At 38.3% G+C, this 111,586-nt stretch overlaps 10 protein-coding genes, 2 long non-coding RNA genes and 1 pseudogene across 21 annotated transcripts; 7 read left to right on the top strand and 6 right to left on the bottom strand.

Annotated features, from left to right (window-relative positions):
- Positions 1–20,724: 20,724 nt before the first annotated feature.
- LOC116245960 (probable WRKY transcription factor 39) lies at positions 20,725–23,728 on the top strand. The gene is made up of 4 exons (XM_031617605.2): positions 20,725–21,241; positions 21,440–22,130; positions 22,265–22,390; positions 23,218–23,728. Exons 2-4 carry the CDS (start codon positions 21,502–21,504, stop codon positions 23,360–23,362), a joined length of 900 nt encoding a protein of 299 aa, XP_031473465.1. The 5' UTR covers positions 20,725–21,241; positions 21,440–21,501; the 3' UTR covers positions 23,363–23,728.
- Positions 23,729–32,109: 8,381 nt separating this feature from the next.
- On the bottom strand, positions 32,110–39,808 carry LOC116246381 (protein trichome birefringence-like 12). 2 transcript variants are annotated; one of them, XM_031618239.2, is made up of 5 exons: positions 39,614–39,808; positions 38,589–39,361; positions 35,244–35,384; positions 32,883–33,132; positions 32,110–32,807 (listed from the first exon to the last, which is right to left on the bottom strand). In XM_031618239.2, the coding sequence occupies exons 2-5, from the start codon at positions 39,203–39,205 to the stop codon at positions 32,526–32,528; spliced, it is 1,290 nt and encodes a 429-aa protein (XP_031474099.1). In that variant the 5' UTR covers positions 39,206–39,361; positions 39,614–39,808; the 3' UTR covers positions 32,110–32,525. The 2 variants fall into 2 exon arrangements, with proteins under 2 accessions (XP_031474099.1, XP_031474100.1); XM_031618240.2 differs by lacking the exon at positions 39,614–39,808 and having other exon boundaries at positions 38,589–39,552.
- Positions 39,809–41,132: 1,324 nt separating this feature from the next.
- Positions 41,133–42,788, top strand: LOC116268085 (uncharacterized protein At5g65660-like). 4 transcript variants are annotated; one of them, XM_031649896.2, is made up of 2 exons: positions 41,133–41,632; positions 42,332–42,788. In XM_031649896.2, the coding sequence occupies exons 1-2, from the start codon at positions 41,375–41,377 to the stop codon at positions 42,539–42,541; spliced, it is 468 nt and encodes a 155-aa protein (XP_031505756.1). In that variant the 5' UTR covers positions 41,133–41,374; the 3' UTR covers positions 42,542–42,788. The 4 variants fall into 4 exon arrangements, with proteins under 4 accessions (XP_031505756.1, XP_031505778.1, XP_031505763.1 ...); XM_031649918.2 differs by lacking the exon at positions 42,332–42,788 and adding an exon at positions 41,757–42,097 and having other exon boundaries at positions 41,141–41,632; XM_031649903.2 differs by lacking the exon at positions 42,332–42,788 and adding an exon at positions 41,745–42,097 and having other exon boundaries at positions 41,143–41,632.
- Positions 42,789–45,412: 2,624 nt separating this feature from the next.
- LOC116266624 (uncharacterized) lies at positions 45,413–51,864 on the top strand. The gene is made up of 2 exons (XM_031647915.2): positions 45,413–46,801; positions 50,804–51,864. The coding sequence occupies exons 1-2, from the start codon at positions 45,428–45,430 to the stop codon at positions 51,560–51,562; spliced, it is 2,133 nt and encodes a 710-aa protein (XP_031503775.1). The 5' UTR covers positions 45,413–45,427; the 3' UTR covers positions 51,563–51,864.
- A 267-nt stretch (positions 51,865–52,131) lies between these two features.
- Positions 52,132–53,307, bottom strand: LOC126409379 (uncharacterized). 2 transcript variants are annotated; one of them, XR_007572192.1, is made up of 2 exons: positions 52,513–53,307; positions 52,132–52,401 (listed from the first exon to the last, which is right to left on the bottom strand). It is a non-coding gene; the product is annotated as an uncharacterized LOC126409379 (long non-coding RNA). The 2 variants fall into 2 exon arrangements; XR_007572191.1 differs by having other exon boundaries at positions 52,536–53,307.
- A 4,432-nt stretch (positions 53,308–57,739) lies between these two features.
- LOC116260913 (transcription factor bHLH92) lies at positions 57,740–59,712 on the bottom strand. 2 transcript variants are annotated; one of them, XM_031639483.2, is made up of 3 exons: positions 59,385–59,712; positions 58,668–58,976; positions 57,740–58,164 (listed from the first exon to the last, which is right to left on the bottom strand). In XM_031639483.2, the coding sequence occupies exons 1-3, from the start codon at positions 59,709–59,711 to the stop codon at positions 58,108–58,110; spliced, it is 693 nt and encodes a 230-aa protein (XP_031495343.1). In that variant the 5' UTR covers position 59,712; the 3' UTR covers positions 57,740–58,107. The 2 variants fall into 2 exon arrangements, with proteins under 2 accessions (XP_031495343.1, XP_049931422.1); XM_050075465.1 differs by lacking the exon at positions 57,740–58,164 and having other exon boundaries at positions 58,189–58,976.
- A 4,904-nt stretch (positions 59,713–64,616) lies between these two features.
- LOC116260189 (uncharacterized) lies at positions 64,617–75,838 on the top strand. Its single transcript, XM_031638362.2, has 13 exons — positions 64,617–64,763; positions 64,885–64,947; positions 65,467–65,640; positions 66,566–66,700; positions 68,857–68,996; positions 69,588–69,671; positions 71,561–71,686; positions 72,924–73,076; positions 73,190–73,258; positions 73,827–73,928; positions 74,792–74,962; positions 75,095–75,174; positions 75,365–75,838. The coding sequence occupies exons 1-13, from the start codon at positions 64,745–64,747 to the stop codon at positions 75,405–75,407; spliced, it is 1,359 nt and encodes a 452-aa protein (XP_031494222.1). The 5' UTR covers positions 64,617–64,744; the 3' UTR covers positions 75,408–75,838.
- A 1,596-nt stretch (positions 75,839–77,434) lies between these two features.
- LOC116250124 (DNA-directed RNA polymerase V subunit 7-like) lies at positions 77,435–79,361 on the top strand. Of its 2 annotated transcripts, none has more exons than XM_031623554.2 (2): positions 77,435–77,696; positions 78,653–79,361. In XM_031623554.2, exon 2 carries the CDS (start codon positions 78,654–78,656, stop codon positions 79,176–79,178), a length of 525 nt encoding a protein of 174 aa, XP_031479414.1. In that variant the 5' UTR covers positions 77,435–77,696; position 78,653; the 3' UTR covers positions 79,179–79,361. The 2 variants fall into 2 exon arrangements, with proteins under 2 accessions (XP_031479414.1, XP_031479420.1); XM_031623560.2 differs by lacking the exon at positions 77,435–77,696 and adding an exon at positions 77,703–77,817.
- Positions 79,362–82,943: 3,582 nt separating this feature from the next.
- Positions 82,944–87,901, bottom strand: LOC116263381 (serine/arginine-rich splicing factor RSZ21A-like). 3 transcript variants are annotated; one of them, XM_031643127.2, is made up of 6 exons: positions 87,757–87,901; positions 87,102–87,201; positions 86,262–86,350; positions 85,883–86,117; positions 84,452–84,574; positions 82,944–84,319 (listed from the first exon to the last, which is right to left on the bottom strand). In XM_031643127.2, exons 2-6 carry the CDS (start codon positions 87,188–87,190, stop codon positions 84,295–84,297), a joined length of 561 nt encoding a protein of 186 aa, XP_031498987.2. In that variant the 5' UTR covers positions 87,191–87,201; positions 87,757–87,901; the 3' UTR covers positions 82,944–84,294. The 3 variants fall into 3 exon arrangements, with proteins under 3 accessions (XP_031498987.2, XP_049935725.1, XP_031498969.1); XM_050079768.1 differs by lacking the exon at positions 87,757–87,901 and adding an exon at positions 87,332–87,707; XM_031643109.2 differs by lacking the exon at positions 87,757–87,901 and adding an exon at positions 87,363–87,707.
- A 4,514-nt stretch (positions 87,902–92,415) lies between these two features.
- On the top strand, positions 92,416–94,419 carry LOC116245849 (PRA1 family protein F2-like; annotated as a pseudogene).
- Positions 94,420–94,554: 135 nt separating this feature from the next.
- On the top strand, positions 94,555–95,820 carry LOC116245848 (PRA1 family protein E-like). Its single transcript, XM_031617427.2, has one exon. The coding sequence runs from the start codon at positions 94,908–94,910 to the stop codon at positions 95,511–95,513; it is 606 nt and encodes a 201-aa protein (XP_031473287.1). The 5' UTR covers positions 94,555–94,907; the 3' UTR covers positions 95,514–95,820.
- A 3,031-nt stretch (positions 95,821–98,851) lies between these two features.
- LOC116248312 (uncharacterized) lies at positions 98,852–103,859 on the bottom strand. The gene is made up of 9 exons (XM_031621077.2): positions 103,289–103,859; positions 102,531–102,797; positions 101,602–101,728; positions 101,203–101,264; positions 100,847–101,074; positions 100,507–100,628; positions 100,284–100,422; positions 99,560–99,685; positions 98,852–99,168 (listed from the first exon to the last, which is right to left on the bottom strand). The coding sequence occupies exons 1-9, from the start codon at positions 103,694–103,696 to the stop codon at positions 99,145–99,147; spliced, it is 1,503 nt and encodes a 500-aa protein (XP_031476937.1). The 5' UTR covers positions 103,697–103,859; the 3' UTR covers positions 98,852–99,144.
- A 6,294-nt stretch (positions 103,860–110,153) lies between these two features.
- On the bottom strand, positions 110,154–111,010 carry LOC126410630 (uncharacterized). Its single transcript, XR_007575049.1, has 2 exons — positions 110,541–111,010; positions 110,154–110,404 (listed from the first exon to the last, which is right to left on the bottom strand). It is a non-coding gene; the product is annotated as an uncharacterized LOC126410630 (long non-coding RNA).
- Between the last annotated feature and the right edge of the window lie 576 nt (positions 111,011–111,586).

Genomic DNA, 111,586 nt, shown 5'->3' with positions numbered 1-111,586 from the left:
ATCTGAACCAACTTTGTCAAGCGTTAGGCCGGGCCGGTTCGATGCCCAAGCTTAATTGTGATTTTTATTATTTAAAATAATAACATAACACTGACATAAATCAAACAAGGTAACATACAATTTTCTGTTTTAAAGTTGATGCTTTTTGTGTTCTTACCATTCAAGCATCTGTTTTTCCTTTGATTTAAAAACAAATAATTTTTTTTTGATGCAAATAATGGCTAGTGAGGCCATGTTGGCTGTGTGGGCAATTGCATAAATAGGCCCACACAAATTTCTTATTACAACACCGCCGTTTGTTTGTTTAGCCATTTATTTATTTATTTATTTAGATACTGGCGCTCATCAGCCACCGGTTTTTTTCAAGGCTCCGCCGCTACAAATATAAAAAACGAGAATATCGGATCTTGATGTCGGCGTTGAAATTAATTAGAAGGCAAAGTGACACGAGTGCTTGTGTCACACAGGTGCATGGATTGCTCCTTGTTTTTGAAGAAGAGATGATTTTTGAGGTACTAACAGAGCATCATGGTTTTTGAATTTTGCAGACACCATGTTTTCTCCAAGCACTGATCTTTTAGTTTTCAAATCGATTCATATTCCTCATACTGCCTTATAATTGCTCTCTTGACTTTTCGTACTCTTTTTTTTCTCCTATATAAAAAAAAATCTTATCTATACAACAACTTTTTGGCGTTCCGAGAATTTTTGAGTGAGCGAGAGGTATTAATCCTACCGCTCAAAAAAGACCCGAAGGCCCCCTCATTCTCCCTACCTTCGGGGTCCTGAACTGCGTCGGTGTCAGCGATAGCAACGGTGCACCGATGTTGGTTTCAGTTTTCAAATCGATTCATATTCCTCATATACTGCTTTATCATGGATCATTCGACTTTTCATACTCCATTTTTCTCATATATCAAAAAACTTATATACACCAAAAATTTTGATGGTATTTTCTTGTGCGTGTAGACAAATATTCGATTGGAAAATTTGAACTTTCCAACGAAAGCAAGCAACGCAGATGTTGATTGGCAAATAAATTAGTTGTCCATATGAAATTGAACTCCAAAATGCCAACATGACTTGAGGCATCTTATATGGAAAAAACCATTTCCATTGGAATAGAGAGTGGGTGCGTTTTGCACATGACGATTGAACAATTCAAAGTGTTTGTTCCACATGATAATTGAATAATTCAAAGTGTCACATTTGTTCATTTGTCTCTCTAAGATAAGAATTCCATGGTTCTGGCTGGCTTAATAACTGGGGAATTTGAATTTGAAGTCAAAAGTCCTACGCTTTGAAGGTCCGGTCTTGTTTTTTGAGACGGGTGACGTATACGTCGCCAGGTGGAATCGCAATTGAGTCATCAATTGGAAACCCATATCTGCAATTAATTTGTGTTATTAATAGCACACTGCATAATGAGGCAACCCAACTAAGCTATACTCTAACTCTCTCTAAAAAACTAAGCTCGCGCTCGACTCTGTTATAAACAGGTCCAGTTGAGTTTGAGCTTACAAACATACTCGAAACAATAAATGAATCGAGTTCGAGTTTCAGGAACTCGACTCATTTAAACTCAACTCGACTTCGCAAATTAGTATTCTATATAATATTACCAAAACCAGTTTACCGGTTTTAACTTTTAAGATAAAAACAAAAATTTTCATAAGTTACACGAGTTAAACACTTATACCAGTTAAACAATTTAATGGTTACAGGATTTAACGCCGTAACAAGTTAAATGGGTTAAATGAATCAAGTTCGAGCTTGATTTTGTGTAGTCAAGTCGAGTTCAAGCATGCTATGGGGTGATCGAGTTGAGTTCGGGCTTGATTTTGTGTACTTTAGTCAAACTTAAGCTTGCTACAAGGAGCTCGACTCGAGTTCGAGTTGAGATTGAGCTCGAGTTTTTTGAGCCGAGTCGAGCTCGAGCTAGCCAAGCTTGGGCTCGACTCGTGTGTAGCCCTACTTCTTGTACATGCATAGCTCAGCGATCGAGCCCAAGCACAAACTGAGTCTTTGGGTGTTTGAAAATGAGGCTAAAAAAATTGGAGGTTGATCTCTTCTCGATGAAAAAACACGGAGCTCAGGCTCGACTCGCTTAGCTAGTGTTTTTTTTTAACTAATTCAAATATAAACAACTATGTAACATAAAATCCAAGGAAAATATTCTACATCCAAATGTCTTATATAGAAAAACTTAATAATATGAAATAACTTATTCATTCAAATTCGACTTGTTTAACATTTCAAACATAAATTTAATTTCGAGTTTGACATCTTTTTTTTTTATAAATCAGTGGAGCTGGAGCCAAGTTTTTATGAAAGAGTTCGAGTTAAGCCTGAAGTAGTTGGGCGCCTTGTGCAGCCCTACTTGGAAAGACCAAAGAGCCTCCTGATCAAAGAAAAGGAAAAATTTTGTGATTTGATTAGCTTCCCATGCCCCCAAGCGATTCATAAACTAGAAGAGTATTCTTTTTTTTTTTTGCTTGAGGTTTTTGCTTTAGTTTTAGTGTTTGACGCAGAACATGTGCTTTTAGTGATTGATGTGGCAAAAGGCAGATCTTAAATTCATGGTTCAACAAATAAGGATCTTAAAGTTAAAATCCGTTATTTGGGTTCTCATTTTACCTTTTGCAAATACAAAAATCTGCTAAATTGAAAAATATTTGAAAAATAAGAAAAAAACAATTTAAAACATTTCAAAATGTAGACTACATTGGTTTATGATGTATATAAACGCTCTGATCTTCACCGTCATTCAAAAAAAGCAATTATGGGTACAAAAGAATAGATCATCCGCATTTTTATGTAGGCTTATCGATGTTGAAATTCTTGTAGGACGCACAACGTGTTGCCGGAAATTTCGGTCGGTCGTTAATGGAAGCATAATTTAGACGTCGGAATTCCGCGTTGAAAAATTGTGTGGCTGGACCGACGACAAGGATGTCGCCGATAGAGGAGGGGATAGTCCGTGGGAGGCTTCAAGCTCAGTTGGTTAGTTTCTTCCTTCGTTTCTCCGCAGTTGGTCGGTTTTTGATCAATAAACAGGCAGACTAAGAAAGGAGAGGAAAACTGCCCAACTGAGCTTGAAATTATCCGGCCACACAATGTTCCAATGTTAAATTCCGGCGTTGTCTAAACTTAACAGAACATTCACTCTAGGTAAATGATAGAAAGAAAACCAACTAAAACTAGTCAGAAGTTTAAATAAGTTCAACATTTTTTCTGTCAACCTGCACTTTTTGTGGGGGAACGATACCCCTCGATGTTTATAAAATTGGCTCTACTGGAGCTTGGTTCCTCCCATTAATGGAGCAGAAAAAGCAAGAGTGTTGAAAGGAGGATGTAGGGAGTAGGAGGATTGATGACTCTACCTATGTTACCAACATCAGAGTTGGAGGTGAATCATTTCACAAAGTAATGCTGCAGAAAATCAAATTAGTTTGTATTGAAAATATTTCTAATGTGTTATATATGAAAATCTTTTGACAAATTTTAACCAATGAAATAATAAGAGAATGTCCATAATTGTGTATTAATGTTCACCACCATAAAATGATAAAGAGGCCCATGTTCTTCAGGCCTGTGGAAATTCTTGAATTGGTCCGTTCAGTATGACCCACTCTAAATTTTATTGTCGAATTGTCAATTCTTACTTTTTTTTTCCCATGTTCTTTTGGTGTTTAATTTTGTCCTTTGCCGGAATAAATTTATTGTTCCTATTCATTTTTCACCTACTCAATCATAGGATATTGTAACTTCATTTATGTATGGAACAGTTGTGACATTCTTCCTCCTCCCAGTATTCTCTCCGCCCATCTTAAATGAGTTTGCCTGTGATCAGAGTTGTGCTTTGAAGCGCCGGAGGGGAAACACAAAGAAATGCCCACGAGACTGACGGAAATAACAGTGCCAGATAGCTCTTCTTTCATGAGAGCACTGTACTGAACATATCCAGTGCAGAGCCAGAATTTTGAGAGCGAATAGTATTTTCGAAATTTGTATAGGAGCCAAAGAACCCCACCATGGCAGCTTCATTGCCAAACATATTCAATTCCAATGCCAGGAATCTCTAGCTCTGGTTGTTGAGTGCCAATGCAACCATGATTCAGGACGATAAATTTCTCGACAAAAATCCTGTAGATTCTTTTTTGCTTCATGCAGAGTTGCTATTTTGCTTAAGCCTAGTTATAAATAGAAAAGAGTATACATTAATTTAAATAACATATGCAGATGAAGAGAGTCTAAATTTCGTTCTTCTTGTAATCATCCCACTCTCGCTGCCGTTGAGATGTAACCTGCTTTACTTTGTACACGTTAAAGTAATCAGTTCGGTTTATATCAATGTGTACAAAATGAAGCATTTTACGTCTCAGCGGCAGGGAGAGTGTGATAATCACACCAAGAACAAAACTTTGACTCTCTTCATCTGCATATATTATTTAAATTAAAATACATTGTTTTCCATTTATAACAGGGTTTAACTAGAATAGCAACTCTAAACGAAGCAAAAAAAAAAAAAAAATCCACATGATTGTCTCTGGAATTTTAACGTACTAAATCTTGGTTGCATTGGCTCTGAACAACCAGAGCGATAGATTCCTGGCTATAGAATTGAATGTGTTTGGCAATGACCGCGTCGGACAAAGCCGCTATATAACAGTATTCTATGCTTAAACTGTTATTGGGAGAAGCATTCGTATAAACTATGATTTCAAATACCATGAATATCATTGGAAGCCATTAGCCATTATCTCATGTGGTCTGACTTGAATGAAGAATCAAGTAAAAGTTTTTGGAATGGATGCAAATTCAGTTAAAGGAGTTCCTCTAACCCAAACCCATGTATTGAAGATGTGAAATGGGTTAAGATCATTATTTCGATCATTCATTTGCTATTTCCTTGGTGTTTAATATTCTTTGTCAGTGTTACCTATCATTCCTTAATTTGATTCATTCACCATATATTCAATAACAATCTGTAAATACAAGAAAGATCATGAAACAAAGGGTTAAGTAGTTATATTTGGATTCCACCTAAATATTGATTGTTTGCAACATCTTCTTTTTAGAGAAGATTTGAGAGCAAAACCAAGCATTTATGAAATTCCATGAATAACATAATGAGCAGGCAGCTGGTCATGGGTTCAAATCTAACTACACATATTTCGCATCACAGAAGAAAACCAGTTTTGACTTCATTTATATTTTTTTGCTTTTGCTTACGTGAAATTCGCATCCCCAAAGTTTTGATACTTTTACCATTCCCCTTTTGTCGGGCTCTTCGTTTGCATACCTGTTAATTAAAATATTACACTTAAGGGTGGGCTACGCTCCTGTACTCCATGGTTAGTAAGGTACCCGGCTCATCACGGGCCAGGCTTGGAACTGGCTATTTGACATTTGGAATGGTCTGATAAAAAAAAACTTGTCAGGCCAGATTGGGTATTGGAGGTTTGATTCAACTCGATATATGTATTTAAAAGTCATCTCTTATGCCAACATCACATATATATATATATATATATATATATATATATATATATATAATGTTGGCATACAAACTTTTAGTGCAATAACAATGACTTTCTTAAAAACATTTTGTGAGTGCTGATGACTCTTTTCAAAACACTTGATATATCGATTGTGTGTTTTTGAGATATTAAAAAAAATAAAATGTTAAGAGTTTCAAATCACGGTAGGCAACGAACTTGATTATTTAGCAGATATAAAGTTGCTAAGTGGGTCAGGTTTGGGCTACTACCAAAGGCTTTGGGCCACGCCGGTCCGATGCACACGCTTAATTGTAATTTTTATCATTTAAAATAATAACATCACATAAATCAAACAAAGTACGTCCTTTCTATCTTTCTCGTGCCTGACCAGGTATTCTACACCAGTGAAGCGGTTTCTCATATTTTTTGAAAAAAAATTTCAGTTTTAACGTTGATGCTTTTTGTGCCTTTTCCATTCATGCATCTGTTTTTCCTTGTTTTTGAAGAACATATGATTTTTGAAGGTACTAACAGAGCATGGTTTCTGAATTTTGCGGACGCCATGTTTTCTCCAAGCTCTGATCTTTTAGTTTTCAAATCGATTCATATTCTTCATACTGGTTTATAATTGCTCTCTTGACTTTTCGTACTCCTTTTTTCTCCTATATGAAAAATCTTATATATATCACAACTTTTTGACGTTCTTTTTGTTCTGCCTGCGGATAAGCATTGATTGGAGAATTTGAACTGTCCAAACCCCAATGTTGGTTAAGTTTTCAAATCGATACATATTCCTCATACACTGCTTTATCATGGATCTGTGGACTTTTCATACTCCCTTTTTCACATATATCAAAAATCTTATATACACCAAAAATTTTGATGTTATTTTCTTGTGCGTGTAGACAAATATTTGATTGGAAAATTTGAACTTTTCAACGAAAGCAAGCAACGCAGATGTTGATTGGCAAATAAATTAGCTGTCAATATGAAATTGAACTCCAAAATGCCAACATGACTTGAGGCATCTTATATGGAAAAAACCATTTCCATTGGAATAGAGAGTGGGTGCGTTTTGCACATGACGATTGAACAATTCAAAGTGTTTGTTCCACATGATAATTGAATAATTCAAAGTGTCACATTTTTCCCATTGTTCATTTGTCTCTCTAAGATAAGAATTCCATGGTTCTGGCTGGCTTAATAACTGGGGATTTGAATTTGAAGTCAAAAAGTCCTATGCTTTGAAGGTCTGGAAAATGAGACGGGTGACTTATAAGTCGTCAAGTGGAGTCACAATTTGACTCAATTGGAAACCCATATCTGCAATTAATTTGTCGGGCTGCACAACGAGCTGTGTCAACTCGTGTTCGACTCGAACTTGATCGAAAAAACTCGGCTCATACTCGACTCGTTTATATTCGAGCTTACAAAGTTACTCGAAACGATAAACGAGTTGAGTTAGAGTTTCAAGAGGTCGACTTGTTTATGCTCAACTCTACTTGCAAACCGGTACTTTATATAATATTGGCAAAATTGATTCACCGGTTTTAACTTGGAGGATAAAAGCAAATTTTCACAAGCTACATGAGTTAAACACTTACACGAGTTAATGCCAAAACAAGTTAAATGAGTTAAACAAGTCAAGTTCAAGCTTGATTTTGTGTAGTCGAGTCGAGCTTGTTATGGGTTAAAAGAGTTGAGTTCGAGCTTGATTTTGTGTAACTGAGTCGAGCTCGAGCTTGCTACAAGGAACAATGATCGTTTAGTGTTCTAGCCCAAGCACAAACTGAGTCTTTGGGTGTTTCAAAATGGGACTCAAAAAACTCGAGGTTGAGCTCGTCTCGATGATAAATCATTGAGCTCTGGCTTCACTCTCTTACCTCTTTTTTTTTTTTGAACTAATTCAACTATAAGCAACTATGTAACATAAAATCCAAAGAAAGAATGCACATATTCTACATCCAAATATCCTATAAAGAAAAACTTAGTAACATAAAATCACTTATTCATGATGCATTTATGCAATCGAGCGGGAGTTTAAACAAGTTGAGTTCTACAATCAAAGTCAACTTGTTTAACATTTCAAACATAAATTTAATCTCGAGTTTGACCTTTTTTCTTTTTATAAATTAGTGGAGCTCAAGCCTAGTTTTTATGAGCGACCTTGAGTCAAGCCTGAAGTCGTTGGGCTCCTTGTGCAGCCGTACTTGGAAAGACCAAAGAGCTTCCCTACCAAACAAAAGGAAACAAGTAAAGGCAAAATGAAAATGTCATGACACAAGCGTTCCATAAACTAGAAGAGTAATTTTTTTGCTTTAGGTTTTAGATTCATGGGTTTGACGTAGAACATACATGTGCTCTTAGTGATTGATGTGGCAAAAGGTAGATCTTAAATTCATGGTTCAACAAATAAGGATCTTAAAGTCAAAATCCGTTATTTGGGTTCTCATTTTACCTTTTGCAATTACGAAAATCTGCTAAATTAAAAAATAATTGAAAAATAAGAAAAAAATTTAAAACATTTTAAAATGTAGACTACATTGTGTATGATGTATATAAACGCTCTGATCTTCACCTTCAATTATGGGTACAAAAGAATAGATCATCCTCATTTTTATGTAGGCTTATCAATGTTGAAATTCTTGTAGGAACGACCACAAAGATGTCGCCGAAAGAGGAAGGGATGGCCCGTGGGAGGCTTCAAGCTCAGTTGGTTAGTTTCTTCTTTCGTTTCTCCGCAGTTGGTCGGTTTCTGATCAGTAAACAGGCAGAATAAGAAACGGGAGAAAAAATGTCCAACTGAGCTTGAAAATTATCCGGCCACACAATGTTCCAATGTTGAATTTCGGCGTTGTCTAAACTTAACAGAACATTCACTCGAGGTAAATGATAGAAAGAAAACCGACTAAAACTAGTCAAAAGTCTAAATAAGTTCAACATTTTTTCTGTCAACCTGCTTTTTTTGTGTGGGAACGGTACCCCTCGATGTTTATAAATTTGGCTCTACTGGAGCTTGGTTCCTCCCATTGATGGAGCAGAAAAAGCAAGGGTTTAGAAAGTTGGATGTAGGGAGTAGGAGAATCGATGACTCTACCTATGTTATCAACATCAGAGTTGGAGGTGAATCATTTCACAAAGTAATGCTGCAGGAAATCAAATTACGTTGTATTGGAAATATTTCTGTTGTTGATGTGTTATATATGAAAATCTTTTGACAAATTTTAAGCAATGAAATAATAAGAGAATGTCCATAATTGCGTATTAATGTACACCACCATAAAATGATAAGAGGACCATGTTCTTCAGGCGTGTGGGAATTCCTGAATTGGTCAGTTCAGTATGACCCACTGGCTATTTTATTGTCGAATCGTCAATTCTTACTTTTTTTTCTCATGTTTTCTTGGTGTTTAATTTTGCGGAATAAATTTATTGTTCCTTTTCATCTTTCACCTACTCAATCATAGGATACTGTAACTTCATTTATGTATTGAAGAGTTGTGACATTCTTCCGCCTTCCAGTATTCTCTCCGCCCCTCTTAAATGATTTTGCCTGTGATCAAAGTTGTGCTTTGAAGCGCCGGAGGGGAAAGACAAAGAAATGCCGACGAGGCTGACGGAAATAATAGTGCCAGATAGCTCTTCTTTCATGAGTACTGTATGAACACACTCAGAAAGCGGAGCCGAAATATTTGGTTTGGGTTGAGAGCGAATGGTATTTTCCAAATTTGTGTAGGAGCCGAAGAACCCAAACATATTCAATGGCAGCTTGGTTCGATGCCTTCATTGCCAAACAAATTCAATTCCAATGCCAGGAATCTCTTGCTCTGGATGTTGAGTGCCAATGCCACCAAGATTCAGGACGATAAGTTTCCCGACAAAATCCTGTGGAATTTTTTTTTTTTTTTTTTTGCTTCATTCAGAGTTTGCTCAAGCCTAGTTATAAATAGAAAATAATATACATTAATTTAAATAACATATGCAGATGATGAAGAGAGTCGAAGTTTCATCCTTCTTGTAACCATCCCACTCTGTACTTTCTACACATTAAAGTAATCAGTTCGGTTTATGTCAATGTATGAAGCATTTTACGTCTCAGCGACAGAGAGAGTGAGATTATTACACCAAGAATAAAACTTTGACTCTCTTCATCTGCATATATTATTTAAATTACTATACGTTGTTTTCCATTTATAGCAAGGCTTAACTAGAACGGCAACTCTAAACGAAGCAAAAAAAAAAAAAAAAAGATCCACATGATTGTTTCTGGAATTTTAACGTACTAAATCTTGGTTGCATTGACACTGAACAACCAGAGCGATAGTGGCAATGGTGCATCTTTGACTAAGGTATCATACTCCACCACTTGAGACATAGAGCCATAGTCCTAACAGGATTTGAATTAGAGACCTTTCCTTTTACGTGCTAAGCTACTAGAGCCGAGCAGAATACATGCTCATATTGGCCCAACTAAATTGAAAACATACACGCCTTTTCAGAAGATGCCAAGTAAAACTCAAACCAGTCTAAAAAATGAGACTTCTTTTAACCTTTTTAGATACAAATGAACGAAGTTGGAATTATAGAGATAAGATTACAATCATCTACTTTTTACATTTACAAGAGAAATCATGAACGAAGTTGGAATCTTGTTGGCTTAAAATGAGCCATGATTATGCCATTGTAATGGTATGATTTATCTCATGTGGTCTGACTTGAATGAAGAAGCAAGTAAAAGCTTATGGAAGGGATGCAAATTCAGTTAAGGGAGTTCCTCTATCCCAAACCCATGTATTGAAGATGTGAAATGGGTTAAGATCATTATTTCGATCATTCATTTGCTATTTCTTTGGTGTTTAATATTCTTTGTCAATTCTCTGGAGGCAACTGGTCGGAGAATCATAATAGGACAATGACTAGTGCGCGGAACACGAACCCGGCCATGGCTGCTTGATCCGATGCGTTCATTGCCAAACACATTCAATTCCAGTGCCCGGAATCTCTTGCTCTTGTTAAAATTCTTGAAAATAATCCGGTGGTTTTTTTTTTTGCTTCATTTAGAGTTGCTATTTTGCTTAAGCCTTGCTATGAATAGAAAAGAATATATATTAATTTAAATAATACATGAAGATGAAGAGAGTCAAAGTTTTATTCCTCTTGTAATGATCTCACTCTCTTCGCCGTTGAGATGTAAAATGCTTCGTTTTATACACATTAATGTAATTGATTCAGTTTATATACAATATAAGCATTTTACATCTCTGAGGCAGAATTTGACTTTCATCATCCGCATATATTGTTCAAATTAATGTATACTGTTTTCTTTTTATAACAAGGCTTAACTATAATAGCAACTGTAAACGAAGCAAAAAAAAAAATCCACATGATTTTCTTTGGAATTTTAACGTACTAAATCTTGGCTGTATTGGCTCTGAACAACCAGAGCGAGAGATTCACGGAGCTGGAATTGAATGTGTTTGGCAATGCATGCGTCGGACAAAGCCGCTATGGCCGGCTTCATCATCCGCACACCCTTCTCCGTCTTTGTCCACTGCAGCTCTCATCCGATTTTCCGCTCCTGCTTCTCGGTGAAAAAATTTTGATATGAAAGCTACAACTTTGAAAGTAAAAAATAGCTTTCTTTTTTAATCTATAACTGGAAATGGTGTCCTTCCAGTAAAAAAATATGACAATGTAGCAAACCTTGTTAATTTAATTAAGGTGATGGACCTTGGGGAATGAAAATATTCATGTCATGTCAAGAATTTAGCAAAAAATTCTTGGTAAAAAAATATGACAATGTAGCAAAACTTTTTAATTTAAAATATTCATGTCATGTCAAGAATTTAGCAAAAAAATCTTAGTAAAAAAAACGTGACAATGTAGAAAAACTTGTTCACTTAATCAAGGTGATGGACCTTGAAGGTGAAAGTATTCGTGTCATAACATGTTTTAGCTTGCAGACAATGAATAATTTGAATAAACAGTATAACACGCATATATAAGTGCGTTCATGTTGAGGAATTAGAGAAACATTCATATAACTATATTTTCAATTCTCATGAATACCATTGGAAGCGAATCAAACTGAAGTACCTAGCTCAGTAGGTTTCTCGGAACCACATGCTGAAGGGCAGCTTTTACATATGATAAAAGCAAGAAAAGCAAACTCTGATACATAGAGAGAGGTTAGCAATCCAATTTATAGTGGAGAAATTGATTGAATCTAGAAACTGCAGGTACGGTATGATTGTAATGTAATAAATCCAAAAGAAGCAATTATGGATACCAACAAATCAAGCTTCATTTTTGTATAGATTTGTTACCTATTATTCCTTAATTTGATTCATTCACCATATATTCAATAGCAATCTGTAAATACAAGAAAGATCATGAAACAAAGAGGGTAGTAGTAATATTTTGATTCCACCTAAATACTGATTATTTGTAACATCTTCTTTTTAGAGAAGATTTTAGAGCAAAAACTAGGATTTATGAAATTCCATGAACAACATAACCAGCAGGCAGCTCAGCTGGTCATGGGTTCAAATTCAACGACGCAAAGGAGCAATCCATACGTATAATCACCGAGCTCCGCTTGGACCTGCTTGGGGACTGAATTTCGCGTCGTAGAATACCAGTTTTGACGTGATTTATAATGTTCTCTTTTGCCTACGCGAAATTCGCATCCCCAAAGTTTCCATACTTTTACTGTCATGACTTTGTGTCACTAAAATGTTTTTATCTTTTTTTTTACTGATCCACATATGCATCATTGAAAGTGAGAGACCTGTACCGGTGAAAGTTTCACCGCTCTACGTCCCTTAGATTATTAGCAAAACGGAACTTAGAGAGCCATTCTTCTCAGTAGAGGGGTTCTAGGTCTAATTAGAATATTAGATTGCTTACCCGGTAGCTTTAACAACGGAAAAGAAAAAAACAGCAAAAAAAGAAGTTAACAAGAAAAAAAAATAGACAAAAATAAAAGCAAGAGGGAAAACGTGAAAAAATAGCCATATGAAATTATATATATATATATATATATATATATATAAAGAGAGAGATAGAGAAAGCCTAGGGGGTGAGCTACGGCATGGGTGGGAAAAAAGAAGAAAGAGAGAGTTTTGAAAGGGGAGAGCTGCCAAAGGTTTACTAATGTAAAGTTTTCACATCACTGAAAGGTTGATGAAAGGAAGGTCAGGTAAGAAATTTGAATATGCACTTTTAGTAACGCATCCCACTGTCGTTAATGACATTTAGTGACGAGGAACATAACTAAAGAAGCAAAAATAAGAGAAACTTTATTGACATTTTCAAAGAAATTCACTACTGACCGAGCCCTTCAGTGAAGTCCTAAAAAAAAAGCCGCTGAAGGCCAACACCTGGTTATGTGCCCCATATTGGTTAATAACAAGAGTACTCTTGTTCACGTAGAAAAAGACAACTTTTTTACAAGATAGAAATGAAAAAAAAAAAGTGAATTGAATATAAAAGACATGTTTTTTTTTAAAGTTACGCAAATATCCCCTTTCTTTTACTGAGTATGTAAGTTGCACACTCATAAAACAGCGGACACAACTCATTCTGCTGAAGACCGGCAAAAGACGATCTTCAGCGACGTTACTAAAAAGCAGCAATAAATTAATAGATGGTTTACTGGCATTTTCGGTAGAATGCCACTGTTGTTGATTTTACAGCGGTGAAAAAATTTCACCGCGAAAATTGTTGATTAACTGCCACACTTGTACTTTGAGTCCCACCTATCTTGCAATTTGAATTTGGATTTCAAATTGAAATTCTATAAATAAGGAGAAAAATGATACAACAAAGATTTTGCAGGTTAATTTGCTTGCCCGTTAGTTTTTGTTATTTGCCGATTATTAAGAAAATGGTTGGTTATTGATGATGCACTTAAAATTCTTGCAGCAAATCCATTTCCTTCATCTGAGATGTTGTGAGCAAGCAAACCAGAAAGTTACCCATGCTTTACTTCTATAGACTATTGCCATTAATAAAATGAGATTTTGCACCGTTGATACTGTGCAGTGTGAACAGATTGGCTGCTAAGGGAACTCCTAAAGCTGAGGTATAGCTGCAAGCAAGGGTAGAGTTAAGAATTTCTTTGTCGTAAGCCGAACTATAGTTTCAAAATTTTAATAATCGTCAATCTTAAATTTTATATATAGGGTTAAACTAAAATTTTTAAAATTTACAAGTAAAATTTTGACTTTTTTTTTTTAATGTAAAGGGGCCATGGCCTCTGTCAACCCTGGAGGGAGACCAGATGAAATGGTAAAATTCTGAAATGGTGTGGGCCTACGAAGAGAATGAATTATTGGATAAAACAATAGGCATGACTATACAACTAGCTCGAGCTTGACTTGAACTCACTCCGCTAGGCTTGACTATATGAGTTGAGCTCAAGCTTAAGGGCCCGTTTGATGCAGAGGAAAAAATCCTGTGCATCTACGAGAGAATGAAATTTCATCCGTTCACCGTTCTTCGCAACAAACGCTTAAAAATTTCACCTGAAATGTTTATTGCCATCGGGTGAAATTTTGCTTGTGAAAAACTCAGTCCTCACAAGACCGACTTTTTGGCACAGACAAAATTGAGAGCCGTTAGGGCTCTCAATTTCTCTCCTCTTTTTCAGTGAACGCCCATCTTTTCCCCTCTTCTCTCTCGCTACACCTCACTGTGTCTCCTCCTTCTTCGCGGTCGACGGAAGGGCTCCTCTCTCGCTGCACTCCACAGGTCTGCTTGTCCTCCTCCCTCACACTCGACGGTCTTCTCCTCCTCTCTCGTTGCACAGGTCTGCGTCTCCTTCTGTCTCCATGTCTCCTACTCTGTTGCGCTTTTGTTCCTCACCTTTGCTACTGCACAGGTCTCTCCTCTGTCGCTGCGTCTCCTCTTCTCTTGTTGTGTTTCCTCTGCGTCTCCTTCTCTCTCAGTGTGTCTCCTACGTCGCCCGATTGCAGCCCCAGGTGCGCCTTATGCACCTCTACATGTCGCTCTGTCACACGCAAACCAGTAGCAGAGCCAACGTGGGGCAAGCGTGGGCGCCTGCCCACGCCACCGCAAGAAAGCTCCACAGTGAAATGGAGCCACAGTCTGCCTCATGCCCCTGTTGACGTGTGTTGCCCACGCCAAAAATGGATCCGGTCCCAATCTGTGCATCTTGCACGCTCTTTCGTTTCGTTGCCGCAGCAATTCTCCGCAGCTCCAACATTAGGCTATCAGCAAGTTTGCTTGGATCTTCTCCCCTCTACAGCCCCAGGACAGAGCTCCGGCAGCAGCAGGTCTGCTGACTCTGCTCCTCCCTTCGGCCTTCCCCCCTCCACCACAGGTTGGCTCTTCCCCTTCTCAGTTCTTCCCCCCACATCTTTCAGCCCTACAGCGATTTTGGGTGTTTGGTTCTGGGCGTTTAATGTCTATTTGTTTGATTTATTTTTTATTTTGTCTGCATCTCGTTAGCCCTAAATCTGCTAATTCCCCTCAACTGAAATGTGCTCTCTATCTCTAAGGTGGATGATGCCAGAAGCAGAGTTTCTCCACTTGACTTGTTCTCTCTCGTTTGTGTGCAATTTAAATTCCATATTACTGGCGTTTTTTGTTTGTTGTTTCTTTCATTTTTGTTTTCTGAAATGAGATTGAAGTTGAACACTACATGGTTTTTGTTGTTTTCGTTTTTGTTTTTGCTTTGTTCGTGTTGTTTTCGTTTTTGTTTTTGCTTTGTTCGTGTGGAGACAAGGGATGAGCTTTAGCCTTTAGTCAAGCTGAGACCTTACACTTGATAAAGCAAGTGCAGCAGTTCGTCACACCAATATTAAAGTTGTACAAGAACATGCTTAATGAAGATTTCTTTTACTAATGAAGGATTACAAAGTTGGTTTGAAATAGCCTTCAAGATGATCAGGCAAAGAGACAAACGTTGGATGCATACCAGTGTGGGGAAGCTCAAATTTGTCCCTCTCATAATAGGCTTGCAGCTCAAGCTTGGGCATTACCGAGCATTATTGAAGAAGAAAGAAAATATGATTTGATGAAGAAAATTTGATCCAATGTAACAGAAAAGTTGTCTACAATAGGCTTAGTCTTGATTCCTTGCAACAGAAAATTTGTCTATGATTTGATGAAGAAGAAAGAGATATGAAAATTACTTTCATGTACTAGAGTGCTGAAATTAGATCCAATGTACTAGTTACCATGAAATTTAGTAGTAAAAAAAAAAATAAAATTTTAAGTTTAAAGTAATAGAAAAGTTAGTTTTTTTGGAAGAAAGCTCTCATGTCCTTGAAAATGCTTTTCAACTTTTATGTATTTTAAAATAACATATATTTTAGTTTGAGATTTTTTTCATAGTGCCCCATAGCAAAAATTTTTTGGCTCCGCCACTGACGCAAACCATCAAAAACTGATCTTTCCTCTTTGCTATTTTTCATACACAGGCCTTCAATACCAACAACATTTAATTACTAATGTGGTGTAATTTAATTTTGTTAATTGATAATTAGTTGTACATTCTTCAATGCTATGGTACTAAGAAATTATCGGCCAAGCATAGGCAACACACATGCACACAGACATTTGGTTCGTTGATCTCATTTAGTAGCCAATCCTCGCTTCACATTGTCATAAAGCAAAGTAAACTTGAATCCATAAAAAAGACCAGCATTCAATAGCTTCTGTTGAACGGGCAGTGCTTGTTTTGAAGTAAACTATATAATCGTTTTATTGAGAGGAGGATCTCCAAATCAGTTATCTTCACACTAATTAACTTTGCAACCAATGCAAACCCATTTTTATCTTGGGTCGAATGGATGGAACCTACTGTTGTCGTGGTAAACTTAGGAATTCAAATTCTACTAATTTCAATGTTAAAAATGATGTTTTGGTTTCAAATTTGACATCAGCATTTTGTTGTTTTAGAAGATCATTTTTCATTTTCTTTTCACGTTAAATTGGGGAGGAAAAGAAAAAAAAAAACCAACTACTACTAACACCATATGCATCAAACATGGTTAATTTTACTTGCACAAACATGGTTAATTATACCACGTTAAATTCTATCATGTCATCAAACAGGGTCTTAGATTGGAAGATACTATGTAAATTTTTTCAAAAAAAATTACCATGATAATTTTATCATGTTAAATTCTTCCACTACTGCATCAAACGGGCCCTAACTGAAAACTCGAGCTTAGTTTAAATGATATTGCTTATGCTATTATATCAAAATATAAGCATTGACCTTAAAGATTCTTATTTATAACTATGGATTGAATAATATCTTCATCCACCAAGTTCACGAATTTTCAACAACTATTTACACAAAATGTTTTTTTGAAACTCGATCCCCATGTCGATGTTTCATTGTGATATCAATTTCTATTCATTTTTTGAATGCCATCGAAAGCATACAACCTACGGTGAAATCTTTTTTTCAATCTGTACAAATTGTCATCCGAAATTTGGGTGAGTGAGAAGATCATTCCATCGCCCGAAGCAACCTCGAAGGCCCCTCATTCTTCCTGCCTTCGAGGTCTTAAATTGCGCCAGTGTCAGTGATAGAACGATGCACCCTTTAACTTGGATCTCGTGTCTTATCATCTTAAGACACATAAGCATAACATCTACGAGAATCAAACTAAAGACCTGTTGTATACGTACCTTTAGTTTGATCAAGTATGATCAAGTTAGTTTGATCAAGTACAGTATGCTCCTTAAGCATCCAAAATTAAAGAAAACTTTGGGAGTAATTTCTCTCCTTCCCATCCATGAGAAGATGAGTACGATTTCTCTTCATTTTCAATGAAAACTGCGAGATGACATTATTTTCCTTGAGAATTTATTTACGACGTACAACTTGGGATACTGTAGCACGTTTTAGCAAAACTAAATCGGTCAGGGTGCCTTTCGGGAAAATTTTACTTAAAACATGGTTTGTTTCGCAAAGGTGACCTTTAAAATTTTGGAGGACGTTGACGGGCCTTGAGGCTCGGTTTCCATATTTTTCGTATGACAAAAGTACCCTTTATATTTGCACGAATTTCTAGAAAAGTCAGCTTTTAATATTTATTTTCCAAGCGGGGCCGGACCGATGAATAATTTAAAAGAAAAAAAGACGAATGACTTCTCACGTCATGTGTCTCCACATGCTGGGCAACATTGTTTCCTCTTATATAAAATAGGGATCAAGATTTGCAATAAACGTATTTTAAAATGGAAGGAAGGAATAAAAAATTGTATATAAATGCATTCACGTTGTACAATAATAACAAAACCGCTGTCACATTCGTTAATACTTAATCTTATTTGGGAGTTCTTAAAATTAAATCAATGACATATAAACAAATTTAGACTGCTTGTCTATTCCTCTCTAGAATCATGTGAAAAAAAAAAATACCGAAGGTCTAAGCAGTATAGAAAACGTAATGTTAAAATTTTCTCGTTGTATGTATGTAAGGTGAAGCATGAATTCTAATAAAGAGCTGAAGAATTCAATCCAAAGAAAAATGCATGCACGTTTGTAAATAGTGAAACTTCCGAGTGTTTGATATTTTGATTCAAATCTAAAAGGAGGCCAGTTAGGTGTGCAATATGAGAAGGAAGGGCACAAATTTCACGTTTATCATTGTAATGTTGTTTATCATAGCATTTCACTTGCAATTGTGGAATTCATTCAAACTATACGATGACCGATGACCGTTGGCTTCTGTCATCAAAGTTGAACTTTTTGGTTTACCATCAAAAGTTTTCTTTTTTTTTTGTCATTTTCAGTTTTAACACAGTGTCTTATTGGGAACCTAAGTTGTGACTAGGTGTGAACACAAGCCAAGTCAACCTGAGTTCAGTTAGCTCAAGCTCAAGCTCGAGAATAGCTCGATGAAAGCAACTCAAGCTCAACTTGGCTCAAAAATACATTGACAAAAGCAGCTCGAGCTTGACTCAGCAGTTACGTGTTGAGCTCGAGCTCGACTCGATTAAAGTTGGATAAAATCGTTTGAATAGAATTGACATTCATCGTTATTTGTTGAGTTCGAGCTCAACTCGATTAAGGATCGACAAACTCATTTGAATATAATTGATATTCATCGTTACGTGTTGAGCTCGAGCTCAACTCGATTAAGGATCGACACACTCATTTGAATAGAATTGATATTCATCGTTACGTATTGAGCTCGAGTTGGACTCGATTAAGACTTGACAAACTTGTAAATTTAATTGAATATATCAATTTGATTAAAGTTCGACAAAATCAATTAAAGCTCGAGCTCAACTCGATAGTTACTTGTTGAATTCGAACTCAACTTGATTATTTGGATGAATCGACTCATAAACTCGAGCTCTACTCAACTAAAACTCGTTCATGATCCAAACTTTAATGAGTGGAGCTGATTGTTCACAGCTAGTTGTGACGTGTTACTTAATGCATTTGCTGCATGTATTTAAAATATTGAGAAGGTAGAATCGTGGTAATGAAATTATACCCAAAATGTAGGCCCCAAAATGAAATTCTATGGACAGCGAGTCAACGAACTTTTGACCGGTAGAGGGCCCACCGCTGCCGACTCGGGCTTCCCAACTCCCAAGCCAAAATGTGGGCCCCACTTGCCCTCTCCACCTCTTTGCCTGGTCAACCACGTCACCGCCACGTGTTTTACTCAGCAAGCTTCCTTCGCAACTTGTCACGCAATGATTGGACAAAAGCCTTGGATTCTGGCCCGCAACGGCTGAAAATCTGCCACGTCGCCTGCCTGTTGTGGGGACCACGTTTCGAATCGTGGAAGCGGAGACCCCTGTCTTCTACAGTTTCTCTCCTATCGAACTGTCTCTCTCTCTTCCTAAGGCAGCACAGTGAGTCCGGTTGAGCTTAGCTTCAACTCACTCGAGCCAACCTTTTTATAGAACAAGTTCGTTGCTTTTGTTAAGTCTGTCTCAATTTTCTTAACCGCTTAATTTGTTTTACTCGTTTAGTTATTACTTGTTTAATTACTCTCTCATTCTATTTTAAATCAAGTTCATAGAATTGAACATTTCGAGTACATATTTAAACCTGGCTCAAATTAATTTGAGACAAGTTCCATAGAGCTGGCTGCCCTGCTTTTTCCTTTCGCGGCTCCGTGGCGAACCTGACCCACTCCGGTGAAACGAGAGTGGGCAGCTGCTTTTTCAAAAGCCCCTCTTCATTTTGAATTATTTGCAGAAAAATTCAATACGGCAATACCTTTTTTTGTCGATTCATAATGAATCGAACTTAATCACAGGGTACGCCAAGTTGTGGATATGTAGTCGCTGTCTCAAAGTGTGCCTCAACTTTCTCGTTCTTTATGGCGTAGAGATGCTTTCACAAAGAATTGTTAAATAAAAGTTTTGTCTTGGTGCTTGATTTCTTGAGTTTGGTGAAAAGGTCAGTTGGATTGAGACACCGTTAGACTGCTCCTTTTTTTTTTCATTTATGAGAATGAGCTAGTTTTATATGCATTGTTGTTTGGTTGAAAGAACAATAGGGGCTTAGAAGATACTTTGAATGTGATAACGATAACTGAAGTTCAGGAAAAGTGTTATGAAAGTGTCACCTTGTCATTTAGGCCTTTTTTTAGTTTATTTTTTGGCATTTTTTTGTTGCATTTGATCTTATTTTGTAGTGCTCACAAATGCATTTAGTTGTTCACTGGGTTACTTGGGATTTATTTATGAGGTGGTATGCTCTTGAAAGGCTTTCTTGACTCAAGTAAAAAAATTTGAAAAGAAGAGTAATACTCATAAGAATGTTCTTTTGCACCTTTTGTGCAGGGAGAATTTAAGTGTAGATCTGTGGATTTCTTTCAGGGTGTATTTCTTTCATTGTCCAGAAGCGTTCGGTCACTCGTAGCTTTTCTTCTAATGGATTCAATTTTTCATGGGCCAATACATCGTAAAGAAACCGCAGGCTTATAAAAAATTCTTAGTAGCAAGACCTGTGTTCATGATTGTTAAGATTCAAAGGTGAGTCTCCGCGATTTTTCTTCGTTGGCTTTGTCCTTTGTCCTCCCTCTCCTTCTTTCTATTTTTTTATTCTCTCTCTCTCTTTTCTTCTGCTTACGTAAAAGAAATTTTATTTTATTTTCTTTTGCTTATACAAAACAAATTTTAATTTAGTTTGTTCTCTCTCGGTTGAAAAAGTGGGAATAATAAGACGGGGAGAGCCCCACCTCTGCAAGTTCGTCAAAGGGTGGGTGTTGTCTAGCAGCAAGTCCTCCTCCTCCCTGTCTCTCTTTCTCTCCCTCATTATTATTGTTTATTGTTAGTTTGAAGAGTTTTTTTTTTTTTCATTTTCCTGTCGTTACAATTCGTTTCTTGAGGTGTCAGTCTCTTTCTCTTTCTATCTCTTCCCTCTCTCTGTCTCTCTCTCTCTTTTTTTTTTGTCGACCATGGTGTCTTGGGCTCCGCCATTAGAATATTATGCCTTTAATCGTCTATGCGAGTAGGAATTGGACTTGCGAATCTTGGGCTCTGCTTTTCGCTGTCTCATTTTTCGTTTTTTTTGGGAGGTTCCTCTTAATTTTTTTCTCCTTTTGATATCTTGAAAGCCCCAGCCCGGAGAAAATCTTTCCTTGCTTCTTTTCTGCTTGCTTTGGTGGAGGAATAATGGATTCATATTCCTAACTTATATATCTCTACGTTGATTTCATGGTTCCTCTGGTTCATTCGTTGCGTTCGTAGAGGTGCCTGCTTCTTGAATTTAAGAAAGAAAGGTTGGGGCTTTTCTGCTGCTCTTGCCATTGCTGTCCTTTGTGGCTTGTTGCATTAGGCCTCCGTAGATTTTGGGGTCTCTTTGTTTCTCTTGAATGTTTGGGATCAAACGAAGATGGTGGTTTTGTGATTCATGAAAAAATTTTGTTGATTGGTGACTGTTCTTCATCATGCTTATTAGACCATGCTTCTGGAAATAGGGTTCTGAAGATTTGGGTTGTTGGATTTTTTTGGGACAACTTCTTTTGGGTGGGGAGGAAGGATGGAGGAGGTGGAGGAAGCAAACAAGGCAGCAGTTGACTGCTGCCACAGGCTGATAAGCACGCTGTCTCAACCTCAAGAGGGTTCGGAGAGGAACACAGTGGTGGCCCTAACCGGGGAGGCCCTCATGAAGTTCAGGAGGGTGGTGTCTCTTCTCAACCACAAGGCGGGCCATGCAAGGTTCAGAAATGGCAGCACCCAATCCTCACCAAGGCAGAAGATATGCATGGAGAATCCCAAGCTGGGCTTGGACCCGACAGCACCCAAGGCCTACCCTGAGCTTCCTCACTGCCCTCCTCATCCACAGTCACCGAGTGCCCACTTCCATTTCCTTCAGCAGATGAAGCTTCAGGCTGATCTCTTGTACAGGAGGAGCAACAGCAGCATAAACTTGAAGTTTGATAACTCTAGCTGCACGCCGACCATGTCCTCAACCAGGTCATTCATGTCGTCTCTCAGTATGGATGGGAGTGTGGCCAATATGGACGGAAAGGCGTTTCGCCTAATCGGCCCCTCCTCTTCTCAGGACAGGATCAGCCACCACCAGAAGAGGAAGTGCTCAGGAAAAGGAGAGGATGGTAATGGTGGGAAATGTGGAACAACTGGAAGATGTCACTGTTCAAAAAGAAGGTCTGAAATTTTTTTGGAATTTATCTTTCTGTTGTTATTTCTATTGGACTTTTTTTGTGTGTGTGTCTGGTTTTGTGGGATGTTGATACAGATAGTTAAGGGATTGGAACATTCATTCCTTTGGTTGCTTGCAGGAAGTTGAGGATTAAGAGATCCATTAAGGTGCCTGCTATAAGTAACAAGCTTGCTGATATTCCACCTGATGAGTACTCCTGGAGGAAGTATGGGCAGAAACCAATCAAGGGATCACCTCATCCAAGGTACCCATTTCTCCCTTGTTTGTTGCTTTTTCGAGATTGCCTTTTTCTAGGTCAGCAATTTGGCAAGGGTATTGAATCTATAGATGGTCTTGGCGGTTAGTCTTTGGATCCATCTTCTGTGCCTTAGCTGGATTGCTGGTGACGGGAGAAAATAGAAGTACATAGGGAGAGGAAGTACATAGCTGTCACGGATCTTGACCAATCTTTTGTCCATCTGGAATTTTAGCCCATGATTGATTGCTGATTTGCCATGATCTCAAATGGATAGCTGAACCTTGATTTGTTCTTCTAGGCGCACTTATTGATGTCGTTGTTCTTTGGACCTGGGTAAAAAGGAACAATTGAAGTATCACTGCATGTTGAGATGGCTTGGTTTCCGATTCTTGCATGGTTAATTTCTGGAAAATTAAATTATCTTCAGCTGCTTTTTTGCTTCTATTTGGAGCCTTCGCTTCAGAACATCTGTTAGATAGCTATCCTTGTTTGTGTTTTGTATAATTGGCACACACCCGCAATTCAATGAGATGAACTCTGTCATGGTTCAGAGTCTGCAAGATCGCTAATTGAATTTGCTTTCCTTTCATCCTGTTGACTGAAACATCCGGCAATGCTTATTGTGAGAGTTGAACTTGCTCACGTTTGAGGTCCATATGGCTTAGCTTTTTGTCATTTGAGATTCATGCTAACGCAATTAGGTTATGCAAACAATACAGAGCCCCAAGTTGTACAAATTTGTCTTATTTACTTGACCCTCATCTTTGGTAACGTGGCCTGAAACATAGAATTTACTCTGTAAATGAGATATATGGCTTGTTTTGTTTGTGCAGGGGCTATTATAAATGTAGCAGCATGAGAGGATGCCCTGCAAGAAAGCATGTAGAAAGGTGCTTGGAAGATCCATCCATGCTTATTGTTACCTATGAAGGGGAACACAATCATTCCAGACTACTGCCCCAACCTACCCATGCGTAGTCCTTAGCGGGTGCCAGTTGGATTGGTTCATAGACAGTGCCTTCATGCGCATGACTGGTGATGCTTGACCTTTTTGTTGTAAATAATATGCATTGTTCAAGCTGATCATATGAAGATGTGGCAAGTAAATTTCTGAAGAACTTTTGGAGCTTCATAACCTTTTCATAGGTGGGATAGGTTGGTGGGAAGCTACAATAGGAGTGGAAACATGCAAGAGTTCTCCCGTGGTGGCAGTATCTGTTGCGTTAGTGGGTAGATTGGTGGGAAGCTGCAATAGGACATGTAAGTTCTTCCATTGTGGCAGCATCTGTTGAGTTAAAAATGTACACTTTCCTGAATCGAATGCATTGAGCTGTTTGTTTTCTCTCTTTGATATAACGCTTTTCACCGCTTCATAGCAAAATAATACAACTTTCATAAGAATGAAACTGAAACTAGGACTGAAAGCTACTCAGCTAGCACTAAACTTAGTATCTATGATCAGGTGGTGATTCCGCAGGTCAGTAAACAACAATTTCTTCCCTATGTCAAACGTTTTCTCCTGACAGTATCTATTTTAAATTCTTGGTTCGTCCTTTTTATTATAATTGTGTGCTTAACCAAAATGGTTAACCTAGTTCTCTCTCTGATACCTGCTTGTATCGGAGCTCCTGGCGTTTGGTAGTTTGTCTTTGAGTATCCTGTAGAAATTTTGTTTACCCGTTTGTATTTGGTCCCTCTGCCAGATTTAGCTGGAGAGGACTTTGTTTTTATTTTTTAAGATTAAATTCTTTGCCTTTTCTTCCTCAAAATAATGTTTTTCACAACGCATGCACTTTCCTGCAGAAGGATATTCATCAAGACTAGGCCTGATCTATTCAGTGTCTAATTCTCTTCGCCCTTAGATGTTCTTGTCCTTGGTAATAAATATAGTTGACCCATTTCTGTTAATATTGTAGGGTAGTGTAAGTTTCTTTCGAGTTAATGACTCCAGTAGCAAGTGGGACAGAAAACCTTGAAATAAGAATCTAATGTTGGTCATTTTGTTGCATCATTCACATAGACAAGGACCTGTTCTGTATACAAATCTAGTGGATTGATTATAGAGAGTTAGTACTTGCAGGTTCCTCACCGTCAACACTCAATTTTTTTTTCCATGTCATGATGCTTGCTTTCTCTGTTATTTATTCCCTTTGAGGTCATAAAAAAGCAGCGTGGCCTTGATCAATTTACTTTGTAAAGACGCATGGTATTCTTCTCGGATGCCATTTCCTGCTTTCCGTTTTCTTCTTTAGTTTTCTTTTGTGGGGAAAAAAAAAAAGTTGGTTCAAGTCAAAAAAGGAGACGCGAAAATCAAGGAGCCAACCTCTTAACAGAAGAGACAAAAACCTGACTTGAAGTCCATCCATCAGATGCGTCCCTCCATCTTCATCCACAAAGTGCCCATGAAGAGACTGGTAAGGCGTTAATCGGGGGGCAGAAATTGTGGGCGGTCGGTGAACTGTATATATGGAAGAGCAGAAGGAAGCTGCAACTGCTATTTTTCTTGAATGTTCTTTTAATCACAGGAACAGAAATGGATGAATTCCTTTATCTTTAGCGGGAACTGTAACGAAAATCTGCAAAAGGTGTTAATCCTGTCAGCAACAGAGCATGTCGGGGAAACCTTTGGTCTAATCTTTACATATCTTGGTCGAGTGGAGCTTGTGGCTGCAATTCTCTCGGTTCCTGAACTCCGTAGTATTTTTGCCACGTTGAATCCCGAGATTTGACTGAAGATTTTTCAAAACAGAATAGAGAGAGTTAATTCGTTTTGATGCTTAAATTGGCTTTTCATGAACCTCTGAAGTTGCCTGAGTATTATATGATTAACTACATAATTGCACTGAAACAACAGTTGTTTTTCCCTTTTCCTGCCAAAATAGCCTAAACTAAATCCACCACTCTGCTAAAAACAAATCGCCATGATGAAGTCCATGCATTGATTCTGCCTGAGATCGGCAAATTACTTCCTCAAGTTCAAGAGGAATTAAAAAGTCTTCCTTGGTTGCAGTTTCAAACCTGAGCGTCAAGCTAGCATGTTTTGAAAGCGACGCCGCACCAGATGAAAGATTTTAAAACCTGAGATTATCTAACTGAAGATAAGGAATGAATTGAACTCTGACTCAGTATTCTAGCAGAGATTGGTCTTCTCAGCGATTTTGATTGTTTTATATTTATGGTTCATACCAAGCATCATGTCACAGCAGTGACCTCATCTCCTGTGCGGCGGTCAGGTCTCAAGAGATTGTTCAACCTGCATCGTCATTAAATTATTGTTGGATGGTCCTCTTCCAAAATGAGATGAGGGGCCGTCGTTGGCCCATGGTTTAGAGTTTATCCAACAGGATAAAATTAGCAAGCTTCGAGAATTTTCTTGTATAATTATTTTCATTTGTTTAACTTTTTTCTGTTGAAAATGTAAAAGATTTTTGTATCAAAAGAAATATGACATGTTAAACATTATATAATACTCATTAGGTGTTTAAGGCCATCTTCTTGAAAATTAGTAATTTGATTTGAATGGATTAACGGCTTATATTTGAGTCAAGTACCCTTCCATCTCAAGATGTTGGCGGGTGATCAAAATAGGACTGGCCGAAATGGACAAGAAGATCTGTCATGCAGTTATATTATATATATATATATATAAACTTATCTAGTGATCACAATTAGGTGCAGTTCATGGGCTTACTTTTTCAAAAGCTTTGGTTGTTTTTTAGAAATTTTCTTGCTCAGTTGACAAAGGTGCAATGGCATCAACGTTGGCAAGAAAGCATTGGGACAAGTGCAAGTGCAATTGCAATTCAGCCTCCACAAGGCAACAGAGAGTGAGAGAGAGAGAGAGAGAGAGAATGGGAGGAGGAGGAGGTAGTTTCTCTATTTTCAGGATCATCATCATCTTCATCTTGCAATCACATAGCTTTGTGATGATTAGTCTGCCATGACAGCAAGCACTCGCAAAAGCAAGTGCCAGAAGAGTCCGCTAGATACCAAAAGTAAACAATCCTCTCTCTCTCTCTCCTGCTGTGTAATTTCAACTCAACATCAGAGATTAGTTTTAGATTTGAAGTAAAGAAATAAATCCTCACTGTGGTGTGTGAATTCAACGTCAGCAATGCTATTTATTAGTATGCCAACGAAAGAAAAAAACTAGGATATCATATTAAAACTAAACAACAAGATCTCTAACTCTCTATGGTGTGAATTTGAATGTCAACATCCGATGCTTAAACAGTAGATCAGACTAAATTAAACAAACATATTTCCCTCTTGCACATAAAGAAAGAGCATGATCTTTGTTTAAGAGATAATGGTGGGCCAATCAGGCAAATGGGCCTGAGCGCCTGGAACCTGCGACTGTCGGCTCCACTAGGGACGATGGTGGTGGCAACGAATATGAACCAATTTTATTTTCTCCATTTTTTTTAGAAAGGTAAAATAATTAGCTCGGTTCATGTGGGCAATTTGACAAGCAAAATCATCACGTGCCCCCACAGCATAACAAGATCATTATTAAATCCATGGGATTGTTCTTAAACTAATTATACTTCGCTCTAACGATTTAATTAAAGAGATAAACTTCTCTGGAATTCCCTCATATTATTGGTCTAATACCAAAATCCTGCAAAAGACGAGGGCCTACAGCGAATCTGCCCACCCAAGTTGTGCCATTTGTTCTTAGGAGCTGTTTGACAATGGTAACAAATTGTTACTATCTGCTAAACTTGTTTAAAAGATTCGGGCAGATTCTTGAAACAAGCTAATACAATATTCTGTAAAACTGCACTAATTTTTAGGATCAGGAAACAATAACAATTCGTTACCTTTTCCAAATGGGCCCCTAGAGTTCTTCATTGGGGATAATGTAGACGACGGTTGAGTACTGGTGCCCTTCTCCCCATTAATCAAAGAATAAAAGAATTAATTGCGTATGTCATTGATCATAAAATGCTTAGTTAGCATATAATATGTAATACTTATTTCATGGTTCCGTGAACTCTATGTTAATTTATCAATTATTTATTTACGTCAGAAAACGCTCTCAAGGTGCGAGACATCTAACTTGAACCTGATCTCTGATAACTTCATAATTTGGAGATTGAAGAAGAAGGCACTTTAAAACCTAGTTTGCAAGTTTGGATGCTCAAGTAAAAACCAGGTTTTCATTATGTAAAACTAGATTTTTTGATAAAAACCTGGGGGGTATGGGTTTTTTCATCCTCAGGTGAAAACACTGTTTTGTGAAACCACTGTTTTGTGAAAACCCAACAGCATTTTCTTGTCATCCAAACACTTTCAAAGAGTAGTTTTGGAGTGGCATTCAAACGCCCCCCTTAATCTTTATACAAAGTGATTTTTGTTAGTATTTTCATTTTATCCCTCTATAAAGGTGTTTTCGTGTTATTTGATTTTTCCTTGTTACATAGAGACGCGCTTCCACATCTTCTTAATCTGAAATAAAATGACTGAGGAGAGAAAAGGTTTCTTTTGGAGGGTACTCCCAGGAACAGATTCAGTGGAGACGACGTGGGGCCTGTAGCTCATGTGGCTACGAACCATGGTGTTGAGGGTTCGAATCCCTCCTCACCCACAACCGAGCTCAAGGGGAAGGCCCCTTCGTTTCCTTTATTACCTCTGGGGGTAAGAAAATCATGATCAGGATAGCGGACGCAAAGCTAAGGAGCTCGAGTGTAGGTCTTTTGTCGAAATGGAATGGACCTTAGTATTTATATTGATCGATAATAGTTACATGAAAAGAGGCCCGAATTTTAATGATATAACAAGAGAACTGGCCAAATTTTTTTTCCCTCTTTGCTCAATCAATTAGACATTCATTTTTGTTCAACTTGCAGGATATTTCTCCTAGTCGAGAGATTTGGTTGCACGCCCAGGATATAAAATCTTCATGGCCATTCCCTCGCTCCCAAGGTCTTGACATGTGTTGGTGATTAACACAAGAGGTAAGCGTCCATATCACTAAAATCATGGCCCAGCCTCCTAGCTAAACCCCTCAAGGCTAGTCAACTTAGACCTTATTTTAAAACTCAGACATGTTTTCGAGAAATTATTGCTCTCAACAACACTCTTCTTCCTCTCCTTTTCTTCTTTTTTCCTTTGAAGATTCCCGTTTCAGATCTTTGCAGAGGCTTTTTCAGGTGTGAATATGTTAGCCGTTGGAAGATGAGCTTTTTTTTTTTTTTAATTCCTTGCCACCCCACCTAAAGCAGCTGGCTGAACAAAAAGAAAAAGGGGAAAATAAAAGCCACTGATGCTGAAACGCCAAGTTGCATAGGAGATGTTTTCAATCATTGAAAAGCATCTTCTGAATATGAATCAATGCTCAAAACCAACTGTAGCAGCTTGTGGGGATCAACTGCAACAGCAGTGTGGAGACAAAGCCGCTCCCAGTGAATCTCACGATTGATTCACACTACCTCCCCTTTATTCTCTCCTCACCATCCTTCAGCCTTTGGTTGTAATTCTCTCTCTTTCTCTCTCATGTCACAGCTCAAGCACGAAAACAGACAACCTTAAGGTGCATACTTTCATGTGATTTTTTTTTTTAATTCAATCTAATCTTATAGATGTGATATTAGGATTGATTTAGTAAGATACATATTGTATCAGCTATTTTTCAAATTTAGTTGTGTTTTTGAGCCATAAGATAATCAATGTCTCTTTGCAGCACGAATAGTTTGATGGTAAAGAATCGACATTCACAAACGTTATACGTAAAAGGATAAATAAGGCAATTAAAATATGTTGGCATCTGATAGATAGAAGTCAAAAATCTGTTGCTTAAAAAGTGTTGACGTAAGAGATTAATGACAGTTTACGGCAAAACAACTATTTATACTACTTTTAATATAGATATATATATATATATATATATATATATATCCGGCCAAACATACATACAATGAGACTGTCAGCAAGTAACTACGACTTCCTTTCCTGTCAGAATCCAATAGCTTCAGTCTAAGGGAATGGTTGGATCAAATTCTAATTAAAATGAGCAGGACCAAGCAAATTCCAAGAGAAAGACTATGATTTTGTTTCTTGTCAGAAAGCAATAATTTCATGCATAAGGGACCAGAAAAATCAAATATTACCGAACATGAGCAAGACCAATCGATTCCAAGGGTAATGCAGATCACTTCTTTCTGGTCGGAATTCAAAAAGTACTGCGGAAGGGATCAACTGTTTGTTGATTGTGGCAGTGGCAGAAGCATATAGAAAAAGAAAAGAAGAAAAGAATCAAATCGTCGTCGAGAAATAATATCATGGGCCTGTCGTTATGCAACAGCAAATATTTGAACACCAAACTCGATCACTCTCCCTCCAAAAAGGACAGGATTCTTATCCTTTTGCATTCTTATCCTTACCCGAACCAATGAACACATAAACCCAATGGTAAATGACCCACTTGAAGATGCCCAACGAAACAAATCAAAGACCAAAAGAGATGAAATATCAAGTACACAAATATGACTGAAGGTGGAAAAAAGGAACTAGGTACTGCGAACAGCCAGAAAATCCTTCAGTCTGCAGAACTAAGCAACATAATGATCCCTTCACAGACGTGCTCCTTAACCATTCCCCTTACCGATTTCAACGAGAGGCAGAAAAAAGGCGCCCCATTCTGCAATGGAACTCTTGTGGCAGTCTGTCTTCTCTGATTCACCGAGTGTCTGAGTCCCACCCATTTCTTACTCATATCCTCCTTTCTCGAGCCCGAGTGCTCGCACAGGGTCAAAGAGAAGGGCCCTGCTCTTCTTCATGGCTTCCGTTATCTAGAGTCTGGAGACCTTGTGCTTCATAGTCTGCGCCCTCAGCTTGGCCCCGAACCTAGCGTCCTGGTTGCTGCTGCAGCAGAAGGCGCTGGAGCTCAGTTGCCTGGCTGCTGATGGGGCTTTGGTCCTGATTCTTGGAGGTTTTGAGGATGTTCGTTGTGCAGAGAGGGGCTGAGTAGATGGAAGGCAAGCTGCCGACAGAATGGCTAAAAATGGTCTTGGTTTTGAATAGAAACCGTAAGTCAAGTTTGCCGTTATACCAATTTGCACTCTGATACCACCACCACCACCAACAGGTGAACTTGATGTTAATCAAGTTTGCCGCTATACCAATAGATGAGCACTCACGCTATCATAAATCAAGTTCTGTAATACCAATTTGCACTCTGAGATTTTTCATGGTGTTGCGGTCAGTTTTTGAGGCTCCACAAACTTACCTCTTACGCGAGCCCATTAAGTGACCTGTTCCTTGGAAAGTTTCTCTCAAGGGTACGAGAAAAAGGATTCTTGGCACCTACCTGAAGATCAACTATGATCAGGTGAAGGTTAATAAAGAACAAAACAAATATGCGCTTCATTCATCAATCCATTTCTTCTTTTCTCGTGTCTTTTTACTATTCAATTCTTCTCAATCCAACTTACTACACCAAGAAAGGTTCAATTGTAAGGAAGAAATCAAGAAAATAATAAAGAAGAACAACGACAATCTACAACAGAGAGTCGTAATTACGGAAAAGAAAATCAATTCAACCGACAACTGCGTCTTCCATACATCTGTCAGCCAATTTCGTAAATGCCCACGTAAAAGATCACAAGAAAATGACGAGACTATCAGTTTCAGTGTTTCAACCGCACCGACTTTGGGGTTTCCTTCAACGTCCAACAGAGAAAAGGAAACTAAGAACTTGAGCCTTCGGTCACATGGGGTGGTTAAGAAGTTGATCTGCGTTTCAAGATTAACCGATTACAAACATTCAGGTGACAAAACATGGCTCAACATGACTTCTAGCCTATGAAATATGACCATAGACCACTCAAGTTTCAAAGTTCACAAGAGAAACCCTGGTGCTTTCCGAAACTATTTTCACACTTGCAGGTGATTTTGCTTTTACTTGAACCATTGCAACATGAGGCGTCACGTAATTGATGCTTCGTCTCTTGAAAACACTTTTAAACGTGAAAATTACCTTTCTGTAGTGCTTAATGCACAACGTTAAATCTTCGCCTAATTGTTGTTTCATCTGTCTCGAAAACATATTTGAATCTGTGTGAGTACGTGCAACTATCTTTCTGACGCATGAGCAATTCCGAAATCCATTTCTGCCTTTCTGCACTGTCGAGCCCGTCCAACGTTCACACTTAGAAAAGCCATATTTTTCCGCTATTTCAACTAAAGTCAGGATCTTCCCACAGCTGTGAACTCGTATAAATGGGTTTATCTCATTGAAATTATCAATGTATCTTTGTAGTTAATCTTCTTCTTCTAAGAGTACTTAATTCATTTCATTGGAAAAAGGCCATTGAGCTCTATAAAAAAGTAAACGGGAGGAAAGAACCCATTTATTTTCAGATGTTACAACACAGGAGACATCTTGTTAGCGCCTTCCAATTTCTTGTAGATCAGTTCAGATTACTGTTACGCATCAGGCACAGTGAATCGTGGATTAGTAAGCTCAAAGGCCGTCGCGGGGTGACATGGCCCTGCTTCTGATAGAACGAATAGGGAAACTATGTTTCTTTGCAACATTAGATCTGGACAACAGAGGAACATGCATACATATTAATGTATACATGCTTGTGTGCCGAATGCAACCCAGGAACATTTTTTTCTCTTCTTTTTAGACCGAACCTTACTGAAGGAACAAAAGCTTTCGACCACAACGTGGGAATACCTCCATGAGATGCAAAAATGGTACACACCACGCAACATAATGACTAAAAATAATTCTTAATTTCTAGCAACGACTAAGCTGGAGCGAGCAAGCTATCAGAAGCTCAACTTCAACAAACACTGGCTTCCTGCCATAGCCACGTGATTCTTGCCAAATCCATCCTCAACTTAAGGTGAACTGCCTCTTTGATGAAAGTATTGACAGATTCATACCCTCAATCATCCCCAATGGCTGAAGTAGTAACTATGACAGTCATCTTCTTTTGAGCTTTTCAAACTAACAGGCAACTTTCAACCCTGACAAGATGGTAAATCCAAAAAAATGAAATACAATAAAACAAAATTATTAGCATCTTAGGTAGCTGGAAGTTGCTTGAGGGTTGAAAACTGGATGACTCGCTTTGCTTCTCCACTACATAGGGATGACAGTAATCCACCAACAGAAGGTAGAGATATATCACCCCTTCTCAAAACTGTCCTTAATCAGTGCTGCGAGAATATCAACCCATGTGTCCGGAACTCCAGGCAAGCACCAGTGCATGCAATCCTGACCCCATATGGACACTGCATCTTGTCTTCCCAACCAAATTGCGGGATGAGCATCTGCTCTGAACTCACTCAAATGAGTCAGATCAAGCAAGCGGATATTTGAGTCTAGCAAACTCTGCCTGATAATAGAATTCACTTCTCTTGCTTCTCTGTTCACCCCATTATTCTTTGGATTGAACCAAGCTTCAATCTGGTGATACATCAAATTGTTAAGCCAAAAATCGCATACGGTAATCGAAGAAAAAAAAAATATATCAAATTATACCTGGTCCTCGCCAAGAGGATTCTTGAGTAAACAACTACCATTTTTGTTCCATTCACCACCATAAAAATGTCTTGGAGACTGTGTGCGCCAAAACTTGAGGACCCTTTTAGGAACTTCTCTTTGAATGTAAGGAATCATATTTTTGAGAACTTCCTCGAGCCCATCTCTTATATTAAGGTGTGGAAGTATCTGGTCACCTTTTTTGTAAAATATGAGTGGTTTGTCATCTGGAAATTTGTCCTTTCCCCACCTGAATCACAACGCCAATAGCTAAGATGGTCATCACTTCATATCAGTCGTTATCATGCACAGTTAGAGTCCACCATAATAACTGTACGTGCAATGAAACGGCTAAAAAGCTTGTCATTGCTTAAACAAAGGAGGAATCCTGGACCGTATACAAATGTTTCTATGAAAGCTATAAAGTAAATAATGTGAAGGATAGCTCAAATCAAATAAATTTTCTTTAACGCAATTTAAGCAATAAAGATGGCGACTTCAGATGCATTGCGAACTGAACAAATCTCCATAGCCTACTGAAATTCCTGAGAAACTAAAAGAAAAGAAACAAACTCTCTACTTATGAAAGTAATGTAGATCGACCAGCCCATCACTAAAGACAGTGTGTTAGAATGTGTGTCTCTGTGAGCATGGGCATAGTAGTCATCATGTATTTTTAGTTGCTTTATTTTCCAGTCAACAAAATATTAACCAGCCGAACTAGCCAGCAGCTAGCTCCAAATGGCTCGCTCAGTCTTCATGAGATGTATATATTGGGGTCTTCACCTAGCTTATAACTATGTTTTTTAAGAATTTTGTAATGAATAAAATATCTATTTTTATGCTTGCATTTACGGCTTTCTGCATTCAACAGTGCTCTTTGTGAAAGATTATTAATATTAAGACTATGGTTTCTGCACTTAACCGTGCTCTTTGTGAAAGATTATTAAGACTATGGTTTCTGCACTCAACCGTGCTATTTCAGAAACCATAGTCTTTGTTCTCCGGCCTTTGGAAATATCTTCACATAGTGATCCGTCACAAGAATGAGAACAAAGACTATGGTTTCTGAAACTTGTTGGAAAAGAAATGACCATTTAAGGATGACACTAATAGATTCAGCAACATGATTTATGAACCAATTATATTGTTATGGGTGCTGACTCCATATCGCCCTGGAATTTTCTTATAGAAGGCCACAAAAGTGATATCAGGAATACGTTTCTTCTCTTTTCTCCTCCCTTTGCTTTTGTCCGCCTATGCCCCAACAAGGCCTTTCTAAGGTTATGGCATCCAGAAGCTACCAGTACACTCCCTCCCATAATGTTCTTCGAGTAATTGATTTTGCTTTTTCGTTTCTTGAAAGTTGAAACTAATTTAAATTCACATCAGTTTGAGGAAGAAGCTATATGACATTTAGAATGAAATTTCCCAATTTATATAATGAATCTTTTATACATGTATTCCATTGGTTTTACAACTTTTATTCCACAAGTTCGCAACAACAATCACAACCATTAAACCATAGGTAACCCATGGAACCTCATTCCCACTTGATTTCTAACCATCTTTTTTGACAAGAATTTTTTCAGGTTGTTGGTAAAAAGAACATTCACCCATATAGCTTAAAGATAAATAACACCATTCTTTCCTCTCTTCCCCAGCCCCACTTCCAAACCCACCTTCCCTTTTTTTCCTTCTTTCTTCTTTCTGCACAAAAAGCATTGCCTACATGCATAATCAATCATGAAGGCTCAGCATGAGACAACCATAAAATTGAAAAAGTCGAGTGCTTGAGTAGAAAGCTGCAAGAAGTGATGAATTGATTCAAGGGGTAAATTTATATAAAGCCACCTAATACATTAATCTAGTAACAGAAAGCAGCAAGAATTGAATTGCTCAACAACCTACACTTGAATCCCTTTCAAACAGGCACACAAGGTGCAACATGACATTTTAAACAGGCAAACAGCCACAAGTTTCTACCACACCTAGACGTAAAAACTCATAATTTATCGAAAAACTGTTGCTTCATTTAAAAATGAGTGCAGGTATGTAACTATAAGCTACTAGCCATTGAATGCCAAAATAAAGCATGGAACCAAATGGTTCCAAATACTCCACATTTTTATCTAGAATATATACACAGAAAATATGCACTGCCTTGTGTTTCAGTCTGTTTGATTATCTTAAGCGGCTTATTATGGTCCACACATAAAAAACATTCAAGCCAGTGCGGTATTGTTTTATAATCTTATTTTGACTAGAGTCATTAGCATCACCTATCTAAAAAGTTTTTCAAAGGGCATTTTCCATGCATACATACAAGAAGGTTAACATGAAAAGGTTAAAGAAAATTACCAATGGCCAGTATTAAACACCAGGACATCATAGAATTTTGGCACATTTATCCAATCATCAGCAGGAGTGTCCACATCCACTTTGTAGAACCCCATCAATCCATCTTGTACAGGAGGGTTCGAAGTTCTTGATGACTGCCACCTTTACATCATCAGAAAGAATGTGAGGATATATTTCAATATGAACACAAAATAGTTTTGGATATACAAGGAGAAAACAAATTATGAAAATCACAATAAAGTGAGAATAGATAAGATGAAAATTCAATTGCTACCTAGTAGCAGTGAAAGTGGTTTGCACCATGTGCATTACACATCCATTGACAGACTTCTGTATATTGCATAATGTATGATGCAACACCATTAAGCAATTGTTATATGTAATGCAGTGTATCATACAATATGTTACATAACCATAAAAATATAAACCATGAAAATATTTTAAAGTGTAGTATACACTATAAGATGTAACTTACAACCCTTGTCACAATGTTGCTGTTTTCTTCAAAAAAGAATGCAAAAAATGGGAAAACAGGAAAAAATTTTGCAATGTTAAAAAATGCCAAAATGAAACACACGCTCTTCTATTGCATTATTTGTATTTCTACAAGATGATGTTTAATATTTTTTATTTTTTTTGAAGCTTTTAACATATTATTAAAGATTTTGAATGTTGACTAATTTTTTGAAAGAAAATAAAGAGAAAATTCAAATTTTCATATTGCATTCTATTATTTTTTAACTTTTAAAATTCTCAAAAATTTTCTTGAGAAAAATAATCTTCCAATTAATACACAAAAAAATATTCAACAACAAAAAACCAAAAAACAATATTTATGGTAATGCTTACAGTACACTTTCCAGTTTCCATATTATATGTTATGGTAGAATAGGGGGTGTAAGTGTGTACAGTGTACACTATGCCAGACCTTGATAACATAAAAAATGACACTCTTTTGGGACTTAAAGTTGTACAACTTTCTTAAGGCTGAAATAACTGAAGAATATGTTTGCCATGAAAGGCCTTCATACACAGTTAAAATTAAAAATAAAATATAGGAGTATCATGTGATAAAATTAATGCTTTCATGGTTTCTCATATAAAGATCATGCATCCCCCAACATAAAAAATGTCAAATTTTGTGATCGTTAAGTTGTTTTAACTTTTAAGACTCCACAGAGTAAATTAGACATAATAGAGGATTGTTTATTTTATAACCATTTAGGTACTTGAAGTAATCAAACTGGTCGATTTTGATTATTTCTAATGAACAGGAGAATGTAGCAGGTAGAATATACATATTATTTTATGCAATTCATGTTTTTCATATAGAGAATTTTTTTGTATTTTTTCTCTTATTATTTTATTATTTTGCATTTTCCAACTTTTTATTCCTTATATTTTTTAATGTTAAAAAACTGAATTTATGATTTTCTATGTTAAGTTACATTACATCTAACTTTGGACCTGGCTGATAGACGTTATGTTACACATTTTACAACAATAGAATAAGTAGCTATTGTACACATTATCAAAAGCACCACATGTACTCCACTCAACATAGAAAGACATTTAAAGCATAGGCATAAATGATAAATCTCATCTATGTTGTGATATTTTTGAAAAGAAACAAGATAAAATTTTAGGTTTAATTTGTCATTAATATTGTTTTTATTCAATACATTTTATACCTTCTCCACTTGATTGATTTTTGGGTTCAAAAACAGATCACTGGACAAAACATACAATTTTGACGATAACTATATATATTATGTTGCTGTATATTCTTATGTACTTTACTGTGGACCCAATCAATAAAAGTTACTAATCTTCTTTTCCATGGTGCTGTTTTCGTATATGCTCGGTGGTTGGAGCCCACTCAAGGATGTGATTCTTTTTCTTTTACATTTTAAATTTAGAAAAATAGTTCACATTTTTCAAGGAAAGCCACCTTTCGGGGAAAAAAAAATCAAGAAAAATGTCACAGAGAAGTTAAGACAGAATGAGAAGTTTATTCCTTGCAGCCTTGAAGGATATTTGTGGCTATGTTTCAAATAAGTATAGTGAGACAGTCCTTTAGTTAGCCTTGGCACCAACAAAGAAGTATCCAACAATTACATGACAACACTGACTCCGATTGGACATTTCATCTCAAAGAATCAGTCAGACAGTTATTCAAATGCATGCTTGAGTTTACATGTAGGAATATTCACAGTTTAGAAAACCTTTGTTAAGAACTTAAGATGTCTGTCACGGTATCTATTGCTCCACACTCTCCAACCAAATACTCCATTCATCAATAGCCGTCAATGGAAAGATATACAAAGTGTCTGCATAGGACATCTCCTCCTGTTACCTGCCTTTTACCTAACTTCACATTGGTCTGTCTACTATCTGTTATGATTACCATTATCAGGAACCATGCCTCTCTGTTCATGATATCAAAACCCCTAGCAACCTATACTTCTCGAAGAGAAACTCGGTCTTCATTTATTGGGTCACATATCAAAGCTTTCCGTCAATACAAAATGATTTATAACTAACTAATCACAAATATGGTGATTTTTCAACTTCCTATTTTTGTCATTTGATTCTTCTATTCTTGGCCCTCAATCTCACAAAATTAATCATTTCTCATCTCTCAATCACCGCAGGTGGTAGGAAGGGAACGTGAAAGCTGTCAAGTTGAAAACCCTGGGACAAGTCCCAATCCGGCCATCCTGTTGCTTGAACTTTTCCTCGATGTTGTCTGCCTTATGCTTGGTGGTCAGGGTTCACCCTCAATTCAAAAGGAAAAGGAAAGGTCCATTCTCATGGCTGTGCACGCACAGATCTCTTGTTTTTACTCTATTATCTGCTTGTTATGGGAGCTCAAAGATCAAACTTCTCGTGGTTACCCCATTCATAAATGTGGTGTCTTTCTGATGTTCTTGGCATTAGACTTTCCTGTGTAGTAATCTGACACTCTCACAATCCTCGTCTCTTTTGTGATGAACTCTCAAAACACATCTCTATTATTTTGGTTCTCTATTCATTCAAGGCCCTCAAAAACTAGTTGGAATTAGTCAGGACTGATCAGTTTGAAACAGCCCAAGTCAGTCAACTAAGACCAAAACGATACGAAAAAGAACGTATATACAGGAAAAGTACACATAAGAATATAGACACTAGGTGTATACACGAACAGATGCAGATAGAAGACCACACACACACAGATATATATATCGCACTCATGCCTTCCCATGAAATATATTGATTTTTGAAGCCTCAAACAAGACACCAACCAAATTAAATCCAAGAGCGTAAGAAATTCACTTGTATGCAAACCAAAAGAAGTTCACTTACTCATATCTTGCAAGCAAAACAGCACGATGGTATCCCACGGTCACATTGTACTTGGGGAAATATCCTCCCCTCCAAGCCCCTTTCCTTTTCCATTTCTTAGCTCCCCTGTCTGCCACATGGAGCGTACAAAGGAGTGCGACCAAGAAATTCTCGTTCAGTGAGTCCCCTATGAAACCAATTCTCCTGTCCTTCATCAAATTCAGAAAATCCTCAGGATTAATGCCCGGCAGATTGCAATCCCAAGGCACCCACCTCCACGAATTGATCCTATCCATGTCTTCTCTCCCATTCTTGATGCAATTCCAAGCACTTCGGTGGAAGGGGCAGTCTTTCCCGTATCTGGGCACCCTGTCTGGATCATAAACCCATTTACCTCTCTGGTAATCGCAGGAAAGAATGTGAATCTTATTATTGGTGGCATTAGAAGGTTGTCGAAAGTGGGAATCACGATATTTACTGAGAATCTGAGGGTTATTGGGAAATTTGGTTGAGAAACCAGAGAGGAATGAGCTATAAATGTAGATGAAGGTTGAAGCTAGGAGAAGCAAGGAGAGGGCGAGACAACCAAATTGGGTGGATGTGAACGGGCGTTTTGTAGAGGTCATGGAATGCATCATCTGATTATACCCTCTGGCTCATACTGATGACAAGAAAGTCGGATCACCATGAACGAAATGTAAAATCCTCTGATCTTCGGAGGAATGAAACCAAATGAAGTGTGAAATAGCACTTGCCTGGCCTAACCTTCGTCATGTACATCTAACCTTAATCACCTGAAAGTATCAAATTTCCAAAGGAAACAAAAATGATTGAACCAACTAAAATATAAAGAGGGGCAGGGAAGAGACAGCGTTGCCCTCTCTCTAGCCACACAGTGGAGAGAAGGACGAAAAAATGCGACCCTTTCTCTCGGTTTAGAGAGAAAGAAAACCAAAATTATTTTTTCCATATAGCCCACAATCAAAATGATGGTGTAAGTGGAGATGAAAATGAGGATGAGAGGGAGCTGAAAAGGAGGTCGATACCTTTCTTGATGTCTTCGAACGATCTACTGTCCTATTTTGGCTATCACATTAATGTGTTATCTCGATCTGTGATAACAAATAATCGGGGTTTTATATGGATCTATAGTCTGGTGGCTTGCTGCCCACCGGTGTATTAGCCGGAGAAAAAGCGGGTCTTCGGTGCCAATGTGCTCGCCGGAGGGAGAGAGTTTGAGAGGTTAATAACAGTGCTGAACCGAAAATTTCTACTTAAGGGTACCATTACTTTAAATTTGATATTTTAAGAAACATTAATATATAAAAAATTGAAAATTAATAAAATATCTATATATAAATAAAGTAAAATTTCTAGGTTGGTGTGAACAATCGAATCCCTTACAGCAGCCACAACATAGCTCCACCACCAACTAAGAAGGTTTCTCAATGGAAACAGGGTACGTTGAGAGGTTGAGAAAGCCTTTTCGGTTTCTCCTTAACATGTAAAGCATGCTAAATGAAAAATAACTTAAAAATTTAACGCCACTATTTTGGTGCGTTCAATGGCCCAGTGCACGGCCATGTACTTAATAACACCAATCCCAGGGCGATTGATAGTGGTGATTTGAGATCATTGTGAATCTTAGATTCATATCATGGATTTAAGGTCAGAACCCTCTCATGTCCAACATCAAACCTAAGTTTTTAGTCATAAATTGAGGACCTTAAAGCTTGTCTTTCATGTAATGGCGGAACCTGGTTTGTTTATACCGTGTGCCCCATATAAAAAGAAATTTCAGATCAACCTCAGATTTGAGATCTAAAGCTATCAAACACGCCCTCAATCGACAACGTAAGTTCCGGCAAATTATGATTAATCTCTGCACTTTATGTAATATTTATATGTACGTCAATAGTGAAGTCTCCTTTAATCTCAAATCGACGTTTACTTTGTATACGTCAAGAACAATAATTAAGTTATGATGGTTCTCATCTGGCTCACAGGGAGTACTAATTTGAAGACGATATAGAGATGTCGTTTTCTAAATCCGTTTTTGCAAAGATACTTAAATGTTCTATAAGGGTCTTCGATTGTGTAAAATTTGGAAATTATGAGCCATTAACGGTAAAAGTCTGAAGAAAAAAAAAAAGAAATCTGATGGTCGTGTTTGGATCAAAACAACTTAATTATTGGTTCCCTAAACATTTTGAATTCCTATCTTTAGATTGTTTCAAATTCAACAAGCTTTCAACCATTTCGAACTTTTGCTATTCATATTGAATATCACAAAGAACATATGTTCCTGACAAAAGAAAGAATAATTGGGACGTCACCAATTGACATTGTCGGTTGTTGCCAACCGCAAAGAAGGAGACACTGAAAACGAACCAGTCTAGGATGTCTCAGTCTCATGATGCTGCACAGAGGGAGGGATATCTATAGAGAGGTTGACGATGAAATCACCTATTGGCATACTCGAGTCGATGATGGTGGATGCTTCCGTTTCCGTGCAGTGGCCCCCCTGGCTTTTGTACCTTTCGTCCTTACACACGCGTGTTGTCAATGTAAAGGCTAAACGGGAAACAGAAAAGAGAAGAAAAGCAAGGCCGGAGACGCCCAGCACACACGGAAAGAGAGAGGAATAGAGGGGAAGCAAGAAGGAGGAGCCAGGAGAAGCTGTCTGTCATTCATTCAATCAGCCTTCCTGCTCCATCTTAATTCAACTGAGAGAGATGAGTGGCAGGTGCTTCTCTGTGTTATGAGAAACACCCACCTCCCCTCTCCTCTCCTGCAGCAATATCATCATGAGCAACCTTTCCGCCTCCACCGATCTCCAGCCGGCCGATGGTTCGACCCGCCCCATAGTGGGGTTCCCGCTGGGCACCGCCCTCCTTGTGCTCGTCATCTTCTGCATCAGCGGCATCGTCTCGTGCTGCTACCACTATGAGAAGATCCGGTCGCTCCGCCGCTCCTCTGACTCCAACAGTGCCTCCGCCGAGCCTGCTGCCGAACCCCAAGACGCTGCCGCCACCGCCACCACCAAGAGCACGCCCTTTCATCAGGTTGGTCCTTTACTCCTATCTATATTTTTAGGAAGTTAATTAGTTCTCTCAGGGAGAGTGATTTTTTTTTCTCTTTTTTGTTTTCCTTCTTTTTTCCTTTCTCGTCGTTGAGTCCTTCAAGAAGCAAGAGAGCGTCACTCTGTCGGTTTTGATGCCGGGAGATGAGTTCCCGAAGTTCGTGGCGTGGCCGTCCGAGAGGCTCACCACCGCCAGCGTCAAGTCGACGGAGGTGGCGACGAAGACGCTGCCTGTCTAGCTGCAGATTCCGGCAACGGCGCACTCTCTTCCTCTCACTGTCACACACATAAATGTTGAGGGCTCTAGTCTGTTGTTTGAGAAGATAGGAAGAACTAATCTGTAAATCATTTGGTTCTCCTTTTTATGCCTTGCCCCTTCTAATTGTCTGTATGTTCATTGGTGGGGAGTTCTAATCGGTAGGCCATGGTTGCAAGCCGTTGATTATTATGATGAACAACTGAGGACCATCTTAAAAATTTTCGCCCCTTCTTTAAAAACATTGATCTTGTGACGAATGTTGGAGTTCTTCTTTAGTTCCGCGATTCGCTTTAGGTAAGTTTGAACATAGTAAATTGCATAATTGTAGGAACGCTTTGTTCTTAATGTCAATTTGATATGTAACTAAAATAAGACAGTATTTCTCTTTCATTAATTGAAAGCTCTAATTTAATTGACTTTCAGGATGAGAACAAAGCATTAGTACGTAAGAATCTGGCAGAGAGTCTGGACGAAAACCAAAAAGCATCGTATCAATTTGTGGGCTTGCTAGGATCATCAGTTTCCACTCCCTCCCCTGCTAGTGGAAAATCACCAAACTCCATGATCGTGATGTCCAAGTTCGTGACAGAACTTACTGCTCTCGCTCACCTACTGACAGAAGAAACAAGCTGAAAGACAAAGTTACACTGGACAGTTTCTCTGAGATCTGTACGTCCCTGGTAACTACAATAATTTCATTTGTAGAGAAGGCGTACATTCTGTCCGTCCTGTCCCGTGAAACTAATCAAGCAACCTCTTAATTTCCTTAAACAAAATCGTTTGGCTTTAAGGGACACAGAGTAACTGGTCGAACTAAGAGCAAAGCAAGTCCCTTGTTTCAATACCGACAGATACAAAGAAGCTAAGCTTAGAATCATGGAAACTATTCTTTTACATCTATTTGTGCTTAGATTTGAGATAAACATTTTTATCTCAAACCGGAGATGGCTTCACTCCTAATATTCTTATAATCAGGCTGTAGGGGAGATTATTACTTAAATTGCTTCACATCTTTGTACTTGACAGGTTTTCATTACCCAACTCCTTAGAAGGGCAGCGGTTTATATGTTCGGCCCCTAACATGGGGTGCACGTGTTTGGGGTTTAAGATGATTTAAATATGCTTGATCTTAAAAAGAGAAGAAGATTAAACCCTGTTTAAGGGCAGCGGTTTATATGTTCAGCCCCTAACATGGGATGCACGTGAACGAGTGTTCTGCTAGTGGTGTTCAAGGTCCAATAGCCGTTGTATGTTCGTCACCCTGTCATGCAACCAATAGAACATATCCAGTGTTCAGGATTGAACGTATGACCAACTTTGCGCTTGATAAGCCTTTTCAAGCTACTTTTATCCATTACTTTCTCCACTAAATATGTTTTAAGCAGTGGCGGAGAAAAACATTTTTAATGAAAAGGCACTAATCCAAAACTTTATATATATATAAATAATTAAATATTTAGAAAACAACAATATTGAAATAAAGATACTTTGCTAGTGATAGATTTGCACTCAAAGGAGACAAAGACCGTAGTCGCACATAGTGTGTGTTGTCGGCCTGTTGATGCCGCCGAACACTTGCTTCTTTTTTCACTTGCCGTGCAGCTTTTTGGCCCTTAACTCGTTAATTGCAAGCAAAATATTCATCTTCCAAGCTACCCTTTGCCCCGTAATTTTAAAAAATGGACTACCATTGTTGGCTTTCTTAAATAATCATCACAATTTTTGTGAGAAGTTTGGATAATTTCCATGTCCAAATGCATTAGGCCGGCCCGGCCCAAGGCTCCACAAAGTTGGGTTTCAGCTGACATGAAGTCGTTGTTGGCAGTTCAAGCCCAACCTGCTTGGTTATCGAACCGTGCCCGACCGTCAAATTTATACCCAGTGGCTATCCGGTTTGATATCCACCTATATTTCAAATCCTTAATATTGTATATTTTAATGTTTTAGAAACCATTAAGGGCATGCCAAGAGTTTATAAGGGTACCATCGATAATATATGAAGAGTTTCTAAGAGTATCATCAGCGACACATCAAAAGTTTCTAAAGAATCATCAGGAATGCACCAAAAGTTTTTATGTGAGGTGATTGCTAATGTCACATGTTGTATATATTCCTCAGCATATGACACTAGCAATCGGTTAAGTTGAACCCGACTCGGGCCAACCCAGCCCGGCAGCTTTTTTTGATCGAGCCGGGCCAAATAACTAGCCCAAGCCTGGCCTGTTGCCCACCTTTATACATATGATTGCTTTAAATCGTGCACATGGAAACCTCTATTTTAAGTTCTCTAAACAAAACATTGTTGTAAATATGGTTATTGGTGTATGAAAGTTATCTACGGCAAAAGATTTAAGTGAATGTGTGTGACAACCGCGATTCACTATGGGCTTTATAAATTTCATATTGGTTGTCATTCAAGCACCAATCAACATCTACCAGCAATACTAACATTTTTTAAAATATAGTAATCCAGAATGTCAAAAAAGATAGTCCAAAAAAAAGCCACATAGAGCAGCATCACTGGCACACTAATCAGTTGACTTGTGATCCTTTTGTCCTTGTGAGTGTACCAACATGGAGAAAGAGGTGTCCTGCACAAGTAGTGCTTCTCATAATTGTGTTGCTCATGTGCATCTCTAACCCACTCAAACGGACACAAAAGTTAAAGTAGATCTTCCTTTCCTAGACAAAAGGTAGTGGGAAATTTGTGTCCTTCTCTCACAATGTTCTTAGCTTTGAGCCTACTCTACTACCTCATATAGAACATAGATCAAAAAATAATTCTTACATCCATGATGTCTACGTTCAAAGAACTTGACCTCTGAGTAGGGGCGGAGGGAGGGGGCAGCTCGGGCCATGGCCCGGGTGAGCCCAAGAATTTTTTTTTTTATATTGAATAAATCAATTTTTTTTAGTTTGGCCCGACCGGTCGCTCCTAGTCGCTCCTCTTGACTCGACCCTGGCCCGGCCCGCAAGTCGTCTTGGCCCGACCCTAGAAAAAATCCTTGCTCCGCCTATGACATTGTGAAATTAAATTCGATCAAATCTGAATCTGATTAGATATTTAATTAGATCTAAATTGAAATCTGATCATACTCATTTCTTAAATCTGCATCCATGCAGATGAGTCCATTGTCGGATGTAAAGTCTTCTCAAATGGTCTTTCCAAAAGTGAGTCTGGATCTCAACAAGATCAAGATCTTGACTTCTTCCGGCACCACCAGATAGAGTAAAAGATCTATGAAAAAATGTATGCCGTTTACATCGGATGGTTCTATTAAGACTTCCTTGGAAAAAGAAGGGGCCGTTCTTCAATGATCCAAATCCAAGAACAACGGTCGATCTGTGTTGAGGCTTATTATCCTCGAGAATCGGTTCTGGTTCGTCGTTAGATGGGTCAGACAAAAGCGATACGAGTCTCGCAAACGAGACGAATCGCCAGAGGCGCGCGTCGTCGATTTCAAAATGGCACCATTTCTCTACCGCTGTGGTGGTCGTCTCAACGTCGTCGCCGTAACCATGGCGGAGACGATAAGAAGAGGGACGGAAGTGGTTTCTCAGTACTGCGCCCGGTGGAGATCCGCTCGGATGGGGAGCGGGCCGCATTCAGTTGGTAGCTTTAATGGTGAAGGAGTTGAATCCTCGACGGTAGCGGAAGTCTCCGGAGGTTCCAACCGAAGACGGCCCTCTCGATCTGTGAAGGCACTCCACGAAAGGAACGCCAACCTTGGGTACACAGCCGATGCCGAGAAACTGGTGAATAAGGGCCTCAGAAGATCTCCGAGATTCGAAACTCCGACGGCCAATTGCGGATTGCTTGACAAGATTCAAATCAGAAGGTCTCCCAGGTTAATTGCTGCTGTTTCTCGGGAAGAAAACAAGGAGAACGAGGGGTACACAGTCCATGGTGATCGGTTGGTGCATCCGAATGTGGTGAAGCTGAAGGAAGGGAGGGTGAGGAAGAGGAAGGCGAAGGTTAATCGCAATGGAACGAGTCAACCTGCCCATAAGAAATCCCCTTCGTCCGTTCCACACAATGAAAGTCGGCGATCTAATAGTGAAATTTATGACAGTACGCAAAAAAGAAGGTCCCCGAGATTCATCCATGGTGCTTCTGATGAAGAAAAGAAGGAGAACGAGCGGAATGTTGTCCATGGTTGTGGATTAGTGCAGAACGTGGGGAAGGAGAAGGAGGAGAGGAAGAAAGTGGCTAAGGGTATTTGCGACGGAATAGTTCAAAATGCTCGCAGGAAAGCTCCTAAGTTTGCTTCACTGGATGGAATTCAGAGACCCAATTGCCGAACTTCTGGTAGTACGCCAAAGATAAGGTCCCCGATATTCGTTGATGCTATTTCCGACGAAGATAGGAAGGAAAATGAAGGAAATGTCATGGTGATGCGCGCGAATGTGAGAGAAGATGTGAAGAAACGGACAAGGGAAGCAACGGGTAGCCGTATACAATCTTTTGCTAATAAAGAAGCAGAAGGGGTGACGGCAAATGTGAAAAAGATGAATGAGAACAATGAGACAAAGAATTCCAACGGGCAAACTGCGGCGGGAGAGCGCACGGAGAACACAGATATTGTTTCGGAGAAGTTCATGCGTAGCGGAGGAAGATCAGGCAGGAAAAGGAACGTTTCTTCTGATCTTCTGAAGGATGAGGGACGAGAGAACAAGAGGTTCAGGGAAGAGAACGGAAGTCACAAAAAAAAAGCCTGTGTGGAATCAGAAGTTAAACACGGCTACCATGACGACCCTCTTAAAAGGAAATCTGGGACTCTGTTGGGAAGTTCTGGCTTTCTTGGCTGGTCACAGGATCAAGAAAATGCACTTGAAAGAGCTTACTTGATGACCAGGCCTTCGCCACATTTTTGGAGGGAGATTGCTAAGTTGGTGAGTTTCTATTTTAATATCGCCTTCTAATGGGAAGCTAGTGATTCTCGTTTATTCTGTTTCTTGTCCCCCTTCGTTGCTGCTTGAACATTTGCTCCTTCGTCTTCTTTTTAACAGCTGAACTGGCTTTCATAATTTGCTGCCCCCATCTTTCATTTTATATGCTTTCTATGATGTTTCTTTCTGGGAAATGCTGTTTATTTTTGTACTGAGTCTAGAGGATGCTTGTGGGATACTTCTTGATTTATTTTGTTTTCCTTGCTTTGCCTTTGTGCCAACTTTAACCTATAATGTGATGACCAGCATCAAGGCAAATCATGTTTTTATATATTACAGTTTTGATGGAATTAGGAGGACCATTTAAAACCTATTCGTACTGGAGTGACTAAGATTATAATTTAATATCATTCAAAACTAAAAATCAGGGGATGAATCCTGCGTATCTCATATGTTTACAGATCAGGGAAATCCTAATATTATGAAAATAAAGTTACGTAACTGCAAATCTAATAAAACGAAAATTAAATTCTAAAGGCACCTAATTTGGCAAACTACATAAAGAATAGCATCTTATTTAATATGGATATAATGATTTAGGGTCTACAATTCAAGGTTATGTAAAGCACTTGCAGGTTGGGGAAGAATGCTTATTAAGAACCACACTTTCGAAAAGAAAGCTTTGTTCTTCGTGGAGTGGCGTTTACATCTATTTCTGTGACAAAGCAAGTTTCTCCTCTTACTTCACAGTTAGGCTATGTTACCTTGAGAACTCTGGAGAGCCAACTGCCAAAACAGAATAGTAGCTGAAAGAACCACTCGAGAGAGACTACACATACTTACACATAAGTACACTATACAATGACACCTCTCCGTTGCTCATGAGAGTACAAAATAGAATACAATTGGTGGCAAATTAAAAAAGATAAAGAACTAAAGAGTGCAAAAATTAAGCGATCATCTAAGTAACACTGATTTTGAAACATACAATTTGTCTGCCAACAAGACAAGGTGGAACACCAGAAGGAAGGAGGTGAAGCCACTACCTGTCCCAGAAAGGCCATGGGCAAGCATATCTGTGGATGGAAGATCGGCCTTACCCAAGTTCTCCGGCCTTGGGTCCATCATGGTGGTTGTAGTTCGTTTCTCTAATATAAGTATGCCACCTTCATGATGGCATCCACCAACTGCACCACCGAATAACTGGCCAAACTCTTCATGAAGTGTGTGGTGAAGTATTGGGGTATCCCATAGAGTCTCGTAAGTGAAAGAGATACATGGTTCACCGGTGACTCTGGACAAACTACTAAATTCAGAACTACAGTTCTCCACTAGCTTCCACGGAGACAGACGAAGCACGCCAATGCTCTCCTTGAGGAGGACCTAAGGCACTTTGTAAGCACCAACAAAAGGGACTGGGTGCATCTCTTGGATGTGGCCCTGCTAAAACCTCCAAAGAGGATGAGGCATCAGCCCCTTCGAGCTTGCAACTGGGCAAGTTTTCTTCCTTATTGAATCATTGATAGAATCATGCGTTACATATATGCATAATGCATGCATGCATGTGTCTGGGTGTGTATGTGTATATATATATATATATATGCACCTGTGTGCATGTGCAGTCATTATAAAAAAACAGAAAAAAAGGCAACATTTGTTTGATATGTCCTTGAAGTGTCCTGGTACGTGAAAACTGAGTCCTGTCAATGTGGGTTGTGTGACTGAAGTCTCAGCTTAGCAGCTAAAAATTTCTCTTAATTTTGTAACAATTAAACTATTCTCTATTGAATGGTGTTACTCATTACACTAGTTGCGAGATTTAAAAATGACTGACAATTAGGTTTCACTTGGCATAGAAAAGAGGCCTTGAAGGAGAGCAGATGCTTTCTGACTGTGTGACTTCGTTTACCTGCTTTTTCATTTTACCTTTGTTGATTATCATTCCATTCTAGTTTTCACTAATATATATATTGTACTAGACCTTTTTATATAGGCATTTAAAAATTGATATGCAGGACTTTGTTGGCATAAAAATCTCTCCTATACATCAGAAAATTGTATTTGATATTTTGACTCCTAGGATTTTGGAATTGCAAGATCCGTCTAAATGGCTTAAATTGTGAATACTGCATCCAAATGTCATAGAGTGCATATTGCATATTTGTAGATAATAGGATTCACACGCATGCACATGTGTGTATGTAGCGGAACACCCCATGCAAAAGCTATTTGAGAATGCTCTGCACCAGTGTTTGCAATTCATCTATAACTACCTAAATGAGGTGCAGAAATATTGTAGAAATCTCAAACATTGTAAGTGGCCGATTTGCCATCTAAGCAGTTCTAGGTGTTAAGGTTGTGCCTTGCTAGTCTAGGTGGTGCCTGATGGAGTTTTTCATTTAAATTGGATTCAAGCTGGATTCAAATTTGTGAAATAAAGGCAAAAATATCAAATGTCCTTTCTATACTAAAATATGTAAGATTAAACAACTTATGAAAACAAAGCTGATGAAATAAAAGCAGACCAGAAAAGCTTCCTTCAAACTGGTGGTGTGTTTTCTTCTTAAGTTCTTAGCTGAGGAGATTCATTTAGACATAAGTCCTTGTTCAGAAGATGTTCTGGTCATTTTTTCAGTTTTGAGCCTTATATGCACTCTTCTTTATGTGTTGAATGGGGCCTACTTTGGTTGTGGAACCTAAGCTTATCACAAATAGAATGTGGTATTCCTTTCTTCGATATGTCTTAGGTGTTTCCTCGAAGTGCATCCCTTTGTATCGGCTCTTCCAGAAAATCCTTTTGAAATTGATGACCTATCCAGTTCTTTCCATTTTAATCTCCCAAAATAGTTGGTCTTAGTGGCGTATCCTTATTGAGTGTGTGATTCTTGAGTATTAGAAATTGTATTTGAAATTTTGAATCTCCTAGAAGAATGAGAATATTTAGAGCAGATATGGCATTCATCGAAGGCATATGGATGCATGCCTTAAGCCTTCTGATGCCAATAATTAAATATGTTCGGCTAGGAAGTAGATGAAATTTCAAAACTTCACATAAGAGCAGGCCTTTCAACACTCGTTAATCGTTATGATTGCTTAACGATTCGAGGGAGAGCTTCATCTAAATAATCTTGACGCAGAAATTTGACGGTAGTAATTTGTTGAAGCAATATAATCTGATGCACTTAACACAAGTTGGCAATTGAAATTTACCAACACAAAGTTGCATCAGAAATGACCCAGCATAAATTCTTGTGGATCGTTGCTCTAAAGAATGGCGAAAAGCTCCTTCAGAAAACTGCACCTACTTCACAGATTTGGTTCATTAAGGAAGCAGGTATTTGCACATGTCAAGTCTTCCCCCATATTTCTATTTGTTGACCAGTATTTCGCTGTAGAAAATCTGATTCCAGAGGGACTGAATCCCAAATAGGCTTCACACTCAAGTGTGTTTTCTGTGACAAAGGTGACCCACTGCATTCAAATAGGTTCACTTTGCGATATGTTCCTGACAAGCTGTTGAAGGCTTTTAACCCGCATATTTTAGGCAACTTGGAAAAGATTAACAACCTCATTCTATTTAATATGCCAGTGTTCTCTCTGTCAGCATCACTAGGATTTACACATTCTATTGAGTTCAGATTTTGGCCCATGCCTTCTTTGTTCTTCTTATGCGTGTATCATCTTAAGGCCAAAGTCCAATGTTGAAGAAACTGCTGATGCCTAATTTGGGCCTGTTGAACTTCACCCTATGCATCAACAGTTTCTTGAACATTGGAGCTTGAGGTCCGGTGCTTTGGCATACAAATTTTTCGTAATGCCTATTTAACTATTTCAGTAATGCTTCTTTCTTTTCTTATAAGTTCAATATTCCTTTCCTACATTGTTATTGTTATGATATAAGTTCTACTGGTTTGTCAGATGGGGCTTCACGGTTCCATTTATCATATACATTTCTCCTTAATTTTTCAACGCGAAGATTGATGAATCAGCAAACATTTCAAGCAGGTCCCCGGAAAATCAGCAAAAGAATGCTTTGATCGTATCCATTCCATCATACCAACACCACCAACGCAGCAACCTCGTTCTAGGACAAAAAGAAAAGTTTCTCCCTTGGGACAGATCAGTCTTGCAGGAAATGTTCCCCTTGAACAGTTTAGTCTTAGAGGGCGAATTAGTGGCAAAAGGAAAAGCCTCCTTGCTCGTAGGGCTGTTAGGCATATACTAAGAAAGCAAGTTCTTGCTGATCAGGGACGTGCGGCTGGTCTTTTTTCCGCCTTTGAAGGATCCTGCTCCACAGATAAGGATCCCTCCCAGATGAGAAAACTTACTATAAAAAATAATAAGTTGAAATCTTGTCTTGAGATGAATGGCGAATCAGAGCCATCAGGGAGTAGAAATAAAATGCCAAATACTGTTACTCCTTTCCATCAACAAGCACTTGTAAGCCCAGAGATTTTGAAGAAAGTTAAGAATTTGGACTTACACGAGAAGTACATTGACCGACTTCATATCAGGGAGCAAACACGGAGCAGAAAGGCAGCAGTGAAGAGAACAGATTCAGTACCTGCTGAAACGAAAGGTCGAACACTGGATAAAACAGAGACTCTCAAGTATGCAAGGTTGGCTCTAGTTTCCGATGCAAGAGATGCTCTTAAGCAAATCCAACAGGAGTCACATGAAATAGAAACATTTTCAGAATATGATGGTTTTAATGATGATGACAATGATAATGACGACTGCGAGAGTGACCTTGGGACTTGTTAAATTACTGGAGCACACTCGGGTTTCCTGTTGGGTAGCGGTGTCAATTAGACTATGGCCATGGCCAACTCCTTTTATACCAGCATCTGAGATGGTTACCTACAGCAGCCTGGTCCTGGTTTCTAATGAAAGGGATGTTCTGCAGTTTCAACGCAAGAAGGCCCACCATATCGGAAGCTGATCTTGGCGACCTCATATGATGCTGAGAGCGAGTCTCTTTCTCTCTCTCCTGTGTTCATGATGGAAAAAAATGTTATACGACATCGTGTCTTGTTAAATAATCAAATGGGTTCTTCTCTCGTTGAATTGACACCTAAAAATTTGCATTTTCTTTTCTTATATATCTGCATTTGTTCGAGTTGCATCTTCGTGGTAGGTTACCGGAATGTACTTGTGCAATGGTTCCAAAAAGAAGCATTATCGATAGAAATTCTGCAAGCACATCGGCCTTTCGTTTAATAGATGTTTACCTCTCCACCAAATAGGGAGAATCCTCAACTGGAGGAAGAGGTACCCACATTTTATTTGCCTTGTGAAGGCATGTAGTATGTACGCAGTCCATGGCAGCCTACTTGAAAAGTTGTTTGTACTTTATACACAGAAAGTTACAATGCATTATATTATAAACGCTTGCTAGTTCAAAGATAATCAGTCTCCTCAGTCATCAAAAATAGGATTTTGAGCTTTTACTTCACAATTAGTGCTTATTATGGTCATCACATCGAGGGAAAAAGAGGGCAACAAAAGGCGCTTTCTGCAGTTCTTCTTCAGTTACACCTTCCTCCATAGCCTGCATTTCTCAATAGTGCTTGCTTGATATCTTCAGACCTTAACCGTGTCCTCTGCTCATTCAACAGGTAGAGAAAAGGAAAGAAAGGAAAATTTTGATCATCCAAATCCACTCATATAATCTCCCTGACCAACACGGAGTTAAAAATAAATAAGAGACATACCTACGATGGTCAAAAGAACTAACCTCTCTGCAAGAAGCTTGCATTCCAAAATCATTGAAGCAGCTTATCACACGCCGCTGACCCAACCGCGTCTATGGTGCTGATCGTTGACAGCAATAATCCTGGCTTTTCTGCACAGCAGACATCTATCCTTGTATCTGTACCTTGTTTTTCTATGTCAAACTGCATTTTCATAAAACCACACCCTGGGCGTGTTCCTCACCAGAGCCTGATCCCGTTCTAGCTGCTTGAGAAAGTTCTGAAGATTTAGATGATCGCTGCTTTCCTCAGATAGATGTACTTCTTCTTGGAGGGATTTGAATCTGGCGAGGAGTTCCTTGGTATAATTAGTAGTGCCTCCAAGGATATAAGTCCCGTCCATCTAACGGAATCCCAAATAAAGTTTCATAAAATCTAGAGAAAAGAAGGAAAGCCAAACAGATGAAGCTTAATGATCTTTTCTCAACCTCGCTCATTCTTGGAACAACAGATCTAAGCATGGAGAGCCTGTCATTCAACCGACTTCTTCTCCTGTCAGCCATGAGATTCTTGGAAGGTTGCCCGTCCAGTCTCCTCTTCAATTGCCTACTTCTCATCCCTGTCTCTGCACCGCTTGCTTTCAACTCTGGTATCCCGACTGCTTGGGCCATGCTTTGCTTAGATATGCCCTCCTTCGAGTCTGTTTTTCATTACTGTCAAATAATTGGCTAAAACCTTGGAATTTGCTTCTTGTTTTTTTTCCAAAAGCAAGAGATTCAACTCTCTTGTTATCCGAGTCTAGCCTGTCCTACATATGGTTACTCTGCCTCTCACAATGTACAAGTGCTAAAGGAAGGTCTTTTAAACTATGAATCCTCACCTAGGGAAGCATGGTAAGGCACTATTCTAAACGCGGCTGACCAGCTGCCTGCTAGTCATGGCATTCATTAAGTTTGACCAATCTTTGGCTGTGCTATCAAATCTTCCTAAAAGGAAAATGCCATGAGAAATCAGTATTTAAATGGAATCAAAATATTGCTAGTATCTCATTTGCTTCCACTATGGATGCTAAAGAAGAACAAACATAGAATGATATCTTTCATCCTACCTACCAGTCCTTATCCAATATATGGTGAATGAACCAAATTCATGTATGTAAGGCAATCAACCTGCATAAAAATGGGATTGATTGTTTCATATCTACAATTGCTAGCTTGATTTGGTGTCATTTCCTTATTATCTTATGGTATCTCTACTTTCTAGGTTGAGAAATTTTCTACCCTATAAATTGGATACTGCAACCATTTTCTTTGCAGCAAATTTTGTGTCCCAAAAACAGGATCACTGACATGCAAGTTGAAGTGTGGCATAGGCGGTACTAAAAAGTAAGCCTTGTACCCTATAGGAATGAAGGGTTAGAAGGGAGTTTGGGTTCTCTAGTATGGCAAAAGACTCAGCCTCCTCACCTAAAAATAGAGTTCAGTCTCTAGTTTAATTTTTAACTCCAATTCCTGTCCATCATCACCTCCTTTTAGTTAGAACTCTCTCATCTCAACTGCCGTCCAATCCATATTCACTTCCTCCACTTAAGCGTGCTACTTGCGCTTCTCCATATGAAGGAAGGAATCACACTTGGAGAAGCCATTCTCCATAGTTACAGCAAGCTCCACTGGAAATCTTTTGATCATCAAAAGGAGCCTTCATTACCTTGAATTCAGCACAGACCTCCAATAAGTGTTCTCGCTCACGAGGATTAAGAGTTCTGTCGCCGATATCTTTAAACGTACATGGAGCTTGCTGTTGCTACAGGGAATGGCCTCTCCAAGCGTGAGGACTTCCTCCATGCGGAGACGCGCTGGCGGCCAAGCCCGAGCGGAGGCAGTGAAGATGGATGGAAGGCAGTTGACGTGGGAGAGTTCTACTTAAAAGGAGGTGGTGGGCAAGAAGTGGAGTTGACATTGAAGGGAACTGAACTTTGTTGAAGGGATGAAGCTTAGCGTCACCCCAAGACCTCTAAAGCAGGTCTAATACCATGATGACATGAGAGTGGAGGCTTCGGCTTTTGGCTGAGTAGTTAGTAAGATGATTCTTCTGGTCACCTGGGATTATTATAGATTGAACTAAATGGTCTAACCCTTACTAAAACCATGGAAGTCGACTAGCCAATACCCAGCCAAGAAACCTTTGAACAGGAAAGAGAGAGCGAGAGACTGAATTGAAATAATTATGTATATGCCAGATTTAAAATAGGATACGAACTTAGCATAATATACACTAATTTACAGTTGAGGCGTATTCTTGACATATTATTATTAATACTGCACTAGATATGACAACATGGAAATGGTGGAAGAGAGAATAAAATTCATATATAACTTAAAAGTGGTAATATAAATTAGGAAACAAATGCCATGGTACCTGCATGTCCTTTGATGGCAATGGAACACATTCGAACATAGCACATTGTCGTTTGGGCTGACTCGCTGAGACTGCAATTTGGTGATTCCTAAAACACAATGAAAAGGTCGTTTGACGAAAAATAAACGAAAATTATTTAAAATAAGAAAATATTTAACAAAAATATTTTAAAAATCCGATCTGTGTCACTTTTGGATTGGCCATTGAGGGAAAAGTTCTCCTTACAAACAATTGAGTAAGAGGTTAACAATCCACCGTCCTTAAAAAGGCCTCAAGATCTTCAAATTCTCCATGCCTCCAAGGTCTTCAATTGCATCGGCGTCAATGACAAAAATTTCTCTTTCAGAATTTTGTCTTGCAAGTTTCTTTTGTTTTCCATTTGGTTGCAGAATTGAATGTTTTTAGTGGTGGGAGATAAAGTGTGTGACTGATTTGTTTCGACCAAATGCATTAATTTAATAACTATAATGTTTTTAGGAGCGATTATATATATATATAAACAATCTAATATATTGAATTATTAATGTAAAAATAAATAAACTTTGTGAGATTGGTGAGCCACCATGATCAAAAGATTGACACCATTTTTTTGTACTATGGCGTTTGGTAGTTGATGTAATGATCATTAACATTGCTAGCATGTTGGTCGGTCCAAGGATCAAACCTTACGGTGTTCCACCCTTTGATGAACTCCAAAAACTTTGAAAGAGAAGATCAGAAGGAAGGAAAAAGGCAGGATGTGTTCATAGAAAAATAAACACTCGAGGGTTCATTGGACAGAGTATCTCCTAGTTCAAGATTTCGAATTACAAACTAAACCCAAACAACTAGGAAGGTAAATACAGCAATGCTATTTCTATCTACATATTGTCTTCAGTCCAACAAGCTCTCTAATGTCCAGTTTTCTATAAACACAACCTGCATTTTTCCTTCTTCCTGATCTTCTCCTTCAAAGTCTATAGAGTTCATCAAAGCGTGGAACAACTGAAACACAAGAATCAGACAGCAATAGATAAATATTTCACACAATAACATGTCTCTCTTGTATAGTCAAATTCATCTTCACATCATATTAGTATTCTTGTTTTCTTCATTTGAAGCTTATAGACTTTCATAAAGACTTTATGACTTTTGTGTGATGCTTGCGTTTCTTGGAAAAGCGTGCACCTTTGGGGTGTTCATGATCAACTTTTAGTAACTGACCAGTTGATTTTTGTTTTTTGGTGCGTTTACTAGACAAACACTTTGAGCAACACCATGGGCCCTTTGGAATAGGCCGACCAAAACAAAATGATAGAATTAATGCTTACTTAGTAATCAAATTACATTACTAATTTTCAAATTAATGAATATAATCATGTAGAGTTAAACCAGCAACCAAATGAAACCTAGCTCCAGAAAAAAAAGGGAAAAAAATAATTTAAGAGATTTGTGCATGAGATCAAGTGAAAAGAGGCAAGGAGAAATAAATTTTAGATCTATCATTTCATTACTAAGTAAGCAGAGGGTGTCCCTAGCACCTTACACTGCATTAAAAGGGAGATCGTTCTCCCCGAATTGTCTCAAACACTTGTGATATTCCCCAAACAAAAATAGTGTCGAGGTGCACTTGAGGTTCCTTACGCTTTGTTTGGATGGAGGGAAAGGGAAGGAAATGGAGCGGTGAAAAGGAAAAGAAAAAAAAGGGAGAGAATAAGAATGAGAAAGGAAATGAAAGTAAAGGAAAGGAAAGATGTGATTATAAAGTTTGTTTGTTTAGAAATAAAAGAATTGCAAAACTCATGTTTGTTTAGACTACATAAAGGAAAGGAAATGATAGAATTTATATTACTTTATAATAATACCCATGCACTAGACGATAAAGATGAGGAAAGGGGCATCGTGAATAGTGATAAAAAGATAGATAAAAAAAAGAAGAGCAACAAACCAGAAGATGAAGAAGCTTTTTTCTTGTGATGGTTTACATGAATGGTGGTAAAAAGACACTTTTGATCAAAAACTATGTTGCTATCATGTAAAACATTGTTCATTCATGCACAAAAAAAAAGGCATATACAGTAGAAAACAATAAGTCTTTCTTTTCCGTCCCAATCCCTCGAATTTTGAAGGAATTTGATTTACATTAGAATATCATTTCCATTCCTTCTTTTTTCTTTCCTTCCATTTGCAACCGAACAAGTTTTGTACTCTCCTTTCATTTCCCTTCTTCTTCTTAGTTAATCAATCAAACAAAGGATTGATTGTTATTTTCTTCCATTTCCCTCCATCCAAACAGGGGGTTAAGAAGGTTCCAATCCATTTGAGGGTTTTTCGAATTTAGTATTGATTTGGGTTTGGGTCTAAGGAAACTTTGTCCCTCATCTGGTGCTTAAACCTTAGGAGGCGTTTGATATATCTAGAATCGGATAATTTTAGAATCAAATTGTTATTTTTTTAAGAAATTAGAACTATTAAGCAAAGAGTGTATTTTGTTTTAGGAGTTAGAAAATTGAAGAGGAACTATGATTCTAGAATTTTCATTCTTAAATCAAAATTTCAAACCATCAAACTCCTTTTCAAGTTTAGTATATTTAAGGCATATGCCTGCCTAAGCTAATGCAAGGAGTTCATACCCACATGAATTGAGCCAATGACTGGTCTTATACCACCCACTAGGCCATGATGAAGTTTCTTTCTCATTCATTCCAAATTTGGAATTTGATGTCGTCAGAACAATTAACTTCATATAAACATTGAATTATTTTTCATCGAACAAGAAATGACAAAAAAATGATCAATAAGTAGAAAAATACAAGTAAATCAACATGTCCCAGCGCCCTTACCACTGAGGTCATGCATGTCTTGCTACAAAATTCAGACCAAACACATTCATATGATTAAACAAGGCCTTAACCCTCACAGCCCGTAAACCCTACGCACCTTCCTGCCAAATTCTTCTCACCAACCCAACAAACATTAGAAGCAGCAGCCATGGAAGAAGGCTCCAGGAAGAACGTTCGTCACCTACGGAGCCAAATCAAGCAGGGAAAAAGGAAAGAAGAGGAGCCAAAGTGGAAGTAGCCGTCGAAAGCAAAGCCAACCGTCAATGTCGGCGCCAAGGGGAAACTTGAAACGCGTCCTCCGCTCAACTTTTAGAAATTTCGGCCAACTTACCGGCAGTTTCCTGGGAAACTGCACTACCGATCACGCGCTCTTCCGTCACCGGCCACCAATTGCAAGACTCTCGCTTATCGCCTCCTCCGCTTCTCTTCCATCCTTCGCCATACAGAAAACGACGGGAAGATCTCATCAATAGATTATATGCAAATGGCAAACAAAGTTAGGTGAGATCGATCTTCTCTCTTTTTTCTTTCTTTTAAAAAAGGATTCACGACTTATATCACCTGGCTTTCTAGATGCGGTTTAACATCTGAATCCAGTTTGAATTTTGTTTATTGGATGTTAATTTTTTTTTCATATGCAATCTTTTTTATTATACATTTCGGTCAAACATTGAATCTAAAGCGGATTTATTGACATATCTGGATGAATGAGATATTTTGAAAGAAAAAGTCCGTGCTTAATTTCAACTCCATTGAACCATTTCCTTATATATATATTTGCTCTTTAATATTTCTTGAATGTGACAGGTGCAGTTTGTGTGTATATACAGTGACAGGTATGTTTTGTGAAAAATGCTTTCAAATAAGACAACTAAAGGCTGATGAACAACCAAAAGGATACGTATGCAGCACATGGAATCTCTCTCTCTCTCTCACCTGAGCTTCGACGTCCACGACGGCTGACAGCTCCGGCGGCGAGAACTCCATCTTCAACCTCACGACCCTAAGGCCTCGGCTCTTCAGGCAAGCAGCAACCCCAACCGCAGAATCAATGGGTGATCGGTTACCAGCATTCCCCACCTTCACCCTTATCGTTGCCGTGTCTGATCGCTTCTGATCTCCTCCTCCATTTCCCCCAACCATCAGCCTAGTTAGCTCTTCATTCTGTCCCTGCAACTCTTCCTTCCTCCTCTTCAACCCCACAAGTTCTTGGGCTGCCATTTGAACTACAGACATCTTGTCATTCTACAAAAACAACACAAAGACGTGCACCATCCAACATCAACTTCTCCACTTTATAGGCAAGGTTCAAGGAGCCATTTATGACCAATTTTACCTATATAAGATGAGATATAAGATTTACTCATATAGAATGAGATTTTTGCAACTACAACTATAAATGGTGCAGACCCCTAAAGAAGTTTAGCTTAGTTGGTTGGACTAAGGACTGGTCCAAGTGTGGCAGTTCTAGTTTGATTACAATAGGATCGTTCGGCAATGGAAATAATAACATATCTAAATATTATAAAAAATTTATGAAACACAATGTGTCCTAATGTTTGGGACAGATACATGACATAGTAACATATATGTTATTACTACTGACAAACTATGAACGGAACATAGAGGCAGTTGAGATAAACAAAGGAATACCTTGGTTTTGGGTGGCAGCAAAGACTGAAGGATCTCGAAGTTTCGCCGGAGCTTCCCCCTCCTTTGCCGCTCATTGATCATGTGCCGGTACCCAAAATCGTGCTCGAGCTCTTGACCCATGACCCCAGCAGCTTGGATCCTACGAAGCAATTCTATGACTCGCTTGTTCATATTCTTACCTTTTGGGTTCAGATTCCGATTTAGATTCAAATTCAGATGCCTAGTTTCAGGCCTCAAGTAGGGAACGAACGCGCTCTCCGAGGCTTGAGGGACGTCGGGAGATCCAAACTCAGGATAGACAGCTAGAAGCACGTCAAAGAGATCCATGCGATCTCCTCTGGAGTTGTTGATAGGGGTTGAAATGACGAGCAGCGGATCCTTTTATAGCACCCACATGAGGCTCAGACCGGGTGGGACCCGGATGACGTCGTGGTCAAAGCAAGCCGACCCGGACTGTTCTTGATCACACGCGCTTGTCCTGAATATATGGACCATAATTTTTAAATATTTTACGCGAACACGATTTCTTTGACCTAGAACGTGTTTGTCGACAAAAAAAAATATGGTAATATTATATTGAAAAAATGCACATAAGCGTTTTATTTTTATTTTTTTTTGAGATAAATATCTAAAGCAGGAGATATCGTATCCACCGGAATTCACTCATGGACGTATGCAACCGAATCGAATGACAATTTCAGATCGTATTTTATTAGATCTCTTCCTTTTTTTATCTTTAAAAAACTGCGTTCGTCTCATAAAATAAAAATCGATTTAAAATCTATTTGAGCTGTTAATTGGCAGGGTTCTTATAGCCTAATTGACGTCTAATTAAGTTTTCTTCCCCCTTGGTTGATAGCATTGAATGCCCAAAAAAGGATATTTCATGTTGGCGTATATTTTTTTTTTCATAATTTCAAAAACCCCTTCCCTTCAATCCGACCTTAAATTTAAGGTTTTTTTTTTACATATAACGTGTGTTTAAGATCCACAATACCAAGATTTTCAGTTTGTTTAATTTGAAAATCTTTCAAAACACACTTTTCAATGCAATATTTGATTTATGATTCCAGGCAATCAAACCCAACCTAAAAGCTAGGTTCATTAGTTCAAAAGGCAAAAATGTAATTAGTAATACAAAGTAATATTGAAAAACATGTTAAAGCTAAAGTTTCTTGTTTTTTATATCAACATAAGATCATTCGAGGTTTTATTTGACAGCACTCAAACAAATAGATTGCATAGCCTTTATTTACGAAAAATAATTGAAAATTACATTTGAAAAATATCAAAAAAGAAAAAAAAACAAACCCACGTTCAAACCATGTGTGGCTATTGCTTTTCTCTTTTTGAATGGAAGGAAAAGAGTGGGATGATAAAGTTAGTGTGTATGGCTATCAAGACCACGGCCCATTTGGTCCGCCAGGCCTCACTTGGCATGCTCCATGGCTCGCCGAGTAAGATGGTTTCTTCAAGGTAGTGTTTGATGGTTAGGAATTTTAGAATTAAAAATATATTTTTAAAAATATATTTTTTAAAATAAAAAAATAAAAAAAATCTTTTCAATTCTCATTTTAATGTGTGTGACGATAAGAATCTTTTTCTTTTTTTAAATAATTTTTTTTTTTTAAATTTGAATAATCTTTCCTTTCCTGAGCTACGCGTATCAAAGGTGATATCAGCGGGTCCACCAGATCCTATCATCCACCTCCAACCTGATTGGATCCGTATGATTCAGTAAAGACAAATGAGTTTGGATCTTAATCGGATTCAAACTCCGGGATGAGATACAGGCGATCATGTCTGCCAAAGTAGTCAGCGTCATTATTAGTCGGCGGCAGTTGGAAACAATTATTGGCCGACATGAGATTTTATTTTTGTTTTATTCAACTCAAATATAAAAGTCATGTTATTTTTTCCAGAATCTAAAATGGCCTTCAAAAAGTAAAAGGATTTTTTTTTAATAAAACTCATTTGTTTTCCTTTTTTTTAATATTTATTTTTTTTATCGGTATTTTAAACTTTTGAAAAAACAGACTGCATTGTATAATGCAACTTAATTTTCACTTTTCGATTTTCTTATAACCTAGATGATCCCCTAAAATTTGGTATACGAGGGTGGAGTGGCATTCTATTTTTTTGCATATGGATTTCTTATTTTTGAAAAGTCAAATTGGAAAAAATGAATGATAGAACTTTCCTATCATTTAGTTTTCTTATTTTTAATGTAAAACTTTGGAAAAGAAAGGGACTCCCTTGTATTAATGTGAAGGAATGAGAATGTTTCCTTGCGTCTAGAGTATGTGCCGTCTAACTTGTTAGGTTTTTTTTTTATGTGCCAACTGAAATAATTAGTTAGTGAAGTTGGACAAGCCAAATAGTGTCATTTTCCATATGTATGGTTTTCTTTTTTTATACACAAAACATTTTCAATTTTAAATATCTAAAAGATGCATTAGTTTTATACACATGGATGTGATAATTTCCAATAAAAGCACACTATGCGTTGAAAGAAAAGGAAATGGTGTTGGAATTTTAAATGTGCATCATACATCTACCATCCAAACTTGCTCAATTATTTAAATGGACATCAACTATGCATGTCTATCTTGCTAAAGGTCAATTTGTCACTCGACTCTACAAAGTATGACACAATAAATAAACGACATGTGGGCAAATATGTGATTAAGTGGAACTTGTGTTATGAAAAACTCATGGAGCGAGCTATAAAGTTTTAGGTGGGGGGCACTGATCCATTTTATTATTGTAATGAATTAGGTGCATGTAGAGCTACAAAGCACTAGCATGGGTCTGGTGTAGGCACGCCCATATGATTAGGCCTGAGTCTAACACATGATAATAGGTTGGGGTGGGCAGTTGCCCACTCCAGCCCCATGGTAACTCCGGTATTGACAAACCCACTACAATGGTAATTGATGACGCATTGTAGACCATTTGCGGCGGTGGAAAGAGCATCAGTGAAATGAATATGGAATAGGAGATGCCCAATGATCTCTTTTTGTCCTTTTGCGATGGTGGAAAGTGTCAGTGAAGACCAACGAAAATAAGGAACATGTAGGACATTTTATTTACAAACTGTAAAATAGCGTCAACAAAGCAAAATATTTCCAGAAGGCTAGTGGGACATTTCTCTTTGTTTCATACTTTGTTGTGTTTTACTATCAATGGTATTCATGGTAACATTTGAGAATGTATTGAGATCAACTAACTTTCAAATCATTAAGTATTAAAAAATATTGTTAAAAGTACCATTTTACAGGTGCATTTGCAACAGTTTATGTAGTGGTAAGTTATAGTGTTTTTAATGATGGATTGTGGTGGTTTTGATGATAGAAATGTATAGGAATCCAACAATATATATATATATATATATATATATATATATATGCATACATACATACATATATATATATATATATGAAAAATGAAATAAGCCAAATTCAACCACATCGATAAAACAATTTCAATAGAACTAAAAGGCTGACTGTGCATTAAAGGAAAAGGGAAATGAGAGTTAAAATCATTATATATGCACAACATATCAGAATTGGCTACAACGACTACCCATTCTTGGTCAACCTATTTATTTCCAGCATCAGTGATTTTACTTCATTCAAATCCACAAATCTTTAGCAATTCAATGTACAATAGACTTGCATGAGACTACTTATGTCATTTTTTTTTTACTTGTTAGTTCATACAGTCACATATGAAAGAAAGAAAATCTTGAGTCACAACTCATAAGATTTTTAGGCATGAAAATCTCATTTGATATGATAGTTTTACTCAAAAAAGTTTTTTCTCCTTTCATCTCCCAAGGTGATATTCTTTGTCACCATTGTGGGAGATATCTTCTCACTTTTTTCATTTGAGAACAAAATTTTCATTTATTAAAGGAAATTAGTGTCCATTACCATGGATATCCGTAATACGAACTGCCAATCTGACTAAGATTGTAATCCATGTTTGACCACTCCATACACCATATTCAACTGAAACACAAGAATCAGAAACAATAGAGAAACATTTCACACATTAACATGTCTCTCTAGTATAGTCAAATTCATCAACACATCATTTCATAATATTATTTTTGTTTTCTTCATTTGAAGTTTATAAACTTTCACAAGTAAAACCTTTTATAAGAAAAAGAGGACTTTGATGCATGACTCAAGAAGACAAACAACTTGTGAAATGAGAAATAATAAAGTCTAATATATAAAAACTTACATGCGGACACCTAATAGCAAATGAAATCAAGTTGACAAGTCTTGTCCCTCAAAATAAATTTTATGGTACAATATCAAATCTAAATGTTTAATACAATATAGAAGGATTGATAAGAACCAGAAAACGTGTAATATCTTGAAAAACCTGCAAAAAATGGCTGCCAGTCAGTCAAGAATGTGGTCTAGGTGGAGTGCTCATTGCTTTTTCTTTATCCATGTTGACTGTGTGAACTTTGAAGTACTTTCTCAATATGTTTCTCATGTATTAGCCGTAACTTTTTGTTTTTCTACACAAAAAATCTTCATACTCTAAATCTAACTTGCAGATCTCAAATCCTTTATGACATGCAAATGATTTGCACAACTCATTTTTCAAGTGAATATGGCTTGAATATGGCTGATCTCAAAATAGAGGGATCTCATATATATATATATATATATGTGTTCCCGATGGATCACGTCCAATTCGAATATCCGAACACGATTTAGTTCAAATAGCCGCAAAACTCCACACCACATGCTAACCAAACTGAACAGAGTCAGTTTTTTTACTCGACTTTCCCATCTGGATCTTCACACCATCCGGACTCCACTAGGGATGTTAAGAGTTCGGTTGTAATTCAGTTTTCAATTTGAATCCAGATCCAAGTAGTTGGATTCAGTAACAAAATTCACCTTTGCTTAGTAATTGGATGTGGATATGGTGCAGCTGAATCCGGAATATCTAAAAATGAGGACATGGTTTTATGTGTTTACTTTCGGACTGAAATCCAAATTAAAAAATATACAAAAAATCAGATAAAATAATAGCTATATTAAATTCAGAATATTCAATCCAATCTCGATTCTGAATTGTTTTACATGCGAATAGCGGTGGGAACGAATCTTCCAACTCCAAATTCTATCAATCACCGCCGACCCGAACGGGACCCGTTTATCTGAGAAACCCTTGATTGTCCGCTCCCGTAGGGCACAGAAGGATTTGACTGTTTTGACCAAGAACCCGCCTTTGTCGCTTTAACAGGGAAGGCGAGAAGATTGTCGAGGGAAAAGAAGGGAAGAGTCCAGAAGTCGTCACCGTCACCGTGTTCTTCCTCATACTCTCTCGCAATGGCGTCCGCTCTTAAAGGTCTCCCTCTCTTTTGATTTTCTTCTTTATATGTATCTCACTGCTCTTAATTAGTTGGTGTTTTTTCTCGTTGTTGATTGTGTTAACTTCTTCTTTTTTTTTTGTTTTTTTCTCTCGCTAGTTCGGGAGAAAGTTGAGCTGTTCCTGAACGCCGCTCGCCGTGGCGATATCGAGCTCTTCAAGAGTGAGTTCTCATTGATTCTTTCTTTTATGATTCTTTTTTCCTTGTTTCTGTTTTTGTTTTTCTATGGGTTGTTTGTTGCATTTTGTAGTTTCTCGCGTGGAAATGTGGGTGGGGTTGTGTTGTGATACCTAACTTTCCTTCTGTGAAATATCTCAAACTATATCGTATTTCTGGATAAGTCGGTTTGTCGAAATCAAACTGCGGGAAAATCCTATATTCGTTCCTAGCTGGTTGCATAGGAGGCTAAATTACCCCGGCGTTGTGTTTGAGCCTTCCACTTTTTCCAGATGAAAAATGATGAGTGTTGGTAATTGTATTGGTCTTCTAAGAAAATATTCATCGCCTTCTTTTGTGGATATTATGTTATCCAGATAAATTAGTTCGTCCAAACACTACCCTGCTGCGCAATTTTTGAGGACTTCGGTTTTCTCCATTCAGTACGGTTAATTACTGCATTCATTTCCATTCTCCCATTGGTAAAGTAATTGCTAATTCTTCCTGTTCCCACTCTTTTAATAGATACCGGGCAGATTCTTGATGAGGAAAAGAAGGGAATGGCAGAAACCGTTTCTAGTGTTAAAGACGCAAATGGTCGAAGTGCATTCGCTTTTGCAGCAAGGGAAGGTCAGACTGAGATTTGCAAGTTTATAGTTGAGGAGCTGGGGGTTGATGTGGATATAAAAGACGATTGGGGTATGATTTTTCTCTCGTTATGTGTTGGACATGCCTAATTTCACGAATGAAGGCCTTTTAGAAGTAGGGATTACATTTAGTAATCGTTATTCTGATTTTCTTCTTTTACTGATACAATTCATCAGCCTTGTATTTCCGACTTTCTGGTAAATGGTGATCACCAGCTAAGTTGCTTAGCTATCTCTCTCAGGCAAGTAGAGCTAAAAACCTGGTGTTGTAGCTTTTCTTCTCCAACTTGCTTCTTGGTGAAATTCAACCTAAATTCAATAAGTTATGAGAAGGCTTGGCTTTTTCCTTTCACTGGATTGTGTCCTTGGAGACTTTCTATACTGATTTTGCTCAGTGTCTTTCGTTTTTGCAATAATACAACTGACAAGTTGATCTAATCAAGTCTATGTTTGTCCTGATTTGTTTCATATGTGTTTGGTGGTAGCACTTTTGTTCTTAATTATGAATATCGATGTTTGAAAACCTTATAAAAAACCTCCCTGTTTCATCCAAAAAGGATGGCAGTATCCGGCTGTTTCTGAAAGATAGATGAGGTCCTAGTTCAGGGGTTCAAGATTTTGTAGGTTCTTGCGGCTTCTGATGAGGGCCTTGACTCTGCTCTTCAGCTTTGAGTGCAATGTGCATGAGCTGCAGTGTTGTAACAAGTAAGCCAATGCCAGAAGCATTAGCTCATATTGTGGCTTACTCATGTATATTTTTCGTGTGTCTCTTGGTTCTTCATGATTTTGTTGACAGTCTATCAATTGTCGTTGTTTATTGCGTACGTTTTACTTTTTCATTCTTATAGCTTTCAGATTTTCAAAGGAAACAGAAAAGGTGTTCTTATAGGCAGATGATTTTAGTGCATTTGCATTCTTCAATCCAACATGTTTTAAGACCTGGGCTAACTAAGGATTCCTTGTGCTTTGCATTTCAGGCGAAACTCCTCTTTTCCATGCGGTTCGTCAAGGACACCTTATGACTGCTAAATACCTCCTTGACAGTGGTGCTGATCCTTCCATTCCTTCCACTCAGTCAGGAACTACTCCGTTGCATCATGCTGCTAGAACAGGTTTGCTCACACTTTTTATTTGCATTTCTCTTTTTATGATGGTTGGTTCTAACTTGTAAGTTCATCTTAGGTGATTGGTCATTACCTGTGAATAATAATTTTTTAAATGCTCTCCATTTTATATTGATTTGCTAGATGGGCTACATAAAAATTTTAAAAGATTAACTGAGAAGTTATAAACATACTCAATGTTTTAAAATATTTGAAGAACCCATGTGTTAAAAAAGTTGGAAAAGGGCCCATATTTTTAGTGTTGTAAAATGCTAAAGTAAAGAAAGGAAAAAGAGAGCCTAGATGCCTGCCTTGGCATCTAGGCAGTCCTTGGTGCTGGGCTTGTTCTGGGATGCCAAAGCAGGCTATATGTGTGTAATTTCCACTTTTTACTTGCAGCTTTATATGTTAGTTTAGTTAAACTAAGGATACAGTTACTTGCTCATGATTTACTATGTTAGAATGGGCACTATATGTGCTCTATTTTGCCTAGTTGCCACCTGTTTGCACCTTTTGTCGTGTTAATCTTGTTAAACTGGGAATTATTTATTGTTAATTACGCATGTTTTACTATGTCATAATGAATAATCTATGTGCTGAATTTGCCCATATTAATTTTGGTGCTTCCTATAGGATGATTCATTTGTTAACTGACTATGTATCATAGTAAGAAAAATCCATGTTTTTCGATGAATACCCAATAAATGTTAAAAACAATGAAAATGAAAAAAAAAAAAACTTACTTTTTCCCTTGAAAAAAAAAAAACTCCAACATGATTTTTTCATGTTTTTTCTTATTGTTTTTTCATTATTTTTGTTTTATATAGTTTAAAACATAAGTTCAATTATTTATCTTCATTTCTATCATTACTAAAAATCCTTTTTATAATTTTATCAAGCTTTTTTTTGTTTTTGGGTTTGTTTTTTTATTTATTTTAATTTTTTCTAACTTTTTAGAATTTTTTATTTTCTAAAAAAATTGCTGAATTCTTTCTGAGATTTTCAGTTTTTTCGAAAAAGATCCAAGAAAAATCTCGCTGTTTAAAACCCGTTAATATTTGTGGCTATGCTTTGAGTAAATAAATACATACATATATATGGAACTAAATACACACACACACACACACATATATGTAATATATGACTTTGTGTTATGTGTATGCATGTATGTGTAGAGGAATTTGTTGATGGAATTTGTTGATGACAGGCATATATGCACATACAGATACTGTGTGTACTATGCTATGCTGTTGAAAGCCTAATGTGGAGCCTGGGCAATGAGTACATACTTGAGCCTCGGGACTTCGAGTGGTAAAATAAAATGCAACAGGAGTTAATTACATTATCGCATATATAAACACGCAAAGTTACACACATAATACACACCCCACACCCACACCCACGCACACACAGGCACAGAGACTACGTCATTAAAAGCAGTAAACACAACCTATGCAGTAGAGTAGCCTAGAGTGTGGTCAGGAAGAGGCACATTAAGTAGGCAACTCCAAAAAGAGAAGCCAACAAGATGCAATAAAATTGTTAAAATTAATAATGAAACTGAAGCATTTCTCAATAGAAAACTTATAAGTATCAACTTGTAAAAATAAAACAATTAAAATGCACAATGATATTAAGTTATTAACACATTAAGTAAAAATTTCGTAACATGATAATAAACATAATTAAAGGTTTGAAAGGCCAAGCTCAATGAAGTTCAACAACAAAATGCCATAAGTTATATGGCACCAAAGAAACTAAGTAAATATTAATGTTGTTCAATGTTCTAGATCATGCAAAATCTTACCCTTTTCTAAATGCTAACTGGTAAATCTCTAATTCTAATTTCTGAAACTTAACCCTAAAACAAAACCTAAAATTACTAATCTACTATAAAAAAGAAAAAGAAAAAGAGGCAACACAACATCAATGCTCAGTATAATCATAATTCATATTAAAATTGCTTGCCATAAAGTTGTTTTCTTAAATAAGAAAACATATTAAGAAGATAACTGTATCATTTGACCTCCTTGGTGATGGACCATATGGCTGAGAGCTGTTGCTAGAGTTTCCTTTCATCCTCCTCTTCTTTTTGTTTTCATGCATTGGTACTGCTTGTCTGTTGTTGTTGTTGTTATCGTCTGAATTTTTTCTTACTTGTTCAGGAAATGTGGAGTTGTTGACTATTCTACTCAAGAAAGGTCTTGATGTGGATCTAGAAAGTGATGCTGGTACTCCACTTATATGGGCTGCAGGTGAATGCCAGCCCAATGCGGTGAAGTTCTTGTTAGATCACAATGCAAATGTAAAGACAAGCTCTCCATTTTTTTCCTGTGTAGATGTGTTCTTCTCTGATGGATTTTGAACTGAACTTGTTAAATGATTAAAAATCTTAATTGGTGATAGGAAGCAGTCTCTGACTTTGTAGAGATGTTGTACTATATTTATTCCAATATACATTATTATTTTTTTATGCTTACCTTTTAATGATCAATTCTATATCTATGGTACCATTTTTAAATTTAACAAGGTTGACAATGTCATAGATGGAAAAAGGAAAACTTGGTTTATGAAATTATATGGAATGTCTAAATGTAGAATAAGTGGCTTTAGTTACAGTTTATGTTGTCGTTTGGGTAGACTTTACATGAATAGGTGTTGAGACTAATTCCAAATTTTTGCAATTTGTCTTCTTGAACATATTATTGCAGAATAATAATTGTATTTAAAATCATTCCTCGTGTTGTTTCTCTTGGTGCTTAATCACATTTTTATCATCTGAGCATTTATTTCTGTTATAGTCTCCGCCAATTTGGTATTGGTGGTTAATCTCTTCAAACAATGGATTTGTTTAGCTATTATAGCTTACCTATTTTGCCTGCCTTCTATTTTGTAGCCCAATGTTGAGTTTGATGGTACCACTCCACTATTGGCAGCTGTTATGGCTGGTTCCCTTGATTCTGTGAAATTACTGATTGAGGTAAGACTATTATTTATTGGTGCTTGCACGTGCATGCATTTTTATAACTTTTTGTTAGTACCATGTTGTCAAAGGTGCACCTAGGCTCTCTGGCCTACCATGTTGCCTTGGCAGCTGATTTTCAGCGACCTGCCATTTGAAAATGCCTAGGACATGGCCTAGGATACTAGGCTCACTTTGGCACTTAATTGCCTTAGGTTTTTTCATTGACAACTTTTCTTTTTCTTTTTTTTTTTCTTTCCTTTTTTTTTAAGACAATTTTTTCTCTATTCTTCCATTTTGTTCAGTTTTTTTTTTCACTTTTTTACTAGTGCATGTGATTCTGCATTAAAAATATATGTCTGTGTGCCTGTGCAGTTATATGTAGGATTGCAATTAGCATACTCTTATACTTTGAACAATTTATGTTATTTTAAGTTTTTAGCTCTTATATATATATATATATATATTATTTTCTTAATATTTTTCTTGTTTATTAGAATTAGGATTTTAGTTTATGGAAATTAGAATTAGAGATGAGAAATTAATTTTTAGGAAATGGTAATATTTTACATGTATAACATTGAAAAGCACTGTAAACTTTATTTTACGTTCTTTATAACATAGAACTTGTAATTTGTAAACTTTAGTTGTTCACTACTTCACTTCATTATATTTGATCTTTCAAACATTTCTTTAATTTTATTATCCTGTTATGGAATGCTTAATGTGTTTGGGTTGTCATGGATTCATGCATTTTAGTTGTTTCATTGATATAACTTAATCGTTGTAGGTTTTCCATTTAAAAGTCAAATTTTGTCATTAATTTTAACAATTAATATTGATTTTTTTTTATTTCCCTTTTTAGAGGTGGCACACATAATGCGCCTAGTCATGCCAGGCCCTTGTCTCATTTAACTGCCTAGCTGCAACTAATGCTTTTAACAACACACACAGATATAAGGTACACAGAAAAATGGACTAGGAAAAGGTGTGGACATTGTGGACTGCTTTTCATTGTCTATGTTCTGAGGTCTGATGGTTCTGCTTTAAGGAGTGATTAAAACTAAAAAGGAGCAGGGAAAAAATTATTTTTGACATGTCCACAATGCCCCCTGTCTCAGAAAAAAGGTATGGGCAGTTTGCTTATGCTACAAATTCGGATGCCTATACTTTTTTCAACTCCTCCTTCTGAGATCTCGTCCATCAAATTCCATGCAATGAACGACATATATTATATTCTATAACTTTCCTCTTTCTTTCATGACAAGCAGTTCCTGTAACTTGTTCAACAAATGGGTGCACTCGTTGCTATTCACACAATTCTGTTGCTTATTTTATGTTTAGCATGTACATCTGTTACTACTGACAAAAGTGAGCTTTATCAAGCTAGTCGAATTCATGTGCTTGATCAAGCTGAGCTCATTTATGGGGCCAAGGTCAACTTGTTTGTCTTGGACAAGCTTAAACAAGCAAAACTTGATGTATAGATCATACCTGCCTGAATCCTTGAGCATCTATTTGGAACAACTCTTGGTGATTCTTTGTCCACTTTTTGTAATATTGAGGGGAAAAGACATCCCTCAGTATTCATAGAATTATCTTCAATTAGGGAAGATACCAAGCTATCTTAAGGAATCGAGTTGCTTGGTTTTCATGTAGGAACAACTTTGGAATACTAGTAGGAAGGACTTTTGTAAGTTGTAACTTGTAACCCTTTCTTGTCTTATGTGGCATGTTTAGTGTTTGATCACTTAGGTTATGTCCTTTCACATTAATGAACATACTCATGCTTCCTTTTTCTCTTCTAATTTTATTAGAGAAACTTTCATCTGCTACTTGGATACCCGTAGAGAAACTGTCTTCTGATTTTACATCATCAATAGTTTTCCATTACTTTGTTATGACAGGCAGGGGCAAAGGTAAATTTTGGGGCTGGATCAGCCACTCCTTTGCATGTAGCTGCTGACTGTGGAAACGTGGAAATCATCAACTGCTTGCTAAAATGTGGTGCTGATCCTAATGCTTTAGATGAGGTATAAAAAATCAGTTTCTCATGTTCTTTTACTTATTTTGTGCTATTTACAGAGCATTGTAAGCAACTCTTCGTGTAGGTTCCATGAGTTGCTTTGTTATTGACTTGAGAGCTCTCACTAGGATCCAAAGAGTGCTAACTAACAAGGCAAATTTTGATTTCGTAATGATCTGTATGTCCATTAAGTTAAGATTAGCTTCTGACTTGAGAGCTCTCACTAGGACCCAAAGAGTGCTAACTAACAAACCAAGTTTGATTTTGTAATGATCCGTCTGTCCATTAAGTAAGGTTAGCTTCTTCATTGATGTTGATTGGAGTTGAAAAATGCTTTAGAAAGGCATTAACCAAGTCACAGGCTATATTACCAACAATGAATGATATCCTTAAGTTTATTCTGTTGGAGAAAAAAAAAATTCCAAAATAAACTGCTGTCATGATGAAATACAATTCTAGAGGTTTTTGGCTGTTACTCAGCTACACACACATATACACACAGAGTACACATGCGTGTGCGCACTATCTGCTCATGTCAACAAGGGTGCAGTGTCTTCCTGGCTTCTGTGTTATGGAGTATTCTGGGCATGTCTTCCAAAAGTCAATTGATGCTTTGCCTTTCTGTTTTGGTCGATTTAGTAGGGATTTCACCATTTTGCTTTATCTAGTATTTATCTTCATTTTAACGTATGAGCTTGACCTGAGATGATGTCGGATGCTCCACAAGATGTTAAACATTATTTCATAGTAGAAAGTACATTAGTTATGTTATAGAGCCTGATGTCCTTCAACCTTTTGTATACTAGATTGTGTTAGTGATGGTAAACCATGTTTTCTGAAGTGGATTAAGAATCTATTTTTTTCTTAGGATTGCATGGGCAGCTTTAGCTTCTAAGTATTGTTCCAATTTTATTGGAGGCCTCCAATGAGACGTTTTAGCTTCTAAGAAATAAGAGATTTCATGAGTCTAACAAACCCTTTGCCTGTTGAAATGATTTTTCCTATGTCTGGGGGAAACTAAAGATGATAATGGACACTAGTGTCCAACTTACTTATGCGACTCTGCACAGGAATAGGGCCAGAAAGATGCCCCTTGCTAGATAGCCCTTGGAAAATCATGCTTTGGACCTTCAAATTATACAAGGGGGACTGAAAAAATCATTTTATGTTCGTATCAATTTAGTCAGCTAATTTGATGCATGGTTGAAGTTTATTCACTTTCTTGTGACTATATTATTTTACAGGATGGTTGGAAGCCAATACAAACTGCGGCTGCTAGAGATTGTCGTGATGTAGTTGAGATTCTTTTTCCTTTGACTTCTCCTGTTACCAGTATATCAAATTGGAGCATTGATGGAGTATTTGAGCAAGTGCGGCAAGCAACCCACAAGGAAGTGGTATGGTGCAACATTACCCAGCACTTGGGTGTAGCTTCTTGAGCATCACATTCTCCTGTTAAGTACACTAGTTTGCTTCTGCATCCTAATTTATCTCTTTTATGACCTACAAGGAAACAGGAGCTTGTCCTGACAATGATAAGCCAGATAAGAGCAACTTCCAAAAGCCAAAGAAAGTTGAGGTCTTCTCTTTTACTTCTTTCTCCACTTACAGGCTGGAAATCTATTTGACCAAAGTTTTTTCGCAAGGTGCAATTAGGTGGGCAAACAATTATATTGCTTTCTGATATTCTGATGTTGCAGCCACAGTTGGATGTTTTAAGGTGGTTCTCAACATCTCTGGTTGGGAGAAATATGATAATATACAAAAGATATCTCTTCATTCAAATACACCCACATCTTTACTATCACTTATTATATATTCCTGGCATGGTTCAAACTGAACATTTAGCAAGTTGTCGTTTGTTCTCCTGTAGTGGCTTCAGTCTATGCAACTGGATCGGTGCCTTAGCTTGTTTTTGTGAAAGTGTTTGCCAGTGTTCTTTCCTGCATATTGCTTGTGCATGAACCTGTGAAGGTTTTTTAATTGGCTTCAGATCTACATATGCGGCAGTACTGCAAGAAGCATAAATAGAATAGTTATGAATTATGAGTTAATTTTTTGTTGTAGGCAAGATAAAAAAAAATACATGTAATCTTTTTGGTTTTTTTTTGTGCTCATGCATGTATGTTTTTATGAATTTCTGTCAGGTGTCAGATGAGTCAAAGTCTAGATCTTTGGAAGCAAAAAGTAGAGGAGATGAAGCATTTCGAAGAAAGGATTATCTCATGGCTGTGGATGCATATACACAGGTAACCTTTTGCAAATCCTTTATTATTGTTGAATGTTTCATTGGCATTTTTTTTTAGTTTTAACATGTACTTGTATTCATTCAATAAAGGGGAGGTGGTGGCAAGTGGGATGAAATGTAATAATATCAATGCTTTTATAAGCAGAATCCACTTATTAGCATCTGTAATTTCTGATGTAATTATTAAGGAAACGATAAAATTAAATAATAAGTGCTGGACACCTGCCAGAAAATAGTGTTGGCATGATATAAAATCAGATGCCATAACGATGATATTAAAACTGCTACTTATGTGCATAACCTTTGGAAGGGGATGATTTTGAATGAATGTGACATATATCATCCTTTATATTATAGTAAAACAAGTGTTCCATCACTTATCTGTATTTTCAATGCTACCGTTGAAGCATTATTTCACTTTGTTTGAGCATTCACTGTTGATGAAACAATCAGTAACTGATGATTAATGTTACTTCTATATGTTATTGATAGCAGTCATTCTCGTTATTCCTGTCGTTTGGTGCAATTCTATGTTGGTTAACTATAATAATATTTATAATAATAATAATAATGTCAATAACAACCGCAATAAAATTTTCCTTTTTTATCTACTATAGGAAACTTGAATTCTTGAAATGAATATTCCTTTTCATGGTTCTGGTTCAGATATATTGGCCATAGGGAGCATTGATATAGAAATGTTTGAATCATGGATTTAAGATCAGATATTGTATTACTACTATTCTTATTATTATTCTTGTTATTAGTATTACTATTGCAGCAGCTGCTGTTCCTGTTACTAGTTTAACATTGGGATCATTTAACCGTATTACTGCATATAAACTCTTTTTGTAATGACCTTAGGCAATCGACATGAACCCGACAGATGCAAGTTTACTATCGAACAGAAGCCTTTGTTGGATCAGGTTAGGACAAGCTGAGCAGGCACTTTCTGATGCAAAGGTTTGCCGAGAATTAAGGCCAGATTGGCCGAAAGGATGCTACAGGGAGGGGGCTGCACTTCGTCTCTTGCTGGTGACCTCTTGTTTATTCTGCCAACTTTACTTTTTTTTTTTTTCACCCTCTTATCTGCTGTGCTGAAGACCTTGGTTTCTTCTATTTCCTTTGTCAATTTTGTTTCCCTTGGTATTTGGAAATTGTCTGCAGAGGTTTGACGAGGCTGCAGATGCCTTCTATCAAGGAGTCTTGTTGGATCCTGAAAACAAGGAGCTTGTAGACGCTTTCAGGTTTTACTCCCAACTTTGTGAACTGTCCTTTGCACATTTTCTTCGGTCCAGTTATCAGAGGTGTTCCAGAAACTTCATAATGATTTGTGTCTGCCAAGGAACAAACTCGAAAGAATGATTTCCTTTTTCCTGTTTCTGCTAAGAATTGTCTATTTACCATCTTTTCTTTTTTCTCTTCTAAACAATTTAGAGAAGCTGTTGAAGCTGGGAAAAAGTTCCATGGCACCGGTTGATGGGCTCTGGAGGAATTATAAATTTGGCCTGCTATGAAAGCTTACTGTACTGGCAAAGGTGAGAAAAGTAGGTTTCAGATTGAAGGATGGCAGAGGAAGCAGGGGAAACTAAACGCTAGATCACTATTATGGGTGTGGATGCCTTACGTAAATTTGGTGGGTGCCTTACTTAAATTTGGTCGGTGCGGTGATCTCGCTGGTGTAGCGTGTGGTTTCTCCTGCTGCCTCCCAAGCTTGTAAAACCCGAAGGTGAAGACACAGGTGTTCATTGTACAACGAAATCTTATTAAGGATTATGTAATCATGAAATGTGATGGGTTGTTTAGTTATTTAGTTATTTTGGGATTGTTTTTGTCGACAATACCTTTCTCTCTCGGATATTTTTTATGTTAAGAGGGAAGCGTTCATATCTAATACTTTTTTTCTCTTTCTCTCTCTCTCTCTCTCCCTAAACGATCTGAGCCCTGGGCGTCCACTGTCTTTTTATAAAAAGCTTTAATGCTTGCAATCGTGATAGATTTCTAAATGGTGGAACTTTCGGCTCCCATGTGCTGGATGGCAAAAATGGCCTCAATATTTACAGCGGCGTTGAGATGTGGCCGAGTTCAGAAAATCTAAGTATGTTCTAAATCGAACTAATCTGCAAAGCACATTGTAATATTGTATGACTATTAACTAATGCTTGTGATTCGGCTACCGTACTGAATTTCCTGTTCTGTTAGCTTCCCTATTCGTCGGTTAAGTTAACGACTACTCCATGAGTTTCCTCTAGTGAACGATACCCTCAGACAGGTGAGCTAAGCCCTGTAGTCGAAGTTACTACATCCGAATCTTGATGAGTTCCAAGAAGTATTAACCAGTTTGATTTGATATATAATTTTGCTTGCACATCCAAATTAGCCCCCTTGATTTGGCATCCAAGTAGTGTTATATCTTTGGTCTTGATCATATAATTTTGCTTGGGTATCCAAACTAACCCGGTTGATCCGTGTACTTACTCTTACCGAATTACCTTACTCGTCTAATAGTTATGAAGTCGGAAACATAAAAAGGGAGGTCAGATCCAATCCATTGACGTCTACATGTTGATTGGAAAAGGAAGTGATCACTCGACTGACGACCAAGAGGTGGGCTTGGTCGTTCTTATTATACACATTTTGAGGCTTCATACTTTGTCTGGTGCTTTTCTGAACCAATAGCATGTTCTTTAGCTGTGTTTCTTCATCTGTCATTTGACAATATCTGATACATTACCTTGTAGCTGTTGGGAATCTGAACTTTATTTCTTGTTCTGAAGAATTAGATACTTGTTATCTACTGATTACACAACGTTGGTCAAACATTATAAGAACGCACAACTCTGACATGACTTAGATGGTTGGAGAATGATGTTTGTTCATTTGTTGTTCAGTTATTTCTTAAAAGAAATGATTTTTCCTACGTCTCTTCCTGGATGTGCTCGGGAGAAAAACTAGTGAAGCAGATAGACGTTGAGGAAATTGCTTATGCTATTATCTAGTGAAAGAAATTTGTCTGCTTTCTCTGTCATCACATGCTCCTCGCTTGATGAAATTTGTCCATGAACAAGTTTTTTGTTGGTGTTATTTCTCATCATCTGGTCAATGTGGTAATCCTTAAATCCCATATTGAGAACTTGTCATGCCTAAGTTTAAAGTACATCCAAGAACCAATGTCATCCCGACACTCCATTTGCATAGCTGCACCCGTGTCAATGAGTTACGACACGGGCGGGAACCGTCTTAGCCATTATGTGCTATATTTTAATAATCGAACATAGTACCTAAGTTGAAAGGTGCATCACTATTATTACAACTTTGGAGCAGCATAGAATAGGACTCTAAAGAGAAGGAGAATGAAAGGGGTCTTCGAGGCGATTGGTCGTAATCCTCTGGCCTTCTTTGCCAAATTTTAGCTTCCTTTCTTTTCAAAGTTAATTTTATTCATTAACATAACTTCGACTGGTGTGACCGTACAACCTGCTATTCACATTATTCGCTTGTTTGTATTGCTAGTTAGCGCTCCTATGTTGAGAAAACCTGCCCGTTGCCTCTGTTACATGAAAAATCAAGCCTAGACCGACTCTTGCGTGTGTTCCCCTGAGAAACTATTTATATATGAACTTTCAAGAAAAGGGGAACTTTTTGTATCCTATAAAATGCATTCCTTGTATGGGATGGTCGGGTAGGAGTCACTGTTCACCGTTCATTCGCGGATCGTCGCCGTTCTCCGTTCATTCACGGGCAAAGACTCGTTCTTCTGAGTGCTCAGGTGAGGTCTCCATCCTTCTCTCTCTCTCTCTCTCTCTCTCTCTCTCTCTCTCTCTCTCTGGCTCTCGGTTGAAGGCCACTCGCTGGCAGCCTTCCACCACCACCACCAACCCTTTCTCTCGGTCTGTCCGGCAGCCCTCACCCCATTCTCTCTCTCTCTCTCTCTCTCTCTCTCTCTCTCTCTCTCTCTCTCTCTCTCTCTCTCTCTCTGTGCTTTTATTGATTTCTGATTTTGGAATCTCTCGAAACTCACAGGGAACTCATGCACTTTTTTAGTTTTGCATTGATTTTTTTGGCTTACGAGTATGGTTATGCATTGTTTGATTTTGTTGCGTTCGGTGTTCCCGGAGATGTCATCAGGAGTTGATCTCATTCCTGGGCTTGTAGGTTGAACCTATTACTTGGAAACTTTTTGACCCTTTCATTATGCAGTTGGCATGGAGTTTTTTGCCTATGTTTTCCTGCGAAATCTTTGTTTGGGGGCTCTTAGAGGATTGATAATAATTGATAATTCCATGTTTTAAATTGGAACTTATGTGGATATAACTGGGGACTTGTTGATTTCTAACTGGTCTTGAAAGCTTTTTCTTATGTATCTACACGAATGGAGTTCCATGGAGGTAATTTATTTGCAGGAACGTTTAAAATACTTTAGTTCTGGTGTCAGGTTGGACGATGTAAAAGTTTATTTTCTTGTTGTATCAGGTCCAATAAATCTGATGGCCCTAGTTTGTGCACCAGCAGTGTAATATTTACTATATTCATGATCTTTTATGGATGTCGCCAAGGGCGTTTATTCAAAATAGTTTACTTGTGAAATGCATGGATTAGGTTTATTTCTATCTTCTTTCTTGTGCAGGGTTTAGAATTTTGTTACGCTTGCAAATCAGATCTTTCCCTTAAGTATTTAAAACAAAATAATCGTAATGTGTTATTGGTCTTTTAATGGGTTTGCAGAATGTTTTTCGAGGTTGAAATGCAGAGGAATGTAATAGTCCCAGCAGATCAGATGTATACAGGTCTACTACTCCAACGAGCAATCATCATACAGCTACTAGAGGACATAGCAGATATGCATGCGAGCGGGGAGCATGGCTACTTTTTGGCCGTAACCAAATTAAAGAAATGCGATCGTGGAAGAGTGAGGGACTTGACTGGTGAAGTGGTTTTCACTGTCGTCTTCGATTGCCTCACCTTCAAACCTGTCAAAGGTGAGATATTGCAGGGTGTTGCTGATCGCATATTGAAGCATGGTGTGATGCTGAAATGTGGCCCTGTTGACAAGATCTTTATTTCACAGAAGATGATGAAAGATTTCCGTTTCATTCAGGGTGAGAATCCAATCTTCATAAACAATGACAACCTGAAGCTTGAAAAGGATGGGACAATCCGCTTCAAAGTAATTGGTGTGAGATGGATGGAGATAGAGAAGGAGTTTAGGATGTTGGGCAGCTTGGATGGTGATTACTTGGGTCCCATCTGATAAAAATCAGTGCCTTTCCTTGTTTTGTCTTGGCATTGATTCACATTGTCCATGCCTACTCGATGTAAGGTACCTTTATTTTGCTTACTGTTCCAGGTCTGGTCGAAGATGTTGCTTCTTTTCTAACACAGATGGCGGTGTATATATTTTTGATCAAGCATTTTCTAAAAGATTTTAAGGTTCTCCATGGAGTAAGCCTTGCATTCAGATGGCAACATGTTTTCTGCAAAACATGACGTTCAACTTTATGTAGTTGCAGACCCAACAAATTGTTTTAAGTGTTGCATTTTAGCTTTGCAGTAATTCTAGAGATGAAAAGTAATCTTAATGGTCGTTTTTATTCTTTTGTTGGAAGTTGATGAAGCTACATGAAAGCATTGTATTTTCAACCATTACCTGTTGAAGATAGTCACAAACTATGGCTTTGAGGATAAAAGTTGCCTTATCAACTAATTTATAAGAAGAATGCTTTGGAGATGCTGGTGTTACCCAAAGATTAGAAGACATTTGAGCAAACAGCAGTATAATTCTTATTGCCCATCCAAATTACCTAATATGCATTTTTGACCGACTTTATAACAGGCCCTGCGTGGTGCTTTTCTTTTTCCACTGACCTTTTTGGCTTAAGCAGTGACCTGATTATTCGTGCTTCTGCTTAATAAGGTGACATGTTATCATTCATCTACTTGTCAGTATATCATTATGTATATCATTATTCATAATGCTGACAGAACCAAAAGTGTGGTAAGGTGAAACAGTGACTTGGTCTCGGTTTCCGTTACCCTGAGTTATGGACGTGCAAACAAAGTGTCTGTATAAGAATAGCACAATCGAACGATTTGTCTAGAGACTCATCCTTTAGTTTGTTTCCGCTTTTTGTTTTTGAGTTTGTTTCTCACCCAAGTGCATGGACATAAAGTGGCCACTTTTAGGATAAAGATTGTCTTCAGTCGGGCAAGTATACCTGACCCATTTTTATCATGAATGATGCCAACATCCTCATCAGAAATTTGCTTCGGCATTCAAATTAACCCGGTTGATCCAAGTAGACTTATAATAAGTCTTTGCTTCTCTGCCCTTGCCTTTGCTATATGAAAGACGAAGCCTAAACCATCTCTTTGCTGTGTTTTTCTGAGAACTAGTTACCTTCTAAATGTTTGCTCTGCAGTAAGTGGATAAGTGCGATAGTGAAACTTCGTTACGCCCAAGTTTCATGTATATTTAGTGACAAGACCAGCAGATGATCAATTCCTTATGGAGCTTGAGAGAAATTGAGCTTCTCGAAATGGCATATAACGAAGGAAATGAGGCTTCCCTTGTTTGAGAAATCCTTGTGAAAACTTTTGTTGAGGAACCATACATTCCTCTTAAAATTTGCTGTTGAATAGGTTATATGAGGGGTAACTTTGTGCAGAATGCATTTACTTACAACAGACGCTTCAACTATTTATATATGAATTTTGAAGCAAGGGGAACTTTTATATTCTATATAATGCATGCCTTATATCAGTGGTCAGCGGTGAGATGGTCGAGTGGAAGTTCCCTCTGCAAGGCCAGAAAATCAACATGTAGCACGGGTCCGAACAGTTCCCTTTTTCCTGGTACTTATAATGTACAAGTTCGCCTGACTTTGTAATGTATTGCTATGCTCAGTAAACAGCACCTGAAATCTTATTCCATTGTCTTCAGATGTGCGTTAGGAGCCACTACTAGCACTTACTAATTAAGTACCTTAGTGATATATATCAGAAGTTAGCAATAATAGGTTAAGATATGTTACACTCACTACTGATGCACTCAAGCAACTGTTAAGTTGAAAGATATGCACGAGGCTGGTAAAAGGATGGCCTGTGGGCACCTATTCTAAGAGTTGTGGTCTTCACAGTCTTCTTTGGTTGTCTCATCTTCAAACCTCTCAAAGAGGGAGACATTGCAGGGTGTTGCTGATCGCAAACCAATGCTGGGCGTGAAGCTAAAATGTGGCCCTGTTGAAAAGAACCATCTTTCACACAAGATGCTCAAAGATTTCCGGTCCATTCGAGGCGACAATCCAATCTTCATCAATGATGTCAACCTGAAGCTTGAAAGGATGGACCAATTCGGTTCAAATATTATACTTGTTCATTTGTAAGAACTGAAAAGTCTGAAACATCAGTAGAGATTACATGTCTTAATATCCCCCTTGAGTTTTTCCTGTCCTTTCCAGCCAATACCCTTTAGTTTTATTTGTTATCCCATATGTTGGTGGTCACAGAAGGAAACGAACCGATCCAACAGTTGTTCCAAGAGCTTGCAACCAGAAAAAGAGATGCTTGCGGAGCACGAGCTGTGTATAGGCAGTTCATATGTGCTCTGCTTCCAATTAGTCTGGTTTTCCAAGTGTTCTACTTACTAGAACTTGAGAAGCGAAAGACTTGGTACAGTGTGGCTGGGCTTGACCATGACGCGGGCACATGGTACTACAACTGGCGGGCAATTTCATGTCGAGCTGATGGTCCGAGGTCGAGATTTTATTGCTGCCTTCAAGAGGGTTAAGACTTATTTCGAGATTTTATTGCTGCCTTCAAGAGGGTTAAGACTTATTGAAAGCACACTGGCATGATCTCCTGGCAGAATTTAGGCTTACACAAATTGGACATCCGAATTAGCAGTACATTTACGTTGATCGATTTTGGTGGGTGCTTGTTTAGGAGGAAGTTTCAACCTCGAAAATCTTAGATGCCCTGGAAAGTTTTCTAGCAAGAGGGTTTTCTATGTGGAAATAGAAATCAAGCACTCACCAGCGCTCGGTTGTCACTGAGATGATATTCTCAGGCAACCTGAGAATCGAAGAGCCATGGTTAACCGAACAGCCAAGAATCAGAAGGGGCAGAATATTGATTTTGCCCCTCATCATATTCTGTGAGGTGCAGTCATCCCACACATGAATAGGAAACCAGATGATCCTGACAACCAGTTGTGACAATTAAAACTATGTCTCCTATTTCATCGAATTGAACATTCAATGGGGAAAATGTTCAAAATGCGTATGACTGTTCCACCTAATAAGTATCAATAATACAGTTGCCAAATACAAAGGTCTGAATATGAACAAAAAATTACTTCATCGGCTTAGTTTATATAAAAAGAGAAAGAGAGAATGGTGACTTTAGCTAGCCTACAATGGCCATCTGATCCATCAACATGAACAGTTAAAAGAAAAACAAAAAGAAAAAAATGTAAATTAATAATAAATGATGAAAATATTCATCACTATTTTCGCTTTGTTTTTTTCTCAAGTGTATCTCACAGCCTTCATGCATGAATAACTATGAATAACATGAGTAGCTATTCAATATTCTTATATATATATATATATATATATATATATATATATATATATATATATATATATACACACATCTCGAAACCCATAATTCAACTAACCCACACTTAATCCTGTCCCACATGAACTAGAAAATAAGCCGACTTAGCTACCCAAAGTAGTGCGGCTTACTCACAATGGCCATCTAATCCATCAAGATAAACAGTTGAAAGATAAACAAAAAGAAAAAAATGTGAATTAATAATAAATGATAAAAAATATTCATCAGTATTTTTCTCTTTGTTTATTTCTCAACTCTATATCACAGCCTTCATGAATGAGTAACTATGAATAACTTGAGTAGCCATTCAATTTTCTTATATATATATATCACACACACACACACATATCTCGAAACCCACAATTCAACTAACCCACACTTAATCCTGTCCCGCATGAACTAGAAAATAAGCCGACTTAGGTTAAATTTATTGAAAAATAAACTTAATGGACGTCACCAGGCACATATAATATTGCCATGATTTAGCACAATGACACTTGACTACATTGAGGCAGCCTCAATCTTGCATTCCAGAGGATAATGTTATTATATAAGATATACAACACTCTAAGACATCAGCAACTTCAGATCTACGCCCAAATTTCAGTACATCTGATACTTTAGTTGAAGCCGGAGAAAACGGACGGCCACCTTTTTCGTTTATGCGAAGTACGAGGAAGGGAGAGACTTCGAGGAGCTAGGAAGAAGGGCCACAGAAATCCTATAAGCAAGCAGAAGCCGAGGTCCCATATAGAAATATTTGAATGCCGAAGGTAAGCACTGTTCCTATCTACGGCGACCACATGACAGAGGAAGAAAATAAATCTTCAGGGTCATCAACAAAGCCAACGTGTTCCTTCCTGCAGAAAATTGTAGCCCAAAGCAGCACAAGCCGGAATTGTTCCATGATGTAAACGGAGATCCGCTACAGCAGGGAGACAAGAAAAGCTGATGCTTGAAATGCCAAAGGCAGACGCTCGAGTAGCCACGATGTACATCCACTAGAAGAGAAAGACAGGACGGAGGCAGATGCAAAGCAGCCTTCATATTCTCAAATCAGTAGAACTGCATCGCTAAGTCACTGGGTAAGCGCAAAAGAAATTAAAATTTCTTTGCCAAAAGGTTGGACATCTAGTTAGATGAAGTCACCCAGAAACCGAGCTCTGGTCATGTCGATGAGTGACAGGCCAGAAAACCAGAAGAAACAATGGGTAGTAGACGATGAGAAGCAGTAGCAGAAATCCGTGTAAGAGAGTAGAGGTTCCAGACGATGTCGATTATCCAAAGCCACACCTCAGAACAACAGAAAGTTGCAAATCTGAGTTAATTTCTCACAAAGTCCTAACCCTAATGACTAAATTATCAATAGACTTACCATGCAACATGAAGATTAGGAAAAGCTATAAATGTAAAGAAGGCAGTTAAGTGAGAAACATAACCTATTCAAATGTTAGCAGCCAAGCCTCTCCTCACCAACAAGGAGTTTGAAAGCATCATTACCAGCAAAGCAGTTTGCAGAAGCCAGTAAGTAATCACATTGTAATTTAGCTCCCAATGTTCAATGCAAAGTGTCAATACCAGCAAAGCAGTTTGAAGAAGCCAGTAACTAATCACATCCAAGCATAATTTAGCTCCCAATGTTCAATCGAGCAGACAATATAAGCAAAGTATTTCCGACCAAAACTTTCCATCCTTCAAACCCATCAATGGAACACACTTAACTTCTTGACCATTTTGCAGCCCAGTTATCCTCAGCTCCTACTGCGGCGCTGATCCCTAAAGCAGGACATTTTTATCAGTAACGAAAGATTAATAAAATCCATTAAACAATAACCATTATTTTTCTCACCAGAAAAATCAGCTATAAACAAGCAACGAAGTCTGAAGGTCACTCAGAAAAGTATTTACCCATTTGCATAAGGTGAGTCTTCACGGGTTCGGCGATAATCTGGTGACCTACTGTCGCTACGGTGGGGACGAGGTGATAAACTCCTGTTGCGTGGAGAACGTTTCCCACGTGGGCTATAACTCCTGCCATAAATTGTTTCATGTTACAAGGGAACTTGAATTTCAATGTGTGTCACAAAATTGTAATTGAGAGGGCAGACTTTTAGGCAGCTCAGTGTATGCTTACAGCCTCATCGGCATGCACACACGTGTGTGTGTGTGTGTGCATTTCATCAGGCAGATTTGAACTCTCCTATATATATATATATAATCCATAAAATAAACAAGCGCAGAATATTGTTTTCTGTTGTCTACTAACTACAATTTCCGAATTCCAATAAAGGAGTATGCTGGGAGGTAGCTTCTCCAATTTCCAAATTAATATTCCCTTGTAGCTTCCAAAGAAAAACAATGTGTTCAGAAGGAGAACTGTACAACATCGCACCAAATGCATCACATTCGATTGGCATGGACTATGTCACATAGGTACGGGTAGTAAACAATTTTAAAAAATCATGGTAGTACGGAAAACAACAGTGTGTCTGTCTATACACATCACATTATTAACACAATCTTTAATAATTTCTTAATTTCTTTCATAATTTCTACGTATAATCTCATAATGCATAAATAAACTAACAAAAATATAGCTAAAATGTAAGAAAAAAACGGAAAAAAAAAATAGTTTGGATCAGTTCCAACCCAAAACTGATCCAAACGTACCACTGCTGGACACCGCCGTACCGGTACCGGCATACCGCTGTCCTGGTACTGGTATGTGGGCATATCCCTGTCCCACTGTGACATAGGTCATGGACAACGAATTAAGAAAAACAATTCACAACTCAAAGTATGCAGACCTCCATAGCATGAACATAACCACGAGAAAAATAGAGAACATAGCAGACATGAGTAGGGCCATAGGCATTCTTTAGGACATGTCTGCATCATAGTTGAAAAGTTTGAGATAGAGTTCCTCAAGGCCTTTGCAACAGATTCTTAAGAAACACCATACATTTTACAAGTTAAATTGCCACGACACCCTCCAACATGTGGCAATGAGTGCACATCTGAGGCAGAATTCTTGCCTCATGTGTACTTCACCATTAAAACAGTTGCTTAGTTCTCCCTAGAAAATCAGATTAACACAGAAAATAAAATGGAATTGCCTTCTTCATTTCAGCTGTCAGTGTACCAACAACTCAACTCTCGAAGATCTGCAATATATTTGCAGTTAGATCACCCAAGGACAAAAATAGTATATGGTAAAATTGCAGATGAAAGCAATGACAATTGCTAGGCAACATAGTTGCAATCAAAAAGTTCCAAACCCACTACAACGTGCACAATGTTGGTGCTGGATATGAAAATATGGCACAGACAGAGGCAGACCTGCGTCCATAACTTGGGCTACGGCGATATCGTGGACTAGGACTCCGACGCCGACCACTCCCCACTCCACCAGAACCAACACGCAACCTGCATTCTCGAGCAAAATGTCCAGGCTCCCCACACTCATAGCATTTCATGTCATCTCCACCTCGGCCACGACCACGTCCACCACCACCACGTCCACCTCCACCGCCCTTGGAATTGTGTGAGAGCTCAACACGCCAACCATTTTTTCCTGTCATCAGTCAGCCACATATAAATAACAATAACAGTGGTCTACAACAAAAACTTCACACTGTATTGAAAATCCAGTAAACTAATAATGAAGTAGCCAATTAGTAAAGGAAAGAAACTGAGACGAGATACGTTGTGAAGATACCATCCAAGGCACGGATAGCATCCAATGCATCCCTATGGTCATCAAACTCAACAAACGCATAGCCAGGAGGTCTTCGAGCAACCCAAATACTGCAATTAAGTTTAACTTCTCACATTAGAATAAAATGCACACAACGAAAGGGTCAATTAACTTTAGTATTGACTAATTAAATACCACAGCAGGATATATCAAATGTCAGTAACATAAAATACACTTTAGCAGCAACATAGTAGGCATTAGCATGAATAAATAGTGACTTTCATGAATTAAGTTTACTGTAATTGTTCAAGCATGCCCCAACAGATTCTGCAAGAAGTTTCATGTAAAGAAATTTGGTCAGTACATGCTCAAAGTACACGCTCAAAAATAATAAAAAAGTTAGTGCCCAAAGAATAAACAAGATTAGTGATACTTGGCAATTCCAGCAACAGACTTCCAATGGGTCCTTCGATTCTCTTCAGGTTAAAAGTAAAAAACATCAAAAGACAGCATTGAAAGCATATAAATGCACAACATCATGAGAACAAATGGAATAACATCCCAGCATGATAAGTGTAGTTGTTTTTTCCAAAAAGAAATGTTGTACTTACCATCTTCAAAACAATAGAACTTGGGAAACATCAATATTCATACATGTTGTTAAAAGTTTGACACCATTTTCTGGAAAGAATAAAACCAGCTACTTTCTCTATGTACAAAATAAACGGGACAATGGTCATGCGCACATAAGCACATCAACATAGATGGGCCTTCTTTAAGGCAAGCAAACCCCGCATTTTTACCTGAAAAAGGACGAATCAAAATAATGTTGCGTCAAGGCAAATAAACAAAAATACACACCTTCTCAACACACCATATGCTCGAAATTCATCTTCCAAATCACGCTCAGAAGCTCGCGGGTCCAGGTTTCCAACATATACACGAGACATTGTGAAAAAACCTGTTCCAAGTATTCCACCAGCTATAAATTTCAAAAGTACCCAAAACCAACATATCTGAGAAGTAAAACAAAACGCAGAGAATGAAGATGGACACGTATAAAAAATAATAAAATCCTCAAAACATCCGACCACTTCCATCGACCACGAGCTGCCGCCTAACCTAAAATCCCGGTCGTTATATCACTCTCCTCCACAAGGTGTGGACATCAAAGCTCCTCGATCACAGAAAAACCAAAAAGCCGCTCACAAAGATCAAAGGCAGTTCCTCAAAATCGTACATAAATTACAGTAGACCTTCCTCGACCTTCACTCGCCAACCCCCGTCAAAAACGAAGGAGTCGAGCTACAGCGAGATAATTCGGATGCAATTATAGCAGAAACGAAGACAAAGATAAACCAGCTGAAAAGAAAGACCGAGAAGGAAAAAAAAACAGAGGCAAATTAGAATGAAGGACCGAGGAAAGAGAGGGAAAAGAACTTCAAGAGAAACAAACAATGACCAAATAGAAGAAAGAGAGAAAATAAAGGAACGATTGGAAGGATTAGATACTTACAGAGGACAAACAAGATGAATGGAAGAAGGGAAATTGACGACCCGATTCGTCTTTTTCCTCCGTCAAGAGAGTTTCAGAGAACCACGCACTCAGAAACCCTAAAACAAGGGCGGTGCCTCTGGGCGACGCCTTAAACCTCACACGAGTAGACTTCGTGTGAAAGAAAAAGCCCTGAAATAGAAATTTGCCACGTAGTCCGGTGGCATAGTCCGAGTCGGACGGGCGAGCCACGTATTCCGAGTCGGCCTAATTGACGAGCCGGATCTTTTGGTGTTAAAAAAAAAAAAAGAAGTCGAGCATAACGGGATCCGCTAAGGAGAGCGAAGAATGATCCGATCCGATCCGATAGATCGTTTAGATTTTCGAACCTGATAATATGTATCATATTGGTGTATAATGGTTAAAAAAATACCTTTAAGAAAAAAGAAAATTTTTAAGAAAAACAAAAACAAAGATAAAAAATAAAAATTTATAAAGAACATATCTTTTTAAATAATTACTAAAATGTCTACATACTCATAAAGCTGGGGGTGAGAGCTCTCTGGTTGTAAGCCTCTCGCTCACCTGGAATCAAAATAATTAAATGGAAAGTTTTAATTTAAAATCATTAGCTTTCAACATAATCATTTTCATTAGCTAAGCTAAGAAAGCTTGTAGGCAAGAGCTCACTCTTGTCGAAAATAAAAGTCTTATGAGATATTATATTGGACTAAGGTGAGGAGTTACTGGGAAAACAACGACTAAGAGTAGCTAAATTAACATCAAAGAAGATGGCCCTTTAAGCCAAAGCAGTGGCCGAAGATGTTGTTTGGCAATAGTAACAGTATGTTAATGTTTCATGCATCTATTTCAAAAATTAACTAATTTTTAAGTTACATGCATGGGACAGTTACATAATGTTGTTCCTTAACGACCCCGAAACGAATGCTTGCTTGTTGGAACTTCATTAAGTGTACTCTATCCATTTTGCATTTCTATATATATGTATATGTTTGCATCAACATGCATGGATCTCATTGTACGCATGACTATATGCAATGGAGAGAATTCACAAAACTATGACTGAGAGGTACTAATGCAAAGAATCTAGAACCCTTTAAATAGATAACAAAATGATTAAGGGGTTTAATATATAAATAAGCATATCCTTGAGATCTAAATGTTTGGGGTCAACCAATATATAAACATAGAAATTTTATAGGACTGTGCGGGCAACTGCCCACACGAGGAACATGTGGCTCCAGCCCCTAGGCAGAGGCAGTGACCTTGATCAAAAGTTTGACTGCTGCTATTTAGCTGTGTATGAAGATAATTGTGTTTCTTTCTTCTTTTCTTCCAATTCACAACTTTGCGAGTTTGAAGCACCCACTTGTTTTGTTTCAATTTGATCAATTATGCAAAGTGTTTCAAACATTGGAAAAGGACCAGACGTAAAAGCTTGTTTTCCTTTCCTACTAGATGTTCAGAGGTAAAGTTGTTTCGCTATCAAACAACAAAAAAAGAAGAACATTCGAACACGTTAATATACTTAAATTTGAACATTCCAATCCAAATCCAACTCTAGCACCGTGCAATTAGTAAAAAAGTGTTAACAACTCGTCTTGTTCAGGTATATTTGCTTCCTATTTGTCCTCTTTTCTCTGAATAAGTTGTTGCATCGAAAAGAAATTTTCAGGTTCAACGATGGAGGCGGGCCAAGCCTGGTTGCTTCCAGCCCATCAAAGATTTCATTGGGATGGGTCAATATTATATTGGAATGACTCAAATGTTGTATGTAGTGCCCACATCAGACCTGAGTGTATGACTCAAAACACCCTTCAGCTAAAAAAATTCTGCTTTGCTCATTGCGTGCCCTTACCTACCATATAGGGGTAAACACGAGCCCGAGTTTAGTCAACTCAAGCTCGGCGCGACTAATGAAACCTCGAGGTCGAGAATATCTCAATAGAAGCAGCTAGAGCTCTACTCGGCAGTTACATGATGAGCTCAGGCTCGAGGTCGACTCGATTAAGGCTCGACAAACTCGTTTGAATAGAATTGATACTCATCGTTATGTGTTGGGCTTGAGTTCAACTCGATTAAGGCTCGACAAACTCCTAAACTCGTTTGAATATATCGATTAAGGCTCGACAAACTCGACTAAGGCTGGAGTTCGACTTGGTGGTTACGTGTTGAGCTCGAACTCAACTCGATTATTTGAACGAGTAGACCTATAAACTCGAGCTCGACTCGTTAAGCAAATAACTCGGCTCGAACTCGTTTACAAGCCAAGCTTTAACGAGTCTCAACTCGTTGTTCACCCCTACCTACCAATGCTAAAAAAACGATTATATACCCTTCATAATTGTCAATGCAATCAAAGGCGACCTAAGTAAATATCAAAATTTGTTCTTTAGCAGAGACAATGATGAATCTGTAACTAAGTGCCAACAAAGACTCAAACATGGATTTTAAACCCTTCTATTTGTTGTGATTTTGAATTCGATAAAATTTGAATGAATGTCTGCTAACTTCTTAGCTGGTATGACATTGGCTAGGTTTGAAACCAAGCCTGACACGTATAAAAATATATGGACCGAACCCTAACATTCTTGGGCCGAGCAGGGCTAGATCTTGCTCCACAAAATGCAATTTTGGTGAACAAGGTTTGTTAGATATATAATTTCTTCGAGGTTTTCCTTAATATCTCTAGTTGGACGTTTCCAAGTTCCAAGAACGTGCAACAATCATCGACCATTTGTATTGGTAATCAAAAAGAGAAAGTTTTACTCAATATTAATTAAAAAGCATGACACCAAATGGACTTAGTAGACCAATATTGTGATATCTCACATCTCAATGCTCGTTTTTCTCAATTTGGATCCAAATAAAGTGGTCTCCAAGCCTGTCTGCAGACTCAACGCCACCATGATTTCATCGGTATCGTAAAAAAGTTTCAACTAGAACTTCAAAGTTCTCTCTCACATACACACACACACTTTTCAAAGTTCTTTCTCTCTCATGCTCACACACATGCCACCATGATTAGATTGGCATGGTAAAAAAGTTTCAAATAGAACTTCAAAGTTCAATACTCTTGGGATATACACGTACAAATGTATATATGTATGTGAATATGAACACAGGTAGCCATAACATACAAAATCTATATGTGTATAAGAAAACAACTAGTAACTGAACTCTTATCTATCAGACTTTGATATGAATCATTTATGCTATCAATGTTATGGAAATCGGACTAGAGATATTAAATTAGAAATATAAAAGACATTTTTTTTAAATACATCATATTCGTATTCAACTTTTGGATTTACCATCTCAATCAAATCTGAATCCAACATTTATTTTTCACATTTAGTTCCTGAATCCATGCTACGCCATTAATGTCCCTGCAAATGTCGAGCGACATCAAATCCATGGATTTAAAATCTTGCGATGCGAGTTCGAGGCGTCGATGCTTGGTCGAAGAAACGACGTCGTGATCTTAATGGAACGTAGTGAAGAGGGCCAGAGGCCCATGCAGCTCTGGGATACATGAATTTGAGATCTAGACAACTTTCTCTGAAAAGTTTGTAAGATGACAAAAGGTATCTGCCCATTTTCTGCTAAGATATCTGTTGGGAGTTGTCTGCAACATCTCCTCAGATCCTGTGAGAGGACAATGGCTATCTGCCGAATTTGGTGGCAATTATTTGGGTTTCTTTCTTTTCCCAGTTAGATTGATCAAGATATATGGTCTCATGCATTTATTATAAGAGGCCAACTATAAAGAACCAACTGAAACTGGGATTCTTTTTGGGCTTCCCAGTTGCAGCTCTGAGTTTCAAGCAATTGACAGAATCATCTGCACTGATTCATTGGTTTTTCAAGTGTCCAATTTAAAATTTTAACGTTATATTTGTTACGTTATTTAACTAGACAAATTAATTATAAAAATTCGTAAGAGTTACGGGTAACGGCCGATGTTACGTTAAAGGACATTTTTGTCTTTCAAGTGTTCTTATTTAAAAACTATATATATATATATATAACAGGAAGTCTATTTAGGGAAATGACAAATCACAGCTCAGCTTTCAAAAGGAAACAAACAACCATTCGAAGGACATTCTCAAATAATTGCCTACTAAAAGAAAATATTAGTTTACGATGTAAAGTAAAACAAAAAAACCCCATTGAGAACAAAAATATGTAAATATTATACATATTTTTTATAATTTTTAAGAGCACGTTTGGACGGCACTCTAAAAAAAAGCTATTTCCAAACAATCAATTTTGTGAAAAATGTTTTTAGAAATTAGTTCGTGCCTGTTTCGAGACCAGCAAAACACATTTTCTTCTACATGTTCTGAATAATTTTGGGGGATCGGGTGATTCAATCTATTTTGAAAACTAGATTTTTTCAAAACTCAGTTTCCAAAAAACCTATTTTTGATGTCACTCAAAACACTTAAGGAACACTGTTTTAAAAGCAAAATGATGTTTGGCCTCCAAAATCCCGTTTTAGAGTGGCATCCGAACGCTACCTGTAGGTTTTTTTATTTTTTTTTTCTCAAAATTCACAATGACTTCTGGTGTTTGACGTTTGCTTCCACATCTAGCAAAAAACCAAGCACGACAACAGCCAACTGCATTTTCATATTTTCAGGGGGATGAATATGCCAATAAGCTATAAGTTGTTCATGGATATAGAAAAATTATAAAATATACGCTCTCCTTGAACCTGTCACCCATTAGCTCAGCCATGTTTCCCATTTTGGTAATTTTCGGCAGACATGGTGGCAATCCAATAGCAAGCTTCTATTTGTAAGCCTTCGGTTTCGCCCCTTCTCCCGCGTCGCTGTCGCCGCTGATTCTGCTTGCGAATCCTCGAGCATTTCTCCGAGTGCATCGCCGGATAAAATTCCGGGCGCCGGGAAGCCGTTGACATCGCTTCTTGATCGGCTGGAAACTGCTTGTCGAAGATATACCGGAAGCTCTACTCTCTCGCAGATGGCGTCGCAGTCCGGCTACGGCACGCTTCAGGCGCCCTCTGCTCCGTCCTCTTCATCCCCTCCGACCCCTCGCCGGCCACGGACTTTATCTCTCGGGCCAAGGAGAGGGGGAGATCCGCGATCGCTACTCGGAAGCCCTGGCGCGAGCTTGCAAATCGTGCGGCATTTTCGCGCCCTCTGAGCTTCGGCGAGGCGCTCGTACGGATGCAGAGGAACCTCGCCTACTTCCGCGTCAACTATGTCATGATCGTCCTCATGCTCCTCTTCCTCAGCCTCCTCTGGGCCCCTATCTCCCTTATTGTCTTCATCGTCGTTTTTGTCGCCTGGTTCTTGCTGTACTTCTTCCGCGACGAGCCTCTCGTGCTCCTCGGCCGGACGGTAGATGATCGCCTGGTGCTCGCCGTGCTGTCCGTGGTGACGATCCTCGTGCTTCTCTTGACTGACGTGACCTTGAATGTTCTGGTATCCGTCCTCCTTGGGGCTGCGATAGTTCTGATACACGCTGCGTTTAGGTCCACGGATGACCTGTTTCTCGATGAGCAGGAAGCCGCAGACGGAGGGTTGTTCTCTGTAGTCGGTTCGATGCATTCGTACTCTAGAGTATGAATGCGATGAGGTGACCCTTTCATTTGCTCTTTTTTCTCTTCATTTTCCGAGTCTTTCTGCCCCTAAAATTCTTGTTTCTTTTTTTGTTGTAACGGGACCAGTTTAGGTCGGTACTAGTTCCTTCCTATACTCTTTCTTCGGTTGTGATTTTATTTTATTTTTTATGGTTGAGAGATCTCTTTGAGAGCTCATTTGTTATTGAGTTTTTCTTCCGTTGCCGTATCTACTTGCGAGGATCACGTGAAAGGATGTAGTTGCTTTTTCCTTTTCAAGAAAAAAATCAAGGTATTTGTTCAGTTTCTCCTTCTTCTCTTTATACGTTACTGTTCTGGACTTCTCTTGGACCAAATATACTCATGGCGCCTTATGTTTCTTGCTGTTTCCTCGTGCTTGTACCCATGGCTAGTTAAATCACATTTTCCAAGTGGCCAAACACGGGCTTTTTCTTTTCTAGTGCGTAGTTGTATACGGCGAGCGTCGAAATTTTTCTAGGAGTCTATGACTGGGGTTTTTCCAATAACAGGGTTCCCTGATTTGTCAGTCTGAATTTCCACCTTTGTCGTCTACTTTTATGGGATTGGTGCTGATCATCTCATTGCTGCTGCATAGGCATGGGAAGCACGTTGCAGCAGAGTGTGGATGGAACTTCTTCCTGCTGTTCTTGGAAACAATGCCATTTTTTGAGTTCTGGCTTTGAAAGGTTGTCTTTAATCCTCGCATTCTCGTTTGATGCGGATACGGAGGAAGTGGTAAAACGCAAAAGAGCTGTGGAATTAAACTCTTGTTGAGATTTTGAACTCCTGAAAGTTTCTCATGCAAATGACGTCGAATTCCTGAGATAGTTCGAGAATCTTTATAATATGATCTTCGAAACTATTATGGAAGACATTTTCAAACCAATCAGGTGTGCAGATGACTCTGATCTTATGCTGGCCATTTTCATCTCTACTTGTGTATCTCATTGTGAAGGGAAAATGCTATAATCAGTTAAAAACTTAAAAGTGCGGATGTAAAATGGGCCTTCACTGGGCTTATCTTTTTTATTGAAGGTAATTAATCTTGTTTCCTTTCGATTTTTTATGTAATTTGAGAGCTACTACCAGCTTAGGTTGGCTTGGCTGCCTCTTGCTGCAGAAAGTTTTAGTTTCTGATTTACAATATCTTTTTCATTTTGCTTGTTTGCTAGTTTTAAAACGCTTGTTCCGTAGAGAAAGAGAGGTCGGAGTCGAAAAGTGAAATGCTCAGCCGTGCTCTCGTAATTTCATTAGAATATAGTAGCAAGAGGAGAATACTCGTTTTGTGATTTGAACAAAAAGCAGACGTGATTTAACAAGGCTCTTTCTTCAAGAGTAAGCTTTCCGCTTCGTGTCATTTCTTCCACCTCTGTGACCGCGGATTCTACCCGTGATCCCTCAACGGTTCCTCCGTCGCCGTTGGCTGGAGAAGGTCCTTCCTATAGCCGGAAATCGTGGGCAGCCCTAGCGATAGGCCGCTAGCCGTTCTTCACATCAAATACCCAGATCGTAGATTCCTCTCTCTCTCTCTCTCTTGGCGATGGCATCGTCCGGCTACGGGACGCTTCCGTCATCCTCTGCCCCATACTCTTCCTCCCCCTCAGCCGCTACGACGGCCGCGGACTTCGTCTCTCGGGCCAAAGAGAGGGGTAGATCAGTCATGGCCACACGGAAACCATGGCGCGAGCTCGTGAATCTGACGGCGTTCTCCCGCCCGTTGAGCTTCGGCGAAGCATTCGCACGGATCCAGAGGAATCTCTCCTACTTCCGCGTCAACTACGCCATGATCTTCCTCCTGATCCTCTTCCTCAGCCTCCTCTGGCACCCAATCTCTCTCATCGTCTTCATCGTCGTCTTCGTCGCCTGGTTCTTGCTGTACTTCTTCCGCGACGACCCGCTTGTGCTCCTAGGCCGGACTCTGGATGACCGTGTGGTGCTCGCCGTCCTCTCTGTTGTGACGATTGTTGCTCTGCTCTTGACGAAAGTGACTTTGAACGTGCTGGTCTCCCTTCTTATCGGGGCTGCGGTTGTTCTGGTACATGCGGCGTTCAGGTCGACGGATGACCATTTTCTGGACGAGCAGGAGGCTGCAGGCGGAGGTTTGTTATCTGTAGTCGGTTCGATGCATACGTACAGTAGAGTTTGATTTCTCTAAGATGTCTTCCGCCACAAACCTCTTCCCCCTCCCCCTCCTCCCCTTTCCCCTCTTTCCAACCCTAAATTCGTATGTTGGTGTAATTGAACCAGTTTAAAATGTAACTTAGTTTCATTTCTTTCCCTTTTTTCGTCCGTTCCTTATGCTTCCATTTTGATTTTGTTGGTTTTTTGAGGATCTACTCTGGTTGTCACTTGACATTGTATTTTTTCTTTGGGTGCGTTATGTGTGTAACATGGCATAAAGAAGCGTCTGCTTGTCTTTTTGTTTGAGGGAAATCAATGTATTATTTCTTTCCTCCCTCTTGCACAAGTTGCGTTCCGTAATCCTTCCTTGTTTCTTAATTCTTTTGTTGCTTTTCTCCCTCTTGTTATGCGAGAGAATACTTTATATGGTGTTTCATGGGCCAAGTCGCGTTATGTGAAATATGTTACAAATTTTCATGAGATCGAACTGTCTTTCCTTGATGAATCGTTGTGAACAAGTTCTTGAGAATTTACTCAGTCCGTCTCTCAATTGGGCTCCATCAGTAGGCACCTTCCCGGAACTACCTGAGGGCAAAATTTTAATTGGTTGTTGTAATTTTGTAGGACGGTTACTCTTCATTTTATTTCGCAGCATGTGCTTTTGTTTTGCATGACATTGACATTTTTCTTGGGTGTTTAATGATACACTAGAGTGTAGGTTTCTTGCATCGTGAAACATTGCCTTTCGTGTCCATTCCTTGCGCTATCCTTTGATGCATCCTGTTTTCAATGTCTCTTGAAGAGGGACGCGTTAAATAAGGTTGAGAATGAATCATCGTTTTGTCCTAAAAAATAGGATACGTATATGGAGAAAGAGTATGCCAGGGCTATCTCGGGACCATAAAGTTATGGAATGACGGTAAGTTTTTTTACTTAAGAAAAGGAATTTGTTGTCTAAAGATAACGAATAACTATTTGGTGTAATCTTGAAATTATACTTTACGTGTTCTCAGGCAGATTAAGTTGAGCACAATCATGCAATAATTTGCTGCTGGACAGTTCAAAATTATATAGAATGAGTGGCTACTTTTGTTATCCAGGTAACGATATTTGGACAGTTGTGTGACTCGTGTGCAGCATGACCATGTAAAGTGGCTAATTCTGTTAGTCAGGAGATGACATTTATAAGCTAATATTGGAGAACAGTAGTACACCTAAAATCAGTGGTTAGATTATCTATTGAACTTTTAGACGATCTATTTTTTGAACATAAATATCTAAATCATTTACATGAGAGCCATTTCCGCAATCTTCAGAGTTCAAGAGATACTGCAGTTTTTTATTACTCAGAGCAAGGTCCACAGATGGAAAAATGATCACTGTGTGTGTTGACATGACTTTCCAAGTTCAGATTAAAGTGAATACTAGCTGTGGACTAGATGGATATTTTAGAGGCACATATTTATCTGATTTTTATCTTTACCATGTAGATGAGGCTACAGTAGAAAAAAGAAGTAAACGGTTATACAAGATGACTTTATTAGGTTGCAGGTAGGAGGCAAGGTTATTAAGGTTTCACTGATCTGGCGACTCAAAAATTGCTAATTGATAACCGATATATTTTCCCGAATATTTGCTTTCATAAGCCTGACAAACTAAAACTATGATGTGACTAAAGGTAGCTCATTATTTTTTTGGATTGAGATAAAACTTAGTTACCGGAGTTGTAATAGGATGTTGGTTTGGGGTGGTATGGCAAACAGCAAGTATTACAGAAAATCCATGAAAGAGTTGAGGCAGGGTCAGTGAACTGCATTAGCGAATCAATAATATGCAGGAAGTCATCCACAGAACACAGTTAGAAGCAAACATTGGCTTTATAGAGACAAAGCCCGCACCAATAAGCCAGGGAAGGGAAATGATGAGTGTTGAAGCTGGCATGCTGAGTTCAAGAAAGAGCATGGAAGTCGACCGTTCAATGGAGGTTCATTTGTTAAAAGTTGAGATATCATTCTTCTTGGCATGCTTTTGCATGCCTGTGAGGAGTAACAAGAGGGGAACATATGGTACTGCAACTGCATTTCCTCTGTAAAGCAGAAATCTTGGAACTTTGTCATGTGGATCTGATATGCCTGGACTTGTTACGGCCACAAGCATGTCCTGATAATCTAATAATGGAATGCCTTTGTGTGCTAGCTAGTGGTCCTATGTATGATGTGCATATACTACACTGCTGGTAGTCAACCTTTTTTCCCTGCAAAGGAGCAAAAAAAGGGAAAACTGGAAAGATTCATTGCTTCACGTGAAATTATTATTTTCCATCTTTTGCAGGATGTAGTGAATCATCTTGTAGGATGTGCGTTAATCATACTTTTCTTTTGCCTGCATTAGTTTCCAGAATCCTGTTTGCTTAAGGTTACAGAATGAAGCAGTTTTGCAGCAAATTCTGTATTCTGGATTTCTTATGATAGAAACTGCAAGAATGAAACTCTGCATTGCATCTGATGCCCCACAAGCTTCCATCGGTGGTGAGCAAGATGTTTGTTTTTCCAGTAAAAAAACAGCAGTAAAGCTCTTACTTTTCCTGAGTTCATATAGCAGTTCGCGCGTTAAAGAAACCGACGTTAAGTGGACACTGTACCCTATGAAATCCTTCTCTTTGTTCATATGTTCATAATTTTAGTGCTAGGAATCTAGCAAAAAGGGGTTACATGTTCTCAATTTTATCATATGGGCCCTGCTGAAATGCTGGGTTTTGGTACTTTGTTCGCTTTCTGCCATGCATGATGTTCATCCACGAGTCACGGTGTTTAACTACCATGATTGTTGGTTCCTGTATGTTCACATGGGAATGATGATGGAGCCACTCTTGAAGGCTCTTCTTCCTCCCATCAAATTTGATGGGTTTCTTGACAGCAGGAGGGGCACATCACTGCCCCTCTGATTAGGGTCCATTTTTTTTGGCTGTCAATGGTACGTTACAGCGAGATGTTGGCTGGTGTGGTACTGTTGTGGCTTAGTTGGCATGTGTCTTTTAGCACCCTAGTCTTCATAATTCATTCACCACTTCTGAACATGTTCTTGGCAGTCTTGTCTTTCCCCTTCTTATGGAAACAGCTTAGCATCTTCTACTTTTCAGGCCCACTATGGTATTATTTGAATGCTCCCCACTGGTAGGGATGGTAAACGTGATCCCGAAAAGAAGAGCGCTGAACGTGTTAACTGCTCATGGAGGGCGGTTGATATGCCTGAAAAATATTAAAAATATTTCGGATTGTACTTGATGATGCAAGGTTCAACACACCCGTCCCCCAAGAAAAAAGGAAAATAAATAAGTAAATATTTGCATCGGATCCTGCAATATAAGCTCTTTGAAGGAAATAAACCGACTTCGTTGGAAACTTGGAATGGACCAGTTAACTCGTAGAGGTTTGTCATGCATTTTTTTCATTTAAGTTGTTACATTAAACCCATTTATCGTATAGCAATGTTGCCTCTCTAATCAATTCCATAATTCGGTAAAACTAATAAGAAAGAGCACCCCGGAGCCAGGAGTGCCTTTCCAGGCACCAGTGACAAAGACTCCTCTCTTGACGTATGCTTCTTGATTCTCTTTGGCCAACTTTGTGTCTCTCAGTAGTACTTGAATTTAAAGGCTACATCGTCAGCACTGCTGAAACCTGAAACAAAATGACAATTTGTCAAATAATGGCAAGTTGCATCTGTGTTAAATGGACGCCAAAAAATTATTCTTTCCTCGGAAGAGTCCAAACCACCAAGAATTTTAGGCGCACGAACCTGTTAATTAGTAGTTAGAGAGGTGTCTATGTTCATCATGCCCTTTGCAAGCCTACCAAATAGACATCTCCTTATTGCTTTGATATTAAGTCGCATAAGGTGCCGTGAATGATGCCATACGAGCCTAGCCGATGGCTTGTTTATATAAACAAATGATCTCGTATTCAGCATGTTTTCATGAGGAGCATGGACAAACAATGAGCTACGCTGTTCGTTTACCAGCTCCAGCTACTGCATTTGTAATGTGGGTATGTAAAGAATAATATCAATTACCTCCTCTTTTGTATCTAGCCCAGGAAACTGTCCTATGTCGTGCCCCTTGATAGGGTGAAACTCATCAAGTAGACCAACAGCAAAGTCCTCCGGCTGTGCTCCACCACTCCGAATGAAATCAGCAATCTGAGAAAGCACAGAAACATCAGTTCATCAAATGGGTTGTCTAGAAAGCACTCTTTGCTTCCAAGTGACTGAGCAACTCAACAGAGTTAAGCAAAACCAATGGATGCTGAACAGTTGAAAATGGATTCTGCTGGTTAGGATGCCAACATGGCTTGACAGTTTTGGCTTCTGGAGTTGTATTCGACACCTTCATTTTCTATGGCATACTGATACTGGACTAGCTTAGATTACATCCAAGACGGCAAGATATCATCAATGAATGTTTTACATGTAATTACGTAGCCATGAAGCATATGATACAGGGGCAAGAATACATTTCCAAGATATGCTCATAAGAAGGCTACTAAAACTTCAATGCGGTAAGTAACTAGATCACCACCAAGTCAAATATGCCAGTTAAGAAAACAAAGCCGTTTGACCAACACAAGGTTTTGTCCCTTAACGAAGAATAAGAAGAGGTTAGCTAGTTAGGAATATCGAGAGAATTGTGTTCTGCTATGAATAAATGAAAGCCTACAAAAAAACCCATGTATTCAATAAAGATGCTTCATAAATTACACTCAAGTTTCAACTATCTAGTGGAAAGAGGAAGGTCTACATGATTTGCAAGAGCCATTCCACTCAATGATGCTGCCTCTACACTCGAACCCAGAAGCCAATCACCACATATTCCTGCTCGTCCATGTGGGTCAAAGATGCAAGGTAGCCCAGGCGTGTTAGTTGGAAGAGCTGCACCCCTGTAAACGCCAGCAATAGTAGGTAACTGAAGCACACTTACTGTAACGAAAAGCCAAACTTAAAACGCTCAAACAGCAACTTGCCATAGTTGAAGACGAGTGTATATAGGTTGTGGAAGGGATCCTGTAGGCAATCCCAGAGAAATCTCCACACCTCGAAGCATTTCCTTTTTAACCTTCTCTGCTGTAACATTTGGAATATTTTCCTGGTTATGACAACAAAACTGACAGTCATATTTGAGTGTTTTTTAAGTGTCAGATTTGTATGACAATTTTCAGGTTACTCAGGGGAAGGAAAAGCTATAGGATCCGATGAGAATTCCCTTAGTTACATTAATAAAGCAACAGAGAAAACACCAATCTTGTTGGTAAGATCGTTGTTAATTATTAACAAGAAAAGGAAGGCAAGAAATAGTCCAACAACCTGTGGAACTTTGTTTCGCTTCCCATATGCAGCACTGCTGAAAAACGTCCAGCATTCAGGTCGATGACTTTGCAAGGGGAATAGTTTCTTAGTGTTGTTAGCCATCCATGAAAGTGCATCATCTCCTCGAACAAATGCTCCTTCAAATGGAATGGATGAATGGCTCTGTAGTGACAAAGGTTCTTCAAATGCCGCAAGAAGAGCCCAAATTGAACTCAGTTCAAGTCTCTGCAAAACCAAGTTTCAGCCATTTAGATGCATGGCATCTATCAAAAAAGAGAACTGAAATGGAATGAAGGTTAGGACTATTTGTTCCCCAAAAGATAGCACTGTAATTGACCAGTATCTGTGTTCACCTTCATTTGTCTTGCAATAAGAGGCAGCCCAGACAAAGAGAGCAGGCGGTTTGCACATTTCCCTGTTGGAGGAACCATATGCTCAACAATCAAATGAGGAAAGCCTTAAAGAACAAGACAAACCACAGACAAACTCCAAGCCATTTGCTTCAGATTACCTGAAAAAGAAGAAAAAAGAAAATAAACAAAAGTAAGATAAACACATGCTCATACAGACACACAAAAACACACGTAAATCTCTTCCGCCTTCATGATTGCATAAACATGAGTATAAGAATGGCATCTTCTGTACAGGAGATTTCACAAAAAATAGTTTTGCACTTGATCATTCACAGAATTGGAGAAAACTCTTAATAAAAGACTATAGCTGGAAAGTTGGAAGCTCGCAATCAGGTTTACCATTATGTGCAATGACAATTGCATCAAACTGGCCTCTTGGCTTCCCGTTCTCACTTAGATGCCACATCCCATTGTATGGCTCCAATGTGCTTATCCAGCAAGGCCTTACCACACTGGCTGCAGTGCTCTGCAAAATCATTATTAGTTTAATCAAGTAAAAGAAGCAATCGTTTTTAATTTTTTTTTAATTATATTTTCAGAAGTTTAAAAGCTATTGTGAAGAAATATGGATTGAAGACAAATATTACGTTCAAGAATTGACAATGTAACATTGCATTAACATGAAAGATATCTCATGTTATATCATTGAACCCCTTAGCACATTCAATTCTCTGGAAATAAGGTATGGTGTGCAAGTGATTTGAGGCACAACAGTTCTCCTCTGTATGCTTTCTCATCAAGTTAAGACCCAATGTGATTCTATACGTAGATACGCTTGGCATTCTTAATTGTATCTTCAGAAATTCTCGTTTTGCCAATATCCTCAAACATCAAATCTATGCAATGAGCAGCACGTGGAGACATCAAAGATCAAAGGTGACTTCCAGATATCAGTATGAAATAACTGATCCACCCTTTGATGAAATTCTCATGGTAATCTTAAGATCTTGCAGACCGCTGGATATTTCCATGACTTTGGAATACAGTAAATCAGGTAGTTCTGGAATTTCTGGATTGAAGCTTTCATACAAATTCATAGAATGATAGAAGTATTCTCTTGAGAAGCAGTAAAGCACTGAGTCCCTTTATTTAAGAATTTGAAGTAACCAGATAATTTCATGACATGCAACTAACTAGTCTTACGTTACAAGAGAAGGAAATCCTGTATTTAGAGCTTTCACGACACTAACAAATAATAAGACTATTAACTATTAAGTAGCAAGAAAAATTAAGAACCTTTACAAGGAAGAGTTTGGTTCACAATAAACCTGAGAAAGAATTGAATCGGCAAGAGGGCGCATTCCATGGACTCCAACATATTTGACAGGCGTTGAAGGATATGGAATAAAACGCCCAGCTTCCAGTTCACCAATCTGCCCATTCCACTCACGAACCAGGCTTTTCTCCAACCACCCGTCGACCAATTCTCTAAAACGAGGGTCGCTTGCAGTGAAAAATTGCGCTGCATGATCAAACACCAAAGGCTGTGAATCAATCGTCCTGGTTCCCAATCTTCCTCCTAAGCCATGCATTCCCTGAAACATTGCAAGTTCAAACTAGTTAAAGGCCAAATACCAGAAGAATCATTAACATACAATAGTCACGAATTTTCGTTGTTCTTTCATCTTCGACTATGCCTTGACTACAGTGTTTTGTAGTCCTGTGCCATATCCATCTGAAAAGTGACCCTATAGCAAATAGCATCAATACTATACAACGTAAGCTAAATGTCAACAAAGCAGCTGCTCTCTAACCATCTTAAAAAACTTATTTCTACTTTACGAAGCTATAAACCACAAAATCATTGCTTTCTGAATAGTAAAACTAGTTTGAGATGGTTAGAGAACCCGGAGTCACTACCTTCGAAGATGTCTCATCAGCCAAAGAATGGACAGCCCATAAGCCTCTAAGCGGTACACCTCGAGAACAAATTCCACGAATACCCAACTCGACACTAACAATCAATTGATCTGCCAAAGCACCAAGGAGAAAAAAATGGAACGTTCTCAAGAAAACAGAAACTAACCGTATCAAAGACGGTCGACCTGATTCCTCTTTTCTCGAGCGCGAGTGCACAGACGATGCCGGAGATGCCTCCGCCGATGATGGCGACCACAGGGTCGTCAGTAATTGGGGAGGTAAAAAAAATCTGTTCCTGAGAAAACGATTTCTTGAGGATTGACTTCCTGGAGGTGCCGTAGGCGCCCCTTTTCCCCTTGCTCTTTCTGATGGGTGGTCTTCTTCCGTTTCCATTTCCAGATTTTGGGTTATCTTCCACTGCACCTCCTCGTCTGCTGGTGCCAGTGCCACTCTCCTTGCTCTGTTCAGCCTTGCTGTTGATCGCGGCGAATGGGTACCTTAATTTAGTTGGTTTGAAGGGATTTTGTGGGTGTCTGAGCTTAAAAATGGCGGGATTCAGAGTGGTTGCTATCATTTGGAAGGAAAAAGCAAGAGCTGGAGGGAGGGATCGCGTTTATCACATGCAACACGAAGGAGCCCTCGAGAAGAAGAGCGTGGGTTGCTTGCATGCAAATGGCAGCTTATCCTGTTGATAGTCAGTCGTTTTGGAATTTGGAGAGAGGTGGGAAATAGGGCTGGTAAGGAGCCGAGTCGAAGGACTCATAGCTGTACAATATTAGCTTAACTCGATAGGACGAATTCTCGACCTCGACTGGGGTCAAGTCCACTCGACTAATATATTGCTCAACTCGAGCTCGGCTTAAGCTCGAGTCAAGTTAATTCAATAGTTCTTGTTTAAGCTCGATCTCGACTCGTTTACATATTTTTTTATAATTTTAAATTTAAAAATGAAAAAAATATAACTAGATTAAACAAGTTTACTTGAGTTTAAGCGACTCGAGTATAACTCGAACTCAAATTCAACTCAAACCAATAAAGTGGGTGGACCTCGCACTAGATCTGGATTAGCCTTAAAGTATGCCAAGATTTATTCTAATCCAACTTGAATCTTGATAAGCGAGACAACTGTAATGTCTCCGGACCCAACTTGTGATTTTAAACCTAAATTAACATATTACAAATATTACAAATAAAATGAAGCTGAGTTTAAGTTTATTAATTTTTCTATTTTAATAAACTCCATTGCAACCTAATCACAAGCCAGATTCGACACAATTTTAACCAATCATACTCCTTACTTTCAGTTAATCCTAAGAAAAGTTTATGATTGTATTCTTAGTGAAACTATATGAGCGAGCTGAATAATTGGAAAAAGATGATAGAATATAAGTTATTTAAAAATAATAAACTTTTGAAGTATTTAAAATTTTGGTATGTACACGATATGATTTTGAATTAGTTGAATCAAATCAATTTGCCCGATTCAAGTCCACCAATTCAAGCCAATTTGGTGTCAAGACTTGATGACTCCATGTACCATGAAAATCTGTTTGCTCTCGATTAAAAAAGCGTTTGCCCTGAAATAAAAAAACTTTAAGAACTGAAAATTTGAGGAAGCAATACTTTTCTTTTTAATGTCCTTCTTGTAAGGGCATAAAAGAAGAGAGAACTCTTGAAAATCCTAGAGCAGTTCTGAATTTTAAAGATGCCATTTCCATGAATCACAAGGAACTTCCAAATCTCATCATAAACTAACTCTACCAACCTTTCTTTGAAACGTTCCTGATAATCTTCATATATGACTTAGAAAGAACTTGCCATTCAACGGATCCGGACGTTTGTTCAGTTTTTGAGCTTTCCTCTTTCCTCATGTACAATAAGGCATAAAGTTGATGAAGTGTTGTTATGGGGAGGGCGTTCAAGAGTTCAAAATAACCACAAAATTTCTTCAAACTTCATGAGAACCAACTGCATTCACTTCTATAAAAATGGGTGACTTCTTATCCAGGGTTTCAAATGGATCCAATTTAGGACAACAAAATGCATTACAAGGTAACTTAAAATTGAATCTGGTATCCCCAAAGCCGATCCGAACTACTTTCCACTTCTTTTACCTTTGCTTTGATGTGCATAGAGTAGCTGGTTGGACTCGCGGGTCATTAGTTTGCCCGTGGTTGCTACTCATCTACACTATAAATAGTAGATGCATGAGATTAGTTGACCAGTGTACTGCACCTCCACTCAGGTCCTGACACAGCCCTAGCCTCTAGACAGAGCGAAAAAGATATGAGTTTCAGCGTCTCTTTAGTATCTCCCCACTTTTCTCTATGTGGAAAAATAAAGTCTTACGGTGCAAACGTGGAAGCTTATGATTATATTATTCAATAACGTGTGTTGTATTTGTTATTTATTTTTTATTCACTTGTACTTTCAAATTTATATGATTCATATAAGCTCATGAGCGAAATCAACTTGAGGTTTCAAAACTAAATTTTTCTTATGCGATCTAATGACCATTAAAACACACATGCAACCTCAAATCTGCAGCTTGAGTCGAAGCTCAATTTGTTGTAGATTAATAGAACAATAAATGAGATAATGAAGCTAAACAACATATTTCACTATTAAATGACTCAGTGGCAAACATGAGCCAAGCAGGGGGGCAGGTATGAGCATGTGTGGCAGTTGATAATATCTAGTGCCCCATGGAAACTGGCTCTGCCCTTGAGTGCTAGTTCTGGCTCCGTCACTAGTGCTAAGTTTGAGTACTCAAATAGATCAACTGGTTAAGCCTAAACGTGTCTTATTCATTCATTTGGCTCATTTCCCAGCCTTAACAGGCAGATGTTTCCCATTTCTATCTAATCGGTACTCACTTACAACGAAGCTTCCTGCTACTTATTTAACTGAAGGCATATCGGATTCAAGGAGCCCTTCACTTTAAACTTTAAAGCATCCCAACGTATTGCACTCGAAGGGTTGGAAACTTAGAACAATCACCCGCGGAGGGCCCTTGGCAGAATATGGCGATCTCTTTGCTTTTCCATGTAAAACTTACTCATCATGTATACAAATCTCATTGCGATTTCTTGGCTCCGGCATGTGAAATTCATCTGGTTCGTAGCATCATGGCCTCAAAAGTTTTAGACTGTTGCCTCGCAGCGCATAATATAGCTAGTCGGGTTGGTGACACAGAAAGTCGATGGTTCGATCCTTGTAGGTGCTATACCTCCATACCACATGAAGTGAAATTATTATTAACATGTATTAGAACGAAACCAGGCACAGCCCTGGCCCCTGCTTCGATACTCATCCAGACGATGATCTTAGGCATGACAGGTCATACCTTTCGGGGCTTTTCTGCTAAAATCAAATGGGTACGATATATCCGTTTTTAGCTCCAGTGTGTTGCTCTGCTAAACTGCAAACAGTAAAAAACGTGACACTTATTAGAACCTTTGAGGTAGAAGCTGGGTATTATGACCTTGGGAGGTTTTACACAGTTTTCCCTAAGTAAACATTTTAAAAATATATATAGATATGACAGTCAAGCCAGTTTAACATGTCATTTGTCTAAACTAACTCCTTGGTAATCTTTCTTTTCAGTTTTTGATACATGGTTTATCAAGATCACCTTCACCTACCTCAAATATGGCTAATATAACTTTATTAACCAATTTAATCATATTTGAATGAATCTTGAAAATGAAGACTGAGTAAAGGTATGTAATGAACATGATGTGACACAAAGCTGACCCATTAGCAACCCTAACCAAAGTTAGTTTGTGAAAAGTTCTTGTGTTGGGGGTACTATAGTTCGAATGGACAACTTTTAGCAAAATTTGCTTTGGTTCCATCCTTTTCCTCTCAAATTCATCTTTTTGAATGCTTTTGATATTCTCATTGGAGTGCCTTTTTACTCCTTTAATGATCAAAGCTTGTGCATTTTTAGAAAAAGATGCCTTAAATATTCCTATGATTTTATGCGTAATTTAGGAAAATTTTCACAACTTCTATGAACAATTTTCCTTTACGATTGAGTATTTAGATATTCCGACTTCTTGGTCGTCTTTTGGAAGTACTGACCATAAAACAGATGCTGAAGATATATAAATGAATTTGAGCAAGATTCTGCGAAAGTTGTAGACAACTTAGGTGTGTAATGCAGGCGTAAATGTTGCAAAATGCTATGGAAATTGCCTCGTCCGTTCGTTTGGAAATTGAAAAAATTGTTAGGAAAAAGGGATCGATAATCAGCTTTTCAATGGTATTTTAATTTTGACATGAAAAGCTCTCAAGAAACATGAATTCTTCGTGCCAAAATCTTTCTCTCTCTCACATATACACAAACACAAGTACATACGAATTTTCTTTTCATATGAGAATCAATGACCAGATTTTGAGACGTGAAACGGCTTCAAGGAACATGAATTCTTCCTGGCAAAATCTCTCTCTCCCCCTCACACACACACATACATACATATGAATTTCTACTTCATTCGAGAATCAATGGCCAACTTTTCCGATGATATTTTTTTGGCATGAAAAGTTTTCAAGCTCGAACTCTTCATGACAAAACTTTCTCTCCCCACCTTTTTCTCTCTCTCTCTCTCACATACACATAGGGCAAAGCCATAATTTCTTGTAAGGGGGCCGAATAATTTTTTTTTTTTCAAAATTTGTGTAGGAGCCGATTAATATCTTTAGGAATTTTAGTTTTTGAAAATATAAGCATGTTTTTTTTTTCCAAAATGTGAGCCGCAGCCATGGCCCCTGCCGGACCCCTTCCCTCCGTCCCTGCAAACACACTCACAATATATGAATCTTCTTTTCAAATGAGAAACTTTGTCTGCTACCATTACGTGCTTACTTTTTCCTACAGTCAGCCCGACGCTGTTTTGTGATTTGGCTGTCGGACAAGCGGCTGAGGGTTCATATGTCATAGCAGCTACCCTATCTTTTATGCAATTCTAAGCAACCAAAGCCTACAGTGATGAGGATACTAGCTATGGAATTTCATGTCACAAGTTCCATTTACTGAGCGTGATTCCCTTGGGGACTCTCAAAATAAAGTCCTCACATGCATGTCTGATCCGGGTGAGGGAGAGGTTAACAATTCTACACATGAAAAAGTAGCCCAAGGCCTCCCCATTTCTCATGTCTTTCAGGATCATGCATTGCATTGAGCATTGCAGCGGTGCACCCTTCAACTCAAACTCAAGCAACTCAAACTCAAGTACACGTCTGTCACCTTTAAGCGTAGAAGCATGTGGGCTAAACACATACCTTTTCATATAATCATATCATAAAGTGCCCATATGTTTGTATGGGAAACATAGCGTACACCAGACTGTATGTTCAAAGTCTTTCGGATGTAAACACCAGACTGTATGTTCGAAGTCATTCGGATGTACATGATGTTTTTACATCTCACAAGAATCATCTTGTCACTCTGCAGTGCCCATGCCTGCAGTTCAGTAACTATGAAGATTTCTCTCTAGGGCGGCACTGTTGTCAACTCAGAAGTCTCTAGGTAGATGACGACGATGATGATCATGATGATGATGGTGAACATGCACATCCACATGGATGCATGTTTATGAGAGAGAGAGAGAGAGAGAGAGAGAGAGAGAGAGAGAGAGATGGTACATCCCAAATGGTTATTGTGGAAAGAGAGAGAGAGAGAGAGAGAGAGAGAGAGAGAGAGAGAGAGAGATGGTACATCCCAAATGGTTATTGTGGAAAATCGGTCAAATCTGATAGAGAGCTTTGTCGATTTTTAACCGTACTCGATTCCATTTGTTTGAGAGACACACATAATGCATTTATGGCTGTTTCTGATCGCACTACTTCTAACCCTCCCCGGATGGTCCACCGAATTATAATTGCAGCTGCCCTCACAGGTTTTCATTTGTTCACGCATTCATTGTTACTTTTTCTATTCGGCAACATGGTTTAAATTGAATTAACTTAATGAGGCTCTAGAGTCTTAAGCAAGTGAAGTACATATCTATTGGGCTACAACAACAAGAAAAGGTACATTCTTAAACATAGATGAACTCTCGAATTCTTAAGGATAAGTTAATTAGAAAAATTCTTGAATCTGTGCTTCTCTAGACTTGTTAAGAGAGTTATCGAGGTGAGTAACATTGGATACAGAAACACAGTGAGAGTTTTAGAAAAAACATATAAGGATTAATTTTAAATTAACAGAACTTAAAGAAATGTCTAAGAAACAATTAAAAATGGCACTTGTCGCTCTTGAATCAGCTATTGAACCAAATCTGTTTGGCACCGCTTCAGTTGGAATTGTTCGACTCCAGTAACATTGATCTCACAAACAAAGCTTTCTTTCTGCGCATTAGTATAAACTGCGACTCATAATTGTTTTCCTTGTTTGGCAGTAACGATTAATGAAATTCAGCCGTATCATGCAACTAGGAAGGAAATGTAGCTGAGCTATTAGATGAAGGTATCATGCACCATACCCAGCATTTAATAAATGATGTTTAAAAGTGGTTCCTGGAAACTCGGCTATTGATGAACGCAGCGCCTAAAAATGTCACAAGAAAAAACTGATCAGGAAACATATTTTCCGTTTCTTCTTTCATTCTCTGTCTCCATGATTAATTGTGTTCACATGGTTTATCTCTGTCTCCATATTTAACTGTGTTCAGATGGTATTTCCCTAAGTAATGGTGGAGTTTTCTATCATTGAAATCAATTAAAGAGCTTGATGGCTCTATTTAATCTACAATAATTGGCATTTTTCTCTTGCTTTTTAATAATGTAAAAAAACTATAAAATGCAAATATTTGTGTATCCTACGAGAGAGTTCACTTACGTCGCCATCTTCTACCACATACTGTACGGTTCCACCATGATAGCACAGCATGGCACACACAGAGACAGAAAATGCCCCATCCCCTTCCTTTTTACCTTCTTTGCTTTTTCTTTTTTCCTTTCCAAACATTGTTATGATTTTTCACATACAACTTGAAGAAGAAAAAGTGCATGCCATCTACTCCAACTACCATTCAAGACTAGGCTCTTATTGAGATTGATTCCATAAACAATAAGGTGGTAGGAGAAGAAAATAAAATGAAAGTTAGTAGGCAGCACAATGGTAACAGTCAAAGTGGAAAAAGCAGAAGCCTTCTTGGTTGACAGTACACAAAGAGGCAAAAGAAAGTTGTTTCCAACATAACTTACAGCATGACCAGAAATATCCAGAAGTCTGAAAATCCAGGCTTTTAGGCAACATTTCCAGTGTTTGGTAGAACTGAAACGAAAGATACGGCAGGTTTTCATTGTGGTTTCTCAGCCAATAAGTAGATAAATGAACAAGAAAAAGCATGCTAAGATCTCACAAACAAGAAAAGACTTTGAGAAATTAATTAAGCTACTTTAGCACTGACCTTTCTTCATCATAGGTAGATTTTTTGCGCACATAGGATGCTTTTGATGTAATTAACTCCCCTCGACAGGATTTGTACAGAACAAGAATTGAAATTGCACATACTTTGTTAAGGACAAGTTGAAATACATTGCAAAAACAATAAAAAGAGACTTTGCTATTACCTGCAGTCTGCTAGAAATGAAATAATAAGACCCACAGGAATTCTTTAACAAGGGAAGGCATTGAAGGAGAGAGCTCTGCCACTATGGATATTGCTGAAAAATTTTCGCTAGTTGAGGAGAATGAAACCTGATCAGAACTCACTGATCTTAGTTCCTGAACATGTTGGGGGGAATGAAGCCTGGTCCGAGATCATCCATGTCATTTGTTGAACATGAATGGTCTCGAACCAGACAACAGTCCCCTCAACTAGAGAGAGGGGGAGAGTGAGAGAGAGGGAGACGGAGTTCCTCTGTGTTTGGAGCTTCACTTGGGACATGCATTATTTTGCATTTTGGCTGGTTTGAGTCCTTAAATACTTGAAGGTGTAGGTGAGATTCCCCTGTTGCTCACATGACTTGGAGTCCACTTTCTATAGGCCCCATGCATGGCTTTTTGTAAAAAGCTAGACATGCATAAATGTCTAGGCCTGAAAAGTGAGATATATGAGGTTAAAAATTGAATGAAGAGACACCAAGTTCTGTGAAAGGAACATGGTCCTTTTGGAGTATATCATAAATGTGAATGAATGAAAACAAGAGGGATGTTACCAACTTTGTGCCTCATAGTTCACTGGTCCTTGCAGTTTCCCACTGCAATTTCTTTGAGTTGATTGCCTTCACACCCTCTAGGTAATGGACTTGATCATGACTCATGAGCCCCACAATTCAACTGTGTAGGTGAGGGGATGCTCTAGCTTAACCACAAAAAAATTTCTCGAAAAACGAGAAGGAACAAAGGGAGATAAAGAGAAGATAGAATTTCTCCAAGAATCCTTTTGAGATTGTGTATTCCTGTTCCACAATTGAGGCATAGAATTTTCTTTTGGGTTCCCACTAGGGGAAA

This window comes from Nymphaea colorata, chromosome 1 (assembly GCF_008831285.2).
Source record: "Nymphaea colorata isolate Beijing-Zhang1983 chromosome 1, ASM883128v2, whole genome shotgun sequence".
NCBI lineage: Eukaryota > Viridiplantae > Streptophyta > Magnoliopsida > Nymphaeales > Nymphaeaceae > Nymphaea > Nymphaea colorata.
This window is presented reverse-complemented; position numbering and strand designations above follow the sequence as displayed.

Bases quoted from the DNA above. Each gene is read 5' to 3' on its own strand.
- LOC116245960 (XM_031617605.2), top strand. From the start codon at position 21,502: ATGGAGGAGGTGGAGGAAGCAAACAAGGCAGCAGTTGACTGCTGCCAC. The intron at 22,131-22,264 runs GTCTGAAATTTT...GGTTGCTTGCAG, and splicing joins TGTCACTGTTCAAAAAGAAG to GAAGTTGAGGATTAAGAGAT. The intron at 22,391-23,217 runs GTACCCATTTCT...TTGTTTGTGCAG, and splicing joins AAGGGATCACCTCATCCAAG to GGGCTATTATAAATGTAGCA.
- LOC116246381 (XM_031618239.2), bottom strand. From the start codon at position 39,205: ATGATGCATTCCATGACCTCTACAAAACGCCCGTTCACATCCACCCAA. The intron at 35,385-38,588 runs GTAAGTGAACTT...GATGATGTAAAG, and splicing joins GTTTTGCTTGCAAGATATGA to GTGGCAGTCATCAAGAACTT. The intron at 33,133-35,243 runs GTAATTTTCTTT...GTTGTGATTCAG, and splicing joins GTGTTTAATACTGGCCATTG to GTGGGGAAAGGACAAATTTC.
- LOC116268085 (XM_031649896.2), top strand. From the start codon at position 41,375: ATGAGCAACCTTTCCGCCTCCACCGATCTCCAGCCGGCCGATGGTTCG. The intron at 41,633-42,331 runs GTTGGTCCTTTA...ATTGACTTTCAG, and splicing joins AGAGCACGCCCTTTCATCAG to GATGAGAACAAAGCATTAGT.
- LOC116266624 (XM_031647915.2), top strand. From the start codon at position 45,428: ATGGCGGAGACGATAAGAAGAGGGACGGAAGTGGTTTCTCAGTACTGC. The intron at 46,802-50,803 runs GTGAGTTTCTAT...CATTTCAAGCAG, and splicing joins GGAGGGAGATTGCTAAGTTG to GTCCCCGGAAAATCAGCAAA.
- LOC116260913 (XM_050075465.1), bottom strand. From the start codon at position 59,711: ATGGATCTCTTTGACGTGCTTCTAGCTGTCTATCCTGAGTTTGGATCT. The intron at 58,977-59,384 runs GTATTCCTTTGT...TTGTTTTTGTAG, and splicing joins TGCTGCCACCCAAAACCAAG to AATGACAAGATGTCTGTAGT.
- LOC116260189 (XM_031638362.2), top strand. The intron at 66,701-68,856 runs GTTTGCTCACAC...TTACTTGTTCAG, and splicing joins GCATCATGCTGCTAGAACAG to GAAATGTGGAGTTGTTGACT. The intron at 73,929-74,791 runs GTAACCTTTTGC...TAATGACCTTAG, and splicing joins CTGTGGATGCATATACACAG to GCAATCGACATGAACCCGAC.
- LOC116250124 (XM_031623554.2), top strand. From the start codon at position 78,654: ATGTTTTTCGAGGTTGAAATGCAGAGGAATGTAATAGTCCCAGCAGAT.
- LOC116263381 (XM_031643127.2), bottom strand. From the start codon at position 87,190: ATGTCTCGTGTATATGTTGGAAACCTGGACCCGCGAGCTTCTGAGCGT. The intron at 86,351-87,101 runs GTGTGTATTTTT...ACTTAATTGCAG, and splicing joins GCATATGGTGTGTTGAGAAG to TATTTGGGTTGCTCGAAGAC. The intron at 84,320-84,451 runs GTAAATACTTTT...GTCCTGCTTTAG, and splicing joins GACTCACCTTATGCAAATGG to GGATCAGCGCCGCAGTAGGA.
- LOC116245848 (XM_031617427.2), top strand. From the start codon at position 94,908: ATGGCATCGTCCGGCTACGGGACGCTTCCGTCATCCTCTGCCCCATAC.
- LOC116248312 (XM_031621077.2), bottom strand. From the start codon at position 103,696: ATGATAGCAACCACTCTGAATCCCGCCATTTTTAAGCTCAGACACCCA. The intron at 100,423-100,506 runs GCAAGTTGCTGT...TGGCGTTTACAG, and splicing joins TACACTCGTCTTCAACTATG to GGGTGCAGCTCTTCCAACTA. The intron at 99,169-99,559 runs GTAATTGATATT...ATTTTGTTTCAG, and splicing joins GGCTAGATACAAAAGAGGAG to GTTTCAGCAGTGCTGACGAT.